The sequence below is a fragment of the Rattus norvegicus genome, chromosome 1 (assembly GCF_021556685.1).
Source record: "Rattus norvegicus strain SHRSP/BbbUtx chromosome 1, alternate assembly SHRSP_T2T, whole genome shotgun sequence".
Lineage (NCBI taxonomy): Eukaryota > Metazoa > Chordata > Mammalia > Rodentia > Muridae > Rattus > Rattus norvegicus.
This window is the reverse complement of record NC_141534.1, coordinates 91,715,434-91,823,647: the sequence shown is the minus strand read 5'-3', so window position 1 is coordinate 91,823,647 and position 108,214 is coordinate 91,715,434. Positions and strand designations below refer to the sequence as shown.

Below are 108,214 nucleotides of genomic sequence, written 5' to 3'. Positions count from 1 at the left end.
ATCTTTCATGAGTGATTTGCGGCCGCCTCTTCTCGTCCCGTGTTGTTTAATGTTTCAATTTGGGCGAAAGCAAAACATTCAATCAGGCGGATTAAGTGCGTAATGCGTCTCATCGCTCAATCTGTCGCCTCCGCCGGGCAGCCCGCCGGGTGGGGGGGATTGGGAGGGGGCGGCAGGCAAAGACCCCAGGCCAAGGGAGTCCCTGTCCCCTGCTCTTCTCCTAGGATTTGTCACCAGAGCCCCTCCGCTTGGACAGTCTCACCAGACTGCAGGGTCTCAGAATCCAGGTCTAGCTTCCTTTGCCCCTCCCCACACCACCCTCTGCTCCATCTCCTCCTCTCTACTTGGCTTTGGAGGGGGAGGCTAGCATCGCATGCATATCCCCCCCCCGTCTTTGTCCCCTTCTTTTCTGTCCTTCTGGGTGTACGTGCCTGTTTCTGCTTCAGTCCATGTGTCTCTCTCCGTGAGTGTCTACCCTGTCTGACTCTTCTCTGGATATTTCCTGTAGCTTCTCTCTTCCTTCTCTGGACCTGCCCCCACTGTTCCTTCACCCTAACTGTCTCAGCCCCATGGCTCCCTGCCTCACGGTACCCCTTGCATCCCACCCTCTGGCTGACAACTTTTGATATTCTCGGTCTCTGTCTACTGCTGATGGACCACCTCAGTCAAGTCTTCCTCTCCTTTATTTCTCCTTCTTCCATGACTCTCCCACCTACTCTTGTCCTTTTCTCTTTGGAAACCAGTCTGTCAGTCCTCTGCTTGATCTGTTCATCTGTCCCTGTTCATCTCGGTCCCTATCTCTCCATCCATCTCCCCCCTCCCCCCACTTCCTTCCCTAGTCAGTCTTTGCTGGGGCTAATGTCTCTCTCTGGCTTCCCTTTTGAGCTACCATGGTCAGCAACCGTCCCTTCAGGGACCCAATTTCCATGTCCACTAGGGGGCAGCAGGTCCAGGCTTTACTGCTGGGGAAGACCTCGGAGGCTGAGGGGCTTTCTCGCCGATCAAGTGGTGTCCAGGCTTCAGGGCTCCTCCCCCAGACTCTGAAGTTCAGATCCAACCTCCTCCCTCAAACCAGGAGGTCCAGATCCCGGCCCTCCTCCCTCAGATTCACAGCGTTTTTCTGGAGACCCCCTCCTCCCATCTCCTCCATCCAGGCAGCCTTTGACCAGCAAAGGGATAAATGGAAATTTCAGCTGGGGGACTGACAGACTCTAACCAGAAATGTTGTCACTATTGCCTGTGGCAGAAACCCATGGGGACTGCCAGTTCAGGGCCCCATAGTGTGCGCAGGCACAGGGCTTGAAACACACACAAATGGGAGTCCAGGAAACCAGACTGGAATGTTCACACAGATGCCAGGACCCAGGGACACACATGCAGAGAAACCCTCCCCCCAGTCACAGCACCCACCAGCCACTCCATCACCCCCTTCCCCACCTCCACATACACTGAGTTTCTTCTGCCCATCAGAGCAACTTTGGAGAACAGTTTATCCCAAGCATGAGTAACGCCCCCTAGCACAACGCAGATCCACAACTCTGCATCTGCCCCCTCCCCCATTCTATCTGCTCAGCTTTCTCCCCTTCACCCCGCCCCTTCATGCCCTCCGGGAACCATTCCTGTACAGCCTTGGTCCCCTCCTCTCTCACCCCTGCTCTACTTCTTGCTCCGACTCCCTAAATTTCCTTCATTCTCAGTTTCACCCCACCCCCAACCCCGCAACCCCCAGCACTCTGTCTTTTGGTCTGTTTTTCCTACTGCTTTCTTTGATCTGGCCTTTGTCCCCATTTCTCTGAATCACAAGAGAGCAAGTTGCTAACACCTGGGATGTCCTCTTGGGAATCCTCTTGGTGTCTCTGTGCTGTACTTTCTTATTGTCTGTCTGTCTGTCTGTCTGTCTGTCTGTGTGCACACGCGTGTGCCAGTGTCTCTGAGTCCCTGTCTCCACCTAACTCCTCCTTGGCTCCTGGCTCCCAAGTTTCTCTCCCCCCTCCTGTCCCTCCCCATCTAGTAGCCTGTCCCTCTATCTCCCATCCCTGTCGCTCTGTCCATCCATCTCTCTCGCCCTCCCAGCCCCTCCCTCCCTCCCCCTCTCTCCCTCTCTGTCTCACTCTTCGCCTCTCTCTTTTCTCTCTCAAGTGTTTTCAATTTTATTCTGAGTGGAATTAACTACCCCTGATGTCAAATTGCCGCCGAAATCGATAATAATATCTTTACAAAAGAGGATATTCTTCTCTCGGAGAACGGCCTCTGAAAAATGGAAAATTTAGTCGAAATTGATTCATTACTTGACACTTTATAGAACGGCTGCGTATTGATCGCACCTGTCATGTCCCATCTCCCCTAATCGAAGCTGAAGGCCGGCTCCGATGCCTGCTATTTTTCATAATTCCACCGCAGCCGACAGCTCCACAAACACCGCGCTCTCGCTCAGCCTCCACCTCCCGCGCTAGCCACCACCGCGCGCGCCCTCGGCCTGGCCCCGGCCCCGCGGCCGTGCCGCTCCAACACCGAGTCCCTCGGTCCATCTGTCCACGGATTCCCAGGATGCCCTCTGTCTGTCATCCCTCACCCGAGGCCACTCTCCCTTGCCTTCATTTTATCCTCTGCCACACCCTGGCCCTAATTTGTCTGTCTGTCCTTCCCTAGGCTCCCCCCTCTGCATCTCTTTCTATTTTCAGAATGCCTTCCCGCCCCATCTGTCTGTCTGACAACCCCCCCACGCCCCCTCCACTCCTTGAGCATTGTGGTGCCTCCTCTGCCCCTTCTCGTGCCTTCCTCCACCTTCCGTGGTCCCTCTGGAGCCCTTAGGTCAGGGTGGGTGTCGGTTGTGTGTTGGGGGGGATGCCACAGCCTGTAATTCTCTCCCCCATCAGACTCACTCCCAAGTCGGACATTCACAGTCAAACTGCCTTAATTCCAGCTTCCCCATTTCTCCTTACCGTCCCCTGCCTCTTGGGACTCCGGGCTCCCTTCAGCCTGATGAGATACACTGTGCTTGGCCCGGGAGGTACTGACAATCAGCCAAAGGCCATGCCTTCAGGGAACCTGGAGCCTCCTGGGATTTTGTGGTCAAGATCCTCAGAAAGATTCGGGGTGATGGGGATGAACTGTGCTCTGGTCGTATGGGGGTCCAAAGCTGGGATGCTGATGTAGCTGGCACTGTCCATAGAATACCTGGTGCACAGGGGGGTAGTTAAGAACACATACCCCAAGCCCTTGAGTCCATGGGCCCCAGAGACACTTCCAATATCACTTAGCTGTGGAATAGTGGGCAAGCGATGTCTATGCCTCGGTTTCCCCATTGGTAAAATGGATATAATACAGGTGACAGCATATACGTCCCTCATGTGAGGGGTCTATGAAAACTGGGTTAATGGCACACAGCACTCAGGTGTGTGGTGCAAAGGGGACCCACAAAAGTGTTCACTACACTGACTACTGTCCAAGGTGGAAGGACCAGATACATTCAGTACCCAACAAGCCTTGCTTCAGCTCCACTGGCCTTGGGCTGCTGTGGGGGAGGGGCTGGGACAATAGGTTCTCAGAGGTGAGATGTCCCATCACCGGTTAGCAGCTCCCGGGAGACAACCTTCAAGGATGGTCAGTTCCCAGAAAGGTTCCTCCCTCCCGCGCCCCTTAGGGCCTTTGAGTTTGATGGTCATCACAGCTCCTAGACACCCTCTCCGCCGCCCTCTCCGGCGCCCTTGGGCAGAAACTCAGTCCTCTGGGTGTATAAGGCTATAGAGGATGTCCCCAGCCCAGCCTCCCTCCACACACTCTTAGAGGACATTACACACCCCGAGGCTGTCCTTTCTCTATGGGGCATTAACTACAGTTTTGTGCTCCTGCAGCCCCCCTAGGGAATTTAACTACAGCTTAATGATCCCCCTCCTGTGAGATGCTTCCTACGGGCAAGTGGGTGTCTGCGACACGGCTGAACAGTGAATACACAGACCCAGGGGGTGGGACACTCTGCATAGGAATGCGGCGGCCTGCAGAGAGAGCTCCAGCTTTAACTGTGCACCTACTGTGTGTCTTTACAAGGAACCCTCTCCATCCCCCAGGGCCCCAGAGACGGAATTCAAATCTCCCAAAGGCGCACTTCAGAGAAAATGTGACAGAGATCTGAGAGGCACTTGGTGTGGACTATGGGGAGGGTACCCAGTCTGGACAATCAGATATGCGTTGGTCAAGTAACCAAGGGCATCTGATCTCTCCGTAGAGGAGGGGGAGTATCCGATACCCTGGATTGGACACTGGAAGCTGCTTAGAGGTGTAAGAATCTCTGGGATTTCTGACTGGCCCTCTGAGGGCTGGCCTTCACGTTTCCTAGAGCAGAAGGTTTAGAGAGAAAGTGCGAGGCCCTTTGGACATCGGTCCTCAGTGGTATTCTAGCCTTACTAAGACTCCAGTCTACTTGCAGGAAGGGTGCAGGGTACAGTGCGAGCCAGTGTGTCATCCGGGTGTTATTTACAGTCCGAAGGTGCTCCCCCTTCATAGGTATCCTGCCATAGCACACTTCAAGACCATACATGCAACAGTAATGACCCCCCTCCTTTTCCTGAGACAGCCAAAGCTCACCTTGAACTCCAGATCCTCCTGCCTTACTTAGCTTCTGGGGTTCAGAAAAGATGGGTTTACCCGTCCCCCCACTTCTAGATAGTGGATTTTGTTTTTTTGTTTGTTTGTTTGTTTGATTGATTGATTGATTTTTCTAGATAGGGTTTCTCTGTGTAGCCCTGGCTGCCCTGGAACTCGTTCAGTAGACCTGGAATTCACAGAGATCTGCCTAGCTCTGCCTCTTAAGTGCTGAGATCAAAGGCGTGGGCCACCAAGCGCGGCTCCCAGCTAGTGTTCTTAAGGAGTCACATCTACCCGCAGAGTAGACACCAAAGGGTGTCTCATATACCTGAGGGAACTCTGTTTTACAGAGAATGTCCTGTAACTCCCTCCAGGACATTCAGAGCCCTGTTCTGGTGGAGACTGATCTCTGCCTTTGAGGAATGTCACCAAGCAACTAGTGACACACCCTAGGTCACACCCTTTACATCTCGGTGGTTTAAGTATAGCTTAGGGAACCAATATTGCCAGTGGGGGATGGCTTGGTAGAGAAGGGAGGGAACTTCCTGCTAACCTCCCTAAATTCGAACAAGGTGGGACCAGGTCAGTCCAACCTAGCTTTGCACAAATTTTAGTAGATTACGTGGGAGAATCAATGTTTATAGCATGCACTGTGTTTGACCCACCTGCCACTCAAAGGGGTACCTGTCATGTTACCTACCCTATATTCAGATAGAGAAACTAAGACCCAGGGACTTAGCCAAAATGGGTGATGCGTGTCTGCTCTTTAAGGACTGTAGTGGTGACTGGCACAGAAGATTCTGGATACAAAGTATCCATGTGGGCAAGCCAGTCTTGCCTTGAAACACGGTTGCCCCTCCCGGGAGGGGCCGCTTTTCCTCCCAAATAATGAGGTCTAGAGGTCCGTCAGGCTGTGGTGGCATATGCTGATAACTCCAGCATTTGGGAAGTGGAGGCGGGGCAGGAAGAGCGAGAGCTCAAGGTCAGCCTCTGCTACATAGTAATATGTTGAGTCCAGCCTGGGCTACGTGAGGCCAAGTCTCACAATCCAAACAAAACACAATGAGTTCTTGGGGCTTGGAAGTGGGGAGAGGCCTGACCTGAGAAGTGGGGGGAGAGTACAAATTGGGGAAGGGAAGCCCCAAAAGGGTGGAGTTGAGAGGGGAAAGGGATGGCGACCAGTTAGAGGCAAGGTCAAGCTGCAGCAGAAGGTTCAGTGGGTGATGAACTGTTTTTGGGGTCCTGGAGATGGTTGATACTGTATTTCAGCCAAAGCAAACTGGCTGAGCCTTTGAGCTTGTGAGACCAGATCCACAGATCCACGCCTGTGTGAAGGGAAGGTCCTCAAGGTGTCTACCGTGGGCTCTGTCTGACCAGTGTGCCAGTGAAGGTCTGCAGCCTGGTGTGGGGTATGTGTCACCGTGAAACCCCGTGTCTGTGCACCCCCTGTGTGGGTGGATCAGGGAGGAAGCGATTGGGGGTTAAGATAGGCTTGGGTGCCGAGTGTGTGTCTAAAATACAGGTCATTGTCCGTAATGTGCCCGGCTGTGTGTTTTGTGGTGCATCTGTGTCCTGTGTGTGTGTGTTGCATAGTCTATGTCACTGCTTCTGTGTGTCCCTATGTCCGCATGTCAGCTGCCCAGTTCAGTCTCTGTGCGTGTGTGTGTGTGTGTGTGTGTGTGTGCGCGCGCGCGCGTGTGAGTGTGTGTTGTGTGTGTGTGTGTGTCCTTGCCTAGGCCAAGCCCAGCTTTGCTTATGCGCGGCAGCAGTTCCTTCTCTACCGCCTGTCCGTCTGTCTGCGAGTCTTCCCCGTGTAGGACAAGGAGGAGGTGGGGAGGAAAGGGGAAAGGTGTTGGGGGTGTCTCTCTGCCCCCACCCCACCCCCACTCTCTCAGTCCCGGGATCGAACCTTATTTAGAGTCGCAATTCGACATCTGTTTTCAAATTTGATCAGCTCTGAACTTTATTTTCCGAGTTTGAGGAAAATTATATTCCATCGATCGCGCGCCCGCCCCCTCCCCCGCACAGCCGCCGCCGCCGCCTCCATATATCTGCGCGCCGAGCCGGGCCGGGCGGCCGCGAGGGCGGGAGAGCGCGCCGCGCCGCGGAGGAGCGAGGGAGGAGGAGGAGGAGGAGGAGGAGGAGGAGGAGGAGGAGGAGGAGGAGGAGGAGGAGGAGGAGGAGGAGGAGGAGGAGGAGGAGGAGGAGGAGGAGGAGGAGGAGGAGGAGGAGGAGAGAGGAACTGCAGGAGAGGAGGGGGCTCAGAGACACGGTCCCCCGCGCCCTGGCCCAGAGCTGGATTCCCGGCTTCCCGCGTCCGTCCTCTGCGCGCCTCTCTTTTGGGGTGTCTCTTCTTTGCATCTCCCCGTCTCTGCTCGTGCCCCTCGTCTCTGTCTCCTTGTCTCTGTCACGCTGTCTCAGGGACTCCCAGACCCCATCCTCTCGGTCTCCGTCTTCGCGGGACTCCTGGCCTCCCGCGTCCCTCGCCCCGGGGTCTTCTTCCCCAGGACGCCGCGGGGCCATGGCTGCGGGATCCGAACTTTAAACACTTCTCCCCGGACCCGAGCGGATGCGCAAGGCGCGGAAAGTGAGTGAGCGCTGCGGGCCGTCTCAGGGGCGGGGATGAGGGGCGGGGATTGCTGCCCGGGGCGGGGGCCAGGGGCGCGGGAGGTGGTCCCCAGAGACCCCGGGGCAGCTTGGGGGTGCCCGAGGCGGGGCAGCTCTAACTCTGGGGAGTTGGGAGGGAATCCCGCCGGAGCATCTTGTGGACAGGGGTGCGAGGTGGGAGGGATGAGCGCTGGAGGTAGGACCTCGAGACTAGAGTGCAAGGTATGGGGCAGAAGAATGTGAGTATGGGAGCCTCGGGAATAGGAACTGGACATACCAGAGTGTGACTATTTGGGGAAGGGGGGTGAAGGCTGACTTGGGTCTGAGTATTTGAGCCTGGGAAGTCTGGACATTTAGGACCAGAGTACCATGGGTTTTAAAGGTCAAGACTGGAGTCAGGATATTTGGTGCTGATGCCCCAGCTATTTGGGGATGGAGTTGACTCGTCGGGGATGGAGGTCAGGACTGGGGTTGTGGATGTTTGGATTTGGATTTAGGAGAGAGACAGAGGAGGACTGGATTGGGGCTTGAGTTCAAGACTGAGAGTCTACAAAATTTATCTGCAGATTTGGTTGAGAGGTCACAGGGTCTGTGGGAAGGATATTGGAGCCAGACCTGAGGTCAGCCCATTTGGGAGCAAAAACTGCCTAGACTTGAACTTTGGTCTGGGAAATGTCTTAGACACCCTGTGTATTCATCATTGGACCACCTCTGCCACATCCCCACTGCCTAAGTCTCTCCTCACTGTCTCTCTGCCTCTGTCAGCATCTCTGAGCCTCCTTCCAGCTCTCCCAGGAGCCAGGGGCAACTAACTCCCAGGATCTGTCTCTCTTTAACTCTTTATCTCTGTCTCTTACAACACCACTCTTACCTCGGTGGCACTAACCCTTAGACTACCCCTCCCAGAATCCCGTGCCTATGTCTCTCTCCCGCAGCATCTCTCTATCTCTCACTACCTCCCCGTCTCTGTCTCCGCCAGTATCTCTGTCTCTGTCTCCCCCTCGCTGGTTTCCGCTCAGATTAAGCCGGGGACCTAATTCCAGGCCCAGGATCGAATTTTCTGGCAACAAAGGGAAATAGCGAATCGATCGGTCGCTCCGGAGATTAAGAGACAAGCGGCGCGCGGATCTATCACGGCTAAACGGCCCCCCCGCCCGCTCCCCCCGCCCCGCCGGCCCGCCGAGGCCCAGACGCGCTCCGCATCGCCAAACAGCCTCAGGAGCCCGAGCTGCCCGGCAGGCCCAGGCCTCCCCAAGCCCAGAGCTAGAGCCACGGGAGGAACCTGACAGCTCGAACTGGCTCCTGGGAACACAGCACACCTGTGCTTCAGGTAACACCCTCCACCCGCACCCCACATCCAACTCACCTGTACCTCCATATTCTCCCCATCTGGACCTCAAGGTAACACGGCCTGCTTGTAACTGACCTCTGTTCCCCTCATGTGCTTCTGGGGCTCACAGGGCAGGGCACACACTGTCCTCCAGGTAGTCCTTGTCCCCTTCCAGCCTGCCCCAGAGAGGTTCATTAGCATAAAGTCTCTCGCTTAGCCAGCGCCCTCTCTTACCTACTCTCACAGGTTACACCTGCTTTCCCAAATCTGAGCCTCTACCTGAACCTGTCATCAATTCCATTTTTCAAATCACACCATCCCCTGCGACACTCCAAACCTTGCCCTCAATTCTGTCAGAGTACTTGTTTCTCATGTGTCTTTATATTTAACCTATGCCTCACCTCCAGTAATACCGGTCTCTCTCTGTCTCTCTCTGACTCTCTCTGTCTCTCTGTCTCTCTGTCTCTGTCTGTCTCTCTATCTCTGTCTGTCTCTGTCTGTCTATCTGTCTGTCTCTCTCTCTCTCTCTCTCTCACACACACACACACACACCTTTCCTTTGCACATAGCATTCATTACAGCATGACCCCACCCACCCTCTTCATCCACTCTTATACCCATCCTTCCAAAACCACACTAATGTGACCCCCATATTCTCTCTGCCTGCATGGTCCTCCCTCACACTCCACCTCCCATCGCTTGTATAAATACACTCACTGGGGCCACAGCTTGGTTCACTGAGCACCTGTGTAGGGCAGAGCACTGGGTTCCATCCCCAGACGTCCATAAACCAGGAGTAGTGGCATACTCCCGTAAATCCAGCACTCAGGAGGCAGAGGAAGGAAGATCAGAAGTTCAAGGTCATCCTTAGCTACATAGCTTGAAGCCAGCCAGGGCCTTGTAAGACCCTGTCTCCAAAACCAAACCAAACCTACACTTCCTGCCATCTTATTTTCCAAATCTGCTTTCTTCACTGGTCCCAGAACAGAGACACCCTCCTCTGCCACCTGTTCTCCAGCCGCAGGTCCTGACAGCTCATGTACGTCCCCTGCTATCATGAGTATCTTTCCTGATGCCTTTGCCCATCCAGTGCAGGGCCTTGTCCACTGACAGCCCCTCCCGTCACAAGTGCACGCCTGATGCTGGCAACTTCTCATCTCTCCACTCTGTCTCCACAACCCAAGACACAGCCAGGCTTAAGCCATGGGCTTATACACATTTCCTTACATCTGTGCCTCAGATACCGGACGTCCCCTCTCCTACATACTAAGCACTGTGTTTCTCACTTCACCTTTCCAGGCTGCACAAGGTCACACCTGCCCTCCACACCGACACCTGTTCCCCGCCTGTCTACCCAGGCATCACTGCCCTCCATGTCTCTCTCTACCTTACCTCTCTTTAAGCTGGTGTCTGTCACAAGCCTGTCTGTCTCAACATCCTCCAGGGAGGACACAGACTTCTGGGCAAAGCTGGTACCCCAGAGGCACGCACCTGGCCCCTTGCCCGAGCTCTACCTCTCTGTTTATTCCTACACGTTTCATAATCCTCACTCCTTGACAAGTATTGCGAGCATCTGTGAACCAGCTGACACTCCATCCGACCGGGCCCTCATCAGCTCTTTTAACCTGTTGCTCACACCCTCAGGACCGATTCTTCAGATCCTATCTTGTCAGTGGTCGCTTCATCCCAGAAGCACCAGTCCCTTGTCATAGCCGACCTCCACCCAGCTTGCTCCTTAGGAATGCTCACCTCCTTAGGGCGTTCTAGCTGTCCATGAGCAATGCTGATAGCATTTGCTAAACACCGTGGGACCTGTGGCCAGACATCTGCATGGCTGCTCCCTGCACCATAGAGACCTTCCCTTAAGCCAGGCCTAGACCTCTAGGCCTGTCATCCCAGCTGCCTCAGAGGCTAAGGCAGGAAGGTCAGAGTTCAACCTGCCTGAGGCTCTCAGGGTTTGCGGTTGTAGCTTGGTGGGAGAACATGAACCTTATACGAAGGAATAGAACCCAAGGTTCAAATCCAAGCGCTGAGGGTATGTATGCAGTATGTATGTATGCATGTGTATATGTGTATATGCATACATATATGTGTATACACACACACACACACACACACACACACGGAACTCACTCTGTACACCAAGTTGGACTTGTGTAGATCTGCCTGCCTGCTTCTGCCTCCCCAGTGCTAGGATTAAAGGCCTGTGCCACCACCTCCCTGCTGAAGAGCCCATGTGATGCTGCCACTGCTGGATGTCATAGCTGACTTTCAGCAGCATCTGTATACACACACACACACACACACACACAACCGGAATCTACCCTCCTCCACCTTGGTGATGATGCTGATAGCTGTAGATTCTAAAACAAGCTCTGTGACAGGGTCACACTCATCCTCATGCCACCGTTATAAAGCAGGTGCTTGACCTGTGTCCCCATTTTGCAGAAAAATAAACTGAGCTCCAAGGGAAGAAATTCTTTTTTTTTCCTGAGGTCCCTGAAACTGGGCAGTGTGGAAGAACTGAGTCTAACCCAAGGCCGTGTGACTTCAGAGACCACCTTCCCGCCTGCCCCCACACCTGCCATCAATCGACCTGTCCATGTCATCTCCTTAGGTGACCTCTGGGACTCAAGTTCCACCTCATGTCCTTTCCCTTCACCCTCCCAACACACAGCCACCTGCCAGACACCCGCCTGTCTCTTCTGGTCCCCCTTCCCTTTCCCTGCTTTGGCCTCTGCCACAATCTCCCTTTTGCCAGCCTCCGAGTCTGTCCTTGTGTGTCCTTCGGTGTTTCTCCTTACCCCTCCTTTTTCCTCCTTGACTTCGGGGCTGTAACCCAGGTCCTCATGCATGACAGAAAAACCTCCACCATTGAGCTGTATCCCGGCCGGTGCCCTCTCTTTCACTCAGGCTGACCTTGAACTTAGATGTGGGCAGCTCAGGCTTCCAGTTGCTGAGATCACAGGCGAACACGGGCAGGCCTGGCTCCTGGCCCTTTTCAGTTTTTGAGGCAGGGCCTTGCTCAGTTGTTCAAGCTGGCTTTACGCTCACTCTGTAGCCCAGGCCGGCCTCCAACTTGTCCTCTGCCCGAGTCCCCCAAGTATCTCAAACTCCAGGTGCATAGCATCTGCCTCAGCTCCGTGTCTCTTTATATATCTAAGCCTTTCCATGTCTCTGTCTTCTACTATCTCTCTCTCCTCATCTTTTCATCTTTGTGCCTTGTGCTCCCCTCTGACAGTAGAGATACTGGGGCCTTGAAAGTATCCAAGTCCGGGTTTCATCACTCATCCTCGTCAGACTATGGACTTGCTTGGACTATGTCCGAGTTAATGTTCCCTGGTCACGCCTCAGTTTTCACATCTGTGAAATGGGCACCATGGCAGTTCTTACCCTACAGGTGTAGGTAAGGCTGGTGCTGAGGGAAACTACAGGGCCAGAGCCATGTAGGGGTTAGATTTCTTTCTCTGCAGCCTCTCCTGGTTCTCTCTCTTCTCCAGGGCGACCACATGGCCTGGCCCATATTTGAGAGTGTGTGTACAGTGAGGAGAGAAGATAGTGAGGTGGGCAGAAGAGTCCCAGCCACCAAGGCCTGGTCATGGGACTGGTGTGGGGCTGGGGACAGGGATCGATCCGCCTCGGCGGCAGTGCTAGGGCCAGGATTGCATCTTGTCACAATAATTTATTGCTCTCATCCTGTCTGATCGATGGCGCTGAATTAGCACCGCGCCTGATACCCCTGGAGCCCCGAGCCTCCCCCAGCCTGGCTGGACACTACCCCTTATGGGATCCCGACAGCAGCCCAGCTCCCGGGCCCAGCTCAGGCCAACCCCAGGCCCCTGTGTTGGCCCAGGGGCACTCTTGGCCCTGCCCCTTCTCTTGTCTGAGTTCTCTCCTGTTCCCCTGACTGCCTGCCCTCCTGGGTCTTCAACTCCATTTCTCTGTTCTTAACTTTCAGTCCCCCCACCTTCACTCCTCTGTCCCATTTGTTCCTGTCTCCCTGTCTCTGGGTTCTATTGTCTCCATTCCTCTAGCTCTTCTGCTATGTCCCAATAGGGTCCTCTCCTGACGTGTCCCCTCCATCCACCTCTCTCTCTGGCTCCCTGCAGTGTGTGCTCTGTTTATACAGATCCCTTTAAAGTGGCCTATCTTTGCCAAACCCTACAAGGGAAGTCACAGAACCACCAGGGCTTGGGGATCATTCTAGAAGCCTCTCAATCAAGCCACTCTCTCTGACGCTCTCTGACAACATCAAATACAGTTGTCTTGTTACATATCTAGGGCCCTGTCTATGGTGGATGGCTTGAACATCAACAGGTCTATTTTAGGGAGCTAGTAGGGTCACTGGGGCAGAGGCCAGGACTTCTGACAGCTAGGGTGAAGATGCAGTTAGGCACAAGGACTGGGACAGTGGTATTGACGTGGCCCAAGCTGGGTGTGGGATGGACCGGGTGAAATGAGGAGGCAGGGGTTTTAAGGAGCATCAACACCCCAGGACTGAAGCTGGGCTAAGGCACTAAAGAAGGAGCCATGAGTCCACACAGGGAGGGAGGTGTGGAGGAGATGGGGTGGGGGGGGAGCTCACCAAAGTGTGTGTGGGGTGTAATCCTCTGGCTTTCTCATCTCTTGTCTCCCCCATCCGCTCTCTTGCCTCTGCCCTAATCCCTCAATTTTCCGCATCTCTGCCCCCTCCCCTGCATCCTCTCTGACCCAGGTTCTCTGGTGCCCTGGCCCTCCGCTCTCTAATTTACCTCCTCTCAGCCCCTCTCCACGCATTCCCTCTTCCAGAATCCCCCTGATTCAGTCTCTCCTTGTCTCTCTGTCTCTGTCTTTTCTCTCTCTCTCTCCTGTCTGCCTGTCTCTGTCTCCGTGAGTCTAGCTTCCTCTTTCTGACTGTGGGAAGTCTACTCTGCTGGTCTCTCACCCTGCCTCTGGTCCCACTGCCCCTGCTGGCTCTTCTCCTCTCCCAATCTCCCCTTCTCCGAGACCCTGTTTGTCTCCTCCTACCCACCCCAGCCACTTCCATGGCTCAGGGTCTCTGTGCCTCAAGAGAAGCAGTGGACAGGGGCTGCTTGCCTCCTCCTCCATCCCCTCCCCCAGCACTATTTTGTAGGCGGGGTGCGTGGCACTGCGGCTCCCACCTCCCTGGGGACTCTCCCTCACCACCATCACCACTACCTACCACTACGCCGACATCGACATCATTCTGCAGGCTGACTGCAGCCCCAGGGACATCCATGCTGAGACTGGAACTCCAGGAGAAAGTCGGAGACCCAAAGAGACAACCATGGCCCCAGAGATAGATAGATAGATAGATAGACAGACAGACGGATGGATGGACGGACAGACAGACAGACAGACAGAGGACTATATGGCTAGGTGGGGCATAAGGGGTGTGGACTCCTCTTTCCTTTTCCTAACCAACCCAAATCTGATGCCAGGTAGATCTCATCCAGACCTTGTCCCTGTCCCGCACTGAAGCTTTATCAGAGGTCCCCTTGTGTGTGTCTGCGTGTTGTAGCCCATGTAAATATGGCTTATGCCAATTGTGTGTGCCCCCAGGCACAGAGGATTAGGTGTATGTGCGTGTGCATTTGTGGGGCTGCCCAAAGCCACACACCTATGAATGTGACAGTGGGACACTCGTGGCGAACAGCTGTGCGTGCCTGGTGTGAGCATCCAGAACCTTGGGTTGTGTGTGTTTGGTGTTTCTGCGTCTGTGCAGGGCTGAGTGACCAAGGCAGAACAGCCTGTCCCTGAGGGTGAGGAGGTAAGGAGTCTGAGTCCGGAAGTGGGGTGGGAGAAGCAGGGGTCGAGCTGAGGGGCCCACTGTCAGCGGGGTTGCTGAACAGGAGGGGCTTACTAAGGAAGAGCAGTAAGGTACAACTGTAGAAGTCCCCAGACCTGGGCCAGACCCCGGCTGTGCAGCGGGCTGCTTTTGGTGGCTGCTGCACCTCTGAGCCTGTGTCTGACTCTGGCTTCCAATGCCTATGGTGTTCTGTCTGTGTGTGCATGCACATACGGTCATTTGGGAGGTGAAATGCAGCAGGCTGGATTGAACGTTGGTTTGCAGCAGTGAGCGTGGGCATGACCACAAGAATGCTAACAGCCCTGTGTGTGTGCATGCGCACATGTGACCTTGTGATTGTGCATTCCTGTGTGGTTGTTGGGTGCCTCTGTGTGCACACAATGTGAACTTGTGCCCGATTCTGGGTATGAGGCCGTGTCTGCGATGGCGTGTGAGGAAGTATGTTTGGGTCACCGTGTCTGCCTCTGTGTGGATCTGTGTATCACAAGTGACCCTCTGTCACAGGGAGTTTCAGTTCTTGCATTTTGTGTTTTGGTACCTGTGTGCCATGTGTGTATGAAATGTGATATCTGTATGCAGTCTGGGGGTAGCACGGGCAGCATGTGGTAGTTGTGGCGTTTGAAATGTGGTATGTATGTGGCTTGGTGTCTTTGTGTGGTATATGGTTTCTATGTGGTCTGCTTGTGTGGTGTGTGTGTGATGCATATATGGGTGTGTCACAAGTACGTATACATAGGGTGTATGGTAGATATGTGACATGTGGTATGTGGTGGTTATATATATGTTATGTGGGTGTGTGGTGTGGTATATGTAGCATATGTCACATGTTACGTGTATGGCATATGGAGTGTACAGTTTCGTTTGTGGGGTGTGGTATGTTTGTGATATGAGTCTGTGGTATGTGTATAGCAGGTCTGTGGAGTATATACAGTTTATCTTCTGTTCAAGGTATGTGGTGTGTGTATAATATGTATAGTGTGTGTATGGTGTGTGGTATGTGTGTAGTATGTATATGGTGTGTGTGGTACATGGGATGTGAAGTATGAAGCCTTGGCACAAAGTCTCCCCTCCTAGGGGCCAGGCTAGACAGCATGGCTGATGTGAGCAGGGTAAGAACTGGGTGACATTTGAGGTAAGGTAGCAGGTATTGGTATGACAGCCCCTGAGAGACCTCTTTGCCAGGACAGCCACGGGAGCTCTTACATGCACATGGTCCCGGAGTGTGGATGGTCTGTGTACCCACAGCCAAGCATCTCTGCTGTGTGCCCAGATGTGTCCACACTGGTGTGTTGTGTGAGGAAGAGTGCATGCATGTTCCTGTGTGTGTGTGTTATATGTGGGAGCAGTGCATGCATGTATGTGTGTGTGTGTGTTATATGTGGGAGCAGTGCATGCATGTATGTGTGTGTGTGTGTTATATGTGGGAGCAGTGCATGCATGTATGTGTGTGTGTGTTATATGTGGGAGCAGTGCATGCATGTATGTGTGTGTGTGTTATATGTGGGAGCAGTGCATGCATGTATGTGTGTGTGTTATATGTGGGGGCAGTGCATGTGTGTGTGTGTGTGTGTGTGTGTGTGTGTGTGTGTGTGCTCGAGCAGTGTATGTGGGGGCAGTGGTGGGAGAGGGGTCTTGGGCCGAGTCTCTCTCCTCTTTAGACAGAGCCCCGGAGAAGATATGAAATTTAAAAAAAAAATCAATTTTCATTCCACTTGTGCAGATTGTGTTAAGGGGAGGTGGGGAGGGGGGGCCTGGGTGAGGGATGAAGGGGCTGGGGGCGGTGTGAGGCCTGAGGCGGCTCCCGAGGCGGCCAGCGCAGCTTAGAGAAATCAAAACAACTGGTTAAACCCCAGCCCAGGGGGCTGGGGTGATGGGGTGAGGAGACAGAGGCAGAGAGGCCCAGAGGCCAAGGGGGACAGGGGGGAGGCGTCCAGAGACAGAGTGAGAGATACTCAGAAGCTTCTAGAGACAGAGGCGCACAGAGATGAGCAATAAAAAGACCCTCAGTGACAGACAGACAGACAGACAGAGGCAATGAAGGAGACCGAAAAGACTATGAAGCAAGACACATTTTGAACACACACACACACACACACACACACACACACACACACACACACACAAGAGAGAGAGAGAGAAGAGAGAGAGAAAGACCAAGGAGATCCACAGATGATAGATGGACAATGTCCCCATGGTGGTGGAGACATTGAGGTTACTGGGGTGTCATTACCTCTAAGTAGGCACCCACACACAGCCAAACCTGGCCCTTATTTCTAAATGAGAATGTCTCCTCTCTCTGAGGGTGGGGGTTGCTGTGGGTTTCCCTCGCTGTGCTGATCGTATTGGGGACTCTGACTGTGGCTCTATGTCTGTGACGAGTGTGGCCTCATGTGTGTGCCATCTGGCTGTGGCAGCCTGTGTCTGGGGTGTTTTGTGTGTCTGCCTGTGATCAAATGTGTTTTGCTGGAAGGTCTCTGGTGCCTGTCTGTGTGACTGTGCTATGTGCCTGCTGCTGACTTGGCTGTGTGCTGTGTGTCTGGGGGTGGTGGTGTCGGTGTCTCTGTTCCTGTACAACAACAATGACGACATTGTCTCTCTGTGATTTGTGTGCCTCTGTGATGGAAGGTCTGTGTTTCTGTCTTTGTGAGCACTGGCGTGTGACCCTGTGCCTATGTCATTGTGCATCAGTCTAGGCAGGTCGTGAGTCCGGTACTGTTGCTGTCCATGACAACGTTGCTGCTGTGTGTAACTTCACTGATGCGTGGGCTGTGCTGCGTGAGTTGTGTATGGCTGTGGGGATGTGCGTGGTTCTGTGAATCTAGACCGGTGTGTGTTCTGAGTGTGTATGTGATGGTGTGTAGGGAACTCGGTGGTGTGTGTGACTTCGTTGGCCTGTGTGATGCGGGCTGTGTGCTTGCAGTAGGTGTGGGTCTGTGTAATTGTGCTTGGCAAGGAGCAAAGGGAGGCAGCCTCTGCCTGCCCAGCCCCTCTCCAAACGGCTGCCTCACTCAGCGCACACATTCGGTGCCATGGCTTCGGGCGCTAGAGATGGGGGTGAGGGGGGGTGAAGGAAGCAAAATAAAATTAAAAATTAAAGCTTGCCCGGAGTCCCCATCCGCACCGTTGCGGGCCGGCGGGGAGGGGCTTGTGATCCGCTGCTTCCCCCTCCTCAGCCACTGGGGCTGGGGCTGTCTGTCCATCTGTCCAGTGGCTTTGCCAAAGCTGCTGCTTGGCCCTATAGCCCCAGGCCGAAGGCCCTACTTCCTCCATGGGTCGATCAGCAATCAATGGGGCCAGGGGGGTGCCAGGGGCGCGGTGAGATCAAAGGAGTCCCAGGAGAGGGACATTGGGACTGAAAGAGAGACCTAGAGACAGAGATAGGGACTTTGCCAGAAAGAGACTCAGACGGGGAGGTAGAGATGTGGAGACCCAGAAATGGAGAAAGGAACCATGTGGAGACTAAAGGCCCAGGGACACAGAGACAGAGAGATGAGACCCGGAGAAGCCAGCAATCAGACACGGGAGAAATGCTGGTCTAAGTGGAGAACGACCCGGCTGGAGGGGCCGGATCCAGGTCCTCCGGGGTGGGGTGGGGGTCCGATAGACACAGGACAAGACTAGACACGGGACAGATGGGGGGTAAAAAGTGGCAGCAGAGACTGCGAGAAGGCAGAGATGTGTGTGAGAGACGACGGGGGGGAGCGTGGGAGCAGGGCCCGGAGCGCCGATCCCACGGCTCCTCGTTATAACGTGTCCGGAGGAGGCGGCGGGGAGTTGAAAGCGTTGGGAAGAGAAATCAAAACCAACACGGAAATGAGAGGGGCCAATGGGGGGTGGGGGTGGGGGTGGGGGAGGGAGGAGGGGGACCCAGAGAGGCAGAGAGAGCAGGAGGGGGGAGTTAGACGGGGGGTGAGTGTGGGGGAAAGAGATGGTGAGGTGGTGGGGACGCACGGTAGAGAGACGGGATGGGCGGGGCTGAGAGGAAGGGGCCGGGAGGAGGAGGAGGGAAAGGTAGGCAGATGAGGGAGAGAGATGGAGAGACAGAGATAGGGGGAACAGAGAGACGCGGGGAGGTGGATCAGTGAGGGATAGAGAAGGAAAAAGGGGTAGGGGACTGGGAGACAGCTGTGGGAAGCGGGTGGGCAGAGACAGAGAAATGGGAGATGGGACTGAGGGATGAGAGGAGAGAGTTGAGGAGAGATGGGGGTAACCAGTCTAGGTGGAGGAGAGGAGGAAAAAAGTCCGAGTGCACGGAGAGGTCGAAATGAACAGGGAAGAGAGATGAACTCCCAAAAAGATGGAGTATGGGAGGAGTGGCCCTTAGCAGGGGCGACTCCAGGGGTGCAAGGAAGTGTTGGGGGAGCTGTGGGGAGCTAGATACAAAGAGGGGGCAGAAGTGTCCGGGAGTGAGGTGGGTTTATGGCTGTATGGTATGGGGATGGTGTGTGGAGTGTCTGTAGAAGATCTAATGGGTGGGGTGTCTGAGGGAAAGGGTGTGTGGGGACCCCTGAGTGCAGGCATGATGGCTAAAGGAGGTCTTGTCTAAGGGTAGCTGCAGTGAGTGTGAGTGGGGCAGGTGGCTATAGATGAGGGTGTCTGAGGGCAAAGGTGCTGGAAAGGGCGGAGGTTCTCTGAGGGAGTGGGGATTTGAGGGAGCCTGTGTCGGGAGGAGGTAGGTCCAAGGGGAAAGAATGTCCTAAGGGGAGGTGGATGCCACAGGAAGCAGGAAGCGTCAGAGAGCAGAGACTAGTCAAGGAAGGGGTATCTAAGTGGGGATACCAATCTGAGTGGACAGGTGTTGTGGGGGGAGACTGTCTGCGGGGAGGGAGTACCTGGGAGGGGAGGCCAGCTGATCTCAGAAGGAATGGAGAATCTTCTTTGAGCAGCAGGTTTGAGGCAGGGGTCCATGAGTTCCTTCGTGCAGCAGGCTTGGGTGGCTCTACCTTGAGAGCAAGGGGAAGGGCTGTTGGGGTGTGTTGGGGTGGGGTGGGGGTACAGCTCCTAGAAGGTGCTCAGGGGGGTGCCTGAGAGGTGGGGAGGCCAGTCTCAGATGAAAAGATAGAGACCCTTTGGTGAGCGAGCGGCAGATTTGAAGAGTGGGGTGGGGAGCGGAGCAATGATCTGTGGGCTCAGAGGGCAGGCTGGGGGCTGGGGGGGGGATGCCTACTTGGGGAGGAAAGGCAAGGGCTGGGCCTGGTCCTCTTAGCCTAGCTAGCAGGTGCCCAGCTCTGCCAGCTTTGAGCTGGCCACTGCTGCAGTGTGAGGCACAGAGGGAGCTGGCTGCCGGGGGTCAGCCAGGTGGGGGCGAATTTGTATTTCGGAGCGTGATAAATCTGAAGTAGCTGGAGACAGCCACACGCAGAGGGAGACAGGAAGACCCAAAGACCCAGGGACCAACCCCTTACTCCCCCAGTGGTCAGGTGGGAGGCAGGATAGCCAGAGACACTGTGAGGGGCATCAGGGTGGGTGGAGGGTGTTGAGGGTCTGTGAGCGGTGAATTGCCAGACTTTAGTGGAGAGGACCACATAGAGGAGGGTGCAGGGCAGGAGGACAGCGGCTTCAGTTAGGGACACTGGGACTGCGGGAGAGGAGAGTGGGTGGGTGGGGGAGCTTGAGGACTGAAGGCAATCAGGTGGGCTGGCATCAGGTTGAGGTCCTAGGAGGGGAGGAGTCCCGCAGCACCCCACTGGCTGACCCGGTTCTCTTCCGCTGTCCTGTCTCTGTCCCGGCTTTTGCAGGGCTCGCTCTACCATGGACTGTAGCTGTGTCTCGGACCTTCTCTTCGCCCCACCTGCTCTGCCGGCTCTCTGGACCCCTGGTAACTGTCCTTCTTGTCCATGCTCACAGCCCTTCCCAGGGGCTGCACCCCCTTCCTTATCTTTCCTCTTCCCTTTCTCGCTCACGCACCTGTGAAACCTGTCTGTCTCGGTCTCCATCGGTTCCCTGGCTACAAACCCTTTCATGAGAAACTTGACCAGAAACTTCTTCACGGTCTGCTCTCCCTGCCACCTGCTTGCTGGGACACAAAGGTCGAGGGTCTTTTGGAGAATGAGGTGTCGGGAGGGATGAGGACAGAGGGGGTGAGATGTAGGATTTCTCCTGCCATGGCCATCTAGGCGGCACCTACCTTGGTAGGGCAGAGCCCAGAGCTCTGGCTAGGCACAAGGAGACACAGCCTAAAGAGAAGAAAGGAGGCGGGGGTAGGGGGGAGCCAGGGGGAGAGGACCTGCTTGGGCATGAATGGGTCACTAATAAGAGGGAGTCTTTGAGACCATCTGTCTGTCTGCTCTGAGTTTCATTGTGGAGTGTACGCAGGCACAGTGACACTTCAGCGTTCCTGAAGGGGTCACAGAGGGCAAGTGTCTGCAGGGGACCATCTTTGTGTGAATGCGTGCCGGCTCAAACACAGATTGGACCACAGAGGCCACAGGAATGATTCCGGAGTCTGCCATTTCAGGGTCATGCACGTATACTTTTGACGTCTGCCAGCTTGTGTGCTGTGCTCCTGCTTTCAGGGTGGGGGAGGGGTGACGAGGATTCGCCTGTCTCTGGTAGTCTGTGGCATTCTCAGTGGATATCTGCGGTATATTTTGCAGGGTGTGGGTAGGTGGCCCTGGGCCTGCATATCAGGATCTGGACTTGGTTTGGTTTTTAGACTGTGTCTGTGTCCCCCCGACTGCTAGGTTTTGGGGTTGTCTGCCTGTCCTCTCTCGTGCAGCTCCCTTCTGGTCTCTTGGCTGTGTAAACATGTTCGTGACCCAGTGGCTTTCCAAGGGAAGTGTGCTATGGTATGAATAGGCCAGGGTCCATCTTGACTGACAGCTCATGGCATCCGAGGTGAGATGGCTCAGAGATTAAAACTCCCCTTCCACAGGGATTGGTGACAACTGCCTGTCCTTTTGTAGTCAGGGCATCACCTGCACATGTAGATACCAGAGAGCAGCCTGGGTGAGATTCTGCTCCTCCCTGCCTCCTGCTTCTGGAACCTCAATCCAAAGAGGACAAGGACTAACCCTGGCTACACACCAACGGGGTGCAGGGACTCAGGCCTCCCAGCTCAGCACAGTCTGTTCCACATCCCAGCCTTTGATGGCTTCCCTTGCCTCCCATCTCTCATATTGCTCTCCGCTTGCTAGAGACCAGACTTAAGCATGTGTTCATGTCTGGGTCATGCCAATCTCTGGGCAGGTAGGAGACAGAGGATGACATAGGACACTGGTGTGGACACTGGGATCCAGAGCCTTCTAGATTGGAAAGACCAGCGGTAGGTAGGAACTCTGCTCCTGGCTTCTAGGTGCATATGGATGGCGGGAACCAGGATGCTCCTCCCCGGGTGAAGTAATGCCAATTGACCATGCAATTGCAGCCACTCACATGCCTCAGTGTAGACCTGGGAGGTTGTTTGGTTGTCACTGTTACTATGCATGTGCCCAGCTGCCTCTCTGGGGACTTCAATGTCATACCAACCCTGTCTCTGTGTTAGCCAGGTTATTGCACTCATGTGTCTGCAATTGTGCGTGTTGCAATGGATGTACAGTGCTGGGCCGTTGAGTCCATAGGGCTCAGGCAGTCTGCATCTATTAGCCTCAGTGGCCTTGAGTGTATGGCAATTGGGTGTGGTTGTGTCCCATGGATTAATATGGCAGGTGGCTATCTGTGTGATGTGCTGCCTGCCATGGGCACACAGGGCTGTACCTGTATCAACACACAGCCCTCCGCCGGACTTCCTGAAGATGGGGGCACTTGGGAAGGGACACACTAGAGGTAGACACACAGACGTATACAGGCTGAGTGTGTGCGCCAGCAGGGGCCTTAGGTAAGGGGCAGATTGCCAGTCAAGACATATCTCAGGCCCCCTGACAGGGTGATCACTGCTCAGAACGGGCCCTCTTAAGTCACATCCCAAGACAGCTGTGTATGCAGGAAATGGGTCTCTCTCAATTTCTTGCTGACCTGGCAGGGTGAGGTAGGGGACCCGCACCAAGGCATGCTGGGAGCACAAACCTAGGAGTTCTTTCCAGCTGTCTAGGTAACTTAGGGAGCAGACTCAAGCACGATGGACCTGAGGGTAACTCACACGCCCGTGAGACGCTCCTCAGAGACTGGATATCTCAAGCCGCAGAATCCATCGATACCCAGAGTCCCCACCAGTTTCCTAACCTTAAGGCCTCCCTGTCTCCGGTCCCTAGGGTTTGCCTTCCCAGATTGGGCCTACAAGCCCGAGTCATCCCCTGGCTCGAGGCAGATCCAGCTGTGGCACTTTATCCTGGAGCTGTTGCAGAAGGAGGAGTACCAGGGCGTGATCGCCTGGCAGGGGGACTACGGGGAATTTGTCATCAAGGACCCTGATGAGGTGGCCCGACTCTGGGGCATTCGAAAGTGCAAGCCCCACATGAACTACGACAAGCTGAGCCGGGCCCTGCGGTGAGGAGGGGCTGTGGGCCAGACTCCCATCCTGCTCTCTCTCCCTTCACTGTCCCTTCTGGTCCCCCCTGAAAAGGTGGGGGCGTTCCCTCCATTCCAGGACTGGATTCCAGTGGACCCCAGTACTTGTGAGTGGAAACTGGGTGGGGGTGGCGACAAGAGGAACCCAGGCCCAGCTACTGCCTCACCCTCCCTTGCCCCTCCCCAGTACCCCATCCTCTCTTCCACAGCTATTACTACAACAAGCGCATTCTGCACAAGACCAAAGGGAAGAGGTTCACCTACAAGTTCAACTTCAGCAAAGTTGTACTTGTCAATTACCCACTGCTGGATGTGGCTGCCGCCGCCACAGGCTCCCCACTCTTGCTGACCCCTGGCCCCTTTGCTGGGGCGCCTGGGCCAGATGCCCCACCCCTGACCCCCGAGGTGAGTCTGGACACTGGAATCTTAGTGCTGGAAGAGGGGTGTTTAGTGTCCCCGACATCACGATCCTCTCTAGAGGGGGCTAAGCAGTACCGCCTCCTTACTTCCCTCTGCAGACCCTCCAGAACCTGTTCTCTACCCCACGCCTAGGAGAGCCAGGGGGTCGGACACCCCTATTCACCCCAGAGACGGATAAACTACGTCTGGACAGCCCCTTCCCATTCCTGGGTTCTGGTAAGGGCCTGAGGGTTGGGGGAGGGGATCTGCACACGTGGACTCTGGGAGACAGAAGAGTGGGATGCTGGGCAGAGATGTGTCTGTGTGGGGACATGTGTCTAAAAGCCAGGGAGGGGATGCGGCAGAGATGTAGTTCAGTCAGAGTGGCTCAGGTCACAGTCAACACAGCAGCAGCTGGGCATGGTGTACGCACCAGAGATCCCAGCACAAGGGACACAGGAGCTGGAGGGCCAAGCTCAGTCTTGATCCTGACTACAGATCAAGTCCATTGTCAAGCTGAGCTACATGAGACCCAGTACTCAGAAGGCCGAGGCAGGTAGATCACGAGTTGGAAACCAACTTGGGTTACGTAATGGGGACATTTCCGAAGGCCAATCGATGCAAAGAAGGCTCTGCTGCAGAGCAACTTAACAGGAGGGGGTGGCTACTTGGCAGGAAGGATTTGGGGGTGGGAGGCAGGTTAAAGGAATGGAGAGAGAAGAGGGGGAGGGGAGGTAGAGGAGGGTGGGAGACCCTTGGTGGAATTTTACTGGAGAGGGTGAGAAGCCCACACAAGGAGGTACACCCACCATGCAAGTAGCCCCCAAATGACTAGTGGGCCAGCCTGACCTGTTCCCTATACCCCTCCAGGTGCCACCAGCTACTCCAAGCCACCCAGCCTGCTGGGTCCTTACAGCCGCGCCTTCCCTGAGTACCCCTGGAACTTTAACCCATACCTCACGGGCCCCTTTCCCAAGCTGCCCCCCTCTCTTTACCCACCTCACTTTTACCCCAACCCTTTGGGTTCCCTGGGCCACCTGCCCGCTGCAGGAGCGGGGGGAGGGCCCATGGCTGCACCCCTGCTTGCTGCAACAGGGGAGGGCCTGGGCCCCGAGCGCCCCTCGGGGCTGGCAATGGCCCCTCGCTTGGCACTGCCAGGGGCTGGAGGTCCAGAGGCCACACTGGCTGGGAAGGAGGACAGTGACTCTGAGCTGGAGATCACGGACGTCAGCGGCTGCAGCTCTGACAGTGAGGGCGATGAGGGTCTACCAGTGTCCCCCAAGACCAAGTCAGGCAAAGGGGGGAGCGGCAGCTGAGCAGGTGTAGAGTGGATTCTGCTGGTGACTAGGGCAGTCACCCACGAAGCTTCTACTTGGTCTGCCCTTAACACCAGCCTGAGGCCCAGGACCGATCCTTGGCACCCTCCTGGCCACTTTCAACCCCCGAGTGGAGGCCACACCTTCTCCACAGAGTGGAGAGGAACAGGATGGCCTCTAGTCTCCTCCCAGGTTCCTATTTGACGGGGATAACCATCTGGCCCCACTCTCAAAGTGCAATATGGCGCCCAGCCTCCCCTGACTTCCTACGTGCTGTGACCTGCGTGTTCGTGTGGCAGTGTCCCCAATTCAGTGCCAGCCCCCTTTTGAAATCCTCCCATACAGGTCCCCCTGGGGACAGGGAGCTCAGAGCAATAACCCCGCCCCAGCCCCACCCAGGAGGGTCCTCTCCCCACCGGCTCCCTCCGAAACCCCACAGCTACATCCAGAGTTCAGTACAAAATAAAAGGACAAGAGTGTGAGATGTGGGGTGCCTGCATCCCGGAGGGCCACACACCTCATATGTAGCGTGCATGTGTGTGGAGTCCTTGTTACAAGTGAATGGCAAAGGTGCAGGTGTCTGTCATCAAGTCTGACGACCTGAGTTTGAGCTCTGGGACCCAGATGGCAGAAGAAAAACCGACTCCCACAAGTTGTCCTCTGATGTGGCACATACTAAACAAAAATGTAAGACAAGCAGACAGATGGATGGGTGGGTGGACGGATGGACGGGTGGATGGACGGATGGATGGATGGATGGGTGGATGGACGGATGGATGGAGAGCTTGAAAGGAAGCAAGAGTTGTGGAGAAGATGGGGGTCAGACCAAGGAAGTTACTACCAGTGAAGGGCAGGCCCAGACATGGGGCCACTGCCCGACGCCCTCACAAACACAGATCTCACCTTAGATAATATATATTAAAAATAAACCTCCAATTCAGGATATAAAAACAGCAAAGGCACTTGGGGTAGGGAATGGAGGGGTGACCCCTCCCCATAGGCAATACTGAGGTGGCCTGAAAAATGGGGATTATGAGGGTACTCTGGAAGTGAAGTCCTGAGTCCCCCAAGCAGAAGGCAGGAGGGAGAAAGGCAGAGGCCAGGGTGGGAGGCAGGGACCCGAGCAGGTCCACTATCAAGTTCAGCCAATCTCCTCTTCTCAAAGCCCCTGGGGTGTGATGCTATGGAAGCTGTGGGGCTTGGGGGCCCCTTGCATCCTCTCCCCCATTCTTCTCTTCATGAAAGGCCTGAGGGTAACAAACATGGAGAGAGGGAAGAAAGGAGGAAGATAGGGCTGATGGGAGACAGGCAACTGTGGGTCAAGGGTACCCCTCCCACCCCTCGGGACAGCACCCTGACCTCAGTTCCCCTCCTGCCCCTCGGGACAGCACTGTAACCCCAGTTCCCCTCCCACCCCTTGGGACAGCACTGTGACCCCAGTTCCTCTCCCGGCCCTCGGGACAGCACTGTGACCCCAGTTCCCTTTCTGGCCCTCGGGATAGCACCATGACCTCAGTTCCCTTTCTGGCCCTTGGGACAGCACCCTGACGCCAGTTCCCCACTCACCTGTCTGAGCAGAGCGCTCAGGTGCAGCCAGGTTGGGGGACAGAATCTCCCCAAGCTGAGACAGGAAGGGTCTTAGGCGACAAAATTCCTCTTCTAACTCCTAGGGAGGATCATAGATGAGGATGCCTTCCTTCCACAGGCTGCCCAAGTCCCTGACCCTGGGCCAGCATACCTCCAGTTGTTTGATGACCACTTCTAGGCTCAACAGGTTTTCCTCAACCTCCTGGGTGTGTGTTGGGCCTGGGGCACCACCACCAGGCACCCCATCCCCATCGCGGGGAGGCCCTGCTCCACTGTCTTCCTCAGTGCTCAACAGGATCTGTTTCAGGGACAGTACTGGCCAAGGCAAGAGGGACAGGGTTACTAGCGGCAGGGGGCCAAAGTCAACTGACAGCTGAGGGATGAGGTGGATATCAGACAAAAGGTTTACGATCGGGTAGGAGGCCTGAGGCTGGAAAAGCTGAACTTAGCTAGGTGGGAGAATAGTTAAAGAAAAAAGGGATTTGGGTGGGTTTCTTGATTGGTAGACATGCAAAAATCTGAAAGGTGGAGCCTTTCTCTAGTTCAAGTAGAGGTGCTATTTGACCAGATGCTGGACCCTCTGGGTCCAGGGCTGGCTTACCTTTCTGGAGGGCTGTGGCAGCAAGCTGGCCCTCTGGGCCTGGTCTGCAGAAGGGCAGGAGGTCGTTGAGGATCCGCTCTGTCCGGGCTGCATAGGCAGACAGAGAGGGATGTTCAGATCCTGTCTGGTTTCAGGAGACCTCCCCTAACCAATGACCTTGAGACTTACCATCAGCTGGAGCGGCCTCTGTGCCTCCAGTGCCATTCTCAGAGCTGCTGAGCAGGGGTTCTCGGGTGCTGGGGAGGGAGTGACAAGTGACCCCACATCCCTGGCTCACAGGCTGGCGGGGCTGGGGTGCAGACGGCTGGAGGCAGGCTGTGCTGGACTCGGCACAAGCACTTGCGCATGCTCATGGACGTGTGCTTGGGGCTTAGGTTCTGCAGACATTTGGGGGAACTACCTCCGCGCCCCACTTCTCCAGCTCTCTCCTTGACCCCCTTACCTGCTTGGGCTGGGCCGGGGTTTGGGGCGGGAGGCAGGGGCAGGGACCTTCAGGGATCCGGCAGTCTCTGTGATGAGGGCACACCAGCTGGGGAGACAGGACGGGACCTGAGGCCATCAGCACACCGAAACCCTGCCCTGCGCAGGACGTGCACCAACATGCACCTGCACACCACCCTTGGGGACTCACCTCTTGCGTTCCGACGATGTCTGTGCCACCAGCTCATATATCTGGGCCTCCTGGTCCCAGGTAAAAATGACGTAAAAAGCTTTGTGATCTGCACAGGGAGGGGAGAGATGTGGCTTGGCCAGGGTTCCCAGTGTGGCTCCCTCTTGGGTGCTGTCCGCTATTGTCCCCCTCGTGTGATAGAGTTCCCACTCACCATCCTGCTAACACCAAGCGAGGTCTTCCTCCACAGCCCTGATCACATCAGGGTACAGAGTCTAGGCTGCCTTCCCCTGAACAGCCCCTCCACCATCACTGGCCTGAGCACAACCTCAGCCAGGCTCGCAAAACTCTCTGCCCCAAAAACCTATAATTCCTCAACAGGGGCCAGCGCTGTGGGAAAAAAACCACTGGGGCAGACTATGCTTCTCTGTAAGTGTAGGCAGTTCCTCTATTCTTATTTATTTTTGGTTTCTTATTTTGCTATTGTTTTGCTATTGTTTGTGTAGCTCTGTCCATCCAAGAACTCACTCTGTAGACTAGGCTGGCCTTGAACTCAGAGATCCTCCTGCCTCTGCCTCTGCCTCTCGAGCACTGGCATTAAAAGCCTGTGCCACTGGGGCTGGGGATTTAGCTCAGTGGTAGAGCGCTTGCCTAGGAAGCGCAAGGACCTGAGTTCGGTCCCCAGCTCCGAAAAAAAGAACCAAAAAAAAAAAAAAAAAAAAAGCCTGCGCCACCAAGCATGGCTATTTTTAATTTCTGGAGAGAGGGTGGTCCTTTGTGGCCCAAGCTGACCTCACACTTAAGATCCTTTTGCCTCAGCCTCCCAAGGGCTGCGATGACCGTCTATGCCTCATCTCTGCCACCCTTATTTAGTCCCGTCCATTTCCGCCTCACTGGACCCTTCTCAGTCTCTGTCCCTTCCCAGAGTGGGCTCTGTGGCTCTTAGAGAGTTCCACCCCCCATGTCACAGGGCCACTATGCTCAGATGCTGCCCCAGCTCACCAGTGGCCACCTCCCGGGTCATGGCAGAGGTGAGCCGGAGCACAGGCCGCAGCATGGTCTTGCCGTCGGGTGTGGGTGTCAGCGTCCGGCTGTGTGACTTGAGCAGCAGCCTCTCATCCTGGCGCTGGAGCAGCAGCAGCAGGTCGTCCAGCAATAGCACGTGGACCTCTTTGGGTGAGGCAGCAAGGTCACACATGTGACCTGTACCCCCGGGCCCGCCACCTTTGGGTGTACTCACCTACAGCTTTGTCTTTGGTTAGTCGCCACGTGAGGGGGCCTTCATGGACCAACTTCTTCTTAGTGATATCCAGGTTCTGAGGCAGGGAGGAGCCACGATCAGCTAAGGTGATGAAGGGAGGGGAGGGCAGCAATCTCAACAGCCAAGGACCAGGGAGTGAGGTCAGGGGTCACCATGGACACCCTTAGGGAAGGAGGTGGGGACGGAGGCCCCCGCTGGGCAGCAGGGCCAAGGTGAGCTGAGGGAAGACTACGGGGTTCACCTTGAACTCGCTCAGCATTGGGTCATTGCTCTGCCGCAGGTGAGTCAAGTCCAGGCGCCGCTGGTAATCCTTGAGCCGCTAGGACAGAGACAGGAGGGTTACAGGGAGCTAAACCAGGCACAGGGGCTGACCCTCAGCGACTCCAAGGTGGATGATGGGTAAGCAATGAAACAAAGCCAACTTCCGGGGCACAAGCTGAGGTCCAGGTCTGACCTCCAGTAGTCCTGAGAGGAAGACACCAAAGGCCAACTGACTCCTGGACACTGACCTCTGACCAGGTACATGCACTTTCCCGACCATGCCCTGTCCCGGGTGGAGCCATGCCCTGGCTCACCAGCAGGTCCTCCATGTCACGGACAGCTTGATTAACGTGGTGCAGAATCTCACGGCAGCACTCAGCTGCAAGTTCCACCTTTGCCCGCTCGGCAGGCTCTTCTGCAGGCAAAGGGAGTGGAGTGAATCCCCACGGGCGTGTCCTCAGGCAGCGGCCATGGTCAGGGCAGGCGGGGTGGTACCTGTGTTCTGCCCAATACTCTGCAGCAGCAGTGGGTACTTGGTCAGCCGCTGCATCTCAGTGGGGATCATGTCCTTCAACTGCAGCCGCCGGCAGCGGGGGCGGCTCTCAGCTTCCTGAGGAGCAAGCAGACAGCACAGGGGTGGCCCAGGGCCATGCCCAGCCCTCCCTCCTAAGACCCAGAGCTCAGTTCCAGCCCTCATCCTTTACACCCACGCCACACTGTCATCGTCACACCAGGGCTTGTGTCCCACCTCACCTGCACAAAGGCACAGAATCGAGGCTCCTTGCGCTGCTTGGCTTTGAGCTGCTCTAGAGCGAATGACTGGCGGCTGCAGAAGCGGGAAGAGATCTTCTGGAACCATGAGCCCTCAGCACCATCGAACTGTGGGAGGATGCAGGAAGTGTCAGGCAGGGGACGTCGCAGGTGGGGCTGTCAAAACATTCTTGGACAGAAATGGAAGCCTAAGGTAGGACAGGCCTGGGGCCCAGAGCTCTGGGGTATGTGAGGACAGGACAGGACAGGACGGAGAGTCAGTGTCTGGAGCTATGTAGGGCACCTCACCCGGGCCAGTAGCACATCACCAATCTCCTCAATGAGGTAGCCACTCTCTTGTCTCCGCTTCATCAAGCGATCGAGGAACAGGGCTGTGGGGGCACAGGAAAGGAGGGTTATACTGGAGCCTGACAGACTGACATGCCTGGTTTGGGCTGCTGCTGACTCACGCTGCAGCCGTGTGTTTGATCCTTAGGGGCTGGTGGGCTGTCATACACACTTTATGTGCTTGTTCAGTGTGTCTGTACCTCAGGGGGGTATGCTGTGGGGACAGGAATGTGTGGTCCTCAGGAGTAGGCCAGGCTGCCTGCTCCGAGGATGGGTGGGTTTGGGGTCTGAGAGGCCTGGCAGCAGGAGGTGGTGCTGGGCTGTGGAGGAGAGGGGAGCTGTCGCTGGTACTCACAGTGCACCTCGATGAGCTCATCCAGGCTGGGAAAGATGTTCTGCAGTTCCTCCAGAGGGAAGAAGCCCCCTTCTGCCATGGGCTGGTAGAAGAGGTCATGTAGTACCCGTAGCATGCGGACGTGAGCCGCCTCCGTCACCAGCAGCTCTGTGGGCCCAAATAGGAAGTGTCACTAGGGAGGGTCCACGCTCCAGAGCAGTGGCTCTCAACCTTCCTAACACTGCCACCCTTTAATACAGTTCCTCATATTGTCACCACAATTGTGACCCACCCATAAAACTATTCCATTGTCACTTCATAACTGTGAGCTCGCTGCTGTTATGAATTGTGATATAAATATCTGATATGCAGGATAGCACACAAATGACACCCCCCGTCCCCCAAGGCTGAGACCCACAGGTTGATAACTGCTGCTCTAGGGAAAGGTTCAAAAGCATGGTGGGAGAGCACAGAAGGATCCCTAGAAACTGATAAGGTCAGAACATACTCTGGTCTCTGGGTGGAGGCATTACTGCCTCATGTAGGCACTGAGGAGTGCTATAGCACACACACACACACACACACACACACACACACACACACACACACACACATATACCACACACACACCACACACAGATACACACATACACACACATACCACACATACACACCACACACATACACACACACACACCACACACATACACACACACACCACACACACACATACCACACACACACACACACGCACATACACACCACATACACACACACCACACACACACACACCACACACACATACACACATACCACACACACGTACATATACACACACCACACACACATACACACACCATGCACACACACACAGACACCACACACACACACACACATACACACACACACACACCACACACACACACACACACACATAAATACCACACACACCCTTACCCTTCTGCTGGTTCAGGCAGGCAGACAGAATAGCCAATGATACGAGTCCACTGAGGTCAGGAGACTTTCTGGGATAAAATTCCAAAAACTGTCTAGATGTTTTCTTATCTGGTATCTATCTACCCATCAAGGGTCTCATGTGGCTCAGGCTATTCTGGAACTCAGGTTCCTTCTACCTCAGCCTCCTGGGTGTTGAGGATTCAGACGATTAGCATCACACAATGGTTCCCTCTAATATAGGTTGGTAGCTTCAGGTCCTGGGGACAACCCTCGATCTTCCATGACCAACCAGCCACTGGGTACCTTTGTGTGTTATAGGGGTACACAAGTCTGCTGTATTAAATACACTGATGATGATGATAGTGTGTGTGTGTGTGTGTGTGTGTGTGTGTGTGTGTGTGTGTGCACTCGAGTGCGCTCGCTTGCTTCAAGGGCTTCATGAAGCTAGTCTAGCTTTGAAGTGGCTTTGTAGCTGAGGATAACCTTGAACCCTTGACCATCCAACCTCTATCTTTCAAGTACTGAAATCACAGACACGGCAGTCAACACTGTGACTGCTGTGTCTTTCTGGTAAGAAAGACTGCTATATAACCTAGTGGGGCGGTCACTAGCTACATCTGCTATTTCCGTTTTAACTATCAACATTGTAAATGAAACACCATCTGCAGTTTTCGGGTAGCCACAGCACCGTGGCACTCCACTGCTCAGTTAGGTCTAGGTGAGTCTTGGCCCAGCTACGCAGGAGGCAGGGAGAAGGGTATTTTGAGTAATAGGCTAACCTGGCCTACAGGGTGAGACTTTGTGTCACAAAACAAAAGCCAGAGCTAGTCCTTGGTGGCATACAACCTCAATTCCAGCACTCAGGAAGCAGAGACAGGAGACAGGAGTTCAAGGCCACCCTGAGCCTGAGTTCCTGGAAGTTAGAGACTGGCTTGGCCTATGAGACGGAGAGATGGCTCAACAGCCAAGAGCACTGGCTCTTCTTCCAGAAGCCCAGATTTCCAGATCTCACAGCCATCTTTAACTACAGCCTCAGGTATCCAAAGACACAAACGCATGCATGCACACACACATGGTATAGACACCAACATGTAGACGGACAAAATACTCATACATGGGCTGGAGAGATGGCTCTGCCGTTAAGAGCACTGACTGCTCTTCCAGAGGTCCTGAGTTCAAATCCCAGCAACCACATGGTGGCTCACAACCATCTGTAATGGGATCTGATGCCCTCTTCTGGGGTGTCTGAAGACAGCAACAGTGTACTTCTATATAACATAAATAAATAAATCTTTAAAAAAATATACATATAGAATAATAAGAAACAGGTTAAGTTAAAAACAAACGGCTTGAGGATTTAGCTCAGTGGTAGAGCGCTTGCCTAGCAAACGCAAGGCCCTGGGTTCGATCCCCAGCTCCAGAAAAAACAAACAAACAAACAAGCAAACAAGTTGGAAACGGCTGGATGTGGTAGGACATGCCTTCACAATCCCAGCATGTGGGTGGCAGACACGACGTCTGTTCAAGGAAGGCCTGGTCTACAGAGTGAGTTCCAGTACAGCCAGGGCTAGTTTAAAGACCCTGTCTCAAAAACCAACCAACCAACCAACCAACCAACCAACCAACCAACCAACCAACCAACCCAAATAGCTGAAAAAGAGAAGCCTAAGAGAGGCAGAGGGAGAGCAGTTTCTCATTGTTTCTAGCCCCTTTTCCCGTTTTTGGTTTGTTTTGATTTTGAGGATTAGAGACAGTCTCCTGATACAGTCCTGGAACTTGGTATGTAGTCCAGTTCAGCCTGGAACTCACAGAGATCCACCTGCTTCTGACTCCAAAGGGCTGAGAGTAAAGTGAATTTCCTCCTTAAAAATCTCTCTCTCTCACACACACACAGACAGACGGACAGACACACACACACACACACACACACACACACACACACACACACACACACACACGGCACCTGTGTGGAGGTCAGAGGACAGCATGTGGAGGTGGCTCTCTCCCAGCATGCGGGTCCTGGCAGCTGTTGGGCTTAGCAGCAGGCCCCTTTTACCCAGTAAGCCATGTCCTGGGCTCTGGCCTTGAACTTCTTATCCTCTTTCCCTTTGGCTGCCTGATCCCCAGGGCATATGACTGGGATGACAGGATTTGCTGTATCTGGCTCCTGACATCAACACTGCTTAACGGCCACATCTTCTCTGGAAGCATGGCCCTGATAGTTCTTGAATAGCACAGCTCTGGAAGCATGGCCGAGACAGTGGCACTCGGGTCACTTATTACACTGAGTCTGTTCCACAGCCCGTGCATCCAGCTGCCTCTGTGGAAAGCAGCTGCTCTCACATGCTCTTGGGCTCTGCCTCAGTCAGTACTGGCTAGCATCCCTGGCTGTAGTGAGGAGTTCAGGGTTGCACTCACCACTGATGACCTCTTGCCGCTTCACTTGGTTCTTGGGCAGGCCGAGCAGGGTGTCTGAGGGCACCAGTTCCCTCCACCCAGGAGGTTCTTCTGGTTCCTGTTCCAGGCCTGACCGCCCTGGCTCTCCATCATCTCCAGGCTCAGGGCTGTGGACAGAGGCACTGTGAGGCCCCATCCTGGAGCACCCCAGGGGGCGCTCTTCTTTAGTTACAACCCTTCTGTGGCCTTGCCATTTGAAGCCTCTGGGAGGCCATGACACAGACCAATCCCTAGATCTCTAGATGGTAGTATCCCACCCCTAACTCATCAATGGCCTGTGATGCCCACAGCTGGCCCCAGCAACCTCAGACACTGGCTGTCCATTTCTTTGAGAGTCTAGCATCAACCCACCACCTCCCAACTCTCTAGGCTTCCTCGCTTATGAGGGGAAAGTGACGTACGTGGCTCGTCGGGTAGGGCCAAGCACGGCCGTGGCAGAGCCTGGGTCCATGTCCACGTCGCTCCGGGAACGGCCCCCACCCCGGCCCTTAGCCCCGAGGCTGCCCCGGGAAGGCCGGCGGCGGTCACTCACCCGCAGGCTCTCTGAGCGCCCCAGACGCCCTGATAGCCTAGACCCCAGAGTGAGACAGAGGCCAGGACAGAGACAAGGAGAGACCAGGACAGGGACAGTCAACAGGGGAGACCAGGCAGGGACAGGACAGACCAGGACAGGACAGGGCAGGACAGACCAGGACAGCGACAGTCAACAGGGGAGACCAGGCAGGGACAGGACAGACCAGAACAGGGACAGGACAGACCCGGACAAGGACAGCCAACGGGGAGACCAGGTAGGGGCAGGGACAGGACAGACCAGAACAGGGACAGGACAGACCAGGGCAGGGATGAAACAAGCAACAAGAGAAAGTCAGAAGTGATGGACTTGGGGAGGTACCTGGGGTTGGGAGTGGCCCCAAGGGTACTGAAATTTGGTGGGCAGATCGAAACCCACTGTGGCCCACAGGACCAGCCCCCCTCCCTTCCCTGAGGCTGGGGTCAGGGAAAGGGATAAGGAGAAAGGATTTCCATACTTAGCTCAATCAAGAGGGTGACGGACCTACCCCCCCTCCCCTCACAGGGGGTGAAGGGGAGGAGGTGGCCACAGGGAGGGGGAGGGGCTGGGAGAGATGGGGGAGGGCTGGCCCTCCCCCCACCCAGGGCCCAGGCACCCACCTCTTCCACCTTCTGGGGAGAGAGGGCAACAGGGTCAGAGGTGGGCTGGGTGTGCCCACCCCAGCTCCCCATACCCACCCAGGGTTTCCTGAAGCAGCAGCACAAGGACGGGCAGGGGGCAGAGCCTGCCCCCCAACTGTGAGGGGGACAAGGCCCCCAGGACACAGCAGCTCAGCGCACAGAGGGGGCAAGGGACACCAGGAGCAGGGCCACGAGGGAGGCAGAGCTTACTGAGAAGAGGGAGAGGGTGGGAATAAGGAATGAAGGAAGCTGAGGAGAGAGGAGAGAACCTGGCCAGAGAAGGCCGGAAACAGAGAGTAAAGAGAAAGAGAGGAGAAGGAGGAGGAGAGGAAGGAAGGATGGAAGGAAGCCTAGAGACAGGGAGGAGGAGGTCTGGAGGCAGCAGAGATGACTGAGACAGGCAGGCGTAGACTGCAGCAGCAATCCCAAGCACCCTCCCCAGCCCTCGATGCTGCCCCGCCCTGCCCAGGCCCTCCCAGCACCGCAGCGGACACCTTTCAGTCTCGCCATTGTCCTCTGTGCTCTCTGGGGGTGCCAGGGGCTCCAGGCTTGTAGGGCCTTGTGGGGGTGTATCTCCTGGCTCCTGCGGGGTATCCACACCTAGAGATAGAGGGGTGTGGTGGGAGGAAGAGTTGGTTGGAAGGCCTCAGATGTGGAGTTCTACCCTGCAGCTGTCTCGGTCTTCCTGACCTGAGCATTGAGGGACGGCTGAAGACACCCAGTATCTGGCAGTTAATCAACTACTCACTCAGTATTCAGAGTGAAGGACAGAAACATGTTCAGACCTCAGAACACTTGTCACAGAAGGACAGGAGGGGACTGGAGGCCACCAGTGTTCTGTCCCCATAGCCTTAAGGGAAATGGACAGAGCCGCTGAGAGGTGAGTCCAGAGAGGGAAGCTGCAGGAGGGATCTGAACCCAGGCTCCACACGCTTCCGGGATCTGAGGGCTAAGGTAAGAGAGCCGTAGCTCTGGGGAGGAGGACAAGTAAACTCAGTGGATTTGGGGTTCACTATCCAAGATGACCTAAGAATGTCATGTGGACATTCCTCACGGAGGTTCCGGGAAATGAGCCCCAGGGAGTGTTGGAAACAGTTGGATTATAGGTCAGGAGGGGTCCAGCTCATCAGTGCGGCACCCGCTTAGAGTCCTGCAGTGGGGGTTAGGGCTGTAACTTGGTGGCAGAGAGCTTGTCTGCCATGTGTGAAGGGGAGACAGAGGTCAGAGCCCAAAGGGTAAACTGAGGCAGGGGGCAATTACTACCGCTGACCGGGAGCTAAAAAGATGTAGAGAATAAAGGAGAGATCTCAGTGGGACAGGGGCTGAGGGCTCGTGGTGCTCCTGTCCAGGCTCAGAAGTGCTTACCTGGTTCCCGGGAATCCAGGCTGTCTACAGACAGAGGGTGCAGGGAGACTCCTGGGTTGTCCTGCCCAGGAGTCCCAACAGTCCTGTCCCGAGATGAAATACCCAGGCTTCCCTTCCGGTCTGCAGGGCCTGGCTTCTCTGCAGGAAGAATGGGAACAAGAGAATAAAACAGGCTTCTAGCCCCATCTGCTACTGTACCCAGGGGAACGAAGGCACTGTGTTCTTAGCCTTCTTCCACACCACAGAGGCCCCTCCTCCCATGCTCCGTTCTCTACACACTGTCTACTCCTCCCTCAGACCCAGGGGTCCAGACCCAGCCCTTCTCACTTAGTCCAGGATGGATACCCGAGCTAAAGGTTCATTACCATCAACCTCGACCTTTAGATGTCGACAGTCTGGAGCTGAAACAAAAGAGTGGGACAGTGAGCTTGGGTGGCCTGGGGCCTACTGGGTGGGCAAGGCTGAGGCTAGCCCTCTTACCAGATGGCTCTCCCCGGTTCCAGCGGGCAGGATCTAGGATACTGCTCAGCCCTTTCTTTGTCTTGGGGGGCTCGTCTGACCGCCGATTCCCCATCACCTGTGGGAAAATGACAAAAAGGAAGGCTATCGCTTCCAAACAGACATGAAGCAGAGAGTGACTGCAGGCACGCAGGCTCTAGGCTTCCCCAGGGGATTCTTAGAGAGCACAGGGCCAGACTTGACCTCAGCACCTTTTTCCGGAAGAAGTTCCTCCCTGACTTCTTGTCCCCACTCTTGGTCCGGACCCCAAGGTGGCGCATATACAGGCTGATTGCAGTGACCACAGCAGCACTGAGGGGAGGAGACAGTGAGGTGAGGGCCCCTGAAGCAGACCCACAGCAACACACTACGTCCGTCCGCAATGACAAAGACACAGTCCCCACAACCCCTCAACCACGTCCTGTGGTTAGAGGAAAGGCGTGGCTCCCAAAGCCAGGAGCAAGGGTGCTGCTCCAGGGAGGCCACGGTTCCCCTCAGCCCACAACATACGCCTTTCTTTCACAGCACACTCTACAGCAGTCACCTTTTTTCTTCATCTGTGGAGATGGTATGTCTGCAAAGAAAGAAATTTACAATGAAACCACAAAACCTGGCTTCCCTGGCCACTGAGGCTCACTCCGGTCTGCTATCTCTTCAATAAGCAGGGTAAGCAGAAGGAAAAGTGGCCTCGGAAGGTCCATTCCAGAGGACACAAACACATGGCCACGAACAAGACCCAGAAACTTCAATGGGACCCAAAGTTGTAAGAGTTAGGCTAAATTAAACTCTAGACGGGGCAAGAATGCGAACACTAAAACCCTCACTCGGAAGGAGATCTGCAATTGGAGCCTGACTCCCATTACCCACTCACTGCATTTCCTCTAGGTGGGAGAGCAGCCGCTCTGCAACATGCCGCTCCCGGGCCTCATAGTTGCCCCGGTCTTTCCCAATCCAGGGCTCTAGCAGGCTCAGTTCCTGCTCCCAGGGTGTCATGCCCATGAGCCGTTTGGAGCGGAAGTCCTCTAGCTGACGGGTCACGGCTGCCTGCTGGCTCTGTACCACCTCTTGTATGAACCGCCTCTGGACATCCTCAGAGATGAGATCAGGCCGAGTACGATCTACAGACATGCATGCAAGGGTTAGGGACCACATTCTAGGGGGCCTGGCTCCCAATCTACTTGGATCACCATCTCCACACACAAATTCCAGTATTTCCCTGGGGCGCCACCACCAAGAATGAATGACTGAATCACGGCTTCCACACCACAGGTTTCTGGGGAAGCTTGTCCCTGCCAGAGACCCTCCCTTATCCCAAGACTTAGCCCTCTTACCAAGTTCAAAAGCAACGCTGGGAGGGACCGGCACCCGCAGAACCTGCTTGGGGGGAGACAGGAGTGAGACAGCAGATGTACCTCAGGAGGCCTTGGTGGGAAGTGTCTGAGGGAGGGCATGGGGGAGGACCCAGGTTGGCAGGCACCTCCACAGTTGGACATTGAGAGAGGGACAGGGGCAGCTGGGAGGTGTCTCACCGCAGTCTTCTCCAGGAAACTGTGATAGAAATCGAGGAAGGCCTTCTTGGCTTCTTTGGGGCCCAGTGAGCTTAGCATGTCAGCATGCAGGCAGCAGAGCTGGGGACACACAGAGTGGGACTCTTTCTCCTGGCCCCAACCACCACACTCCCTCTTTGGACTCCCTAAGTGGCTTTGTGACCACTGTATGTCTGTGGGGTTCAGACATGACTTCCTTTGTGAAGCACCCTCTGACCTCTAGCCCAGCCGTTGGCTGGTCTCTCTTAGGACTCCCCAGGGTCACTGCTATGAACACTTTCTTATTTCTTTACAATTCTTACTATTAGCTATCTCTACTAGCTATTCTGAGGATTCGGGGCACACCAGAGGCCATGTAGGACCTGTCCCATCACTGAGACCACCACTGTTTAGGTGGGACCCTTGAACCCAGGCACAGTGGTGCGTGACTAAGACCCCATGACTTCCCAGGTGGAAGCAGGAGGATCAGAGTGAGGCCAGGCTAGGCTAGAGGAGACCCTGCCTGCTTCTAAAAACAATGGTGCCTATGGGATTAGGAATTCAAAGCTGAGTGCCTTGGCACCGGCCTGCAGACCCAAACCTGGGGACTTCAGGCAGGAAGACCAGGGAGGAGTTCAAAGTCCCTGTCTCAAAAAAACAAAACACCACCAAACGGAAAGAGAGCAAACAGCTTAAGCTTCATGGTCAAAGAACTGCAGGTTCAAGGGCAGCCCTGAGCAACTTAGAGACCTTATCTCAAAATACAAGGTAAAGCCAGCACTGCCGGCACTGCCAGCGCTTGCTTGGAAGAGGAAGCAGGACCACTGCCAGTTCATGACACCATGTGAGACTGTCTTAGATAAACCAGAGTGTGGGTTACAGGGTAATTCAGAAGGGAAGCATGGGCTACGATTCATGCGTATCTTTGCACCTCCAGCTCCAACAGAACCACCAAGCCTGTGTCTCTAAACCTTGGGGGCGCGTTTCCAGTGCACATGCTTGGCAGAGAGCTCCCTGACCACGAGACCCTGTCTCAAAAATATGGTGGGACCAGAAAGATGGCTTAGCCCCTCCTACTAGGCCTCACAACTGGAGTTCAATCCCTGGGAACTACATGATGGAAAGAGAGAACTGACTCCTAGAGGTGTCCTCTGACCTCCACACACATGCTATGGCATTCATGTATGCACACACAGGCACCCACTAACATGCTCCTACACAAAATAAATTGAAATTTAGTAAGAAGAACTTTAAAAAGAGCTGGGATATAGTGGTGCATGACTTTAACACTTGGGAGTCAGAAGCAGGCGGATCTCTGTAAGTGTAAGGCTAGCCTGGTCTACACAGTGAGTTCCAGGACAGCCAGTAATAGAGAGACCCTGTCTCCAAAACAAACAAACAAACAAATAAAAATTAAGAATAAAATTTAGGGGGCTGGAGAGATGGCTCAGCGGTTAAGAGCACTGACTGCTCCTCCAGAGGTCCTGAGTTCAATTCCCAGCAACCACATGGTGGCTCACAATCATCTATAATGGGATTCAGTGCCCTTTTCTGGTGTGTCTGAAGACAGTGTACTCACATACATAGAATAATAAATAAATAAATCTTAAAAAAATAAAATTTAAAGAGGACAAAAAAAAATAAGGTCGAAAGAGATCAAGGAAGACTCAATGCTGATTACTGGCTTCTACATACAGTGCCTATGTACACATACATGCACATACCCATACGAACACATATACACCACATCTCTCTCTCTCTCCCTCTCTCTCTCTCTCACACACACACACACACACACACACACACACACACACACAATAACTCAGGCTGGGGAGGTGCGGTAGAGTACTTACCTGGCATGGCAGGGCCCTGAGTTCAATCCTCAGTACCAACAATGAATTAACTATGCTTGCTCATATCAGTGTCACATGGTAGAGCCGGGCTCAAACGCCTCAAATGTCTCTGGCTATTTCTATAAACAGCACAAGCATCTACTTAGGGCCCAGAGCAGTAAGGGGCAGACGACAGATGGGCGGGCGACTGGGGCTTACTCATTCTTGACAGGTGTCTCCTGAGGTTGCCTGTGTCCCAGCCTTTGGTGGGTGACAATGGAAATGCACAGGGACTCTGTTGCTCCCACAGCTGTTGCCTGGCAGGTGACTTGCCCTTACTTGAGGACACTCACTCCAGTGCAGGCAGACACTTTTTTTCTTCGTCTTTGGTTTTTTTGAGACAGAGTTTCCCTGTGTAGTTGTGGTTGTCTGGAACTCACTATGTAGACCAGGCTGGCCTCGTGAAATCAGAGACCTGCCCGCCTCTGCCCCCGAGTGTGGGGACCAACCACTGGCAGCAGAGCATTTTATCTCTACCGGTTAGCACATGATGTCTGCTCTCCCCACCCTCACCCCATAACGTGGCGGGCTGAGGAAGCTGCATAAGGGCAGCTCCCACAACGCCAGAAGCCACCTGGGTCACACAGAGCACGCCTCTATGTCCCAGGAGGGACAGCTGCTTTTCCCAAGAACATGGACGGAGAGACTGTATCCGTGTCTCAATTTCCCACCAGCTCCTAAAGCCTGCTGTCAGGACAACTGGCCCCAGCTTTCTAGTTCATGCCTTGTTCTTGAGACAAGGTCTCATGTAGCTCAGGCTGGCCTCAAACGTGCTAAGTAGCTGAGGATCCTCCTCTTCTGCTGAGTGCTGAGATCACAAGCCTGGATCAATGCTTGCTTCATGCAATGCCCAGGCTCAAACCCAGACCTCTGTACCTGCTAGGTATTCTCTTCTATCAACTAAGCTACATCCCAACCGCTGGGCCCATCTTTCCTCACCCCTAGTCTCCTAGGTTGTTTTATTTGGGGGGGGGGGTTGTCTGTGCATTTTCATGCAGTACAAGACTCTTGGACATCATCCCCTGACGAATAGCTTGTACTGGGTGATATTGAGTCTCCTTAGGCCTAAACCCCCTATCCTACACCCACCTACCCTCCCACCCACCCTCAGCCAGTGCCGTGGCTTCTTGCTAAACCAGGGACCGGGGGTTTCACCTCTATAGGTGTTTCCAGACCACATACTTCACTATCTGTGCCTCCCAGGTGTCTCCTGCTTGGTCCTGGAAGTTTCTGTAGTTTTAGGTCAAGTCTTGCCCTGTACCTCAGCTGACTGAAGGCGTGGCTGTGCTCCTGCCTCCTCCTCTAAGGTGTGTGTTATCACACCAGGCTCAAGACATTTCTAGTGCAACCACATGGAGTTTGTCTGGGTTTCTGGATCAAGGTCTGAGGCGCTCTCTAAGTCTGAGATGGCTAAGGGAACCAAGTCCTTGACACCTGCCCAACCTAACGGATGATACCTGCTGAGAAGGCCTTGCTGTCCCCAGCCAAGGCCAGCTTGGTGAGGGACAACGTTACCAGTTGGAGATGCTGGTAAAGGGCAGGACATGCCATCTGTCAGGATGCCAGATTCTGCTGTATGTACTGAGGCCTGGGCTCCCTGCTTACTAAGGCTCACCCGGGCATCTGCAAGCCTGTTTGTGGCATAAGCCTGCTTTTTGTGCCTTGTCTGGGGTCCTATTTCTAAAACTCACACTGTGTTCTGGATTTTCTAGACTTCTTAGTTGCCTAGCCTCATTCCTCCTCTGCCCCCAACCCCTGTATGCGTCTCACCAGTGGTCCTGGCTCGAACTGCAGGGCCACGTGTTGCAGGAGGGCCATGAGGTGGGCTGGGCGACGCTTCACTTGCTCCAGGCTCTGGAACTGGCTGTTTTGATCTTCTGGGTTCTGTTGGGTGGGGACAAGGGAGCTGAGTGCCACGGGGAAAGAAGGGACAGCCTAGGCTTGCCCTACCCAGTCTCTGGCACCTCTAAATGGTGGTGGAAATAGGGGTGGATGTGCCTATGCTACAACCCAGACAGTAAGGGCAAGTAGCTGGGAAGAAGGCATGAGACTTGATGTTACTGGGATGTTATGGAGAACTTGAGTACTGAGAAGGGATATGAGTCAAGTGGGGGAGGGGTAGTGATAGGCTGGGGTTAGAGTGAGAAAGGTGGCAGTCTACAGTGGACGGTGACACTCGGTATGGGGTGGAAGATGATAGTGTGAGCGGAGAGGACACATCCCAGGAGGGAGAACTAGGCCCTTGGTGGACACTTTCCCACCCCACCCTGCTCACCGCCTCCAGTTCATTCTCAAAGTCCTCATCCTCAGCCCCGATGATGATGGACACCAGGCCAGACCGGGGAGGCCCTGGGGCCTACAAGGGGAGACACGACTTCAATCCACAGGGCTTCCACCTCACAGAGCACCAGAGCTCCCTCACCTTGGCTCAGATCCTCTCCCAGCACCGCACTCACCGCCCCTCCGGCGACTTCTCCCATCTCCAGGACTCCACGGGGCTGCAGAGAGGAAGAGCAGTTAGGGGCGGAGAGGAAGTGCCTAAGGCTGGGCAGTTACTCACAGATTCCTGGCCCAGGTGCGGAAGGTGAGTAAACACCCCCACCCCCAGCCTCCTAAACTCAATGGGGCCTCTGTGTGGCGACAAAGAGCTCTTCACAGCCCAGCTGAGGCGGAGAGACCAAGGAGGGGGGCGGGCGGGCACTGGAGCCCAGGAGCATGGGTCCATGGGTGGGCTGGGTGGCTGTGGTAAAAGCCACTAATTTGGGTCACTAAACAAAGAAGGATCAGGGCCCCAGAGGGCTGGCTAGTCCTCCAGGGGGAAGGACTCTAGAACAAGCAAAGTTAAAAGAACAGTCCTTAAGGAGGAGGAGTTAGGAAGGGTATTGGGGGGGGGGGGCAGGAGGAGGGCTATATATTCTGATCTGTGGCAGACCTGGGCCAGGATGTTGCCTCTGAACCCACCAGCCCCATTTCCTGTGACAGGAAATGTCAATGGTGAACCCCCAAGCTCCAACTCCCTCTACATGAGAAAACAAAACTGAGTCCCTCTCAGTCAGACAGGTTGAGCTCTTGAGCCTGGTGATTCCCTACAGTTCCCAGCTTTTGTAGCTATGGTTCCAGAAAATGATGGAGGGGGTGGGGCTCAACAGCCCACTCTCAGGTGTGTGCCACCCCTTTCAATCTGAAGCAGTTGTGGTCCCGGGAATCTGTGGTCCACCTCTCCTCCCAGACCCATCACTTCTGCTGGCCACTCCTCTGCCTCCCTATCTCTCCTCCCTCATCTCCCACAGCCGTCCTTCCACTGCCGGTGTTGGTTCTGTCCAGCTCCGCACTGAGTCTCGGCTCCTCATCCCGTCTTCCCTCTACTCTCCCTTTTCTGAGCGTCTCCCAGACCCTAATTAGTCTGACTAATGCTGTGTGGATCAGTGTCAGGAGGGAAGGAATGGTGGAAAGAGTGTGGGGTGGGCCAGTAGGGGGCGGTGGGTCCCCACACCCCAAAGCTATTTATAACTCCGGCTGCCTGAGGCCCGCCCTTCTCCCACTTCCATCAGCCTCCTCCCTAGCACTCAATGAGCCATTGCTGTGATTCTGATTTCTGAGTAAAGACGCCTTCTGGAGTGTCCAGAAGTCATGGCTGGGGGTTCCCCCAAGCAGACATTGTATTCTCTCTCAGCTGTATCTGTCCACCATTAAAGCTCGGGTGAACATTGCTGAGTGTTTAATAAATAAACGTGCAAACCAAGCCAGCAAAGAAACAGTGGTTATCATGAGAGATAAGCCCATACGGTATGTGAGAGTTGCTCTGGCTATACCAACTCAGTCTTGGCTTTTCTTCTAGACAGGATCTCACTCTGAGGACTGGCCTCCTCCTGTCTTGATCTCTCAAGGTCTGGTATTATAGGAGGGAAACACTGCGTCTAGTCCCACCAACTCCCGACTACTAGCACCCGTGTACACTCATCCTCCTGAAAAACCTGATGCCTCCAAAGACCGCCCCTTCCAGACAACCTTCTAGGCTAGAAACCATGCCCAGACCCAGAGCCCCCATGCTCATCTCAGCAGGAAAATTGTTCACCTGAGAGACCCTAAAGGAGCCAAGGAGGGTTTGGGGGGTGTAGCTCAATGACAGGATATGTGTTCAGTCATGTAAGAGGCCTTGAGTTGTACCCTGAGCATCACCAAACAAAGCAACCAGATTAACATTTATCCTCCCCTACCCCCATCTCAGACAGGAGACAGGGTTTATCTGCGTAGCCCAGGCTGTCCCGGAACTACGTAGAGCAGGCCAGTCTTGAACTCAAGAGATCCGCCTGCCTCCTAATCCCCAGTGCTGGAATCAAAGGTGTGTGCCACCATACCTGGCTCTTACACATCATCCAAAATGGCCTCCTTAACTCTCATGTTAAAGTCTTTATTCACTCACCTCCCCCTCCCCCCCAAAAAAAAACAGAACCCAAGGAAGGTACAAAATTTAAACAAATGTTCACCAAAACCCTGATTTTCACGCACAGTTAACGCGCATTATCCCCGTATTCCCCATGACAAAGATAAGGAACAATGACTGACACTTCACGTGTCCTCAGACACAGCATAGATGGGGCACACCAGCTTAGGTTCTATGCAGGGTTCAGGGTCTGTCTACAGATGTTAAAGAATTTAATCCTCTCACTGACCCAATGAAGCCAGCATTATTTTGGTTTGTTCTTTTACAGAGGGGGAAATTGAGGCATGGCTTATAAGAGTCAGAGCCAGGATTCAGGTTCAGACAGTCTGGTTCCACAGTTTGAACATTCAGCATATTAACATTGCTTTGAGGCACCTCCCTCCCCCCAACCCCCCCCCCCCGACATTTTGGCCTTAGGACACTAAAATGTCCATCTATTAGGGTCTGAGACACATCATGTCTGATGGTGCCTGGAAAAGTCATGTGGCTGCCGTGACCTCAGCAGTCAACCAGGATGGACTCAGCAGCTCCAGAAGCCTGGGCTCAAAGAGAATTTGAAAATTAGATATAGGTAAAGTTGGCAAAATGAAGCCACTGACAAAGTCTACCAGTGTCCGGCAGAGGGAGCATTTTGCACTTGAGGCTCTGGAGGTGGGGTGGATGGGGGAAGTCAGGGCAGGTTTAGGTTTATGCAATGGGGGGTCCTGTAGAAGGAAGCACATAAAGGTACCTGGGTTCGTTCTAAGGGCTCACGTTCAACAAGCCTTTGGAAAGGATTATTCAGGTGTCCAAGAACCTCTAGGAGCCTTGAAAAAAAAAACTACAAGAGGGCCCTGGAATGTATACAACCCCACATTCTATTTGATACATAGTGGGCCTCAAGAATCCAGAAAGATGGTGATTCTAAAGGGAAAACTAATGGTTTATGGGACCTCGAGAGTGGTGTGTGGTGCGTTCTGTAGGGCCCTGCCTTGGTCTATGAGAAGCCTATGTTTATGTTAAAAGCCGGGTTTCCGTGAAAGGCTTCCTGAAACCTGGAAGGTATGTAAGATCTTATTGACCTGTGTAACGTGGCGGCTCTTCATGAGCCCTAAATCTTACATGGGACGTGGCTGATCTACACGGGCCCTCAATAATTCTGCAACTGTGGCAGTGTAGGTGGCAGGGAAGACGTGTGGGGTCAGGTTTCACGGCAGCCAAGGCTGCCTATCTCACCTGTCGGATGGGAAGAGAAGCAAGCCACTGCAGCCTCAGGAACCGCGCTCGAGCTCCAGGTTCCCCCACCCGCGCCGCAGAGTCGCTCTAGCCGAGCCAGAGGCCGCCTTTGCGTCCAGCTCCACTCCTCCCTCCGGCCGCTCTAGCCCGCCCTCTACACTCTCCGGCCTCGGCAACTCCACTCCTCCTGCAGGCTGGTCTAGCGCTACACGGCGCCACGCTGGCCCAATAGGGCCGCTCTGGTCTGTCTTGGAGGACCCTCGCTTCCGTATTTCGACTGCCCCTGTCACTCTCCCGGGCCCCGCCCCCTTCGCAGGAGTGGAGGATGGTTCCAGCGCCGGTTTAGGGCTCCAGCTCCGAGAAACTTCAAGTCGCTCAGGTCCTAAGTTCCACCTTGTCTACCTCCCCAACTCGGACCTATTAAACTCCAAATGCTTGTGTACCGACTCCCTGTCACCACTGTCAACTCCTCCCGCTGTAATTGGAAAGAAAAAAAAAAACACCAAAAATCCAAAAACCCCACAGAGACACAAAAAAAGCAAACCAAAACATAAAACACCCATGCGCTTGGGCATATATTTCCTCCTGACAGACCAACCTGCAAAATGCAATGACTTCCCTTTAGGCCTCAGTCGTCCCATCTGTTCAATGCGGATATGTTTCCGGTTCTCTCCCCTACAGCCATCTCCCAGAGTATAATTAATAACACAGAGGAGGGTAAAAATCAAAAAGCTTTCTGAGACGTTTTCAACGCTCTGTTACTCTCAGCTTCAAAATGCTCTGCAGAGATACTTGTTTATTTTAGGGAGCTCTAATCAAACATCCATGACTGCGGGGACAGCGCTTTACAGGAAACAGCTTCGAGTTCAAGTCCCAGCTGCTATCTTACTTAAGAGTGTATGTCCCTGCAACAAGGCAGTCCGACTCCCTGGGCCTCAGTTTCCCTGCTGATAAATAGGTGTTATCGTTCTGCACTGAACAGTTGGGAGCCTGGATCCCAGCCTAGTTCATCTCTACCTACTATGCACTCTCTCGCTCGTTCCTTCTCTCTCTATTTTGTTTTTCCTTTTGAGGCGGGGGTCACGCTAGGTCGCGCAAGCTGACCTCGAACTCATGGCAATCCACCTGTCTCTGCTTCCCAACTTCTGGGATGACAGGCGTGCGTCACCGCGCCGGGTTTTCTCTTTGCTCTCTTTGACAGATGAGAAAACCGAGGGCAGAGAAAGACGACTGCAGGCGACTGGGCGCCCCCCCGGGAGGCCCTGGGCGCCGGGTCCCCTCCCTGCTCCTCCCCCAGCGGCGGAGTGGGGAGGAGGCCGGGCGGGGCCAGGGACGGTGTACCTGGTGTCCGCGCGGGGAGGTGACCGGCGGGGCGCCCGAGGTCGGGCTCGGCGATCCCGGCCCAGCGTCCCGACTCCGGCTTCCTGGCTCCAGCGGGCAGGAAGTCGGGGCGTTTTTCCGGAGCCCCCGCCCGCCGCCCCTCCCCGCTTCCTGCCCGCGCCCCGTGCCCGCCCGGCACCTCGGCTTCCTTCCCCTTCTCGCCACCCGCACGGCTCCTCCTTTCACCGCGGGCGCGGCCCCACACGGCCCCGCCCGGCTCCCCTTCGCCTTTGTCCGCCTCTGCCGCCCGTCCTGCTGCTGCCCAGCTCCTGCCCTGACCCTTCCTCTCTCTTTCTCTCAGTTTGAGACAAGGGCTCACTTTGTAACCCTAGCTGGCCTCGAACTCGTTGTGTAGAGTGGGCTGACCTCGAACTCAGAGATGCCTCTGCCTTGGGATTGCAGAGATTAAAGTTAAAGCTGTGCGCCACCACCCTGGTCTCTTTTTCAAAGCTAGATGGGCTTCCGACTGTAGGTCCACAATGTCAGGGGCCCGTTCAGCACTCATTGCTCTCTGGCCTCTGCTGCTTCACCCTGATGCAGCTCCCCAGTGCCGTTTGATCACTTTGGGCCTTTTCTTGCTGCTGGCTGTCTCTTCTCTGAGATTTCAGGCTTTGTCCTTTCCCCAACTGTTGTTATCCCCCGGGGCCCAGGCCAGCCACTTTGTGTCTGTTTCTTCCTTTGGCTTCTATTTCTGCATCCAGGTCTCTGGGGATTCCCTGAGTCTCCTCTTTGCCTCCTGTCCTTTAACAACCTTTCTGAGTCTGCTCTTCCCATCCCAATGACTACTCTAGATGTCTCCATCATCCCCAGGTTCTTGACAGAAACTCTCCAAATCTGCCTAGGCAAGTGAACCCATGAGGGAATTAGGTCCCACTCCTGGAAATAATACCTTGTGTTCTCAGAGCTTAAATATGGGTAAAAATTTGGTAAGGCCCGGGCTGGTTCCCCCTTGCTTAGGGACGTGAGGAGGGTGAGGCCCTATAAAGGAGATAAACCAGCATTTCAATTGGGGTGGGGACTTCCCCAAGAGACTTCCTGTTATTTTGGGGGTTGTGGGGTTGGTGAGGACAGACAGCCAAGACTGTCTGGTCCCAGATCTCAGAAGTGGTCTGGTGAGAACTTAGGTCCAGAAACCTGGGTCTGAGGGAGGAGGGGACTTGTGTTTTCTGCTCCTGGTTCCCTGGCAGCATTGAGGAGCAGTCCACATGAGATCCATGACTCCTGCCAAGGGCTGCTTTGGGAAGGATTTATTATCACTTAAGTGGCCATGACAGATCTGGGAGGAGGGGGGTGACACTAACGAGCCTGCTGTAATCAGCTCCCCTAGAGGCAGCGATTAAGGGCTCATTACCCACTAGGGAGGGAACCCCAGGGGGAAGGACAAGAATAGGGTGGGGCAGCCTGGAGGCAAGGGTGGGACACTTCAGAGGGACAAGCACAGCGGAAGAGCAGCAGGGGCAGGGATTCTGGAGTTGGGCATAGGGCAGGCAGGGGCAGACAGCACAGCAGGATGGGGAGTGGGGAGGGTGGGGGGATGTCAGTCATGGTTTTTCCAGCTGGACATCTCCAATGTGGAGGCTGCCCACGTCCTGGTAGGTGCCCTGGAGTCCCCTGGAGATGTCCTCATACATAGAGCAGTCATCAAGATTCAGGCCCTGCAGGGGACAGAGACATCAGTACCCTGGCAGCTGCGGCCCTTGCTCCCTCCCAGTCAACTCCAGGGTGGGACCCAGTGCAGACACCACCCGCCATGCAAGGCTGCCTGCTGCATCCCAGGCATACTTACCTCATAGAGATTTTCATCTTCGTAGTCATCTGGCATGTCCACTCCAAACTTCTCATTTTGCCACCGCTTCTACGGAAGGGGATGAGGCAGAAGCGGCATTTAGCGAGGAGGGAGGCGAAGGGCTTTTAGACCGTCTTCTACTAGCAAGTGCTTTATCAGAAAGAGCAAGGGACACCCCCGAGGCCACATATTGGGATCTTGGCAGATTCTATCTCCACCCCTCTTCCCCTCTCTTTCTTCTTATGGGCCTCGGTCTCCTGCCTCGTGCCTGCATGTGCTTGCCACTCCACTCCACCAACAGTGTTAGATCTCTATGTAGTAAGAGCTACTTGGGAACTCACTATGTGGACCAGGCTGGCCTTGAACTCCCGACAGATCTGCCTGCCTCTGCCTCCTAAGTGTTCCTAGGATCAAAGCTGTGTGCCACCATGCTGGCCCTCTACTGTTCCTCAAGAAGTGTAACAGTGAGCTGGGAGTGGTGCTGAACATCTGTAATTCCAGTGCTTGGTAAACTGAGACAGGGCAGGAGGATTGCGAATTCCAGATCTATATAGTGAGCTACATCCCAGCCTGAACTACATAGCAAGATGCTGTCTTACCCTACCCACAAAAACAAAACAAACAAAAATGTCAAAACAAAAACAAAAATAAAACTGGTTGTGATGCATGCCTGTAATTTCGGTGCTTAGAAGATAAAGACAAATCAGACCAGCCATGGAGATACAGCAAGTTTGAGGCTAGCCTAGACTAATGTCTAGGTTTTAAAAAAAAAAAAGTGAGGGGTTGGGGAATTAGCTCAGTGGTAGAGCGCTTGCCTAGCAAGCACAAGGCCCTGGGTTCGGTCCCCAGCTCCGGAAAAAAGAAAAGAAAAAAAAAAAAGTGAAAGCAAAGAAAGTCCAGGAGATAGCTCAAGCTGGTAAGGATATTGCCATGGAAACCTGAGGACATGAATTTGATGTGGGGAATCCCACAGTGGAAGGAAAGAATCAACCCCTGAAAGTTGTTCTCCGATTCCACACTCGAGTGCCCACGTACACAACAACAAACCATAAATAAGGTGCAGGACAATGGTGGTGCACACCTTTCATTCCAGCACTCAGGAGGCAGAGGCAGGTGGATCCCTGTGAGTTCGAGGCCAGCCAGGGATTCATAGTGAAACCCCATTTAAAAAAAAAAAAAAAAAAACAACGTCTTGTAGCCTAAGGAGAAGCAGGGGCTCTGGGAGGACACACCTCCTTCCCTGGTCTTGGCTGCATTTGCAGGGGACTCCCTTTGGTGGGTCAGCAGGAGAGTGAGAGGGTATCTGTGAGGGCCGTGGGGACAGGCTGACCCCACTAGAGCTCAGTGCCACTGGAAATCCTTTTGGGGGTTACTCCCAGCCTCCCAAACTTTGAAGGAGGAACCTCAGGATTCAGAGGACCAGCTGGACACTGGGAGTCACAGTCCAGGCAAGCCAAGATAATTTGAGGGTGTCGCCGTGGAGAGACTCACCCTGAAGAGCAGCAGCGTCCCTGGCACCACTGCACAGAACAGCAAGATGATCCCTTCTGCCGTGATGATGCGGTTCTTGGTGCCTTCCCCCATGTCCAGGAAGGGCCTCGGGACTTGCTCTGTGAAGACAGGGTGCTGCTTAGTGTTCTGGTATCCCTTCCTCTCCCAGCCCTGCTCCTTGCGAGGTCAGGGAACCCTGAAGCCACCATCTGGCAGGTGACCTGCCAGGGTTACAGGTTGCAGGTCCAGGAGGGAGGAGCTGGCTCTCTGCTTCCAGTGTTCTGGATGAGCCGGAGAACAGAACTCCAGGGTCAGTGCCCCTCCCTACTCACTGCGCACTCGGAGGTAAGTGCCACAGGAACGCTTTACTTCTTTGCTCTCTATCACTTGGCACCAGTACAAGCCCCTGTGGCTCTTGTTAACTTCGGGGAAGATCAGCTTGCCCATGGGACCCAGGCCAGGACCCAGTGGCATTGGGGGCCATGTGCTGTTGGACTGGAGACTGAACCACCATGTGATATTAGGGTTCTTGCCGTCGTTCTTACAGGTGAGGACGGCCTCCTCACCCAAGTTCACCGTCAGGGATGGTGGATCCCTTTCTAACATCAGGGCCTGGCATCCAGGACCTGTGGAGAGATGAGAGGAGACAGATGGGTCAGAGCCTGGAGATGGAGAAGATTGCTCCAGCCCCCTTCATGCCAGCTCTCTCAGGAGTGGAGTCTCACTGGTGGCAATGGTATCTAGAATAAGAACAGACACCGGGGGACACGCCCTATGGCCTCTTTCTTCCATTTCCCCTTTGCATTTTGTTGTTCCCCCAACCAGCCCAGGGACTCTCTCTGAAGACCATCCCGTTGGTCCTCATTCTTCATAACCCTTAGGAACCTCCATGGGGAAGGGGGTGGAGATGGGGCACACCTTAGACCCAGGCTCAGCAGTACCCAGCCTATTGGAAAAGGTACTAGAGCCCAATTCTGTCCTACCTCCCCGAATCTGTCCTTGGCTTGGTTGTTTAGTTTGGTTTTGTGCCTGGGTCATTTCTCATCTCTGTAATTTAAGTGAGGCAACCTGCCAGGCAGTAGTGGTACATGCCCCTAATCCCAGCACTGCAGAGAGTGAGTCAGGCAGATTGCTGTGGGTTTGAGGCCTGCCTGGTCTAACAGTGAGTTCTAGGACAGCCAGGGTGGCATAGAGAAACCCTGTCTCCAAAAACAAAACAAACAAGACAAAGAAACCAGTGTCGACCTAGGCCCTGGGACGGAGTTCTGCCTGGGGCATCCGAGGAGGCTTAGAGAGACAAGGGTGGACTGGTGGCCATGGTGTGGGCTCTCTGTGTTCACCTTGAGTCACTCCCACCCCACCCCTGTTCTCAGCCACCTCAGCAGCACACTGGCTTATAGCCCTGTTTCTGGACATAACAGGAAAGAGGAAGGTCGGAAGTGAGGAAGAAAGAAAGGGAGGGAAAAGAGGCCCCAGCAAGTTCCTGGTCTCAGGCTTAAGACTCAAGACAGCAGGACTCCAATCCCTGGTCCCAGACCTTCCCCTCTGAAAACCTGGGTCAGTGTGTTCACAGGGGTGGCGGAGAGGAATGGAGCACCTGAGGAAGCATGTCCTCCAGACGTAAGGCAGAGGAAAAACAAACAAACAAACAAAAACTGTTTCCCCTCACTGACACCCTTTGCTACCTCCATATCCTCATGTTCAGTCAACACTCACCTCAGTTCCTCATTCTCACTTGTGGAGCTAAGGTCGTGTGTTGTGGAGCATGGTAGTCTTGGTCCTAACAGACTTACTCAAGTCTCCTCCAGCCTGTGGCTCAGTACAGAAAGCTGTCCCTGATTCCCCCCCCCCCCCCTTCTCCTTGTCATTTTGGGACAGGCAACCAGTAAATTGCCCAGGTTAGCCTAGATAGAACTCATTATGTAGCCCAGGCTGGACTCAAGCACAGTATTTCTGCCTCCTCAGTTTCCTAGAGTTCAGGCATTGCTTTAAGAGTTGCGCTGCTGGTAGGGGTTGGGGATTTAGCTCAGTGGTAGAGCGCTTGCCTAGCAAGCCTGAGGCTCTGGGTTAGGTCCTCTGCTCCAAAAAAAAAAAAAAAAAAAAAAAAAAAAGAGTTGCGCTGCTATGCACCCCCCTGTCTGGCCATTTCTGACTCCACTCTGCACCTTTCTGTCAGCCGCATCCCCCACGGCACCTTCCCTTTGGTCACATTACCCAGGCAGGCTTCGGACAGGAAGAGGAGGAGGAGAGGCAGGGTTCGGAGGACTCCTAGACCCCCTAGCATCGTCTCCCAGGGAGCCGGTTAGTCTGGGTGGCGGTAGCCTTGAGGTACCAGATTCCACTCCAAACTCCGCCTCACTTCCTGTTCAGCCCTGCCGGAGATGGGCTCCAGTGGCCCTTACTCCTGGCCCTTTATTTGCCATCTGGTGTAGGCCCTGAGTGGAGAGGAACTGCCCTGCACCTGGCTGGCCACAATTCCCTTGAGTCTCTAGTGCGTGGGGTCGGGGAGAGGCTGGTTCAAGGCCTGGTTCATGGTCACGGGTGCCTGCTAAATCCACAGCTGCTCTGGACTTCGGCTTCTTTTCTCACTAACATTGGGTAAAACATAGCGCCCTTATCCGCCCTTTTCTTTCTAACCCCACCCCTTTTCTCTCGCTGTTCGTTTTTTTGAACGGGTTTCACATAGCCCAGGGTTGGCCTTGAATTCACCATGCAGGTCAAAGTGACCCTTTGTTTATCACCACCTTCTATTGTTTTTAATTGATGGTTTATTTAATGTCTGAGTGTTCACATACGTGTATGCATACATGTATGTATGTGTACCGTATGTGTATGTGTGTGCCTGGTGCTTGTGGAGGCCAGAAGAGGGCGACAGATACCTTGGAAATGAAGTTATAAGTTGCCCCACTGGGAGCTGGGAATAAACCCTGGTTCTCTGCAAGAACAGCCAGTACTCCTAACTACCGAAGTCAATCCCCTGCCTCTGAAGATGCTCTTGAAATCCTGGTCCTCTTGTCTCTGCCTTCTTCTGAGTATTGTGGTTACAGATGTGCTCTACCATGCCTCGCAAAATTTTTCTTTCAGTGTAAGTGATGACCCCCGGGGGACTCATGAATTCTAGGTGAGCTCTGCCGCTGAATGACACCCTAGCCTTTAAGTTCTTTTATGTCCTCTCAATAGGGCAGAGGCCATCCTCCACGTGATGGAGGAGGAAATGGAGACTCGGTAAGGGGGAGTGGTCACTTGCCCAGTGCTACACAGTCCATGTGCTGACGGTGTGGTGATGACTCATGCCTCTAATCCCAGATTTTGGGAGGCTCAGAATAATGAGTCAAGAGGCTAGCCTGAGCTACATAAGAAACTAGCAGATTGTGGAGCAAGGGAAGGAGATGGTAGTGAGCTCATAGGGCAGCCAGTTTGGCCCATATATTAAGCTCTGGGTTCAGTGAGGAGAGCCTTTTTTGTTTGTTTGTTTGTTTTTTGTTTTGTTTTGTTTTTGTTGTTATTGTTTGTTTGGTTGGTTTTTTTGTTTTTGTTTTTTAGTTTTTGTTTTTTCTTTTAAAGGTGAGGAATTAGCTGGGCCGTGGTGATACATGACTTTAACCCCAGCACTTCAGAGGCAGACACAGGGGATCTCTGGGTTCGAGGCTAGCCTGGTCTACAGAGCGAAGTCCAAGACAGCCAGGGTTACACAAGAAAAACCCTGTCTCAAAAATGTAGACATGAATTTTTTTGCAACCTACTTTTTTTTTTTTTTTTTTGGTTCTTTTTTTCGGAGCTGGGGACCGAACCCAGGGCCTTGTGCTTCCTAGGTAAGCGCTCTACCACTGAGCTAAATCCCCAGCCCCTCAACCTACTTTTAATAAGTGTTCAAGCCCTCCTCCAGCCCACCATCCGGCAGAGGTAATGGGAGAGAGACGTTATTAGGATGTGGGGAAGTGGACCTGTGCAGTGATGGTTCTTTGGGGGTGAGCTCTGTCTTCTTGGGCGGCAGTTCAGTCCCACAGCAAACACCAAATACGACTGAGCAGCTGCAGATCAGGCCTCTGGGGGGGCAGATGCCAGGCAGGAACCAGTAGCTACAGTCCAGTCTTTCAGCAGGCAGACACCAGGCAGCTGTAGTTCAGTCCTGAAGAAACCACCAGGCTCACCAGCTGGCCTGAGGTGAGGCCACAGAGGCAGCGAGCTGCTGCAGGAACCTCAGGAGCAGTTCTTGGCAGAGTTCTCTCAATGGCGGTGTTACCACAAGTTGAGCTCAACAACACTATGTAAGGTGAACCAATACGTGCCTGTCGTTGTCAAAGAATAGCAAGACCGAGCAGAGCAAACCGATGCCCAATGCTTGCTGGTCTCCCACTGTCTGTGGGGTCGCAACTATACTCCTTCATCTCCGGTCCTTTCACGTGTTTATTAGATGAAAACATCCTTCACCTGTGCCTGCTTCAGGAAAACATTCTTTCACATTTTGCTTTAGCAGGACATCCTTTCACCTGTGTGCCCCAGCAAACATCATTTGACATAACTAACTTTCCAAAGAACTAGAAGGTTCCACTTCACAAAAAGAAAAAAAAAAAAGATGAGGAATTGGATGGCTCAGTGGTTAAGAGCATTTGTTTTTCTTGATGAGGAACTAAGTTTAATTCTTATTCACATGGTGGTTCACAACCATACATATAAACACTAAATAAATCTAAAAAGTTAAACTAAAAGTATTCATGAACATTTCTTTAAAGCCAGGGAGTGGTGGCGCACACCTTTTGCCCGGACATTCACACCGGCACTCAGCAGGCAGAGGCAAGCGGATCTCTGTGAGTTGGAAGGAGGCCTGGTGGTCTACAGAGTGAGTTCCAGGGTAGCCAGGGTTACACAGAATAATCCTGTCTGGAAAATGAAAACAAACAAAAACAAGAAGGTGTGTGTGGTGGGGGAGAGCAGAATGAGGAAGACATTTGAGGTCAGCCTTCAGTCCCCACGTGTTCTGTGGACTGGCAGGGGCGAGCACACAGATATGTGCACACACAAGGAAATAGAAAGAAAACAGCAGATGAGTATGGTGGCCCCCTCCTGTAATCTCCAGTGACCGGTGTTTGGTCACCAACACCCATACGGCAGCTCCCCAGTTAATTCCAGGTCCAGTGGTTCTGACGCCCTTTTCTCGCCTCTGTGGGCACCAGCCATAAGCAGACAAAGCGACCTTACAGAGAATAAATAAATGAAAAAAGTTAACAAGAGTCTCGTGTAGACCCAGGGAAATCAGGTCTGAATGGGTAGCGAGCTTTTGAGATACTCTAAGTAGTTAGGTGAGTTCCACATATGTAAAGACATGGCAGGCTGGAGAGATGGCTCAGTGATTAAGAGCACTGACTACTCTTCCAGAGGTCCTGAGTTCAATTCCCAGCACCCACATGGTGGCTCACAACCATCTGTAATGGGATCTGATGCCCTCTTCTGGTGTGTCTGAGGACAGCGACAGTGTACATGAATACATAAATAAATTCTTAAAAAAATAAGACATGGCAAAAATACATTTACTGAAATAGTGTATTGGCATATGCCCATAATTCCAGAGTTTGAGACGGGATAAAGGCAAGCTCCAAGTTGGCCTGTCCTGTAGACTTGGCCTCAGACAAAGCAAAACAAATCAAATCAGAACAACAAAAGGGAGGCAGAGGGAGGAGTCGGACTGCCACCAGTTCCAGGATAGCCAGAGCTATACAACAAAACCCTGACACCGATAGACAGAGAGATAGACAGACAGACAACCCCCAAAGACACAGGCTAGAGAGCTGAGAGATGGCTCAGCTGTTAAGAGCACATATTGTTCTTGTAGAACTCATCTGTGGTGGGTGACAAGTGTTTGTTTGTAACTCCAAGATGGTCGGACTCCTGGAGTACAGGGGCGCATGTACACATGTAGTGGACACACATACACATGAAGTACCCCAAATAAAATAAATGAAAAAATTGAAAGAGGCTTTAGGGGGCAGGTGAGTCACGAGGAAAACAAAAACCACAGGATATTTTTGGTAGGGAAAATGGAAAAGGAATTCCAAGGTATGTTTGTTGGAGGAAGACAGCCTTTCTAGTTCCACAAGCTAGCTGAAAGCCACGGGGTAGGGGAGAAGTCAGTGGAGAAATGGGGAGGGAAACAAAACTTGGTGTAGATGATGCAGTTGAGTGGTTTTTCTTTTTCTTTTTTTTTTAAAGGAAATATTCATGCTTTAATAAATGAATGGTAAATATAATATAAAAAAACAGTGGAAGGGGGTCAGAGAAGAACATAACACAGATCATTTGTAAGTTTATCCTGGGACTATGTAAAATACATCTAAAATATTCTCACTTGTTTCTTCCTTAGAAAATACACTCGGTTCATCTGTGACTCAACTCTGTCGAGAAAACTTCCTAACACCCGCATTACGAACACAACTCATTATTTGCTTCTCCTGGTTTTAATTCTCTTTAAAGGAAGCAGACACTAGAAACAGTAGAAGTGGGACTGTGGATGTTATTTGTAGCAATTAGCTTATGCTCTTTCTCAGTTAGGTTATTCTCCTCTTTTTTGAGTTTTTCCAGACAGGGTTTCTCTGCGTAGCCCTGGCTGTCCTGGAATTCACTGTATAGACCAGGTTGGCCTTGAACTCAGAGATCCGCCTGCCTTATGCTGGGATTAAAACTAACACTCTCTCTCTCTCTCTCTCTCTCTCTCTCTCTGTGTGTGTGTGTGTGTGTGTGTATTCCACCATGCCTGGTAGTTGACTTGTCTTTCAAAGGTAAAGTGTCATCGTATGCTATTTGGGGACAAAGGCCTGTGCTGGAGATGAATGTGCACACCATGTCATGCTTGCCTCCTGGGGAAGAGGAGAACTGAGTGGAGCTGGGGAAGGACACAGCTGGACTCACCCACCTTTAAAAAAAAAAAAAAAGGCTGGGTAGTGGCAAATATATAGCTTTTAAAGGCAACACCAGTACTGGGGAGGCAGGGGCAGAATTTGAGGCCAGTGTGGTCTACAGAGTGAATTCCAGAATGGTCATGGCTATACAGAGAAACTGTCTCAAAACAAAACCCCAAACAAAAAGCTTTATTTTCATTTTATGTGCATGGGTGTTTTGCTTGTACGTATGTCACCAGAACCTCCTGAACTTACAGATGCTACACAGATGAAGAGAATAGTACCAGGGACCTCTGGAACAGCAGCAGGTGGGTTTTTGTTTTGTTTTGTTTTTTTTTGAAACATAGTTTCTCTGTGTAGCTCTGGTTGTCCTGGATCTCACTTGGTAGACCAGGCTGGCCTCAAATTCAGAGATCACCCTGCCTCTGCTTCTCAAGTGCTAGGACTAAAGGTGTGCACCACCACTGCCCATCCGGGCAAGTGTTCTTAACAGCTGAGCCATCTCCCCAGGCCCTCTTTTGACTTTGTAGTGGTTGTGTTATGCCTGTGTCTTTATTCCTTTTTATGTTTGGTTCTGTGCTGACGATGGAACTCTGGGCTCTTCCTGTACCAGGCAAGAAGTCTGCTACTGAGTTACAATTGATTTTCTTTGCATAACACTCCTCCTACCCCCACCTGTTGTCTTTTGACATAGATTTTTTTTCTTTTTTTTTTTTTTTCGGAGCTGGGGACCGAACCCAGGGCCTTGCACTTGCTAGGCAAGTGCTCTGCCACTGAGCTAAATCCCCAACCCTTGACATAGGTTTTCTATATAGACCAGACTGGCCTCAAACTTGTGATTCTCCTACTTCCCAGTGTCACAGGTCTATTCTGCTATCCCTGACTCTCCTGTGTAACTCCTTAAGCAGGGTGTCTTAAAGATTTACTGTTATTAGTTTTAATTGTGTATAGGTGTGTGTGTGTGTTGGGTATGTGCACCTGAGTGTAGTGCCTGAGGCCAGAGGCATTGCATCCCTAGATCTGGAGTTACAGCTGTCACCTGACATGAATGCTAGGCACTGAATTAGGTCCTTTGGAAAAGCAAGTATTCTTTTTTTTTTTTTTCCTTCTGCAGCAAAGCGTTTATTACCAAAAGCAAGTATTCTTAAACCCTGGAGCTATCTTCCCAGGCATGGGTGGAGAGCTCTTGCAAGGCTGCTTTGAGTAATGTTTTGCATGCCTGAAATATTTCGTAATTTAAAAATAGGGCAAGTGGCCACTCTTCGTAGTGGGTGATTGGAATCCCAACACTCTGAAGGTGGAGGCAGGGGGGTCTAGGAGTTCAAGGCCATTCTAGGCTACACAGTAAGTTAAGAAACACTGCAACTATTACATGGGCTTCAATACTGGAGATCCTTTGGCTTGCACCTGAGTGCAACTGACTGGCTCTGAGTGTAGGCAGGCCATGGACCCTACTTAATGAGTTTGGTGTTAATATCACTAAAGGCAGCTGGCAGTTCCTGAAGAGGATTAGTTCCTCTTCTGTACAGCAGGCCCCAATGTTGTTAGCACCCCCAGTTCCTACTCCTCAGGAACTGAAGACCTGGAATTTATCTTGTCCAGCAGTGGCTGCCAGCTGCCCCCTAGTGGCTTAAGAGCGAAGCTGCAGCTAGGAGGTAGACTTGACCAGGTATTTATCTATTGTCATGGCCCAGCTGAGCCAAATGCACTCATGCTGACATGACCACAGGATATGACGAGGCCAGCCTGAGCTTCCCTTTTCCTAGATGGAATTGCAGTGCCAGAGGTTGACTGCATGGCCAACATTGGTCATGTGATTCTCACTGCCTCAGAGCAATCACCAGGTTACTTCTCAGATGCTACAAGAACACGATTCTGAGGATTGCTAGGTACGGAAAACATTTGCAAACTGCTTGGCACTCCTGTGGCGAAGCAACACATAACTCATGTGTAGGAAGGGCCACCAGCCACTCCCAGCAAGGACCTAACTAGGGTACTTCTGGGAGCCAGTTTTACTGGGCAACAGCCTGTTAGGGAAATAAGGAATAGACAAGGACTATGAATCTTCAGCCTTAAGACAGGCCCGGCCGCCAGACCACCACCTGGGTTGTCCCCATGACAGACTGAGCTGGGTTAGACTCTAGAGGGCTCAGGCTAGCATGCATTTCATCTTTAGCAGAGGGGACTGTTAGAAGCCAAGGTCACTCACAACTATACTGATTTTACAGAATCTCCCTCTTATGGGAATTTCATCACAGATGGGACATGGACTGGCACACCTGCTGCCCTACCCACCACCAACACCACAGCTGCACTGCTGTCCAGAGCATCAGAACGCCCATTCCTCTACTCCTAGATGAAGCTAAGAGACCCAGAGCTGAGCTGGGTAGTGGTAGCAAAGGCAAACCAATTCATTTAAGGCCAGCCAGGGATGCCCAGGGAAACGGTTTTGAAAAACAAAATAAAAAACAGGTCCAGACCAGGATTATGAATGAGGCAATTTATTAACCCAGCATCCTTTGTTCTAATGCTTCTTGTTGGCAGCTGCCACCTGTGGGGAGACAGAGAAGATCAGTTGTGGGGTCAAGGTTTCTTACACCCTCAGCCCCACTGTTGCAACACCTAATTCTGTAGATTACACTGACCCAGGGCTCAAGCTTCTGCCCACTCTCCTGAAGGGATGGTCAATGCGCCAATGTTTGGGTCAGGCCCTTTCTACTAAGACCAGAAGTTAAAGGCCAATGCCTTTCTTTTCTTTCTAGATTTATTTATTTATTATATATAAGTACACCGTAGCTGTCTTCAGACACACCAGAAGAGGGCATCAGATCTCATTATAGATGGTTGTGAGCCACCATGTGGTTGCTGGGATTTGAACTCAGGACCTCTGGAAGAGTTGTCAGTGCTCTTAACCACTAAGCCATCTCTCCAGGCCCCCCAATGCCTTTCAATACCCCTAGGAAGTCTATTGTAGAAAGGAAATTAGGCTTGGATCATCAGTCTACCACACCCAGGGGTTCCTCTTTACACCAGCTTCTCAGGGTGACATCACTTTACACAGAAGGCAGTAGGAAGTTACTCTACAATGCCTGGGCCTGAACCTGTCACCTAGTAAGTATGAGGCACTAAGAAGGAAGAGTGGCTAGAACTCCTAACCAAGTATCTGTATGGGGCCACAGGTCTAAGTTTATATATAGAAGCCCAGCACCACTTTGGAACCCAGTCTTGAGCAAATAACACTACACACCTTACTGTTCCCCCCTTTCTCAGTGTGACCTCTGCTTCAGTAGAAGCACAAAGTGCACCTCTCACCTGTCCGGCGATCCTGTCCAGATCTCTCTGTCCCTGAGGTGTTAGCTTGCGGCCCCTGTGCGAAGGGGAAAAAAAAACTTGGATGAGCACAGCCCAACCTCCCAGGGGGTGTACAGAAGAAAGTACCAAGTGATGGAACTGCATTCTGTCTGCCAAGTCCCACTTGTGCCCAAGCCAGCCACATCCTAACGAGCTGGGGGAAGGAGAGGGAGACCCTTGGGAGCTGACGGGGTGTCGTTTGTGCAAGCATTAGATCAAAAGCCCCGAAAAATCAATTGGGAAAAGTTAACGAGCAGGCTAATGAAAGCGGACAGTCACTAAATTACCTTCCCAGAGCCAGAAGAAGTCAGCCAGAGAGGTCTGGGTGAGTCCCCCGCTGTTACCTTCTGAAAGCCCCATATCTCCATTTGTAGGGAGGTCCAACAACCCCACCACATGCCACCAGCAGGCAATGACTACCCTTGGCCATGCCACACAATCCTGCATACCCATCTTGGTCCTTTTCCACCATTTTCAGCCCCTCCAGGGCTTGGAGGACCCGGCGGGCCACACTCTTAGAGCCTCTGCTGAAGTGGCTGGGCCTGACACCGTTTCTCTGCCGTCCTCCGTAGATCTTGGTCATGGAACCAACCCCTGCACCACCACGGAGGTACAGGTGCCGTGCTGTGGAAGCTGGGGGTGGGGCAAGAGGGAGCCTGAGGTCATGTGCTTGTCACTGTGTGAAATGAGACTTCTCATTTTACAGAGGAAACTGAGACCATGTACCAACACTGGGGGCTTGACACCCACCCTTGGTTCCTTGCCCTTCTCCAAGGCTGGCCCTGTGGTCTAGACAAGCCTCAAGTGTGCCCATATCCACGTGCCTGAGGCAGGACACGACAGGGCAGCCACTTTCTGCGGCAGGTACCTCAAACTTGTAGCGTGCATTGCCTCAACCATGGACACAAGATTATTGTCCTGTGGGCATCCTTCTGGCCCATCAAACCAGCTTCAGCAAAACCTGTAAGGAGACTCCCCAGGTCCTGAGCTGAAGCTGTACCATGTACTCCCCACAATCTCAAGCAACGCAACAACCAAGAGACACGTGGTGCTGGGAGCCCCAGGCAATTAATGTCATCTTAGCAATGAACAGCCCCATGGAAGACTCACAGCCCATCTATTATTACCCAGGTTCCATTTAGCAATGGACCAGCACCCAAGACATTGCTCCCACAGCACACCTCTATTCATTCTGCTTTAGGATTTTTTTTTTAAAAAATTCACAGCCCCATATCAATGTCAGGATTAACAGTCATTTCCCATCTTCTTGCAAGACACCACCAGACAACCCCAATCAAATGTTGAAGACCCACTCGAATGTTCTACCTCTCAAGGTGTTAAGTTGTTAACCTGTTCTTCTTCAGGGTAGGGAACCTTGGTCTCACTAGGTTGGACCAGGGACAGATTATCTGCCTGGACACAGTAGGTGCTTGAATCTCAGCACAGCACAGCAGGAACTAGCCAACTGTAAGCACAGTGGACAAACGGAGGGAGATCGCAACAAAACTAGCTAGCTCCTGCAATGGGGATTTTTAACGATCCTTCCAGCACCACATAAAAACCAGCTAGTGGGGGGCTGGGGATTTAGCTCAGTGGTAGAGCGCTTACCTAGGAAGCGCAAGGCCCTGGGTTCGGTCCCCAGCTCCGAACAAAAGAACCCCCCCCCCAAAAAAAACACCCCAGCTAGTGGAAAACCACCTGCCAGCTAATTACAAGGCACAGGCCTGCCACTCCAGAGCCTGTGTGCACTCCTTTTTCTGATTGAAGAAAGAACTATTTAGAGGCTGTAGGAAGCAAAACAATATTTCTTTATTACTCTCTTCCTCAACAAGACCTGGCTCTAGCATGTTTTAAAGGTAGAACTTTTAGGGAAAGTCACAGAATTGCTGCTGGGATTTCAGTGGACCTGAGCCAAGGCCTTGGACCCATGCCTCTAATCAGTCTGCAGAGCTGCCCAGGAAGGGTTGGCACCTTCGAGTTTAACTTACTTGCAGACCAAGGTTTCGTGAGGCACTGCAGCTTACCAACAACAGAACTTGTGCAAAGTGCAGGGTGGTGGTCCCATCCTGACCAACCATGTCTAGGTGTGGGATGAAAAATCTCGTACATTTTCCTCCTCAACCTTTTTACGCTAAACTTGTAAGGAAAATCTATTCTCCCAGCCCTAATTCATCCTGTTGGTTTTCCAATGGAAGTGGTTTCCTACAAAGGTCACACTGAACTCAACAAGCCCTCTGTTCCTAACTCAACACCTCAGGACCGCATTCCCACAGCTCTGCCCATATACACATCAACCGAGGAGGGCCCTAACCTGCGACAAACACATTGCCCCACTGCACTCAAGCCCCAAATAAATACAAGTGGCAGCAAAACAGACAAGCTCCCAATTGTCCAGAAAAAACAGCAAACAGTCTGAAAAACAAATTTGGACAGAACTAGCCTATCTTTGAAGAACATGATGCCATCTGTGTCCCTTTCTCTTAGGCAGAAAGGTCACTGTTAATAAAGACAATGGCTACAACTTGCTAAGAGCAGAAAGCTTTCTTGGTCAAATCAGACAGAGACCCACTAGGCTCCAGAACAGACTTTAACAACAGGTCCAGAACCCAGACACAGAGTAGCTAGGAACAGTTTAAAAAAACAAAAACAAAACACATCTGGAGTTCAGGAAAGCTGTTCACCCAGCATGAAGTTAGGGAAGGGCCCCCAGGTCTCTAACAAGCTCAGCCCAGCCTAGTACTCTCAGCACTGTCTTGCTGGTCCATCAGGGGTTAGGAATACAAGTACACATCATCAGGTCTGGCCCCAAACTCAAGGAACCTGCTGGGATTAAAGGCAAAAGCAACCTGGCCTGATTCTGTTTCTTGTAACCCCATCTTGCTTGGGATGTTTGTCTAGAACATCCAGAGAGAGAGCTGAAGTCAATCCCCAGTACTTGGGAGGTAGAGGCAGAAGCCAGCCCGGTCAACTTGGCAAATTCCAAGGCAAACAGGATGTCCATAGCGAGACCCCGTCTTAAAAACACAAGACCAGTACAGCGACCAGGATGGTAGTCATTCCACTAGCCAGTGGACCCTGGACATGCCAGTCCCCGCCCCCCACCAACTGCAAAAACTAGACAACCAATTCTGTCCAGCAGATAGGGACCACACAGCACGTACACCACTCTACCCAGAAAAAACTAACATTTTCCCTCTTGCAATTCTAACTCCACGGCTGCCTACCCTACCACCCGAAGCACTGTCAGCACTTTGTATGTACTTCCAAGAGCGGGTGTGAAGTGCACATTCTCAGCTAGGCCTCACCACCCTTCCCTAATCGCCCTCCTTAGAAACGTGCTGGCAGGTGGAAGCACCGACCTTTTCCACACTGTGGAATTGACCTTTAGGTTTTCAGAGGCTGTGTTGAGTCATGGTGGTCCCTGTGCCCATGCCAAAGCCTGAAACAAAGTGGATCCCGTGCACATTTAATATAAACTCAGAAACTGCTTCACGTTCTGAAGTGAAGAGCAACTTATTTCCTGTGACCTGAGGAGTTCTTAGGTTGGGCCCCCTTAGCAAAAGCCTGAACATGACCCTACAACCCTGGCACAACCCACCAGTGATTCTGGAGGAAGGACGACAGGATGCACAAAGCATCCAGGCTCGACCCATAACTCCTTGAGACTCAAAAGACCAGAGGGGCATCCCAAAGTTTGCTTTTGGGCACCAGATTAATATCTTTTAGAACGAGGAGTGGCATTCCCAACCACTCAATCAAAAGGGACTTGATAAGAGATATTTAAATCTAATGCCACGCCACGGACACAGCAAAATACGGACACTCAGATTTCCCTCCTAGTTTAAAGCTACTGCTATTAAAGGCCTCAGTTCTTACCAGCTCGTGTGTAGAACCAGTTCTCATCATATGGGGCAAGCTCTTTATGTTTGGCCAACTTGACTGTGTCCACCCATTCGGGGACTTTCAGCTTCCCAGACCTAGGACCAAGAGAATTGAGGAAAAAAAAGCACACTTCAGAAGCTTCCAAAAGTTACTTTGGATCTCCCAACCCTAACCCTTAACGTAACGTGGTAAAGCAGCAAGACAGATAGATAATAGCATACGAGCGAGCAGGCTAAAAAGGAAGCATGGCCACCGTAGGCCCAATTCAGAAGAGATCACCAATTAAGTGGTCAGTCCGACTAGTGACACATAGGGGTCACAGCTCACAGGGGTCAGGCCTCAGCTCCAACACTTACTTTTTGAGGAAGGCTGCCAGAGCTCTGACGAACTCCTGCTGGTTAACGTCTTTTACAGTAACTCCAGGCATCTATGAGAAAAGGGCAAGCATGCCGAGGTTAGGTTTGCTGCAAACCACTGACCCGAGTCCAGGTCAACACCAACCCTGCTCCTCGCCGATCCAAACTGAAGCCCCAGCATCCACCCAGCCTCATTCCACTTCAACTGCAGCTCGGCTCCTGTAGGTCCGACAGAGTTCCCGGGTGACCACGCCATGCGGATCGCAACACCACGGCGTGGTGACCGCGTGGGAGAGCCCTCCACACCCCTCTCCCTCAGCCCACGTTCCGGGCGTTCCACTCACCCCTCCGCTGCCCACCTAACCCTCTGGGCTCCCGGACTGTGGCGATCAGGCATGTCCGGGCCTGCCGCTCGCACGTGGCCGCGGCTTCAGGGGGCGGAGCGACCCCGCGCCGGGCTTCCCGCGGTCCCCGGCACGAGCTCTTGGGGCCACATAGCCCGACCCCGTGGCCCCGCGCACAGCCGCGACCCAGAGCCCTCGCTTACCGTGCGGCCTCCGCGCTGCCAGCCAGGGGAAAGGGAACGACGGGGTTTCCCGGGCGCACAAGTCGGGCGTCGAGTCTCGCGAGATTTCGGAGGGCTCGCGAGAGCGACAAAAACAGAGGACTCCGCCTCTCTGAGGGCGAATATGGCTTCGTCTTCCCCTGAAATGGGAGGGCCTGTAAGAGGAAGGGGTGGGGAAGCCAAGAGAAGGGACTCGGGAGGAGAATAAGGGGTTTGTTTCCTTTTTCCGTTTCCTTGGGCGTGACCAGAGAACGCCGGGGGAAATCTGCCTTCATTTGAGCCTTGTGTGTCTGGCGGGAACCGAGGAGGCGGAAACTATTGAGGGCGGAAGTGCGGGCGAAGTTGAGAGCGCACGAAAGGAAGGCGGGATTCAGCGCAAGACCCTGCTTCCTGGCCGGAAGTGGGAGTAGTAAGGGCGGAACCGTGACAGGCAACCCAGGGAAAGGGCAGTATGACATGTGGCCACCACCATCTTTTGTGCCAGCCTCAGTATTTGCAAGACCCAAGATTTACACGGAAGCCCCACCCTTCTTTGGGCGGAAGTTGCTTCAGCTCATTTGACGCTAGAGGAATGGAAAGAAGGGGTTGGAAGCAGAGGAGATTAGGGCGGGGACCAAGAGGCAGAGGTGGGACCTCGGTGAAGGTTCAGCTCCGCCATCTAGTGCCGGAGTCTGTTCAGACCGTTAGTCATCCAAGCTGACCTGTGCAATTTCATTCTCATTCATTCTCTCTCTCTCTCTCTCTCTCTCTCTCTCTCTCTCTCTCTCTCTCTCTCTCTCTCTCTCTCTCCTCCCTCCTCCCTCCTCCCTCCCTCCCCCTCCCTCCCTCTTTCCCTACCTGTCTATCTGTCTATCTGTTGGTTTGAGATAGGGTCTCATTATTTAGCCAAGACTGGCCTGGGACTTTTTAATTTAAGGCTGACCTTGAACTCATGATCCTCCTGCTTCATGCTACTGGAGTATGTCACTATGCCAGGCTCTGAGTTTAACTTAGCACTACCCCCCGACCCCCACCCTGCAGCGTGGCGCATAAAATATTTGAGGCTGTGTTGCAGCCAGACGATTAAATATTATTCAAGATAAAGAAGAAACGAGGCTCACTAGGTACAAGTTCTTGCCACTCGAGTGTGATGACCTGATAGGATTCTTGGAACCCATGATGGTACAAGAACCAACTACAGAATTTTGTCCTCTGACTTTCACAGGTGCGTCCCAGAGATATGCGTATGTTCGAATATCGCACCTCTCTAACACTAAGATTTTTTTTTCTTTTTTTTTTTTTTTTTTGGTTCTTTTTTTTTTTTTTTCGGAGCTGGGGACCGAACCCAGGGCCTTGCGCTTCCTAGGTAAGCGCTCTAACCACTGAGCTAAATCCCCAGCCCCTAACACTAAGATTTAAAATTAGAATTTTAAGGGAGCTGGAGAGATGGCTCAGCGGTTAAGAGCACTGACTGCTCTTCCAGAGGTCCTGAGTTCAATTCGCAGCAGCTTCATGGTGGCTCACAACCATCTGTAATGGGATCTGATGCCCTCTTCTGATGTGTCTGAAAACAGCTACAGTGTGTGTATCTTAAAAAAAGAATATTAAAAAGAAATGAATTATCAGTACATAGGACGAAGAGAAAAGCCAAGCCAGTTTGAGGGGTTGGAGAGATAGATGGCTCAGCTCTTTCAGAGAACCTGAGTTCAGTTCCCAGCACCACACTGGTGGCTCACAATAGCTTGTAACTTCCTCTCCAGAGGATGAGATGTCCTCTTCTGGCTGTCAGGCACTTGCACGCATGCATGTGCATGTGCGCACACATACACCCAATTAAAAGTGAACTGAAAAAACCTTGAACACCGATATGGTCTGGGGAGAGTGATGCACACTATAGTCCTAACATCCAGGAGGCTGAGACAGGAGGATTACTGCGAATTCAAAGTCAGACTGGTTTACATAGTGAGTTCTAAGGCAACCAAACATAAGGAGAACTTTGTCAAAATCCCTAAACCAAAACAACACCCATACAAAAAACCCATGTACGAGATTAAGAAAGTGCACTTCTGGGAATGTCTGTGGACTTTCCCACTGTTTGAGAGTGAGGACTCTGACCTGACCAATGGGTCAGTCCCTTGGTGGATTCCCAATAGGATGCCACTGGTGAGAGTTGGTGGAGGTGGAAGAGGAACTTTGTTGGAGGAATGGTATAACTGGGGACTCTTCTTGACTTGCCTGGGGTGTCTTATCTGTGTGGTAGTCCCAGCCCCTCAGCAGGACACCCCAGCACAACAGTGATTTCTCCAAGGGCTTGGGGCCATGTGACAGTAAGCCAGCTCCCTCCAAACGGAGAGAAATAAGTCCTTGGGTTGGTTGTTCCTACTGGGTATTTGGTCACAGTGACAAAGAAGCTCATTGTGTCAATGAAGATGCACTCTTGTCACAGACTTTGGTGTAGGTCGGTAGGGGAGAGGCTCTTCGAGGAGTTAATATAGGGAAACATTTTTTCATTAATTTTCCAGGCCAGCACACACTGCAGTGGGTTGAATCATGGCCTTTTCACACAGGCCTGTCTTTTTACACCTCTCTCACTCATGTCCCCTTGCCACTCCTACTGGCTCCCTCCCTCGCTTCTGTGATTCTGTTCCACAGATCCCACTGCTATCTTTCCTACCTCCCTTAAGGTCTCTTGCTCTCGTGACCCCATTTTCTAATTTCGTGACCTCTCTCCCCCATGCAAGTACAGAAGCATGACTTTAAATCTACGTTCTGTACACACAGTTTTTGTCTTTCTCAGTCTGGCCAATTTCACTTAACACAATGGTTTCCAGTTCTGTTGATTTTCCTGGAAATGTTATGACTATCTCCTCCTCTTCTTCCTCCTCTTCTTCCTCCTCTTCACCACCACCACCCTGTGGTTTTGTTTTGTTTTGTTTTGTTTTTAAACTCTGGTGATTGGAACACTACTTTCTGTAAAAGTAAAAGTAAGCAGAATGAAAAAGAATGGCTCGAGGCAGGAAGTTGTTGATTTCCTGGTGGATGGAGTTGGCACTGGAGTACACCGAGGAGGAACACCATTCCTAAGAGACTGGACAGAATGAGTTCACCCAGTCATTTTCTCTGAATCCCCAGAGAGAAACTGCAGGATAAGCCTGTCCTCTTTGAATAATTATTCTAGGGGTTGGGGACACAGATTGGCACTAGCCCAGCTTAGAGTGATTGGATTTGTACCTCTAAGGGGTATAAAGATCTGAAGAACTTAACACAGATACCGGAGCTGGGTAAAAGGATAGATCTTTCTTTGGGGAAAAGCTCCGCCCCGTGAGGGTCTACACGGGGAATGATCACTTGCCGCAGAGCGTGAACAATAGCATTGCGCAGCTCGCTATCCAAGGAGATGGGGTAAGTGTGAGCCTGCATGAATCAGGACTGAAGAATTGAGTGATGGACTAGGTTCCTCCCTGGACTCCACGTGTGGTCAGAAGTGGGCCATGTTCCTGCAGGGCTGGAGTGACCAGAATGCGGGTTTTCCAAAGGCGGAATGGAAAATGTATTCTTGAAACAAAACTTGGGTTGTTGTGGGGAGGGAGCAAGGAGGGTACTTCATGGTTGGGAACTTCTTGGTCATTTCTGAAGAGCATTAAGGCAGAAGCTCAGAAGCTCAACACTCAGATCAGGCACATCCTTCCTTGCTCTGTGATGGCAGCTGGTAGGGAGTGGGCCAAGAAAGCAGTGTTCACAGTTCACTGGCTCCATGAAACCACGGGGCTCTCCAGCATCGGGGAAGGGATCCACTCAGAGAGGTGTCAGTGTGAGAGCCAGAGCAGTGTGTGTGTGTATGTGTATGTATGTATGTGTGCATGTGCGTGTGCCTCTGTGTGTGTGTGTGCGCGCGCTCACGTGCGTGTGCTTGAGAGCAAGTGCATGCACCATTGCACCCAGTTTTGGGAAGAGTTTCTATGTAACTCTGGCTAGCTTTGAACTCTCTGTAAAGACCAGGCTGGTATTGAAGTTACAGAGGTTCACCTGCTTCCTCCCAGAACTAGGGAATGTTAGGATTAGAAGCAAGCATCGCCATTCAAAGCTTAATTCTTAAGTTTTCCCTGTTCTCAAAGCTGACCTCTGTGTTCCCCACATTCCCTCAGGCACCCTTTGTGGGGTCCACATGGTCTGAAAGAGGCTAAAGGTTCGCAGAGCCTCACTAGGTCTGGCATGGAGAAGAGGAGGGTCCCGTAAGTGAGAAGTTCTCTCTGCTTCCTCTCCTGTCATTTATTTAAAAGATGTGTATCCAGCTAACGGCTGAGTTACACCCACATAAAGAGCCTCTTTTTGTTTTATTTAACTAGGTGGTGGGTGGGTGGGTGGGATGCACGCAGCACAGTGTGGAGATCAGCAGATAACACTCCAGAGTTGGTTCTTGCCTTCTACCTTCCGGTGGGTTCTGGGGCTGGAACTCAGGTTGGGCTTAGTGGTAAGTGCTTTCCCCTTGGACTCCTCACAGCTCTCAACCCACTTCCCTTTATTATGCCTTTTTCTTATATCCTTCTTGGCTGTGTGACCTTGGAACACTGGGGACCCTTAATTAGTCCCAAGCAGCAGTCTTAGCAGAGTTGAGTTTGCAGCGCTTCCCTGGCCTATGACTGTGGGCTCAGTCATCTGTCACCAGAAGAACGGGACACTGCTAGCGAAGCTTAGGCAGGTCTATTAAAGGGCAATCGTATATCTAATTTATAACAGGGACTGAAAGTTTGAAAGGCTGGCTTTAGTCTTTTTGTCTCTTACAGTGCCCCTGCATTAGAGCTGCAGGTCTGTTATTCGGCCATCCTCAGTGCTGTAGGAATAGCTCCCCTTCTCAAGGCCTTGAATTAAGGTGTCTTTGGATGCCATCATTCTCTTGAGTGAAAAGAGGGGCAGACACAGGTAATGCCAGGAAGAACCTTCAGTTATCAGGTATGTTCCCCACAGGGAAGGATGGGCTCTGCAGGTCTTCTTAGTATTACAATAGCTCACCAGGGGTTCTCTGCGAAGTGCCTTGAGGATTGACTCAACAGCCCAGGAGCGAGACAAACATGTGGTCCATTACTAGCTGGGCCTGCTGTCTCCTAACAAGAACCTGTAGTTGCAGTGCTCAGTAAGTTGGGGTAGGAAGAGTGCCATGAGTTTGAGGCTAGCCTGGCTTACAAAGTGAATTTGAAAATGGATTCTAAATGGGTTAGAGTTAGACCCCATCTCAAAACCAACCAATCAGTCCTAGAGAGATAGCACAATGGTCAAGCACATAGGCTGCAATTCTAGAGGACCTGGATTCAATTCCTAGTACCCAGATGGCTGATCACACTCACCTCTAATTCCAATTCCAGAGGAACTGATACCCTTTTCTGGTCTTGGTAGGCACTTCATGTACACAGTAAATAGACATACATGCAGGCAAAAGACCCATGCACATGAACAAGAAAAAAAATAAAGCTCTTTAAAAAGTTGCACTGTGGGCTGGAGAGATGGCTCAGAGGTTAAGAGCACTGTAATTCCCAGCAACCACAGGGTGGCTCACAACCAACTGGTCTGCAGGCATACATGCAGGCAGAAAGCTGTAGATGTATACATAATAAATATACCAAAAAAGTTGCACTGTGAGTGGGTGGGATGGTGCATACCTTTAATCTCAGGTCTTGGGTTCTAGGTCATCCAGGACTACACAGAGAAACCCTGAACCGCCCCCCCCCAAAAAAAATCCCACAAAACAAAAAACCTGACATACACACATATACACAAAAGGACTGTGTTTTATATTGTGATACTAATATTAACATGAGATCTTGGGGATAAGCAATGAGGGAAATTGTTAAATAGTGCTGTGTGTGTGTAAATGTATATGTGTTTATATAAGTTTGTATGCATTTGTGTGTGTTTATGTGTAAATGTGTGTGCATGAATGTGTGCATATATGAAATTGACAAAGGATCAATTATACTGGTTAGTCTGTCAATTTGACACACTGTAGTCATCTGGGAAGAAGCCCTGAATTCAGGGGATGCTCCCACCAGGCTGGCCTGCAGACAAGTCTGTGGAGCAGTTTCTTCTTTAATGATTGAAGTGGGAGAGCCCAGCCCACTGTGTTAATACCAACCCTGAGCAAGGAGTCCTGAGTTGTGTAAGAAAGCAGGCTGAGAAAATCGTGATGAATGAGTCAGGAAGCAGCGCTCCTCTAGCGCCTCTGGATCAGTTCCTTCTAGGGTTCTGCCTTGAGTTCCTGTCTTGACTCCCTCCAGTGACTGACTGTGGTTGGGACATGTCAGTCAAATAGACCCTCTCCTCTCCAAGTTGCCTTGGTCACGCTGTTTGCCACAGCAATAAAATACCAACAAAAACATTACATAACCACCTTTGTAGGGAAGGGAAATGTCTGTGAGAAGTACTTCTGCCTGATCCGTTCCCTGTAGATGTAATGCTTTCATTCCATGCTTTACGAAGGCTTAACAACAAGGAGGACTCCTTCTGATTGGTTTCTAGAAAATTTCCATCAACTTTTGGGCTAACCACTTTCCCTCTTTTAGCATAGACTGCATACAGAATTGCTGTTGGGGCCGTCGGTACTCAATGAATGGAAAGTATTCTTTCTAATCCTTGTCTGAGTCTTGTATTTTCTGGTTTATACTTTGTGTGACATGCTGATTATGAACTTAGGGCCCTGACACCCCAGGAAAGCATGTGTCACTGCACTTAGTCTCATACCCTCTCTCTACTGAACTTTAGAAGAACCACAGTGAATCCTCCTAGTTAGGAAAGACTCCTGATAAAGACAAACTTGGTTCTTATTGTCCTGATTGGCTTCAGACTTTCCATCTGGAAAATGTCATGTTAGAATCAAATTAGTGTTCTATGTGCCAACGTTGACCTGAAGCTATGTTATTTGGCCAATAACACACTTAAAGAAGGCTGTATCAATGTTTGGAAATTATAAGATGTTAAACACAGAAACCCAGTTTCCAAATTTTTATTGAAAAATCAGAGGACATGGCAATGCCGAGTCTATGTTTCTTCCCGGAGTGATCAAATAGGCTAAAGCAGGCTGCCTTAGGTGAGACATACGATCTGTTTCCCAGCCCCCATCTGGCCATCTTCACTCCTTTGTAGGGTCTACTTGACCCCAGTGTAGGCATTTTAATTTGTGGCTCTCTGGATAGCAGAAAACAGGTTATATAAGTTACAGAGCAAGTGATAGGAATGAGATACCATGCCGGGCTTTGTGGACTTTCTTAAGTAGATGACAGTGCTTTCTGTCAGCCAGGATAGACTAGGTCACGCTGATGATAAACTCTTGATGGCTTAAATGGCAAAGGTTTATTTCTTGCTTACAGAAACCTACATACAAAGTGAACATATTCTTGTATTTTCACATTCAGAGACAGACATAAGAACACAGGCATAAAGAGAGCATAAACTCACGAAAAAATATATTTAGGTATGGATCATCTTAAACTGCCCAACTGCCTTTATGGGGAACTTAGCATTCAAACGGGCTATGAGAATATCCACCTTCAGCCAAGGAAATACCCACCCTACAAAAGGAACCTAAAAGCTTATTAAAAAAGAAGGCTGAAGCTTGCATTACATTGAATCCCATGCAAAACTCATAAATAAAATACCAAATATGTAGTGCCTGCAGTTTGTCGTCTCTTTGTCCCAGTGAGGTAGCCTCCACCTCTGCTTTCTAGCTGAGGAGAGAGATGGATCCCAGACGCCCAATATGCAGAGAGACAGAGGAACCTGGACTGGGCCGGAGAGGTGGGCCAACAGGCTGGAATCCTCTTCCCCCAGGAGGAGCTGAAGGCACATAGGAAGGGGCAGGTCCAGGTCAAATCCAGTCTACTGACCCCTCACTACTCCAGTATCCCACTGAACCTAACCCCACCCCGCCTGTGTTCTTACTCTGCTGGTGTTCCTGGTTCCATTCTTGCTTTCTCTAGTTCCTCCACCAAAGCTACCATGCTCTGACTAGCTCAGAATATTTCCCAGATCCCCTTTGTACAGTTGCTCTTCCAGACTTGCATTCACATCTATAATTAGAAGCCTTCCAGCCTCATCTCTCCTGGGTCCAGCAGATCTTCTAGGGCGGTGGTTCTCAACCTTCCTAATGCTGCAACCCTTTAATACAGTTCCTCATGTTGTGGTGACTCCCCTCCCCCACCATAAAAATGTTGCCATCTTACAACTTGTAATTTTAATACTGTTATGAATTGCAATGCAAATCTCTGTTTTTCCTATGGTCTTAGGGGACCCCTGTGAAAGGATCATTTGATCCCCAAAGAGGTTGTGATCCACAGGTTGAGAATCACTGCTCTAGACCAATACAGCATTGGACAGGGGCCTTCTCAGCCTTCATCTCTGCTCCACTGAGCTTTCTCCTTCCTCACATTTCTTCCAGTCTTGCCTTGTGAGGGTTTCCAGGTTCCCCAACCAGAATAGAAGCTCCTGGAAAACAGTTATCAGTCCCTCTAGTCCAGACCCTGGTTACTTTACTCCCTTCCAGACTTGAGCAGGAGGTTGATATCTGCCAACCCCTCAAAGTTCTTATTTCTCAGGGCCTCATTTACCTCAAGTCGAGGCACTGGACATTTGTCATTCAGAACAAAACTGGTAAGGAGTGACTCAGAACAAGGTTCAACTGCAGTCTCAGAGCCTGAGAACCGCAGGCCCAGACCCGAGGCATTCAACTACTGTCTGTCCCCTTTTTGGTTAGTCCCTGCTTGTTCTAATGGCTACCATTTCCCAAACAAACTTATCCTCTCATCTCAGGAAGGTTACCTGGTGGGCCACAGGGGTGGAGCAGAGAGATCCAGGCAGGGTTAGGGGGGACAGATGGGGTCAGGCGTGGGGCCTGGGAAGAATCTTTCAGACCTACAAGGGCCTCAGCTGCCTCCCGCTGCAGCTGCCGCTCCGAGGGGCCAGATGTCCAGGCCAGGCAGGAGGCTCCAGGGGCCTGCAAAGGACAGGGAGAGGAGCACACTGGGAACCTCACTTCTGTCCACCCTGCAAGTGCTCCTTTCCTTTAATCCCTGTGTTTCCCTTCTACAGATTCAACTTCCTCCCCGGCTCCTGGATGCCACTTCTTCCCCGGCTCCTGGATGCCACTTCTTCCCCAAGACCTGCGGTTGTAGCAGAAGAGAGTCTGGGGTGCCACAGGACTGGAGTATCAGAGTTGAGCACCTGGGAAAAGGGGAGAGACACGGGAAGTGGGTGAGGCATTCCCACCTGGGAACTGGGAACTCTGTGGGCTTGGGTAAGTCTTATTCACTATCTTGGCCACTTTACTTTCTAAGAAATGAAAATCTCTGTGAGCTTTCCCTCCAAGGCTACTGTGAAGGTTATAAGGAGTCGCTGGTGTTAGTTTTTCAAAAGCAGAAAAGATGACTAGTGGGACTGGGATTGCTGTCTGCTCCACTAGCCTGCTTTCTCTAGCCCAGCTTCCTGTTCCCCCAGGAATTCCCCCTTCAAGAAGCTTGGTTTATTGTCTCTGGTCTATACCTGTGCCTCACCACCGTGGCTCTCCATGTCACCAGACAACCCTATCCTATTGTACTGGTTTCAGAAGAGTGAACAGCTTGTTCGAGGTCAGGCCAGGCTTAGGTGTTGTTATTTTCATGCCTCGAGATGAGTGCATCTAGAAATTACTGATATTTACAACGGGTCTGAGAGGTGTGAAGCCTCATCAAAGCCTCAGTTAGGAAACAGAAGGGATCTGCCTGCCTGCTAGTCTGCTACCTTTCCTGTTTTCAAGAGGACTCTGAAGCCCTGACCTTGCTGCTTCTACCTGCAAGCTCTAGGATTACAGGTTGTCCCATCACACTTGGCCTGAAGCTTTTCCTTCTATATTAGCTCTTATGGTCTGCAGCACAAAGATAAACTCAGAACGAACAGATTTCCCTTTGTCTTCCTCCTTACGTGTGAGGCAGGTTAGGGGGTCCTTGGGGCTCTCCGGAAAGTGGAGCCGTCAGTACTGAGCGAGATCCTGGGCAGGTCGGGAGGGCCCCATGAGTGGGCAGCCGGAGAGAGGTGCCAGGGTCAAAGCCTAAGGAGACAGAAGAACCCAGAACATACAGGCACATGACTATGTTCCCTCCACCCAGCCAGCTCTCTTCTCTCTTTTCTTTCTGTCACATTGGCAACTTAGCATTCAAATATCTACTGAATAAAAGGTGAATTAACTTCTTTTCAAAGATCACCTTAGATCCCAATCACAGTCCCCTCCCTCATCTATTCCCAGTCCCATCCTTACAAATCCCCCCACCCACACTGTCCCCTCTTCTTCTCCGAGGTGCGCCTCCTTGGTTACTGCCCCCTTACCCTCAGGCATCTAGTCCCAGCAGATCTACTGCACATCCTCTCTCTGAGGCCCAACCAGGTAGTCTAAGTAGTGGGGAAGGGATCCAATGGCAGGGAGCAGAGTCAGAGACAGCCCTGACTCTACTGTTACGGGACCCACATGAAGACCAAACTGCACATTGACTACAAATGCGTAGGGGTCTAGGCACAGCTGCTGCATGCTCCCTGGTTGGTGGCCAGGTGAATCAACTTACCAGGGAAAGGATGTAGAGGGACAGCAGGTTCTTGGCACAGCAAGCGGCACACCACTGGAGGTGGCATTGAGAGGCCCGGGGGCAACCAGTGTCCAGGGCCCCAAGGCCCAGGAGGCACTGGAGTCCAGGGTAAAGGCAAGGCTTCTGGGGGGCGGCTGAGCAGCAGGGGCCCATAGTTCTCCTGCAAGGGTAGAGGGCAAGCCTGAAGTAAGCAGGCTCTGGGATGAGGGTGGGGCCTGCGGCCATGGGCGGCTCTTAAGTTCCTCTTAGTTCACCCACTAAGGGCACATCACAAGTCAGGGCTGCAGCGGGAACCCAGAGAGCACAGAGGAAACAAACAGTCGGGGTAGAGCCAGGCTGGGAGCCATCCCCTCAGGACTCAGGTCTCTTACCTTCCCTGGGGGTGTCAGTACCAGCGGGACTGCTCCATGGGGATTCTGAGGCTGGGGTGCTATGTTCTCCTTTCCAGCTGTGAGGAGTCAGGGAGAGGTCCAGTGAGCGCATTTCCTGACTCTTCTCCTATTCCTATCTCAGCTAAGCTCTCATCTCCCTTTGTCTTCCTTATTCCTCTGTTCATGAGGCCCAGGCTGGTTTTGAACCCCTGAGCCTCCTGCTTCCACCTCCACATGCTACCATGGCCAGGCCTGTTGTGATGCTTGCTTCTCCTGTGCAGCCCTCCAGACAGGGTCTAGCTTGGTTGGCTTCCAGTTCATCTTCCGTCTCCAGTGTGGGATTATGGACATGCCCACCACATCCCACTCTTCTCTTTCTTAAAAAAAAAGTATTATTGTGTTTGGGCGCCATGGTGTACACATGGATGTCAAGGGCAACTATGGGGAGTCAGTCTGCCCTTCTGTCTTATGTAGGTTCCAAGGATCGAGCTCAGGTCACTAGGATTTTCACAGCAAGTACCTTTACCCCGCCCCATCTCACTGCTGCCCCCGCCCCATCCCATCTTCTCTCTTCAGCTGTTACTGTACCCGTGCTCACATTTTAAAATAAAATTTTACTTATTCACGTGAATGAGTGTTTTGCTTCCATGTATGTATGTCTGTGTACCACATGTGTGCAGTGCTTGGAGTGATGTGGTTGTGAACTGCCTTGTGAGACAGCACTCTTGACTGCTAGCCCATCTCTCCAGCCCCTCGGACACATTTTGTTTATTTTGTTTTTCAAGACAGCGTTTCTCTGTGTAGCCCTAGCTATACTGAAGCTTGATTTGTAGACCAGGCTGGCCTTAAACTCAGAGATCCGCCTGCCTCTGCCTCCTGAACCGTAAGAGTAAAGGTGTGAGCCACCCCTGCCCAGCTCTTGAACACATTTATAGTTGGAGGGGAAACACGGCCAAGCCTGCACTAGTTCCAGGGCAGGGATGCTTGTCCTTGTCTTCCTACATCCACATCCCAGTCCCATTCCTACTCAGAGACACTCACAAGGGACCCCTGGCCGAATGCCTCCCTTCTTGACACGGAGTGGGGCTTTCAGAGGGGCTGCCCCTTTCATCAGTCCCTGAGCCAGGTGCCTTTTCAGCTGTGCCTCCTGCTGCCTGCGCAAGGCCACTTGGGCAGCCATGACCCTCCGACGTTCCCTGAGACAGGGGGATGTTACAAGTCAAAGTCAGCGTTTTGGAGCAGAGTGCCCCTCCCCTCTCCCTGAACATATACTCACAGGATGAGGACACATTTGTGACACTCGCAAGCCTGGAAGAGGCAGAGGCGCTTGTGGCCCTTGAGGTGGGCTGTGACCCCATGGTTCCGACAGCGGGCGCAGGTGGGAGAGCGACTGACTGGTCTCCTGGGAATAAGTTCTGTACTCTGGGGCACTCTGGCCTCATCGGCTGGGGAAGAGTCAGCAGAACAGTGGTGGAGAGCTGGCGTTTCACTGGGGTCCATGGATCTAGGGGCAGGAGTGGTGGGTCCGGACAGTTCCATGGGCTCTGTCCTACCCAGCCCTTCTGCTTTGGGAAGCCACATCTGTGGCCATCCATCATTCTCCTCTCAGGACCCAGCTTTCACCTTGGCCTCTCCTCTCCTCCCCCCACCATCTTTCTCATAGACCCTCATTTCTCGGTAACTACTCTTCTTTCTTAAGTATTCATTCGACACAAAGGTCCTTCATTTTTGCTCCCCGCATGCTTTGTCATACTGGGGTATATGTATGCTCACCCTCCCTGACCTTCAGGCATGCTCACACTCTGTTCTACAAACAGCGCTTTCAGACACCTGTCATAATATCCTTGCACTTATCCAGTCCTTACAGACAGTTTTAAGTGGCCCCTCAGCTTTAAGGCCCACAGGAGCTAGCCTCTGCTTTTTATGCGCCATCACTATGACTTTGGGGGTGTGTGCTTTAACAGCAGGTAAGTATGTCTGGAGCCTAGTGGCTGATATTGGATGTCTTTCCTTCATTGTTCTCTATTTTGATTTGTTTTTCAGACAGGGTCACCTTGCTGAAACTGAAGCTCATGGCTTTAGCTAGACTGACTGGCCAATCAGCTTCAAGCTTCAGAGATCCACCTGTTGCAGCTCCCTACCCCTAGTGGTGGGATCACAGTTATATGTCACTGCACCCACCTTTTAATGTGGGGATTTCAACTCAGGTACTCACAACTGTGCTGAAGGTGCTTTATCTACAAGCCCCCTTGATTTTTTTGTTTTCAAAGTTAATTTTGGAGACAAGATCTCACTATTATGTGTGTATCCCTGGCTGGCCTCAAATGCTCTGTGAAGACGTGGTTGGACTCAGAGATTCATCTGCCTCTGCTTTCAGAGTGCTGGGGTTAAAGGCATCTGTCACAAAAGCCTGGCTTTTGCTTTTGTACTCTGTAGTAATAATATCATCCCCGAGAAATTTTCTATCCCATTTTCACTAGAGGGGATTTGCTTTTTTAAAAAACGGGTATTGAATCTTATAAACACATGCTAGCCAAATGCTCCTCACTGAGCTACCTCTGAATCCCACCCCCACCCCCCCTTTGAGACAAGGTCTTGATAAGTGGTCCCCAATGGCCTTGAACTTGCTATCCTCCTCCCTCAGCCTCCTGGGTAACTGAGATTACATTAGTGGCCTATACCACATGCTTGTTAGATATTTCACTCAGACTCCATTAGTTAACAAATGTTAACAGAACCATGCATGCTGGCTCAGATCTGTAATCCCGGCAGTTGGGAGTGCAAGCCAGGAGTACTGTGAGTTCTAGGCCAATTGACTAACTTTAAAATAAAACAAAACAAAAAAACAACAATAAAACCTGACTGAGTATAGTGGCACATGCTTAAAATGACAGGTTTTATGGGGTAGAGGCAGGAGGATCAGCAGTTTAAGGTTGATGCTAGGAGTTGAAGATTGCCCTGGGCTACATGTGACCGTCATTTAAAAAAAACAAAACAAAACAAACAAACAAAAAAAAAAAACCAACCTCCCTTCCCAAATGGCTACTGAGTCCCTGAGTCCCTGCTAAGTGCAGAGTCCTGATGTAGGCCAAAGGTGTTCTCAGGACACCACTTTTTTGTAACCAACTGCAACTACATGGGCGTCTTGGAAATCCACGTAGCCACTGTAGCTTGAAGCGCTTATGCCCCTAGACCACATGTTAATGGCATGCACTGTCCCTTCTCAAGCAACCATTACTTGGGTGCCCCCCTTCCAGCAGCCTTCCATCACCCCCAAACGCTGGGCCTTGGCCCCTCCCGCTCCAGGGTCCCAAGGAGGGGGCTGGGCACGAGGACCGCGCTCAGGAGGTGGGGGTGGGGGGTAGAGCTGAGCAGCGCGAGGGGACAGCAAGGGGAGGCCATGGTGGGGACCCAGCTCAGGAGAGGGGGGGAAGGAGGGGCGGTATGATGTTCATGCCGCCAGCGGGTGGTTACCACAGCCTCGAGCCGAATCACAGTCAGCCAGGAGACGGCCCGAAGACAAGGGCGACAAAGTGGCGAAGAGGAACGGCCAGCTCGAGCGGCTTTTCCCGCTCCTTCACACAAGGACCAATGAGCTCCAAGCACAGCGCTCCTGCTGTGGTGCGCAACCAATAGGGTTGGTGATCGGCTCCTGATGGCCCGCCCCTTTCCTTCCTACCCGCTTCTCCTGGCAACAATCACGCCAGCCAATAGCGCGTCGAGTTGAGTCTCATACACGTTGCCTCCCTCCTTTACCTCACCAGACTGTTCTTCACTCTGGAAGCAGGCAGCCAATGGGGCGTCGAATTACCTCAGCCAGAGCGAGGCTGACCCTGCCCCACCCTGCCCCCACCGCAAGAACCACAGGCTTCTGCCGCCCTGAGGCGTTGATGCAGACCCTCTGCGCTTGCGCACAACCTGGCCCAGGAGCTTAGGCCTCCCTCGGTTCCCCTTCTATGTCTGGTGTTTAGTGCAGGCTTTTTAGACTGCCTTTTGCCACACACATCTGGGTTACAGCGCCCGGGTGTCTGTGGCATTCCTGGCTAAAGAAGGTGGCAGAAGTGACTTCCAGCTGGACTGCTGCTATGCAGAGGATGTGTCCTGGAGCTGGAAAGGTGCTCTGTGCCCGGCCTGGGGTGTTGGGATTGCTTAATGGTGGGTTGAAGAGAGGCTGAGCTTTTACATCGGGAGGAGGGAGTGCAAAAGAAGCGAGCGCTGCTTAAGCGGTTGGCCTTCTGGTACTTGTCTTATTATTCACAACGACCCAGAGGGACAAATAGTCGCTACAGTTTTTTGTGAATGAAGAAGAGTTTGGCAAAGTGCTAATAGAATGCGGACTTGGAGGTTACAACTTTGGTTTACTTTGGAGAGCGCTACCTGGCAACATTGTAGCCCGTTCTATGCAGCTTTAACTAGTTCACAGTCCTGCGCATCCCCATTCCTCAAGCTTCCCATAGGCAGTCGTCCTAAGGTGGTTAGTGTGTTTTTTTCTGATCTTGTGTATGATCTCTAGAGATTTATACTGTCTTGTGTACAAGAGTATTTTGTGGACGTGGTAATGTATTTAATGACAGCGCTGTGCTTTTTATGGTTAATCCATGTGCACGTGTATATCTATACTTTAAAAAAAAATATTTCATGTGCTTTGGTGTGAGCTCTTGGATCCCCTGGAACTGGAGTTACAGAGCGTTGTGAGCTCTGTGTAGGGGGTGGAAATTGAACCTAGGTCCTCTTGGAAGAGCAGCCAGTGCTTTTAATCTCTGAGCTACCTCTCATTCTTTTTTCTCCCCCCCCCTTTTATTCTTTTGTTTTTGAGACAGTGTCTCAGAACTCACTCTGTAGACCAGGCTGGCCTCAAACTCAGAGATGCACCTGCCTCTGACTCCCGAGTGCTGGAATTAAAGGCATGTGCTATCACTGCGTGTGTGTGTGTGTGTGTGTGTGTGTGTGTGTGTGTGTGTGTGTCTGCTTCTGTGGTGTGCCTCCCTGCAGGTTGTGCACTCCTTTGGTTTTAGGAGGGGTGAACCTCTTACCTATCAGGTCACAAAACGACATCTCCTCATGTATTGGAGGGTGGGTATTTATAAAGCTAATTTGACTATTGTCAGACTTCTCCCTGCACTAGGCTTCAGACACTGATGGGAACTCCCGATTCCTCTTTTCCCAGGGGTCCCATCTATTCTTCCCTCAATCACTCCACAAACAACAGTGTGCAGAAGTGTCTTTATTACCTCAAGCCTGCCAACACTTGCCCTTTTCCAGCTCACTGATTGCTGTCAGCCTGTGAGTTGTGTAATGATACAGTTTGCAAGATAATTGCCTTTCTCAGGCTATGGTTTGATTTGAGCACCTCCTCAAATGCCTAGGACTCTTGAGGGGTTAGTTTCTTCACGGGCTTAGCCAAACTTCGCTCTCTTTTTCTTGGTGATTAAAGATGATCTTTAGTTTTGTTGGTTTAAAGTGTTACATATTTTCTTGTGCCATCTTGCTTTGAATACGTTTATATGTTTTGTGTAGCTTTTGTTGTTTTGTTTATGTTTGACACTGGGTTTCCTGTAGGCTGGATTAGCCTTGAACTTGTTATGGAGTTCAAGGTGATCTTTAACTTCTGGTCCTCTGGTCTTCCCCTTACAAGTGTTAGGGTTATAGGCACACACCACCATGGTTTATTATCATTAAGTTGATGGTGTAATACTGTAACTAGACCATACTTAGTTTCTTGCAGATTTTATATGCATCCCTGTGTGCAAGTGATCTGGATTATGGCTGCTATTTTAGTTCTAAATATTTTTTAATTTCCTTAATAAACAAAGGGGATCTAGGACTATGTCAGCATCTACTCTCTCCCAGGCTTTTGTATTTGAGGCAGTGAATTGGTTCATTTGGCCTGGCTGGCCTTAAACGCAGGTCAGCCTCCCGTGTGCTGGGCCTGCAGGTGTGCACGTGCAGGTGTGATCTACCATGTTTGGTTCACACCGAAGTGCCAATTCTCAGTGTGCTGTTCTGATTTCATTGCATTTGGCTGGAGAACAAACAGCCTGTGTAAAGGTTGGTCTTTGGATCAGCACCATGGCCAGCGGGAGGACCGAGGACAGAGAGTGAGAGGTGTCCTTTGAAAAGCAGATAGTGCTGGGTATGAATTATTTTGGAGAGGAGACTACAGAGATGGGAAACCTGTGTCACCGAAGGTCTCAAGGGAGCCCATACTACAGCAGCCAACACAGTCAATTTTCTTCCTTAGAAACAGTGACCCACAGGGAAGTGGACAGAGGATTCAGGGACTGACAAGAACCAAACTTGAGATTCCATCTGAAATTGGCTCCAGAGTGACCTGTCACATCCAGGACCCCGATACGGAACCATGGTACTGAAGGACTGGAGATCTCTGCAGCTGCTGTGCCTCTTAGAAGCCATCTCTTTACTGCCTTGTATGTCCTACAGGGCTGTATGATGTAAAGTCACATGTGGGAGGCTGTGCCTATGCTTTGGTGGAAAGTGGGCTGATATCTGCTCCGCTCAGGGCTCAGGCTTTCTGTGTGTTGATGTTAATTAAGATGGTGATGTGGAAAGCCGTGATGGGTCACTGGTCCCAGCATTTGGGAGGCAGAGGCAGGTGGTTCTCTGAGTTTGAGACCAACCTGGTCTATAGATTAAGTTCCAGGACAGCCAGGACTGCACAGAGAAACCCTGGCTTGAAAACAACAACAACAACCACCACAACAACAAAAATCAAAAGACAACCTCCCATCCCCACAAAAACCCCAAAGAACCAACAGCCAAAAAGAGAGGTGGTGTGGGAGACAGATGACTGGAAGAATATTGTGTCTTTAGGTGCTGAAGCTCTTCTGTGCTACGAGGCAACAGCTTCAGCCTTCAGAGCTGTGTCCTTGCATAACTGGAAGTGGCTTCTGTTGAGGAGCATGGTGTGCAATCAGAGAGAGGGCTGCGAGGAGACCATAGTGTTCATCGAGACAGGTGACATACCTCCCTCTGCTCATCCTCGCGCTGGCCCGCCTTCTTAGCTATAGCCCCAACACCTGGGCCTAGGATTATACACACACACACACACTCACACACACTCACTCACACACACACTCACGCACACACACACTCACACACACACTCACACATACACTCTCACACACACACTCACACACACTCACACACACTCACATATACACTCACACACACTCACACACACTCACACACACTCACACACACTCACACATACACTCACACACACTCACACACACTCACACATACACTCTCACACGCACACTCACACACACACTCACACATACACTCTCACACACACACTCACACACACTCACATACACATACACACTCACACACACTTGCACACACAACACTCTCTCACACACATACACACTCTCACACACTCACACACTCACACACACACTCACGCACACACACACTCACACACTCACACACACACTCTCACACATACACTCACACACACTCACACACTCACATACACTCACACTCACACACACATACACACTCACACACACTCGCACACACTCACAACACTCTCTCACACACATACACACTCTCACACACTCACACACACACTCACACACATCCACACACATAAATACTCACACACACACAGACATACACACAGATACACACACTCACACACACATACACACATACACACTCACACACACTCACACACACTCACACACACACTCTTACACACAGACATACACACAGATACACACACTCACACACACATACACACATACACACATACACACTCACACACACTCACACACACTCACACACACTCACACACACACTCTTACACACAGACATACACACAGATACACACATACACACACTCATACACATACACACTCACACACATACACACTCACACACACTCACATACACTCACACACATACTCACACACACATACACTCACTCACACTCACACACATATACACACACACATAACACACACAGACATACACACATATACACACACTCACACACACTCACACACACATAAACATACACAGACATGTGTACATGTGTTCAAATAGATCATAAAAGCATAGTGCTGATCATTTTAGGTAGTAACAATAAAAATGTGTGACTTCACGTGCCTCGATGGCACTCCAAGTCAAAGGAGATACATCAGTTACTTCAAAGTGACTGCTTTGGGGGAGGTTAAGGAGGGAGAGTGAGAACTAGGGATTACTGGCAAGAAGAGGGTAGGTCTCACAACTGTAATGTAGAGTGGAAGTGGACAGGTCCCTGGGGGAGGGACAACCTGGGGGAGAGGGAAGGAGGAAGCAGACACAGGATCGAGAGCAGCAAGAAGGACCAGAAGACACAGAGAAAGCCCTGGCTGCTCAGCCCCATGCAGCTGCAGTCTGTGGATATAGAAAGACACAAGCTGGTCTTGGGGCCTGGAGGGTTCAGGGAATAGAGGGGGTGAGGAAGGGGCAGCTTGAGTGGGGCTGGGCCAGCAATAGCAACCTCTCTGCTCCTCTGCTCCTCAGGGACCAGAAAGGGAATCTTGAGTTTCAAAGGCTGCAGCTCCGCCTTTTCCTACCCTCCACAAATCACCTACCTCGTGTCTCCGCCTGGAGTGTCCATCGCCTCCTACAGCCGAGTCTGCAGGTCCTATCTCTGCAACAACCTAACCAACCTGGAGCCGTTCGTGAGACTCAAGGCCAGCCAACCCATCTCCACACTGCCTTCTGGCAAAAGCTGTCCAACCTGCGTGGGCAAGCACGACGAGGAGTGTCTTCCAAGCTTTGTCACCACCGAGAACTGCCCCTTTTCTGCTTCCACCTGTCACAGTTCCACCTTGCAGTTTCAGGCAGGTGAGAGCAAAACTTCTGTCAAAAGACTGCCCGTGGGCAGTGTACGGTCTGCAGTGGCTTTGGCCCACCCGAGAGACTGGTGGGATCCGGAGGTAAGATTTGAGTACAGCAGGCTAGGCACATGAATTACAAGTCAGACCAGGTACGGCTCCTGGCATCCGAGTCTCTGACGGGAGAGCAGGTGTCCTGGTTGGTGAGGGGCCTCTGAAGAGAGCAGGACTCTTGATTCTTGAAGGTATCCCTGATTCCTCTCTTCCTTCCTTGTAGGGAATCTCAATACCACCTTCCTCATCATGGGCTGTGCTCGTGAATCACGCAAGCTTTTATCAGACTTTCAGCACATTGGGAGCATCAGAGTGACTGAGGTCATCAACATCCTAGATAAGTCCTCGGCTGTCGGTGCAGGGCACTGCAGTCGAGGTCCCTCTTGGAGCGCCCTCTTATGCCTTCTTAGACTCTTCAGACACTGACCACCCAGCAGGACTGGAAAAATATCAGACCACCTTCTTGCATAATCAAATAAAATCTCAGGAGTACCCTTCTGCTTTGTCCTGTGGTCTCTGAGAGTGTAGAGGGTCCCAGCATGTGCAGGGAGGGAGGCAGAGAGGCAAAAGAGTCCAAGAAAGCTAGGTACCTAGGTCCCTGTTTTCTCCTCAGCAGCCTGGGGGGGGGCCCTGAGAGTCAGGGAGGAGGAGAGCAGGTTAGGAGCTGGCATCGTGGAAGGAGGAAGACGCATCATCCTCAAAGCCCCATCTTGTGGAACTCAGGTCTAGACAGATGCTTTGGTAGGAAGAGAAGGCAGGTGGCCAGGAAGGCTGCTTGCTGAGTGGAGTTTTTCTAGGCTTCTCTGGAAAGTCGCCACCTTGACCAACTAGCTGCCATCTTTCCTCTTTCTCTTTGTTTCCTTCTTCACCTCTCTGTTTTCTTCCTTCCCTCTCCTTCCTTCCTCTGGCCCTAGGTCCACCCCGCCCCACCTTCCTCCTCCCCGCTTTCTTTCTTTCCCCTTAAATGACTCCCGCAGATGCTCTGGGTGCAAAGATGAAGTATGACCTACAAAGGACGACTAAGAGCTTGCTGTCCTTGAGGGAGGCTAAAGGAGCTCTCCAAACGGTACTGGAAGAAAACTGGGACTCCAGTAGGAAGAATAGAGGTCGGCATCACGCACTGTCCTCTCCTCCAGGAGCTCCGTCACGTCCCTGATGGCAAAATATAAAAACGAGTGTCATGGAGGAAGACTTCCAAGACAGCCCTGTTTGTGAACATTTTCTTTCTATCTCTCCCTCCCTCCCTCCCTCCCTCCCTCCCTCCCTCCCTCCCTCCCTCCCATCCTTTCCCTCTTCTGTATGTTTTTCAATCCTTAGGCCAAACCATTTATTGGTAGCAAAAGTCTTGGCAGCTATGAATCACACGAGGGATAAGGCAGTGTGGGAGGCAGCAGAGGGCTCTTGGCAGGGGCGCCACCACCCTGGGACTGTTGTGAGCTTAAAGTCATCACCTGCAAACAGCTTAAATAATACTGGCAGGCACAGGCAACAAGAATGGAGTAGAACAGCCACTTGGGAGAGCCATCTGGGACATGAAGGCATGGGATACAGAGAACATTGGTCACAGGGACACAGGACACTTGGGACCATGGAGACACACAGAGACAAATGGGGGGGGATAGGTAACATAAGACATTCTAGGTGTCTCACTGAGCAACAAGGCTGGAATTCTGGACTGCTCTAGAAATCGCCCAGAGGCTTCCTTCACCATTCAGGCCCTGTGCTTGTAGGCAAGACACACTGAGGCAGGACTGGGTAGCAGTCCTTACAGCCAAGTAGGTGACCTCGTGTCTTCAGGGTCCTTGTCATAGATTTGAGTCTATGAGTCCAAAGAGTATTCTATATCTAGGCTGTGGCAGTAGGGTTGGCCATTATGCTCAGAGTGCCCACTGGGGGTCAGTGTCTTGGAGCAGCACTCACAGCCCAGGCGGTGCTGGGGATAGTCCTTGCCCAGGTCACCTTCTCAGAAAAATGGTAAAGCACACCATTTTGGTGCATCGAGGACATATGTTGGGCTCTCCACTGAACACAGAGAGACTAGAGGTTTTGTTGGGATCGTGTGTGTGTGTGTGTGTGTGTGTGTGTGTGTGTGTGTGTGAGAGAGAGAGAGAGAGAGAGAGAGAGAGAGAGAGAGATCCGCTGGCCGCCCCATCCTTCATTTGGACCACTGGAATGACTGGAAAGCCCTAGGACAGAGGCTTCTCATTGCTATGGGAACTGGCACCCGTGAGAGTCATGCCGTTGGGTCCAAACGGTATGGCATAGCAGGGCGTGTGGCAGAGGGGCTCCTCATTATACTCAGTGTGGCCTCCAGGGGGTCAGCGTTGTATTGCAGTGCTTGCCACAGAGGCAGAACTTGTGCCCGTCTTTGCTCAGGGAGCTTACCTTCTCAGCGATGTACAGTCTTGACACTTGGATTCTTTTGTGTGGGGTAAAGTGATGTTGTAGCGTGTGCCAGAACATTATTTCTTTTGTTGGTGTGTGTGTATGTGTGTTGTACCCTTGGATGTGTGGGGGGTCTGTATATCTATGTGCATGCAAATGCCAAAGGATGATGTGGGACATCCTTTAACTCCCCACCTTAGTCCCATGAGACACGGTCTTTCTAAACCTAGGTGTGATGGTTTGTATATGCTTGGACCAGGGAGTGGCACTATTAGGTGTGGCCTTGTTGGAGTAGGTGTGTCACTGTGGGCGTGGGCTTTAAGACCCTAGTCCTGACTGCTGTGAAGCCAGTCTTCTCCTGGCTGCCTTTGGAACAAGGGTTGGGACTCTCAGCTCCTCCAGCCCCATGTCTGCCTGGACACTGCCATGCTCCAACCTTGATGATAATGGACTGAAGCTCTGAAGGTTCAGCCCCAATTAAATGTTGTTCATTTTTAAGAGTTGCCCTGCCTTGGTCATGGTATCTCTTCACAGCAGTAAAACCCTAAGACACTAGGTTGGCTGATCCAAAGCTTCTGGATTCCTCCATCTCCACTCTCTATGCTAGCATCACAGATGCAGAGGACTCTGCCTGGGTTTAATGTGGGTGCTGGAGATTTCAGCTTAGGTCCTGATGCTTGCTGGGCAAGTGCAGCACCCACTGGGCCTGCTCATGTTTGTTTTTTTCTCTGTTTCTTTGTTTCTCTTTTTGTTTGTTTGTTTCATGTTTTAAAAAATGAGACAGGGGCTGGGGATTTAGCTCAGTGGTAGAGCACTTACCTAGGAAGCGCAAGGCCCTGGGTTCGGTCCCCAGCTCCGAAAAAAAGAACCAAAAAAAAAATAAATAAATAAATAAAAAATGAGACAAGGTCTTGCTATATAAACATGGCTGGTCTAATACTTGCTATGTATCTCAGGCTGGCCTCAAACTCACAGAAGTTCTCTTGTCACAGCCTCCCGAGGACCGAGATGGCAGGCATGTGGCACCACACTTTTTAATTTTTTTTAATAGCAATTAAAATTCACTGCCTTGGGCTGGAGAGATGGCTCAGTGGTTAAGAGCACCCGACTGCTCTTCCAGAGGTCCTGAGTTCGATTCCCAGCAACCACATGGTGGCTCACAACCATCTGTAAAGAGATCTGATGCCCTCTTCTGGTGTATCTGAAGACAGCTACAGTGTACTTATATATAATAAATGAATAAATAAAAAAATTAAAAAAAATTCACTGCCTTTATTTACCTAATTGGTTCAATTTCCTGGGGAGTTCACCTGGGGTTCAGGGAACAGGCTTCTGGTCTGAGGGGATGCTCCAAGCTGGATGAGAGGTGTGGTTTCCTGGTTAAGCAGCGGGAACCCCACTGATGAAAAGTCCCATGGTTGTGGGGCTGAGATAGCACTGAGTCTTCTCAGGCCCCATCTTTGTCCTGGTGCTAGTATCTGGGTGCTAAGTGTACTCTCCTTCCTCTCATAGGCAGCCATTTCTAGAGACACCAGGAAGCCACATCTGTGGTGGGTTGATCCAGCCATAAATGCCTATGTCAGGTCTAAGTAATCTCTGTAAAGAAGCAAAGAGGCCTTAGGGTCCTGTGTTGTCCTCAGAGCAGCATCCGGCACCTCCCAAGCTTAGGCTGCTCTGTGCTATGTCCTGGTTGTGTTCAGGGGCCCTGTTGCCAGCCCCTTCCTTCCCTGATTATACCACCACCAGTCAACTGATTGCTGGTTTTGTTTGTTTGTTTGTTTGTTTCGTTTTGTTGAGACAGGGTTTTTCTGTGTAGCCCTGGCTGTCTTGGAACTCACTCTGTAGAGCAGGCCGGCCTGCCTCTCCCTCACTCATCTCGTACATAGGAACAGCGGCTCTGGAGTCAGTGCCAGCCAGATTGAGACATCACCGAACGAACAGGGAGTAGCTTGAGCTTGGAAGATTCTGGTCTCTGACAGGCCAGACCTCCATTCCCTGTGTCCACTTTCCCCGTCTCCCTGTAGAGTGACAGCTCCAGGAGTACCAGCTTCCACATCAGGATGATGCCCTGGCTGTGCCCTGGCTGTGCCCAGCTCACACTCATTACTCATGGACTCCTGTGGGGATTGGTTCTAATGCTCTCAAAAACATCTTTCCTCCAGACCTGAGGATCCCTGCCCCCAGCTGGCTTCGATTGATAATAAAGAATTGCCCTACAGCCAATGATTGGGCAGGGAGACAGGGCGGGACTTTTAGATTTCTCAGGCAAGGGACTGAAGGAGAGGGGAGACAGAATCACCAGGGCAGGGGGAAGCAGAAAGATGAAACATAAAGGCCCACCAGCACGTAAGAATCCGGGAGAGTGGATTGGGTCTGGGGTAGCAGAGATGAAATATAGAGTTTAAAAGATGTTAACTCAGGAATACTGGAGGGGAGTGCTTGCTAGCCCTGGGAAGGTTTAGCAGTGCCCAATCATTGAGCTAGTCAAGGCATATCAAAATTAGCTGGTGTGTGTGTGTGTGTGTGTGTGTGTGTGTGTGTGTGTGTGTGTGTGTTTCATTCGAGAATCCAGAGAGCTCTTGGGAGGGTGCAGCATGTGTGTATGACCCATCAGAAGCCACAGCAGTTTAATTCATGGCTACAGGCCCCTGGCTGACGTCTACCAGTCTTACCTGTTAGATTCTGGCAGTCCTCCCAGACGAATGGGAACCTCAAGACAGGGAGAGGATGGTGTACTGTCCTTAAAGAGCAGCCTAATTCTCGAAGTTAAACATCTCTTGGCATTTTGGGGAGGAGGTCTGTTGTAATGGGAGTGATACTGCCCTGATCCGAGGCTTTGTGAAGGAGAGGAGAAAGGCTTACCAGGGAGGCAGGGCTGTCTGAGAGCCCATGTTCTTGAGAGAGACAGGAGTTACAGGAGGCTGTGAAAAGGGCTAACTTATCCTTCAGGAACAAGAGTGTCAGGAGAGCCAGTCCATCTTCTAGAGAGAGACCAACCAGCAATTGTCAGGCTCAAATGAGCAGGAGAGGTTGAAGAGGTGACCATGACTTGCATTCATTAGGTCTGGGCTGACCTGGCACTTGGGGTCACATGTGTTGTTTATGAGACACCCTCTTGAAGTTCTAGGGAGATACTGTATTCCCAGGGGCTAGGCTGCTATAGCGGCAGTGTAGGGCAGGCATGGGGTCAAGTGGAACTCACTAGGAGTGAACAGAGGGGCCCTTGGGCTCAGCTCATGATGGAGGCTGGCCCTGGGAAAAGGGGATGGTTATCCACACAGGAAGGAAATCTCAGCTTTCCAGGCAGACACAGGATGGTCATGCTAAGGAAGGACTCTATATCCAAGAGAGGCACGGAGACTTCTTTTCTCTATCAGTTTTGATGATGGGAAGAGATCCCAGGAGTGGAGGTAAGTAGATGTCTTCAGAATACTCTTCTTTGCTGGACCAGAGAGGAGACTTCTTAGCAAGTGCAGGACCAGAGGAACACTGACCTATGACTAAAGGCTGAGGTCCCATTTAGGAAAAGATCAACCACTTGGGTTTGACCACATGGAATGATCCAGACCCTGAAAGGAAAGGAAGGGCCAGACACATGCAGAAAGATCCTGGGTAGAACTTCCTGCATCTCAGTTCTCCTTGAGTTGTGTGGCCCTGCTTTGGTCAGGCCCCCTGCGCAGGCAGGATGTGTCAGTGTCCTGCAGCCTGGCCCTCTGTCTTGGAAAAAGGCATCAATAGCAATCCTGTTCTTGCTGCCCTGACAGGTACCCGGCACTCCCAGCTCACACAGCAGGATGCTGTTGCAGCTCTGGGAGGTGCTGGTCCCACCAGCTGGGCAGGTGGCTCCATTTTCTTTAGTGACGTCAGCCAGGCCCTGCAACTGCAACAGGCTGGTACCTAGCATTAGTTTCCAAGTTGCCCCTCAACAAAACTTGAGCCTAGCTCCAGTCTCTAGGTTAATCCCCAATAAGGCCAGCATCTCCAGGTTATTCCCCAACAAACCTGCACCCCAGGTTACAAGCTCACCCCCTGCCTAACAACCACCAATGCAGAGGGGAGCAGAAATGAAAGTTTATGCTATGACTCCCAGGACCAACTAGCTATGTTCAAGGCCACAGTAGCTTTCCAATCAGATGCTTGCACACGTACTCCCTGCTTGCTGCTTACCTTAAGCCTTGCCCCATAGACATTTGGGCTCCCCTTCCCCCCACCAAAACCATCCTGCGTGATGGTGGCGCATTGGGGGAACCTGAGCTAGCTAGAATAAAATAAAGACCCTGCTGTGAGTTGCATCAGATCGGTTCCTGTCTGTTTTTTGGGGTACACTAACATTTCCCTTGCACAACATTATCTGGGCATCCTCTGCACTCTGCTGCTGTCAGCAGCAGCATCTTTTCCTGATTTAAAATCCTAAAATTGTGGGCTGGGGATTTAGCTCAGTGGTAGAGCGCTTACCTAGGAAGCGCAAGGCCCTGGGTTCGGTCCCCAGCTCCAGAAAAAAAAGAACCAAAAAAAAAAAAATCCTAAAATTGGGGCTGGATAGATGACTCAGTGGTTAAGAGCACTGACTGCTCTTCCAGAGGTCCTGAGTTCAATTCCCAGCAACCACATGGTGGCTCACAACCATCTGTAATGGGACCTGATGCCCTCTTCTGGTGTGTCTGAAGACAGTGACAGTGTATTCACATACATGAAATAAATAAACAATGAAGAAAAAAAAACCCCTAAAATCTACAACTGTCCAGGCATAACCTGTGCCACACCTTGTCTTGTTTCTTCTGGGCTCTTTTCCTCTTGTTTCCTCTTTTGTAGCTTGTGAGAGTTCTAGAGGTCAGATTCTGGGGTATCGAACAGCCTGGGGCTCTTTACTAGTGAATGACAATGATTCTTATTTTATTTTATTTTACTTTTTTGAGTCTTCTGTGTGCCAGACGCCATGGGACACCCCCCCCCCCGTCTCATTCCATCTCTATATTGCAAAGAAAGAGAGGCGATGCCACACCGCTGTGCACCTTAGACTCTGATGCTCATGTAAAGGAGTGAAGCTTCTAGAAGTGACAGGCAATACACCGGATCCTCCCCAGGTCTGCTCCACTCAGCAGCACACAACGGCGTTCATGGGGGTCTGTTTGGTTGCTAGACTGAGTCTCGGTGCTGTGACCACTTTTACACACAGGTTTTGTGTTATAACTTACGGGCGAAGAAATCGAGGTTCAAGGAGTTGAATGTTTTGCTCAAGATCAAACACCCGGTACGGATCAGAAACGAGATCATGGTGCCAGGGCTTTTGGCTTTATCTTGTTTTTTTTGAGACAGGGTTTCTCTGTGTAGCCCTCACTGTCCTGGAACTCACTGTGTAGACCAGGCTGGTCTCGAACTTAGAGATCTGCCTGCCTCTGCCTGGGGTTAGAGGTGTGTGCCACCTCTGCCTGGCTGGTTTTTGTTTTGAGCACATTCTCACCAAGCTCTGAAGATGTCCTGTCCTTACTGCTTGTCTGCTGCCTGCCTCTCTCTGTTTCTGATTTATTTATTTTTGTTTTATGTGTCTAAGTGTTTTGCTTGCATGTGTCTGTGTATGATGTGTTAGCGTTCCTTCTCTGCCCTGCCCAACAGTTAATTAGCAACGGCCAAGTAGGCTTGGTTTGTTAGAAAAGAGACCGTTTGGCCTCTCTATCTCTGACTCTTGACTGTTTTCTCCCTAACCCTTTTCTCCCCTCCCCCTCCCCGTCTCTTTCCAGGTGTCCGCCTACCCCCTCTGTCCTCTGTCCCCTCTCTTTCTCTGCCTCTACTTCCTTTCTCAACACCCCTTTCCCGTGCCCTAAATAAACTATTCTGTTTTAGATCTGTCGTATGGCTGGTGTCTTTGGGGCTTGGGGATGCCTCAGCATGGGCCCGCTGAGGTACCCCCTCCCACCACACCACCGTACTGTGCTCTATATGACATACTTTTGCGTTTATAAAACACTTCACCTGGGGCCCACAGAGGCAAGGAGAAGGTGTTGGGTCCCCTGTAAACTGGAGTTACAGATGGCTGTGAGCTGCCATGTGGCTTCTGGGAACTGAACTTGGGTCCTCTGCAAGAACAGCAAGCATTCTTGATTGCTGCGTGCCCACTCCGGGCCTCTTCTGCTGGTTTCTGTCCTCCAGGATGAGATCCTCAAGGGAGGGCATGAGGGGGCATGAGGTTCACTTCCAGATCCCACTCCACATGAGAAGGTCAATCTCAAAGGAAAAGACAGGGCTGGAGACCTCACACGGATACTCCACAGCATCCCCTCTCCTGACAGGGCCTATGCTGAGCCCGGGGTGGATCTGGAACACTGTCATTCTCTCTGTGAGTCCTTGCAGAGCCACCGACGGAGAGGCTAGTGCTATTTGAGAGGCAGGTAAGGGCCACAGAGATCGGCCCTGTGACTGGGGCGTCGAGACTTGGATGGAAGCCTGTCTCACCATCTCCATGGACAAACAGGAGACAGACTTAGTCTGAGCCTGGTGCCAGGTGATGTCAGCTCTCAGAGTCTCTGAGCTGTGGGAGGTAGGTGGGGGAGGGTCCCGGCCCTCTGCAGAGGCTGCATGTCGTAGATGACTCAAAGGAAAGGTTTGCTTCTTCTTCTGGTCCAAGATCACCCGGGTGTGCCCCTGACCGGTCCCCCTGGATGTCTTTTTCTGAGTCGACACAATTTTCCTAGTTTACAATTTCAGCAGCCTCATCATTAGATGAATTTAGATTTATTTTTCTCCCGGGCCCTTGTTAGATCCCTCTCCCCTGAGAGTTTGGGATGATTCTACTCTGTGTTGTTCTGCTACAGTGAAGGACAGTAGTGGCTTAGGTGCTTTCTAAAGAATAGAGATTTAGGGCTGGAGAGATGGCTCAGTGGTTAAGAGCTCTGACTGCTCTTCCAGAGGTCCTGAGTTCAATCCCCAGCAACCACATGGTGGCTCACAACCATCTGTAAAGAGATCTGATGCCCTCTTCTGGTGTGTCTGAAGACAGCTACAGTGTACTTATATATAATAAAAAAATAAAAAAAATAAATAAATCTTTCAAAAAAATAAAAAAAAGAATAGAGATTTATTTCTTACGTTCTGAAGTCATGGAAATCCACGATCAGGAGGCTGCATCTTGTGCTCCCAAGCTCCTAACACGGTGGAGGTGAGGCGAAGTCTTGATGCCGCTTCAAGGACGTTGGCAAGAATATTTACTTTGGTCTAGGAGGACAAGGCTCAGATAAAAATGTTTACATCGGGCTAATACAAGGCTCAAGGTAAATACAGCTGAGGAATGTATTATGGGACTTTGTTTATGGCCTTGTTTGACTGCTTTGTTTGTTCCTTGACCGCTTTGTCTTTGATCTAGTAACTGACCCTGTACTTTGTATGTACCTAGAATGGTATAAAAGCAGACTGGAGAAAAACAAACTGGCTTCAGCCTCAGCACTGGCTGGCTTGGTCAAGATTTCCCATAGGAAGAAAAGGGAAGGGCTGAGTTGTCCTTACTTAGGGGCTGGTACCCACTCCCGGGACAGTTGCCCCACTCCATTCCCCAGAGCAGAGCCCTGGGGTCCCAGTTGTCAGGCAGCTCTGCCTTGGAAGACTGATGAGTGGGAGTTCAGTTTCCAACACATGCTCTTCGGGAGAGTTTTTTATTTTAAGATTTATCTTTGTTTTGTCTATGACCTGGAGCACACAGAGGCCAGAAGAGAACGATCCCTGGACCTGGATGGTTGTGAGCCACCATTGTGTGTTGGGAAGTGAACTGAGGGGCTCAGGAAGAGCAGTGTCATGGAAAGAAAGCAGTCTGGTCAGGGACACAGAGGAGGTCATCCACAGTGGGCAACGTTTTCTCCCGATGGAGCCACTGTGGGGCAGCGGCTCTGTGTGTTCCACTGTAGATTGGGAGGGAGGGCTTAGTCCAGGGCCAGAGTGGGAAGGTAACGGGATAAGGGATGGAACAAGGCAGGTTCTATTCTCTGGAGAAGTTCTAAGTCATTCATTCGTTCACTCACTCGCTCACTCATTCATTTGCTGGTCTTTCTATCTCTTTATCACAAGTCCTCTGAGTATCGACTGCACACTGGGTCCTGTCTGGATGCTTGGTGTAGTGTGTAAGTAAAGAAGAGTCATTTTCTTTATCTGCAGGGGGAATGGCCCCCTCAGCAAACAGTGGAATTTTAAAAAAGAATGTGGGTTGGTTTCCTGGAGGAGAAAGTCTGGGACATTTCTTGAGGCAATTGCCTTAGTTATAGAACACAAACTGATCGTCCATTCCGTCTCCCTACCCAGACTGGCCTCCCATTTGCTCATGTCTAAGATTATAGTACTTGACCTGGCTGGGTGTGGCGACATCAGCTTACCAACACTCTGGATGCATAATGGAGTCCCAGGCTAGCCTGGGCTACAGAAATGGACTCCCTTCCCCCAAGTAAAACAACCTCCTGAAACGCCATGTTATGTAATAAATGGCTAGTCTCCGTTATACAAAATTATAAACCCAAAAGAGCCTCTCAAGACGGAAAGATGGGTGCTGTGGCTATAAATAGACATTTTAATTCTCTGCTCTGTCACTCATGTCCCCTGTGACTGGTTCTGCCACTGTATTTCCTTGTGTCTTGGTTTCCCCAAGAAAATGATGGCTGGCTTACCATATTGTGTGTAAATTAACCTGGAAACCTCACACTGATTTGACCTTGGGGTAGAAGAGCTGCCTTAGATCAATAGCGTTTGGTACTATCTGTCAGCCGGACCCCCAAGGACAAGGAGCAACCAGGAGTTCCTTTTTCCTCAGCCCCTCCCCTTAGGGACACTGATCTTCCGGGGGAAGTCTCCTGAGCTCATGGAGCATTAGCCAATGCCCTGGGCATCTGTCCATCTCCTCATCACAAAAGTCTCAAGAAAAGGAGCTGCCTGGACACCCTTGCCCAGACGTGGCTCTGGGAGCGGTAAGCTGGCAGTGACTAGATTTGAGCACTGCAAACTTGAAGCAGCCATGGAAACAGCTCTTAAAGGAGGTTGAGTTCTAACCATGGCCCCGCAGATCACTGGGGTCACTCATGAGTGTGGCGTCCTGTGGCGTCCTTGGGTAATGTTCCAGAGTAAGTAGCAGGATGGTATACTGTCAGTCTCCCCCTGCATGCAGGCCCTGGCCATGTGATGGCTGACCATTGTCCTTCCCACTTTGTACCAGAGAAAGCCTTGAAGATTCTATGACACACCATGGAAAAGTACCCGAGTGTCCGATCCTTCAGCAGTACTGGGTGAGGCTTGTTCAATAGCAACTTGAGCAGTGGCGGGTAGATTCTGGAAATTTAAAAGTGAGACTTGACAGTCCTGGGAGGAAGGAAGTCCCCTGAGAGTCTTACTACACCAGCCTGTGGGTGTGTCCAGGAGGTCCTTCCCTCGACTGCTAATTGATAAGGGAGGGTCTAGACCACGGTGGGTAGTGCTACCCATGCTCTTCCCATGGCCCCACTCATAGGGTGACTCTTTACCTGTGAGCAGGATCTCATGCGGGCGGACTGGCCGTGAAGGGGCTGAGAGGAGCTGCAAAGTCTTTGCTGCTGACTCTGTTCCGCCTCTGTAGAGAAGGGCTTCAGTTCCTGCACTGCTCTCTGGTGCCACTTTGGGGTTAGCATGACTTCTGCAGTCTCTGCCTGAGCCTCTTTCCAGGCAGGAGCAACCCCCAGGGTCACATGGACTGGGGGCAGGGTCTGGTACACTCACTTCCTTTCCTTTCCCTTCTCTGTCCTGCCTTCTGTCCCTTGTCCCCTCACTTTTTTGTGAATTAGTCAGCAGACAACACCTGAGAAGTAAGGCCGAGGGAACCCCTGCGCCTTTGGAAGAACAGGAGCACCCTAGTGTGGCCATAAACCACTCAGCAACACACAGAGGGCACACACACACACGCACACACACACACACACACACACACACACACACACACACACACACACACATTTTCAATATGCCCCTCAGCTATTTGGGGTCTGAATCCCAACAATTTAGACTTCTCAGTGTAACCAAATGCCCAGAGACTATATAGTCTCTGCCTCTGCCTGTTTGTCTGTCTGACTGTCTGTCTGTCTATCTCTCTGTGTCTGTCTGTCTCTGCCTCTCTCCCACATGTGTGTGTGTCTTTGTGTTTCATCCGCTGGAGGTAATGAGGAGACTTGTGTCTGGACATTCACTGTAGCAGGAACGCTGCCCACCTTCCAATTCTGAGCGTTTTCTCACCCTTGGCATAGGTGAGATCTGACAGTGGGGCTTGCCATCCTGAGTCCTGCCGTTGAAGTGCACCAAGGCTGCTGGCTTTGGACTTTGGAGATGGGGACACTGTTGTCCTTGAGTGTGGTCCAGAGTGGGGAGAGCTGTGGTGCCCAGAGGATGAGCAGCCAGAGGACTTTTACCTTTCAAAGGACAGTCTGGGGACATGTTTCTTGAGACTTAAGGGCGAAGACCCCAGCCTGGGGTCTGCACTTGCAGTTAACCCGTTGGAGTCTTTATTCTTGGGCCATCAGGCATGATCTGAAGATTGTTGGAGCAGTGTGGCTGTGTTTAATAGTGATGGCTCTTCTCCTCTAAAGGCTTCAGAGTGGCTCTAAAATATGTATCACGTGAAATGCAGCTAGACCCACTTAAACATACCCATCAATAATATTAATTACATTAGAAGGTTGCACCTCTCCCATTACTGTTTCTAGAATTTACTGTCACCATAGCAAGCTTCCTGCATCCAGTAAACGTAAGACTGCAAACCTGGAATCTGCCTCCAGCTTTGAACTTGTAGAGTCTGGATATTTTATTGTGGGCAATAAATATATAATAAATAATAAATTATGCAATGGATTCCATTTTGTTTCTGACTTATCTCACCAAGCAGCGCTTCCAGGTTTATTAGCCTTAGGACATCTGTTTCATTCTTTGTTCCTTCTCTTTCTCTCTCTCTCTCTCTCTCTCTCTCTCTCTTTCTCTCTGCGTGTGCGTGTATACACGTGGGTGTCACAGCATGTGCGCGGAGGTCAGAGGACAACTTTGGGGAGTCGGTTCCCTCCTTCCGCATTGGTGAGGCAAGCTCTCTTGTTTCTTTGGCTGCTGTGCTGGGCACTTGGGGTTAGCTGGCCCCGTGGACGTTTAGATGACTTTCTTGTCTCTTATCTTGCCTTGGGAGAGCTGAAATCCCAGATAGGTGACACGGCATGTGGTTGTGAGGCAGCCGGGAATGGGACAGAGGCCACCTGGAAGAGCCGCCAACGCTCACGACCACTGAGCCATGTCTTCAACACGGAGTTGCATGGTTCTTTGTATACTGCGGACATGAAACTTCTTTCATATATTTAATCTCCAAGTACTTTCTTGTAATCCACGGATAGTTTTTTTCTGTCATTAAAATATTCGTTGTTATAAAATATTAATTGTTTTTTCTAGACAGGGCTTCTCTGCGTATCCCTGACTATCCTGGAACTCACTCTGTAGCCCAGGCTAGCCTTGAACTCACAGAGATTGTCTCCCTTTGCCTTCTAAGTGCTGGGATTAAAGGAGTGTGTCCCCACCACCTGGCAATGTTTTAAATCTTTATAAAATTTTCTTTTTGTTGTTCACCAGTTTGGATCATGTATTAAGACTGCTTGACAAATATTTGGGTAGAAGATTTTCCTCTGTTTTATTCTAAGAGGATTTAAAGAGAAATGGGCATAGAAACAAAAGGCAGAAATGTTCGCGTGTCAGTAGTTAGCCCTGGGTCACCGAGAGCTGGAGCCTAGTGGGTTGTGATCTTACAGAAACAGCTAGAGCCTAGCGCCCAACAACCCAGGGCGCCTCATTTCCAAAAGGCAGTCCGGGGAGACAGCTGTGAAGTGTGCGACTTTCCACAGCGAGGTGCCTGCTCACAGATGCCGCCAGGACTCACACAAACGCGCTGAGAATTGCCTGCGGGGGCTGCGTGTCCCTGCAGCATGTCTTCCGTCCATCCTTCCTGTCTCTGTTCTGATCTCGCAAGCGGCAAGCCGCTAGCCACCGCTGCTCCTTGCATGATGTGTGTGGGAGGTGCTAATGCTGCTTCTCCGCTCCTTGCTCTGTGGGAGAGCGGTTTCCAGAACCGGTGTGTTTCCAGCTGCCCCCATTCGCGTGTTATTCCCCCATGAGTTTATCTTCAAACCCTTGTCAAAGGTCACATGACCGGAATTTTTAGTCACTTCTTGACTCTTGGTTCTATTCCTTCAGTCTGTATGTGAATCTTGTTTGTTTTTTGAAACGGGATTTTTCTGTGTAGACCAGGCTGTCCTGGAATTCAAAACGATCTGCTTTTCCTCTGCCTCCCAAGTGTTGGGATTAAAGGTGTGTGTCACCAAACCGGGTTAAAAATTATTATTAATGGGGTTGGGGGGGTTGGGGATTTAGCTCAGCGGTAGAGCGCTTGCCTAGCAAGCGCAAGGCCCTGGGTTCGGTCCCCAGCTCCAGCTCCGAAAAAAAGAAAAAAGAGAGAAAAAAAAATGGGGTTGGGGATTTAGCTCAGTGGTAGAGCGCTTGCCTAGCAAGCGCAAGGCCCTGGGTTCGGTCCCCAGCTCCGAAAAATAGAAAAAAAAATATTATTAGTGTACTTATTATTTGTGTGTGTGTATGTGTGTATGTGTGTATGTGTGTATGTGTGTATGTGTGTATGTGTGTATGTGTGTATGTGTGTATGTGTGTATGTGTGTATGTGTGTATGTGTGTATGTGTGTATGTGTGTATGTGTGTATGTGTGTATGTGTGTATGTGTGTATGTGTGTATGTGTGTATGTGTGTATGTATGTGTGTGTGTATGTGTGTATGTGTGTATGTGTGTATGTGTGTATGTGTGTGAGTGTGTGAGAGTGTGTAAATGTGTATGAGTGTGTATGTGTATTTGAGTGTGTGTGCGTGAGAGTGTGAGTGTGTGTGAGTGTGTGTGAATGTGTATGAGTATGTATGTGTGTGTGAGTGTGTGAGTGTGTGTGAATGTGTATGAGTATGAGTGAGTGTGTGTGTGAATGTGTATGAGTATGAGTGTGTGTGTGTGTGTTTGAGTGTGTGTGTATCAGTATGTGTGTGTGAGTGTGTGTGTGTGTGTGTGTGTGTGTGTGTTACATACAGGGAGGTCAGAAGACAGCGCTTGGTGGCTGATTCTCTTTTCACTCTGTGGGTGCAAAGATGGAAATCAGGTCACCTGACCGGCACATTGAGCATCTTTCCCCATCCAGTATCATCTCCCAGATTTGTGATTTGTAATGAGCGATGCTCATCTGTCTAAGGAAACCAGTCGTATGGCTTAAGAGACACCAGTGAAGACTTAAACAAATGGGGACATTTGTCTTTTGAGACAGGGAGGTGTGTAATACACCAGGCTGGTCTTGAACTGGCTCTGTAACCGGGAATGTTTTTGAACTCCCATCTTCTGGCATCTAACCTCCTGAGGGTTGGGGTTAAGCATGTGCCTCCATACCCAGCCTTATGTGGTGCTGTGGGTCAAAGCCAGGGCGTTATACACGTGGCCTCCAGTGTCTTCACAAAAACATACAATACACACCTCAAAGAGAGCAAAAGATGGCTTTTCTTCTGGAGTAAAATTTACAGGGGATCACAGCCCAGGAACACAGAACTACACTATCCCAGAGTCAGTGTCTCAACACAGAAGCAGTTTCACAGTGTCAGAATGAAGTCATAAGTCAAGGCGATTTTAAACCATAACATCAAGGCAGAAGAAAGTAGATCTTTTTGAATTCCAGGACAGCCTGATCTACACCGAGAAACCCTGTCTCAAAAAGCAAATAAGATTCATATGGTTCATATGGGCGGGAAGCATAACCCAGATGACCCCAGCCTGGCATCACATGGTATAGAGCTCCTGAGATGACCCCAGACACCCAGAGGCCCTGGGTGCCACTGGGATGAGCAAGTGAGCGCTGGAGAGAGGGAGAGAAAGGGAAACTGAGGGATGGGTGCACGGTGAAGAGAGGCAGAGCCGGAGGGTAGTGAGCGAGGAACAGCATGATGTGAGTGGACAGGGACAAGGAATGGCTATTTCGGGGCCCCAAACTAGCTCAAAATAAGCCAATTAGCCTGTGAGTCCGTGACATTCCAATGTCTCCAAACCACCATAGACTTTGCAGACACAGCTTCAGCTCCTGCCTTGGCCTCCCTTAAAAGATTGTGATCGTGATATGAAGCCAAATAAACCCTTTCCTCCCCACACTGATTTTGGTTATACCACAGAAATGGCAATGAAAATAAGGCCATTTATCTGTTTGTTTATGTGCGCGGGTCTGTGTGCACACATGCGGAAGTCAAGCGGACGACTTTAAAAATTATTTTATTATTTTATGTGTATGAGTGTACATGCACCATGAGTGTGCCTGGTACTGGTGGAGGTCAGAAGGTTGTAAGTTGTTATATAGGTGCTGGGAATCGAACCTATGTCCTCTGGAAGAGCAGCCAGTGCTCTTAGTCTCTGGCCAACTCTCCAGCAACCAGCTCCTCTTTTGAAAAATTAAAAGAAATTACGTTTGTGCTGGTTTTCTTTTCCTTTTTTCTTTTTTGTCAATTTGATGTAAACCTCGAACCTACTCTGGGAAGAGGGACTCTCAACTGAGGAAATGCCTCCTTAAAATTAGCTCGTAGACCGTAGACCATGCCTGTGGGGTAGTATCTTTTTTTTTTTTTTTTTTTTCTCGGAGCTGGGGACCGAACCCAGGGCCTTGCGCTTGCTAGGCAAGCGCTCTACCGCTGAGCTAAATCCCCAACCCCATGGGGTAGTATCGTAATGATTGATGACAGAGTGCCCTGCCCACTGCAGGTGGAGCCGCCCCTGGGCTGGTGGTCCTGGGTTCTATAAGAAAGCAGTTGAGCAGGTTGGGGATTTAGCTCAGTGGTAGAGCACTTGCCTACCAAGCGCAAGGCCCTGGGTTCAGTCCCAGCTCCGGGGAAAAAAAAAAAAAAAAGAAAAAAAGAAAAAAAGAAAGCAGTTGAGCAAGCCAGGGGAGCAAGCCAGCAAGTGGCACCATTCCATGGCCTCCGCCTCCAGGTTCCTGCTCTGCTCCCTTCGGTGATGGACTAATTACAGTGTGGAAATTGAGTCAAATAAATCCTTTCTTCCAGAACTTGCTTTTGGTCGTGGTGTTTCATCACAGCAAGAGAAAGGAAACTAAGACCATTTATCTGTTCACACATGTGAAGTGGAAAACCTATGGGTTCTTTGAAAAGGCAGGTGTGTTAGATGGTGTTGTGTTGGAACAAACCGTGAAGGAACATTGATTTCGCTAAAGTGGACACAGGTGGAAGACTAAGGCAGACTCAGACTCATGAAGGAATGTTTCGCTGAAGCAGACACAGGCGAAAGATGTTCTGCTAAAGTAAGCACGTGAAAGGACACGTGATGAAGGGTTCTTTGCTGAAGATGTGCTTTGGTCCGCCTTACACTGTACTGTTGAGCTCCATTTGTGGGACTCCATAGAGAAGAACATGCCAAAAACTTCTGGTGATGTGTTACGGCTTCTTGTCGCTTCCTCAAAACCGGACCGATTGCCGAGTGATGTCAGCTGAGACAGACACACATGTTGAGACAAGACCCGTGGAGGACACATGATGTTTGGAGGGATAACTAGGACTCGAAGGACAGTGACAGGCTGAGCGAGGCTCACTGGTAGAGCTCGCTGTGCAATGCTTACTGGTCTCGAATCTCCGCTGATCTTCATTTCCCTGAGAGAGACACAGTGGAGAACTTCCCCTGGAGTCCCTCCTGGTCCCTCCTGCTGACTCATGCCAGTTTGGTCATGGTGCCACCATTGCTGCTGTCCCGACACCAGCGAACTGGACTGCTGGTGTATGCGTGAAGTGTTTACGAATGGATGGAGATGCCATTGTCAATCTGTGAACTGAACTGCTGATTTCCTGACAATGCTGATGGGATTTGGTACAAAAAAACCCCCAACTTCCCAACAGGTCCACTTCCCCCACATCCTTTCTTTCCCATGGCCTCTGGTGGATGGTGGGCTAGAAGGGAGGTTAAAAAGGTTTAAAAGCCATCATTTAAAAATAGGCTTAAAAAAATTAAAATTACACCCGTGTGTGCAAATGTCAAAGTCAGAGGACGACTGATGGAAGATGGGTCTCTTGTTCCACCACGCTAGCACGGGCAATCAAACTCAGGCCATCATCTTGGTTAGTTACATGCTTGGCGACAAGGTCTGCCCACTGAGCTCCACTGCCCCTATATCTCTAATTTCTCCTCTTTGCTTTAGAAAGAACTTGACACCACCATTTTACTGATAAAACAATTACATCTTAAGTGAAAACACGGGAAATTGCACCCGAAATGCAGAAAACATACGGTATGCCACAGAGATGCGTTATTACCAAATACACCAGAAAAGAGAAATTCTCGCTGTAGTGAAGCACCTCAGGGTTTTATGTATTTCAAGATCCCTGTGTGTCTTTGATCAGATTATGTAGTTTTTAAATTTAAATTACCTTGAGGTTTTTACATATTCCATACATACCCGTACATCTACTGTACAGACATCTCCATCCACACAAGCACACACATCCTCAGCGCTTTATCGCTAACCCTTTCTGAGTAGGGAGTTCGTTAGGAGGGCTCTTTTGGGTCAGCGAGGAGGAAAAATGAGCAAGGGGATAAGTGGCTGACACTGCACAGGCTTTACTTAGGAGAAAACCCTGCGGGAGGGGTCTGTGGTATCAGAACCAGAGCTGGCCTTCTACGGCTGAGGTGAAAAGGCAGGACAGGGTTGCAAAATCTTGTTTGGCCATTGATTGGTCGTTGCTAGGGGTAACCAAGGAGCGGTGAGATAGCTGTTCTGCAAGAGGAGCCAAGCGTCAACTGTTGTGGCTCACAACTGTCTAACTCCAGTCCTAGGGATCTGTCGCCCTCTTCTGGCTCCCAAGGGCACTGTATGCATGTTGTACACAGACATACCATATACACAAAATAATAAAATCGAAGAACGTCGGGTTATTAAAAAATATTTTTTCGTTTGTTTTTCGAGACGGGGTTTCTCTGTGTAACAGCCCTGGCTCTCCTTGGAACTCTGTCTGTGGAGGCCAGGTTGGCCTCAAACTCAGAGATCCGCCTGCCTCTGCCTCCCCAGTGCTGCGATTCAAGGCGTTGCACCACCACTGCCTGGCTGAAAAACTCCTCTTAAAAGATTTTGGTGCCCATGCAAGGCGGAAGAGTAAGATCGCCAGATATCCTGGAGCTGTCGTTGCGGGCAGTTGAGAACCTTCTGATGTGGATGCCGGGAACTGAATTCAGGTCCTCTGCGTGAACAGTGCGCATGCTCTTAACTGTTGCGCCATCTCTGGCCGGTTCAGAAAAGCACTCTTGTGTTTGGCCGTGCTTGGGATAGACAGCGCAGGGAGGACAGAAACCAAGGGGAATATGTTTTTAAGTTACAGTAGCTTCAGGATTTATTGTTTCATCAAGACGACCACGGATTAACATTTTCCACTTTTATTTTTATTAGGCGTTTGAAAGATATAATTTTTATTTTGTTTTTGTAACTTTATTTTGGGGGGAGGGGCTGGACAAGGGCAGTGTCTTCATCAGAAGGGTCTTTGGTATGAGACATTTCAGAGGGAGAGGATACTGCGAAGGAGCCTCACTGATAGCTGCCAGGCTGCCTACCATTCTTCCTTCAGGAGTTAGACCCTAAGTTCATTTAGGAGATAGACATAAGGTCACACCCCCGATTTTTCTGGCTAAAATGGGAGAACAGAAGTACTTAGGATCTCCCCTTTTGCCGAGTTTTAGGTATAGAGGGTGACCAAAGGGACCCAATTAAATGTAGTTTAGATTATCACAGCCACCTGAGTGGGATGGTGGGTGCGGTGGTGAGTGGGACGGTGGGTGCGGTGGTGGGTGGGATGGTGGGTCGGGTGGTTGGTGGGATGGTGGGTGCGGTGGTGAGTGGGATGGTGGGTGCGGTGGTGGGTGGGATGGTGGGTGGGACGCTGGGGTTTGGTATGGTCTTAGTCTGGTTTGTAGATCTTTATCAGGATCATCAGGATTATGCAAATGGATTTATTTGCAGTTAGGAAAAACATTTGTTTCTTTAATCTGATTGCCTCTGAGGAGGATGGAGTCTACAAGGTGGAGTCAGCCGCCTGCATAGATAATGAAGGTTGTTGATTTAAAATTTATTTAGTGAAGAGGCCTTTAACCCTTGGGTTGCCCAGGCTCTTTAAATCTAGCTTAGATTTTGTTTTGAATTATCCCCAATTATTTTAACCTTGGGCTATACTTTCCTGTTGGGTTCAAGACCGTGCAGGTGTCCTAAATTAACCATTTCTCTCTCTCTCTCTCTCACACACACACACTCTTAAGGTCAGGTCCCCTCTGTTTTAGGGCCCCCCTCCCCTTTAGCTTTTCCCTTGGCAGTTGGTGCCATCTGCTGGGGAGGATTAAAGGCCTTGCTGATGGTGCTTTCCCTCCAGGTTAATTCTCCTCTGCAGAATGTGCTGTGATTAGCATTCATCTGCGGGGCTTCCATGGCCTCTTTGATCAAGAAAACAAGTGACTTCGCAGATTGACAGGACCTTTTGAGAACTGTGTCATCGTTCTCTGGAACCTTCAATATGACTTGGAGAGCAAGAGTCGAAATATTGTCCCTTTAAGGCACTCTGTCCCCATGTGGTGATTGAACACTTAAAGCTTAAACAAAACAGTTGAAAATAGATCTCGATTAGACATACATTTTGTTCCTTTAAATCAGTCTTTGTCAAGTACAGATCAATAACTTAAGAGAGATCTGCTGATTTAGATATTTGAGTAAATTTTGACCTTAGACAATTAAAAACAGGGTTTGAAAAAAAATTTGTTTTTGGTGTGTGGTTGGTTGTTCTGCCTGCGTGCGTGTCTGTGCACGGTGCCTGTGGTGGTCAGAAGAAGCCATGGATCCCCTGGAACTGGATTTACAGAGTGGTTGTGAGTCACCATGTGGGTGCTGGGAATTGAGCCTAGGTCCCCTAGAAGAGCAGCCAGTGCTCTTAACCACTGATCCATCTCTCCCGAAGATTTAGTTGTGTGTGTGAGAGTGTGTTCACGTTCGCGTGAGTTGTGGATATATACTTCTGGCATCATAGAAACCGGAAGAGATCGTTGGAGTTACAGGAATAATAAACTGCCTGGTAAGTGTGTTGGGAACCAAACAGTATGCTCCAAAGAAACAAAGACAGGAGATCAAGGAGACTAGTACTTTATATAAGGCTTTAAATATGTCTCCTAAAATGGTTGTTTAAGGTTGGAGGTCAAGATAGTTGCACCAGAAGAACCTAATGCTCTTTGCCTATATTCTTAATAAAGGTTAGCATAATTTTTAATCACTGAGAAACAGTCCAGCAAAAATTTTTAAAAAATATTTACGTATTTGAGTACACTGGAGCTGTCTTCAGACACACCAGAAGAGGGCATCGAATCCTATTACAGATGGTTGTGAGTCACCATGTGGTTGCTGGGAATTGAACTCAGGACCTCTGGAAGAGCAGTCAGTGCTCTTCATCATTGAGCCATCTCTCCAGCCCCAGTTTTTAAAATGTTTTAAACATCTGAAAGATTGAGAGAGTACAGTCCTTTCCCGCTGTGCTGGAGGGAGGGAATGAGCTCATCCAGCTCTCTGGACGTCCCAGGAGCTGATCAGGATAAACTCAGTTTATTAATGGCAGTTGTCAGTCTAGGGAAGGCCTTGGGTACAATGATGTTTTGTATAAATGGGCCAAATTTATGAATAGCATTAAGTTTTTGTCCAGCAAAACAAGTTCCAGGATTCCTGTGTAATTTAGCAGGAATGTCCTAAGTGGGATGTTTCCTATCAAGCCCAGGTGGTACTCAAATAGGAAATGTAATGTTTGGAGAAATCTAGTCAGTCTCATTTAAGCAAGAAGAATGCAGCCAGCCTGTCAGCATCCTGAGAGCAGGTCTACAAACAACAAGCAAACATAAAGCCGTAAGTAGGGAAACAGGCAGCCATTATATCCTGATGTATAGAATGTTGGTGTTACGAATTAGAACTTTTTTTTTCCTTTTAAAATCATCTGGGTGTGGTAGCATAAGCCTTTAATCCCAGAATTCTGGAGGCAGACGGGAGGGAGGTGGGTCTCTCAGAGTTGGAGGCCAGCCTGATCTACAGAGTGAATTCCAGGTCAGCCAAGGCTACGTAGTGAGACCTTGTTTCAAAAAACAAACACCTCTCCCTCCTCAACTATACACATTGTAACTTCTTTATGTCTTTTTAAATTTAATGACTTTTTGGGTCTAGTCTTGCTTAGAAAATCTTAGCGCCAACTATATTTTAGGTTAAAACTTGATAGATCGGGCTGGAGAGATGGCTCAGGGGTTAAGAGCACTGACTGCTCTTCCAGAGCTCCTGAGTTCAATTCCCAACAACCACATGGTGGCTCACAACCATCTGTAATGGGATCCGATGCCCTCTTCTGGTGTGTCTGAAGATACCTACAGTGTAC

At 51.5% G+C, this 108,214-nt stretch overlaps 6 protein-coding genes across 40 annotated transcripts; 2 read left to right on the top strand and 4 right to left on the bottom strand.

The window, feature by feature from the left end:
• The first annotated feature begins 6,658 nt into the window (after nucleotides 1–6,658).
• On the top strand, nucleotides 6,659–24,972 carry Erfl (ETS repressor factor like). Its single transcript, NM_001432078.1, is given in 8 exon segments — nucleotides 6,659–6,688; nucleotides 6,784–7,171; nucleotides 8,171–8,521; nucleotides 20,069–20,148; nucleotides 22,520–22,754; nucleotides 22,985–23,180; nucleotides 23,294–23,411; nucleotides 24,045–24,972. Coding segments are annotated over 5 exon segments (1,062 nt in total). The 5' UTR covers nucleotides 6,659–6,688; nucleotides 6,784–7,171; nucleotides 8,171–8,521; nucleotides 20,069–20,081; the 3' UTR covers nucleotides 24,491–24,972.
• A 417-nt stretch (nucleotides 24,973–25,389) lies between these two features.
• Nucleotides 25,390–47,234, bottom strand: Arhgef1 (Rho guanine nucleotide exchange factor 1). 23 transcript variants are annotated; one of them, XM_087585578.1, is made up of 31 exons: nucleotides 47,129–47,234; nucleotides 42,585–42,626; nucleotides 42,404–42,484; nucleotides 41,899–42,012; nucleotides 38,240–38,338; nucleotides 38,042–38,084; nucleotides 37,582–37,828; nucleotides 37,255–37,284; nucleotides 36,923–37,022; nucleotides 36,693–36,789; nucleotides 36,578–36,613; nucleotides 36,213–36,350; nucleotides 35,342–35,447; nucleotides 34,827–34,838; nucleotides 34,058–34,225; nucleotides 33,618–33,763; nucleotides 30,264–30,410; nucleotides 29,870–29,952; nucleotides 29,564–29,689; nucleotides 29,306–29,420; nucleotides 29,125–29,225; nucleotides 28,791–28,868; nucleotides 28,529–28,604; nucleotides 28,291–28,458; nucleotides 27,310–27,397; nucleotides 27,121–27,207; nucleotides 26,847–26,914; nucleotides 26,679–26,765; nucleotides 26,229–26,392; nucleotides 26,057–26,156; nucleotides 25,390–25,737 (listed from the first exon to the last, which is right to left on the bottom strand). In XM_087585578.1, the coding sequence occupies exons 2-31, from the start codon at nucleotides 42,606–42,608 to the stop codon at nucleotides 25,727–25,729; spliced, it is 2,940 nt and encodes a 979-aa protein (XP_087441704.1). In that variant the 5' UTR covers nucleotides 42,609–42,626; nucleotides 47,129–47,234; the 3' UTR covers nucleotides 25,390–25,726. The 23 variants fall into 23 exon arrangements, 8 of the variants coding, with proteins under 8 accessions (XP_087441704.1, XP_087441693.1, XP_087441684.1 ...); XR_015637978.1 differs by lacking the exon at nucleotides 34,827–34,838 and having other exon boundaries at nucleotides 28,529–28,630; nucleotides 28,791–29,014; nucleotides 35,330–35,447; XR_015637976.1 differs by lacking the exon at nucleotides 34,827–34,838 and having other exon boundaries at nucleotides 28,791–29,014; nucleotides 35,330–35,447.
• A 1,165-nt stretch (nucleotides 47,235–48,399) lies between these two features.
• Cd79a (CD79a molecule) lies at nucleotides 48,400–52,753 on the bottom strand. The gene is made up of 5 exons (NM_001402547.1): nucleotides 52,659–52,753; nucleotides 50,777–51,070; nucleotides 50,445–50,563; nucleotides 48,954–49,022; nucleotides 48,400–48,822 (listed from the first exon to the last, which is right to left on the bottom strand). Exons 1-5 carry the CDS (start codon nucleotides 52,726–52,728, stop codon nucleotides 48,709–48,711), a joined length of 666 nt encoding a protein of 221 aa, NP_001389476.1. The 5' UTR covers nucleotides 52,729–52,753; the 3' UTR covers nucleotides 48,400–48,708.
• A 7,069-nt stretch (nucleotides 52,754–59,822) lies between these two features.
• Rps19 (ribosomal protein S19) lies at nucleotides 59,823–65,525 on the bottom strand. Its single transcript, NM_001037346.2, has 6 exons — nucleotides 65,474–65,525; nucleotides 64,927–64,997; nucleotides 64,565–64,665; nucleotides 61,138–61,321; nucleotides 60,650–60,704; nucleotides 59,823–59,888 (listed from the first exon to the last, which is right to left on the bottom strand). The coding sequence occupies exons 2-6, from the start codon at nucleotides 64,995–64,997 to the stop codon at nucleotides 59,862–59,864; spliced, it is 438 nt and encodes a 145-aa protein (NP_001032423.1). The 5' UTR covers nucleotides 65,474–65,525; the 3' UTR covers nucleotides 59,823–59,861.
• Nucleotides 65,526–72,448: 6,923 nt separating this feature from the next.
• Nucleotides 72,449–80,045, bottom strand: Dmrtc2 (DMRT-like family C2). Of its 4 annotated transcripts, NR_201107.1 has the most exons (10): nucleotides 79,914–80,045; nucleotides 77,716–77,943; nucleotides 77,481–77,635; nucleotides 76,440–76,516; nucleotides 76,048–76,228; nucleotides 75,413–75,539; nucleotides 74,617–74,677; nucleotides 74,276–74,450; nucleotides 73,117–73,294; nucleotides 72,449–72,646 (listed from the first exon to the last, which is right to left on the bottom strand). NR_201107.1 is itself a non-coding variant. In NM_001109140.2 (9 exons), exons 2-9 carry the CDS (start codon nucleotides 77,937–77,939, stop codon nucleotides 73,182–73,184), a joined length of 1,113 nt encoding a protein of 370 aa, NP_001102610.1. In that variant the 5' UTR covers nucleotides 77,940–77,943; nucleotides 79,914–80,045; the 3' UTR covers nucleotides 72,449–73,181. The 4 variants fall into 4 exon arrangements, 3 of the variants coding, with proteins under 3 accessions (NP_001102610.1, NP_001430704.1, NP_001430705.1); NM_001109140.2 differs by having other exon boundaries at nucleotides 72,449–73,294; NM_001443775.1 differs by having other exon boundaries at nucleotides 72,449–73,294; nucleotides 79,466–79,977.
• Lypd4 (Ly6/Plaur domain containing 4) lies at nucleotides 79,814–85,841 on the top strand. 10 transcript variants are annotated; one of them, XM_087589457.1, is made up of 5 exons: nucleotides 79,814–80,076; nucleotides 82,681–82,867; nucleotides 83,271–83,414; nucleotides 84,972–85,298; nucleotides 85,566–85,839. In XM_087589457.1, the coding sequence occupies exons 2-5, from the start codon at nucleotides 82,801–82,803 to the stop codon at nucleotides 85,766–85,768; spliced, it is 741 nt and encodes a 246-aa protein (XP_087445583.1). In that variant the 5' UTR covers nucleotides 79,814–80,076; nucleotides 82,681–82,800; the 3' UTR covers nucleotides 85,769–85,839. The 10 variants fall into 10 exon arrangements, with proteins under 10 accessions (XP_087445583.1, XP_087445594.1, XP_087445572.1 ...); XM_087589446.1 differs by lacking the exon at nucleotides 79,814–80,076 and adding an exon at nucleotides 80,172–80,594; NM_001110295.3 differs by lacking the exon at nucleotides 79,814–80,076 and adding an exon at nucleotides 80,321–80,554 and having other exon boundaries at nucleotides 85,566–85,841.
• The last annotated feature ends 22,373 nt before the right edge of the window (nucleotides 85,842–108,214 follow it).

Excerpts from the sequence above, each read along its gene's own strand:
- Arhgef1 (XM_087585567.1), bottom strand. The coding sequence starts at position 42,608 with ATGGGAGAAGTCGCCGGAGGGGCG. Across the intron at positions 36,351-36,577 it reads TCTAAAGGTCGAGGTTGATG|AGAAGCCAGGCCCTGCAGAC; the intron begins GTAATGAACCTT and ends TTCTTCCTGCAG. Across the intron at positions 33,764-34,057 it reads GGCCCTACCCGACGAGCCAC|CCCTGAGCCTGGAGATGATG; the intron begins GTACGTCACTTT and ends CTCTGTCCACAG.
- Cd79a (NM_001402547.1), bottom strand. The coding sequence starts at position 52,728 with ATGCTAGGGGGTCTAGGAGTCCTCCGAACCCTGCCTCTCCTCCTCCTC. Across the intron at positions 51,071-52,658 it reads CCTGTCCGAAGCCTGCCTGG|GTCCTGGATGCCAGGCCCTG; the intron begins GTAATGTGACCA and ends ATCTCTCCACAG. Across the intron at positions 50,564-50,776 it reads CACTTACCTCCGAGTGCGCA|AGCAAGTCCCGAGGCCCTTC; the intron begins GTGAGTAGGGAG and ends CTGTCTTCACAG.
- Rps19 (NM_001037346.2), bottom strand. The coding sequence starts at position 64,997 with ATGCCTGGAGTTACTGTAAAAGACGTTAACCAGCAGGAGTTCGTCAGA. Across the intron at positions 60,705-61,137 it reads GTGGAAAAGGACCAAGATGG|GGGCCGCAAGCTAACACCTC; the intron begins GTATGCAGGATT and ends CCCTTCGCACAG. Across the intron at positions 59,889-60,649 it reads TGGACAGGATCGCCGGACAG|GTGGCAGCTGCCAACAAGAA; the intron begins GTGAGAGGTGCA and ends GTCTCCCCACAG.
- Dmrtc2 (NM_001109140.2), bottom strand. The coding sequence starts at position 77,939 with ATGGACCCCAGTGAAACGCCAGCTCTCCACCACTGTTCTGCTGACTCT. Across the intron at positions 75,540-76,047 it reads CCCTCTACATCCTTTCCCTG|GCTTTGACCCTGGCACCTCT; the intron begins GTAAGTTGATTC and ends CTGTCTCCTTAG. Across the intron at positions 73,295-74,275 it reads CCACCCCTGTGGCCCACCAG|CTCCTCCTGGGGGAAGAGGA; the intron begins GTAACCTTCCTG and ends ATGTGCCTTCAG.
- Lypd4 (NM_001110295.3), top strand. The coding sequence starts at position 82,801 with ATGGTACTGAAGGACTGGAGATCTCTGCAGCTGCTGTGCCTCTTAGAA. Across the intron at positions 83,415-84,971 it reads CATAGTGTTCATCGAGACAG|GGACCAGAAAGGGAATCTTG; the intron begins GTGACATACCTC and ends TCTGCTCCTCAG. Across the intron at positions 85,299-85,565 it reads CACCTTGCAGTTTCAGGCAG|GGAATCTCAATACCACCTTC; the intron begins GTGAGAGCAAAA and ends CCTTCCTTGTAG.